The sequence below is a fragment of the Rissa tridactyla genome, chromosome 6, assembly GCF_028500815.1.
Source record: "Rissa tridactyla isolate bRisTri1 chromosome 6, bRisTri1.patW.cur.20221130, whole genome shotgun sequence".
NCBI classification, from domain to species: Eukaryota; Metazoa; Chordata; class Aves; order Charadriiformes; family Laridae; genus Rissa; species Rissa tridactyla.
The window spans coordinates 574,582-716,734 of record NC_071471.1 but is presented as its reverse complement, the minus strand read 5'-3'; the positions used below and the strand labels follow the sequence as shown (position 1 = coordinate 716,734).

Sequence of the window (142,153 nt, the reverse complement as noted above, 5' to 3'; positions counted from 1 at the left end):
TGGAGTTCTTCAGAGATGGCTTTTTTCCCCTGCTCCTCTTCCAGATCCAGGGAGGAGGACTGGAACACGGCTCAGCCAAACTGCAGCACAAAGTTCTGCCTGATGCAGGGGGGAAGTTTATATGCTCCTTGCAACACAAGCCAAATGAAACCACTCAGTATAGGAAACGCTTAGAAATATATGCGAAGGGACGGGTGAGCCAGGAATGAAAGCTTCAAAGGAATTGCATGGGGCCAGCACACAGGGCATTGGCCTAAAGCCCATTTCAAATGGGTGTTGGCTTAGAGAAGCCACACTGCTACTCCAGAAAGCGCTGGCCTCGTGCTAAAGAGAGACCACTAAAAACTATCTCCCTCTCCTACTACCTCCATTCCTCATGCAAACAGGATGATTACGGCAGAAGTTGTGTTACTTACTGTTCAATGCACTGGTGCATTATTGGCCTACCATGTAATGGCAGCTGCTCCACAGAAGGCGACAGTGGCACCGAACTCCACTCCCAAGTTTCTTTTAGCAGCTGTTGTCTCCTTCTCTCTCTCCTCCCCCCACCCCCTTTAAACACCTTTGGGACTTACCCGCTGGTTTTTACGAAGCTGCTTTCCCTTGTCAGACGTGTCCCGCAGAGAGAACCAATTCAGAATTACATCTTCTTCCAGAATTTCCAGCTGGTAAAATGTCATCAACACCTGCATCAATTAGAAAAGAGCAACAGGGCTCTCTATAGACTCTTTTGGGGCTATAGCTCATGTCCAAGAGCAAAGTTTGCACATAATCTGCGTTTCCCCACTCCATCTTCAACAGAAGGCACTCGGTCAGCTTCATTTTGCTTTTATTGTTAAAAATAACTGTGCTTCTCCTCCAAAGCCTCGTGTTCCTGACAGATGCTATGACACATAATGAGTGAAAGTTCAAGCCCCATCAGCTTCAGCTCCGTGGATGCAGGGTCTGACCGAGAGCTGGGGGCAGCAAAGGGCCACAGAGGATGTCGGTTCAAGACGTTACTTACGTTCTCTTTTTAAAGCATCCCAAAACCCATCCCTGAAGCAGATCTAACAAGCAATCCTTATGCAGGCCCACATATGCACAAGGGTGACGTGCAGAGAAGAGCATGAATACATCCAGCTCTGCCTCAGGCTCCTCCTCCCACCAGTTCTCTCTTAAAAGTGCCTTACGGCAGGTGTCAAAGCAATTGGTCATTCATCAGCTCAAACTCCTGCCCAGTGCAGCGAGGGTAAGATGCAGTCATGATTTCTCAGGGTGCCTTTGTGCTCAGGCAGAGCAGGCACTTTGCAGTCAGTCTCCTTGCGGCAGAGCACTGACAAAGCTGGCTGCCAGCTCCAAATATAAAGTGTCACTTCAATTCCCAGCCTCCAGGGAAATACAGGCCCCTGGAACAATGGACACATGCCAAACGATTGCTGTAATTCAAGGACATTTTGGCTCACCAAACTGAAGGCTTTTGGCTCCAGTCCTAAGTGCTTTGCCATTAGGCAGAAGCACTGGTAGCAGAAGTTAGGATTACTCTTTCTTGAGGAACCAATAGTTAAGCAGGCTCTAGGAGAGCTCTGCCAAAAAAGGCAGGGGCTTCCTGAGACGCTGCTAAAGGAAAGACTTGTGATTCAAGTCAAATGCTCTCAGTGTGATCAGGCAGAAAGAGTGCAGGGGCAAAATATTTGCAAAGGAGGGTGAGGAGGAATATACTGAAAACTCTCAGAAGAGACAGGTAATAAGCCGCACACATCAGCTCCCTTTATTCCCCATTTCATAACTAGCTCAGCCTGAACAAGAAATCCGACCCTTATTCCCAGCTTTGCTTGTTTTGCACTCTAAAGCAGGATAAATCATTTGGCAGCTAGATCCTAGGGACCACGGAGAGACAAATGAAATAAAGCTCTTCCTAAAGCAAGTCTCTGCCCTCGCCTTTTCCAGCATCACACAAGGGCATCTAGGTTAGAAGTTGCAAAATAATAGCTCCCTTCAGGCTGCATGCTGGTAATTAATACTCACCCTCAGCTGTGCTCCCTCAAAGGCACAGGCAGACACAGAATTTTTTTTTTTTTTAAAGCAATTGTTATAGATGGGTTTCCTATACACACTCTCCATTGAGACCCCAAAATTTTCTCCTCTAAAGCAGACGAGCCACTGACGCAGACAGGATGCATTTCACCATGAAACTAGCAAAAACAGGTTCTCAGAGCTGAGAGCGGATACTCACTTTAGCTATTGATGTGCAGAGACTGTCATGTTCCAGGAAGAATTCCTCAATGGCAAATAAGGCATTCAAGTGATCTGACGCCCGTTTTATGTAGTTCTTAAACAACGGGGTCCAGTTCTTCAACAGCTGCAGGGGAAAAACAGAGCAGAGTTCCTGAGCTATGGGATGGGTGTGTGCACTCAGCCCTGTTTCCCAGCCGTGTTGCACTAAGAAACTGACCCAGGGAAGCACTTTATGATACCATTCATCTGACCACTTAATATATTTGCCCTACTCCATCCATGAAACAGATGCTAATAAGTCTCACACGTGCAGACAAGACCTGGTTTACTACGCAGCTTTGACGATACCGTTAACTTTCTTTGTTTTGCCCCTCTGGATGGCATACCAGATTATCACAACAAACATGTTTAATGAAGTCTGGTACTCCAAGAAACTCACTTCACAGCTGACCAATAAGGAGAAGTACTGAGATGCTACTCAAACCTTCCCCCCACAGAGCAGCTAGCATTTCAGTGGAACTTTCCTTCAAAGCAGATGACCAAATAAGAAAAAAAGATAGCGCCAGGATAGGAGTCCAGCCGAGTAGGAGTGGACAGTGCAAAACAGCCACCCCCAAAACAGGAACGCAGTGGAGCAGCCCCTAAGCGCAAGTCTCATGTTTGCTGTGTGCCCAACAGGCTGTTTGGATCCTGGAGCCTGCTGCAGGGAAGGGGTGGGAAGGGTGAAGGGCAAGAAGTCGCTACAATACTGTCTGAGCTCAGGTCTCTCCTCCAAGGCTCAGTTTTTATGAAATCTTTAGTTTAATGATTTTGGTGCTGCCTCTTCAAACAGTATTTTTGTCCAAGTCCCCCCCAGCTCTTTTACATGTTGTACATATCTGGAAAGCAAGCAGCAGGGAAAGCTCTGCACAGACCGACCTGAATCTGGGATAGGAGGTAATAAAGATACTCAGAGCCCTGTCCACAACAATTTTAAAAGGTATGAGAACTGGGTTAAGATACAAAAATTCCTCATTGGCCACATCACGAGCAGACCATCCTACAAAAACATTGAAGGAAATTAAATCAAGAGTTCCACATCTTTTTAAATGGATTAATTCAACAGCAGCCATTCCTGCAACTACATCCCTGGCACGCCTGTACAGACACACCGTTTTCTGTGCCTTCAACAGTGTCTCCTATAGAACACATCTGGTCTGTTTTGAAGGGAAACAGGTAATTCTCAGGGGCTTGGGGTGTGATGAAGCAGCTCTGAAACTACATTCAAGATTAATCAGCATTATTCTGTCCAGGACAATCGTTAACAGGCAGTAGCCCGGCTAGAGGGAGAGCTCCAGGACACACAGTGGAGCTAGAACCCAGGCTAGCATGACTACCAAAGGTGGCCTCTACTAGGAAATAGTGCTCAGCTGCGCCACAGTACTACACTCCGTCACCTTTTCAGACATATTTGCTGTGCCACCGTGCTGGAATTTGCATGTCTCAAGCAGAAACAAAGAAGGGGATTAATACAAACAAACTGATCTGTATAGTAACACATCAGCTGGCTCAAGGAACAAGAGTAATGTTACCAAAGACAGGCCTCTGCTTTGTTTATAACCATATGCTAACTAAAACATCGTTTATTTCCTACTGACCTTCTTACTGTGTGAGAAAACAGTTAGTCACTGAGGTGATATTACAAGTAGTGATAATGAGGAGACAGCCAGAAGTAGCTAATCACCAAGGATGGGATAACAAGAAGTAGTTAATCACTCCAAGGTTCTTCTATGCATCAAGTATGTACTCCTATACCGATTAGGACAGAGCTGGGGCTACTTCAAGAACACCCTTATCATCCTCAAGAAGTTGGCAAACTTACAGTAAATTTTTACTGTCCTGAGATGACTCGGTACCTTAAGAGGATAATGCGAGGAAGGGTCTCCTCACCCAAACGACCACCGAGGAACTCACGCCTGTGCAGAAGTGTCTTGCTGATGCTGTAAAATTTAATAGGCATGTGCAAAAAGGCTATTTGGTCATCCTAATGAATATGTAAGCCTAGGTGAAGTTATACATTAGGTAGGCGGAATTATGAGGATCTTCTGTGTATAAATAATGGGTGAATATCCCCGGTAAGGTGTGCTAGATTTGTGGGTTTTATCCCTAGCACCTGATGTCGAATAAAGCAGTATCTCCTCTCTGAACGGCTTTTGGTTTCGAGAGCTTTTATTTCAGGTAACAGTAACAGCACTGAATGATCCTAATCATGATGGTATCACAACAAAAAGCTGGGGGTTGCATGGTGTACTTCCAGGAAGTATTTTAGCCTTTCGCAAAATGCTTCATCCCAAATATTCTTCCCTCCTCTACAACCATGTCTTTCATTTTTATTATCCTTTGGAATTCTTCACCTCAAATGTAGTAAAGCTACTAGCAAGCTCCTTCCAGGCTAAGAAATATTTTGTAATACCTTTCTGTTAATGCCTTTAAATAATATGTGGGCACAATTCTAACCAAAAGCTACTGGGTTACTGAAAGCAAGTTATTTATAAAGAAAACAGAGCTATAAACACTCACAACCCTAGGACTCAATCCAGTATGCCTTTTCCTGGGAAACTGAAAGAAGAAAAAATAAATATACCACCTCAGTTTGAGAACACACACTGTGCTGTAACCGGTGCTAAGGGGGAAAGCAGGGCTGAGCCCCACAGAGCCCCGACCAAAACCACCCCCAGGAGCCCACACGACCAGAGAGGCTGTTTTGGGAGTTTCATGAAAATCTGACCTGGGGAATGAGAAGCTTGCCATTATTTTAGATTGAATAAAAGACTGAAAAATGTCTAAAGATACCTGACAAAGAGCCCTATGGACAATATTGTAATTTTCCAGGCCTTGACTCTACCTGGGTAACTCCTCAAAACAATCCACGCTCTGGAGAAAGCAATCAAATTCCTCTGTCAGGTCAATTCATTTTTCATCAGACCTGGCCAGTGATGCTGTTTCAACTTCAAAGGTTTGTCATTCATTTTTCTTTTGTCAGAAGGTGAGTCTCGACAGCAGGCCTATTTCACCCTTCCTCCAGCACAGAACACCACCACGAAGCCCATGCAAAGCACAAGCAGCAAAGCTGTAATTTCAACCTGTTACACCATAACAGCACCTGTGCTCCTCACCATAAATTGCTGCAGTGAAAGCAGAGATCCATTTGGTCGTGAATAAGCGGTCCCGTGTCGTGTCCACGTGCATGGCATTACGAAGGAGTAAGGCTCCCTGACAGGAGCCCACAGAGGGGCACCACACACGCCAGCTGACGGGCAGCGGGGTAGACACTGCCCGGCTCAGCACAGTGAACGGCTAGATTGCCCCCCCCGACTCCCTTTAGACGTCCTCACCTACATAACTTTGTTTGATGCTGCTTCAGTGACACCAGAAGCACAGCCTTCAGTTCACCAGCAGCTTCAGCCACGTTTGCTCACACCATGTCTACAGTTCTAGGGAAGGTCTGGTTTTCTGTACCATCTCTGCTTTACAACTTGTACATGCGCTGAACAAGATGCCTGACATACATCGAACTGGATAACTATTTCTCAAGTCTCCGTTTCATCTGAAGAATACCCACGGGCATATCCTTTACCGGATGCTTGTTTCCTAAAATTGCTGCAACACTTAGGAGCGTCATGCTCAGGGGCCAGCGCTTCACAGCACATACTGTGGTTTCAAGTCAAACCAGACATCATAACAATGGCATTTCCACAGTTTCCCCTCCTGAGCTGTCTGGGACCACTCTACAATCACCCTTACACAGGCAACCCATCTTCCTTCAGCGTCCTGGAGTACTGCGTCCAGCTCTGGAGTCCTCAGCACAGGAAAGACTTGGACCTGTTGGAGCGGGTCCAGAGGAGGCCACAAAAATGATCAGAGGGATGGAACACCTCCCAGACAAGGAAAGAGTTGGGGTTGTTCAGCCTGGAGAGGAGAAGGCTCCAGGGAGGCTTTATTGCAGCCTTTCAGTACACAAAGGGGGCTTATAAGAAAGATGGCGACAAACTTTTTATCTGGGCCTGTTGCGATAGGGCAAGGGGTAATGGTTTTAAACTGAAAAGGGTAGGTTTAGGCTAGATGTAAGGAAGAGATTTTTTTACAATGATGGTGGTGAGACACTGGGCCAGGTTGCCCAGAGAGGTAGTAGATGCCCCCTCCCTGGAAACATGCCAGGCCAGGTTGGATGGAGCTCTGAGCAAAAAGTGCCTTCCAACCCAAACTTATTCTGTGATCTCTTAGTCAGAGCTGAGCTACAAAGAGAGTGAGAAACATAGAACAGTTCTGAAAAGTTCAATGGGTTTCTGATATTCACCATCTCAGAATGCAAATATCCCCACCTCATAATAACACTTTGCCATATGTAAACTCTCATAAGCAGATCTCAGCCACATACCGCTATTGACAGTTTTAGCTGCATAGCTGCACACTTCAGCTACATGCTTTCATCATGTACTAACCTCTAACAAGCTAGCGCTTGGGATTCTCAGGGTGTAAGTAGGTTTTAGCAAATTAATGCAGTGTACTTTTTACTAACGAGGAACCAGAAGTTGCAGAAAAGCCACTGTTTCAGATGCTGTACAAACATGCATGTTCTGCCCAAAGAACAGGCCTCTTCTCTTCAGAGCACTGCTGGTAAATACACAAAGCTGCTGCCCAGGAAGACCATCGATGTCTGTTTAATGAGCCCTTGAAGGCTGATTCACTACCTCCATTAGAGCCGCATCTCAACCCAAACATATTGGGTTATTGTAACGGTGACTAACGTCCTGCGTGCAATTGAACCAGAACAGCACACCTCACCAGGATACTGCCTTCCTGCTCATTTCTGTACAGAAAGCCAACACACCAATTCTGCACACAGTAAGACATCGAGGAACAAAACTGTCCCAGAGAAGGATTCTCTAAGAAACTTCCTGGTTGTCCTTACAAAGGAGCATCTGGAGAAACTGGCTGCCGTGATGGTCAAATTGGTTTGACACCTGTCTCTCTCCGATAAATCTAAAGATAATTTGTGCTTCCTAAATGCACACGCCACACGGTTCCCTGCACAGAGAAATTCCACTTGTCCGTGACACGAGGCATAGTCACCCTGAACGTTACATTTAAAATATTATCACTTCTCACTAAAGGCAAGCTGATTTGCTGTCTCTGCTGCTAAACATGAGCACCAGCCTTCCTATGATGAAATATACATGGACAAAGTTACCCAGAGGTAAGCCTTTCACATCCTTCTGTTGTCGTTAGCTTCTAAGGGGTCTTGAGCAATTACAGAAAGCATTATGCATTTATATAGTATTCTTTGTCCCAGACTAGAACCCCCTCTGACTGGGTCCCGCAGTGAAGTTTTCCTGTCCTGCTCACGCTAGACTAGGAGTCCAATCTGGGAGACAAAAAGAAATGCCATTTCGTAGCTGGATAAAAAGCCACACAACCTACAAAGCTACCAACTCCACATAACCTGCTGTCCAGATGTACTGCTTTCCACTTAGAGCCTAACACCTGCTCTAACGTTCTCTTCGTTCCTCCTCCCTCAATTCTCTTTTTCCAGGACAAGACATGCTATTCAAGAAAACAGTCTGGAAAAATGAACAATAGCAAGAAGAATGTAAACAGAGTGAACAGCAAAATCTCACTAAGCCATCTGATGAACAGATCAGTTCACAGGGATGTTTCCTACAGAAGGGATCTCCACACATCTAGGAGATAAATTAAGTGCCATGCTTACACCTGCATAAAGAATAATTAGTTTTCCACCCTCCTCCATCAACTGAAAGCATCTACTTCCTCAGAGAAAGGATTATGAGGGTGTCTAGTGTTCCTCTTTAGCTCCATCTCCTAAAAAAATTGAACTAGTCCTTCCCAAATATGCATCAGATGCATTCATTCTGAAAGAGCACCTTCGTAACCTGTAGAGTTTGCAAACTCAAATACATAAATGGGCTATAGCAAAGAGACAAAAGTACTACAACGGCTCTGGCTTGGATCAACAAAACCATTAAGACAAGACTGCCTGCTTTTTAAAGCAGATCGTACCCGATTTTGTCTCCCTTAAGTCAGAAACAGAAATCGCTCTCACTTAATTATACAACCCATCCCTTTAGAGACATAACAAAACTCTATCTTTGTTCAAAGACAACAATATCGTGCCTTTGCATTTGCTGGGAAAAAAACGGCACCGATTACAGTATGCAGACAAATAAGACCTTGGAAAGGATCCCAGTGGGAGACGATCACTTCCTGCTGCCCCAGAGACAGGGCTCATGATGGATTGGAACCAGGTTCCTGGAATGCAAGCCTGTAAAGACATCTCTAATAGTCCCTCTCTTTTCTCCTCCACAAGTGATGCACTTCTACCACACACAGGAAGCAGAAACAACCATAGGTACTGAAGTAGAGCCCCCCACACCTACAGCCTCAGCAGAGATCCGTCAAGCAGGTACAACAGTTTCCGTTCACTTCTACTTCTATAGAAGACAAAGAGGCTCATGAACTCAAGGAGTTCAAGTGGCTTCAGGCGTAACCAAAGAGACTTCTTAGCCAGGAATGACCTGGGGCATCCAGACAGACTCCTACGCACTAGGAGACGAGCCCAAAGAAGAGTCAAACGGAGCAGGACTCACAGGAAGTAACGCTGAGAAATAGTTCTGGGAGTCCAGGTTTGCGTCCAGCTGCTGCAGTGGGAACTCCAGGATCACTTTACTGAGCACCTGCATCATCTCCTTCAGGCCAATGTTATACGCATACCTGCGAGGAAAAACGCAAAAAAACCCAACATTTCAAATTATCTGATCTCTGCAGACTTTGGCTCTTTACAGAGGTACAGCAGAAGATTTTATTTTCATCTTCCATTCGATTTCATCATCAGACTGGATTTTGTTTGTTTGTTTTTCCAAATATTCAGGCAATAAAACTACCTTGCATGGCATCAGGCCCTGCATAAGGCCGCAAGTCCTGAAAATCTGCTATCACAGCAGAACAAACTGCTGCAGGGACAGCACCCTCACATTTACTAGAATGCTGTAGGAATATTGTTGCGCAAAAGAAGGGAAACAGGTTTGTATTTGAGAACTACTAGGTAAAAGGCTCTCTGATTATGTGTTCTAGACTTGCTGCTGTAAAAACAGAGTGGAAAAGCCACACCACAGCACAGTCCCAGCTGCAGGCAGCTGGCTGAATGTTGCAATGCACAAAGCAGCAGCCCCTGCGTGAACTTACAGGCAGCCTGTGCCAAGAACGGCCTTGCTTGCTTCAGTCCACAGTTACTTAACAGCAATTGAATCTCCTGTTACAGAATTGGGGCAGGAAAAGCCTAAGCACTGAGGATGCTGCAGATGCAGCTGGCACTCTCCATCAGCTCCTGTCGTCGTTCGGTCATGATATCTAATCTGCATTTCTCATGCTCTGTACTGATAAAATTAATGCTTAACAATCAAACGTGAGTATTCACATGGTTTCTCCTCTTCTTTCGAGATCCACTGTCAAAGACAACTGTTCAGCATAAGGGACAGCATCCCTAAGGGAACACTCACTTGAGGGAGTTGATTTCCAGGACCAGGTTGTCACAGGAAATGTTTTCTTCTTCGCCCCTCTGTAACGTACCCAGAACCTCATTCTGGAAAACTGACGAAAGAAAGGACAGGTAGTTAGACCTGAGAGGGAAAAGCACGGTTTCTTCAAACTGTTCATTACTGAAGAAACTACACCCTTAACAAAGGGAGCATTCTGACACAGATATGTACTTGTTCTCTGTAAGCTGGCACAAACCCACATCGACTATACTTAGAAATAGTGGAATATAATTCAAATAAAGGAGAAGACTTACTAGATATCATGGATCTCTCCAAACAAGCCAGTACAAAGCTATTTACCTCTGCAACCTTTTAGAGCAGAGTTTCAATTATGCTTTCACAATCTAGCCTTTCCTATTCAGACAAACCTCATCTTCCCCTAATGGAAGATGTGAATCCAAACAAAAATTTATTGGTTTAATTTCCTTTGGGGAGATATTTAAATGTGAAAAAGGCTTGCTTTTTTTTTTTTTTTTTTCCAAGTTTGGCTTGAGCCCCTTTCAAATCCAGGTAAGCTTAACACAAAACAGAAAGCCAAACGTATCTGCCAAAAGAGGCAGCTCCTACAAGGATATTTAATTCTCCAGCATGATTACAGCAGTAAGCTGTCCACACAGGGAAACTCTGCTGGATCTTCACACAACCTCTGCAATACAGCAGATACAGGGAATATTAAACAAACAGCAATACAGGGAATATTAAAGAACTCCGTAGAAAATGCAGGAAGTGAGGTCAGGAAATAAACATATCGCAGACATCCACAAATTTTCCAGTACACCTAGAGAAAGCAGCACAAATCTCCCTGCATTATCTGCAGACTCACCATACTTCTTAACGGCCCATCTCTCACCTTTGATGTCATCTAGCTGAGGGGATGCTGCCCGACTGTCTGGCTCCTCAGAGCCCACGCTCAGGTCGCTGTCTGACTCACTCTCTTCCTCTGAATGCATAGCTGGGCCTGATGAAGAAGAGAGACACAGCATTCAACACTCAAAAGTTGCAGCTATCACATGCATGAGGAACCAGGTGTCTCAGGGACTTCCCAACCAAGTCAGCAACTATCTGTCCTTGCAAGGAAGCTTCTGCTTACAGGTCCAGACGATGAGGTTTGCTGCAGAGGGACAGCTACAGCTGGCCCTAGGATAATGGGATTTTTTTAAAGAGTCTGCATGCAGACAACAAAGGACGGGGACAGAAGCAAATGCATTCTGTGCAGACTGCTGACTCATGATGGAGCAATGTCAGCAGATGCTGTCACTAGCAGGAAGAGAGCCAGCAGCACCCAGAATAGCCAAAGCATATTCCCTCTAAGGAATAAGATATCTCACCGTGCACCATTCACAGCACAGACAGCTGCATGCATTAGCGCAAGTCAAAAATAAAATAAACATCTTCCACAGAGCACAGGAAGAGAGAAAATATGGTCCACCACCTGCTTTCACCTCTCACCTTGCCTCCACACACATGTTATCTGGAGCCAGTCTGCGTCACAAAGCCCAAGGTCTACTCTAGACACAATTATCAGCATCCCACTCAGCCATTTTCCCTGACACAGGTCTGTCTGTCCATTCCCAGGTGACTACACTAAACTTTTCCTCACCCCATAGGCTTTGTCTCTGTTCTTCTTCATCCTCTTCATTCTTGTCATCTGCTTTCCAGAGGTAGCCTCTGCCCTCTGAGCCTACATCCTTTTTATTGTAACCTGGAATAGAAACAGCAATTAGGAAGTAGATGTACTGGATATGCTTACAGGCAAACCTGAATTAGTCTACCAATAGACTGATATAGCCTGTATATTACTGCCCCTAAATATTCTTCATCAAGAGTGAGCTGGGATTCCTGCAGAGGCATACAGATTTCAGCTTTTAACCTTCTCACTTGCCTTGACAAGTGACCAACTTACTCCCCCCTACAGCAGCAACGTTCAGCTGACCATGTTTAGATCCCTGGACAAACCCAGACGGGCAAAACCAGAGTGTTTCACAAGGACAAAGTCCAGGTATGAGGACACAGATCTTGCAACCTGCCTTGAACTGCATGAACATCTCCTCAACTTCAGCTTATTGTCTCCCACAAGGCTCCTACTCTAGGAAAAATGGAAAACAGTTGAGTCTCCAAAGATTTTAATAATGGGGTACTGAGGTACATTTCACTGTCCAACTTGAGCCGAATACCCTTGCTTGCCCTACTGAAAACACACATGGTCAAAGCTGAATGCAGCACTAAGCTCCAGCCTGGCACTGCAGAGTCTAGAACACACGAGGGAGACCCCAGAAGACCACGGAAGGCAAAGCCCTCTGCATTGCCTGAGTGCACGGAGACAGAGACTCATACCTTTTGGTTTCACTTTGCTTTCCTCCTTGGTTACACCAGAATCATCACTGAACTGGTCATCGTCCTCTTCCTCCTCATCTGGTGGGTGTAGAGAGATCACCGTTCCCTCAGAAAGAGTGATGCCAGGACCTACTACTACCTGAAAATATGCGCAACATATCTTAATGAAGAAATACCCTGATTTCCCCCTTGTACCTCCACCAGCAGGGACAACAGCTGCTCCAGAGAAGCTGTATACTAAAAAGTATAACCAAGGACATCAGCACTGCTAGATACATACCATACTACCCTAGACAAGCAAGAGGAAGAAAAAGGTGGGAGCAGCAGCATATCCCTCACCTCTGCAAAAAGGCTTGGAGCAGCCCTGTATTCTGCTATGGTCTAGTGCAAGGCTAGTAACCCACCAAGAAAGGCAGAAAGCAGAACAGACATAAATACAGCTCACCTGAGAAGAGAGGACACAGCGGGGCTTTAGCTTTACTTTCTCCTTCACTTCAGCTTCATCGCAGATAACAGAATGGCAGATCTCCACGTTATCTCCTACATGTACTCTGTCCCAGAGAAAAGCTCCGTCCAAAATGACTTTATCACCTGTTATACATCACCAAGCACAAATATGTTGAACAAGGAAGTCTGCTGCTCTCCCAAACTGCTGAGTCTTACTCAGTAAGAAAGCATCTTAGTGAATCCCAATGCCCTTGATGCATGATGGATGTTAGATGAAAGGGAAAAATTGGCCTTAGAGGCCTACAGCCACTTCTTATCCAAAGCTAAAACATGAGTCTGTTCTCTACAGAGACTTAACAAGTTGATAGTAAAAGCTGACACCTTGGCTTTTCACAAGTACAGGCAAACCACAAAACAATTCCAGACAAGGCTGGGAAGGAGGAGCTCCAGGCAGCTCACACAAACAGGGACAGATATCTCTCATTTGCAGGACACTGGTGGGTGATAACTCTAGATCAGTAAAAGTCATGGATTCTCTACTGCTGACACAGCTTATTTACATGAAGTGCCTTCCACCTTTCAGCATCATTATGACACTTTCATGTATTTCCTTTGCTGGATGACCAAGCTTTTCTCCTTTCTTCCCATTACAAGTTAATCAGTACCCACCTATCATCCTCTCTTAGAGTCAAATGCCCTTTAAAAACTAAACCCCAACACCCTGTGCCCTTGCCTGGCACGGCCTGCATGTCCCCCATTCTTGTACTCACCTATCCTACAGTTCTGCCCAATAACGCTGTTTGTTATGGAGCAGTTGCTGCCAATAACTGTTCCCTGCCCAATGAGTACGTTCTCTTCAAGCACGCTGCCATGGCCAAGGCTAACATCCACCCCTCGATAGATGTTGTGTTTAGAATGGGTGTAACTCTGATTCTTGTCATCAGTGAAGTTCATCTCTGGAGTCAAAGGATAAACCCAGCGCCGGATAATGTCAGAGCACACAGCTTCGTACATTAGCAGGTTGCATATATGGGCACCGTACTCTTCTGTCGTTACATGCATATGGATCTGGTTCCCCAGGACCTGGGAGACAGGCGGGAGTGTGTCAGAAGATTCTCTACTGCAAGGTAATAGGATCTCCCTTGTAACAACCCTCTCCTTACCTCCTCATTCACCAACAGACCACGCACAAAGTCATCCCGCGTCTGGTAGTCAAAATTGTCTGTGAACAGCTCAGCCACCTGCCAGGAAAAAAATATACGGAAATAATACAGTTAGCAGAAAATACTGCCAGGAAGCCAGATCATTAATGGCTATTCAGTGGTTCCCAGAGAGCAGAGTTATACAGTATAGGAAAGTGATGCTCTTGCCTTGAATAAAGCTTTGATTCCTTCTGCTAGGAATGTTGACCTTCCCATCTCCTCCTCCTAACGGAGGCTATGAACAGATTCTGGTTTTCAGAAGGGGCAAAACATTGCTTTAGCATTTCCAAGCAATTCCGCCCAGCCTCCCTTTGTAGTTTTGCTCCCAAAGGAAGACTGTAGACCAGCTTTTTCAGATGTGGAAGAGATGTTAGCAAGCCTAGGCTGGAATAATCCTGAATGTTACCCTAACCAGCTTGCAAGCACAGACACTTTTCCATAGCACAGCCATCATCTCTGCTCCACAGATGTTACTATACCTAAAGTGGAATCTCTTATTTTCCAAAATAGTTTCAACCTGTGCCAAATCGGCCAGCCTACCGAGGCATCCACTGTCTAGTTCTGCCTGGGCTTGAGCAGTGGATGCCAGGCACAGACTGAGCACCCATCCAGTCTGCAGAGCAGCACCACATGATCACTCAGGCTCTCAGCTGTCATTGAGCACAACTGGGAGTTCTGGTTTCCAAACCTAGTACACTCAGACCCTGCTCACCAGCAGGACAAAGGGAACAAGGCAGACCGACGTTTGGACCCTCAGAAGGGCAGAGCTCACCTGTGGAGAGCAGATGCTGATATGACAGTCCAGCAAGTCATGGCGCACCTCAACATTCTCAATAGAGTTCTGGAACAGACTCTGAAAGAGGAGAAAATTCAGATGATCTGAGTGGCTCACACGGTACCGAACCCCAAAAGCCTTCTATAAGCCAGCGGCAGTATTGATTGAATTATTAAACTAGCTGAAATACTGAAGATCAGAGAAATCTACAATCTACACTAAGACACAAGATTAGCAGATACATCCTGGTCACACACAGAGCTGCATGTCAGTCAGCAGAGACTGCCCTCATCCCTGCACACTGCAGCTCTCCAAGAAACAGTTTGTACTTTGAAGAAGCACTTTTCCTCAGGAGGCTCCTTACCTTAGTTGCTGGGAGCTACAAATGTACAAAGAACATTAATAAATCAAAATGCAATATTCATAGCTTCCATATCCCCTGTGGATTTTTACAGATGTGGGCTGGGGTTTTTTTGTTTGCTTTTTTCCCTTTTGGTTTCATACAGTGGATTGTGTTTCCATTTGAAGGTAAAAAAATGATCTACCGATAACTCATTTGGGGATGAAAATGCCATATAATCACAGTCTTAGTTATGACTTGAAAAAAGATAAAGGTCCATCTATCTCACTGGAGAAAGTGCCTCCGCAGACATTTACAGACCATTTGCTACATTATTAGGTGAACAGTTCAGGCAGCGGTAATAGGAGGTACTACCCCTTGCACCTGCTGTTATTCCCCTCCCCCATGCCAGGCTCAGTGACGCTTCAAACTACTTTGTGTACGATAGTGGTATATACATCCCAATTTGGGAACCACTGCAACAGCACGAGTCACCCACCTCCCTTAGGAAAAGAATCAAATAAATGCAAAAACCGAATTGTGAGAAATACGTCTGCCTCATTTCAAGCTCTGAAATGAGTCCCAAACATGTGTGTCCCAGCACAATTTCACCAAGCTTCAAATAAAGGTTAAAGAAAAAAAAAACAAAAACAGTTTACCAGGAGTTAATTTCTATCGTCTGCTCCTCCAAAAGAAGCAGCAAGCACAGTTCCCCAGCCCTCACTCAAGGAGGGCCTCCTCCTTGGGGTGGGCTGCTTCACTACTGCAGCCCTTTTTCCACCCCTTAGGTTACAGACGCACCATAGGAAAGCGGAAGCGTTTCAGCCCCTGGGTTCTCTGGTAGTGAAGGACACGGTTTGTGGCACTGTCCATAGCAATAACAATGTCATCCTCTTTGCACCTGGCATGGTGACCAGGGGAGGACTCCTTGAATATCATGGTCATCACAGAAACATTCTTTTCCATCTTACGACGCAACCTTAAAAAGAAGGGCAGAACTTTAAAATCACTCTTCAGGGAGTTACAGCCCAAAGTCTCAGCACACCAGGCCAACATACGCTCTTTCAACACCTACTTGTGTTCTTCGAGGGCTTTAGATATATTGAAATTGGACACCACATCTCCAGTCACCAGAATGAAGTCAGAACGAACAAGGGACTTGGCATCAACATCTCGCAGCACATCACCAAGGGAGCGGTACAGGTCAGAAGTCACAAAGCGCACTGTGTTGGGAGAGGTGTGGCGGCACCACTTGGATTTTCTGGAAGTAGAACAACACATCAGGAAGGCACAAAGAAGTTATTCCTATAGAGAAGTCACTAGGACACAGGGCCCCAGTGCACACCACATACGTAAATGAATGCAAGGAGAATCCTGTTACAACAAGCCCACTATCGATAGGCTGAGGTATGCTCATTTGCATCCGGCAGATGAACTGAAGAGGGTTAGACTTTGAGACCATAGCTTATGGAGATTTAGGAAACCCAATTCCACTGCCAGCCAAGTTTTGACAAAAGAGAAGGAAAAGTTACACAGAACCCAAACTTTTTTTCTCGGAAAGCAGTACCTTAGGCAGGGAAAAGACTGCACGCTTCTCTTTAGCTCGCAAACATGCAGCATACAGAGGCAAAGGCGCTGTCTGAGCGAGCTGTTTCCACACGCTGCATGACATACCAAGACGGGGCGTAATGCCACGGGTGGTACTCTAATTTACATGGCTACCCAGGAAACCCCTGATTTTAGACAAGAAAAGTTACATGCCAATACAAATGCAGTCCCAAACCACTCAACCCTTTAAACACACTCCTTCACAGGAGGAATGGTCTTTTTTTGAGATGTGTTAGGAGACTTCCCTTGAAAGGGAATCTCTAGCACACAGTTTTCATCAGAAGGATCAGTGAGACCTTTGAGGCTTGCTGAAGGATAGAAGAATCCTTTCCACGATAAAGCTAAAAAGAATAAATTCTTACTGTAAATGCTCTTTTATCTCAGCTGACTTCCAACAGCAGAAAACAAAGGTTTCTTCCACTCCGGTTGCCGTTAGGAACTCCAAGGTATAGTCAATCATGGCCACATTTGCCATAGGTAAAAGAGCCTAAAAATAAAAAAAGACACACAGACAGCTGAACAAACACTCTGTACCTCAACATCAGCAACAGTCCCTTCCAACTTCAGGACATATCATCAGTGGCGCCAGAAAAATAACACAAGTAATGCTCTGTCTCCTTTTATCGAAAGTTTCCAAAGTTGATATAAACAGTAAGAGCTGGTTTCTGATCTTCTATCAGGGCAGATCCTCATTTCAGAGAAGAAAGCATAAAAGAAGTGAAGTTATCACACATAAAACTCTTCAAGATAACTCAAATAAGTGAGAGAGACTTAAAAAAAACCCAACAACCCAGCGTGCTGATTCCCTGACTCAGGCTTTAACTGCTACAAGAAAAACCTGACAGACACGAATGATGAAGCCACAGAAATACGAGTGTCCAGAATTAAAGAGCAGGGGGTGGGGGGGTGGAAAAACCCCAAACAAACAATCTAAAGCGAAGTGAGTATTCTCTTCAGATTCAAACCATGCTTTTAAACCAAGTTACTGATTCACAAGTGAGTGATCTCATACTATTCTTTAATTCATTTTTGGCAAAGTTTTGTTTTGGGCCTGAACTCGCGTGTATAATTATCACCACTACAAACATTTATTCAGCAAGTTAGGTAAGGTAATTGTTCAGACCTAAATTCTCCAGAAATACTCTTTCCTTTAACGTACAGCCTTCTAATCTGGATAATTAAAGTGCTTTCCCCATCCATTTTTCTGGCCATATTCTTTGAGCCATTACTGCTGGCAAGGCTCCCTCCTCTATCAGAAACAAGCCTGCCCAAACCCACTGCCGCACCTGCACTAGCGACAGACGAAGAGCAAACAGCGCAGTTTGCCCCGCCGTATGGAAAAGCAAACAGCACCAACGCAGCAGTCCGATCCTCGCTGCCTCGCCAGCGAGGGATATAACCCCCTACGAGCGAGCAGAGCTCGTCAGAGGCTTCCACAGGGTGGGGGAAGGCTGGAAAAGCCGCGGCGGCGGGGGCTGCCCCAGCGGCGGGCGGAGGCTGGGGCCCGCAGCCCCCCAGGACCTGCCAGCAGCGGCTCGGGGCGGGGGCTCGCTCCTCCCGACCCGGACCGGGGCTCTCACGGCGGGGCACGCCGCCACCGCGGGATGGACCATCGCTGCCGGCGAGCACTCCGCGTTTCGCCAGAGACCAACCCGCTCCAGCCCCCCAGGGACGGGAGAGACCAGGACGGGCGGCCCCGGAGGAACCGGCCCAGGGGAGGTGGCAGCTAGCACGGGGGAATTTCTCACCCGCGGACGGTCTTTGGAAATAGGGAAGAAGCGGCGGTTGAAGCTGTCGGCGACCAGCACGGCCTGGAGCGGCGGCGGCGGCTCCTCCTGCGGGCCGGGCCCGCGGGTCGCCCCCGCACCAGCCGCACGCCTCACCGCGCCGCGGGCCGCCATCTTCTCACGCTGCCTCCGCTCTCCGCTTCCGCTTCCGGGTCCGCGCCGGAAGCAGCGACGGGAGCGCGGCGGGGACAGAAGAGCGCGGGGCGCCTTCGAGGACTGGTGGTTGCTCCGGTTCGGCGGAGCCCGGCCCCGGAGGGCGGATCAGGCTCTGCTGGGGCTCGCGCGCTCTGCAGGAGCCTCGCAGGGCGTAGGGCCCGTCAGCTCTCGCACCTCCCACCGGGGAGCGGCCCGCAACCCCCACCGAGCCTGAGGGACCCCCGGGAGCCCACCCAGATACGCTTCCAGAGAGAGGGAGGGAAAGACGATGTGGTGTCTGGGGGCGGGGGCGCTTGTCGTCCCCCCAGGCTGGGGAAGCGGCCCCAGTGTGGGTGCTGCAGGTGATGGTGTCTGCCTGTGCCCGCTGCGCTGCCCTCGGGCAGGCCTGCTGGCCTGGTGGTCCCTCCGAACGTGCTTCAGCATCGGCCTGGCCCTCAGAAGGGGGTCGGCCACCGACAGCCCTCGGCTGGGTCCCTGCTCTGCTGCCCGCTGCAGTGCTGCAGTCCCTCCTGCCTGGCACAGCTCACACAGGCTGCTCATTTTTTTCAGTGAGAGCGAGCTGTGTGCTAATCCTGCGATCAAACCCCGGAGAGCGAGGCGAAGGCGTTTCCCCAGGGAGCTCCTACAGTCCGGCGACAGGAGGGCCCGTACCAGCGCCGGGTGCTGCAGGACGTGGTGCTGGCTGCCCTGCCCCATGGTCACGCTTCTGCCCCTCTTCCTGGGGACAGGCGTTCACCGACCCTGCTCCATCTCCTCACCAGCCTGTCTTGGATTCGTGTTCTCCCTCACTCCCGACAAACTGCCCTGCTGTGTCGCCCTGGTCTGGTCCTTGCTGCTCTCATCTGCCAGCAGCCCCGCGCCCACCTGCTGGCTGACCTGCCATAGGCTCCAGGAGCAGATACACAGCTCAGCTGCCATTCCAGAAAGAAACACAGAGCACTCGCACCCCTGCCCCCGAGGCAGGGCCCTTCCCCAGGGCAGAAGTTGGCACGCACTTATCAGCCCAAGGCACACGTAATGGCCTTTCCATCCTGGTGACAGGGGGAATTAAGGAAGGCACAACTCAATCACAGAGCTACAGTACTGTCCTAGTGTCACGGGCAGCCCGTACAGCCCCCGTGGCAGTGGTGAGTGGGTTTTGCTGGGTTGTGAGTGGGAGAAGAGTGTAATATGCAACGTGCAGTATCCCTTTTGATCAGTTGAATTGCCAGTTCAGGACTGACTTAGTAGAAAGCAGCTCTCCTCTGTCTCCTGAAGGACTCTGCAGCATCGGGTATTCCCTGAAATTTCCCTTACCAGTCAGGCATTGCTTACGTGGTGCCATCTGCGCCCATAACTTGTGACCGAGCCCTTGCTGTGCTGTACCTTGTGGCTGAGTTGCTTGACCTTAGCTAGTGGTTTGGAAAACAGCAGCAAGGATGGACACAGTGAGAAAATAGAAATGAGCTGCCCTAGGGAAATAAATCGTCCCCATCCTTTTCAAAAATAGGTATCCGCATACCCTTGGGTATCCTGTTGCCTCAGCAAAGAAGCTAACCCCAGAACAAAAGCTCCCAGATGGTTTCACCCCAGGGGTTACGGCTTGAGGAATGATCCAAGAAGTAGATTTGTCATTGCCTGAGGCCAGGACAGCATTTTCCTTCCTGCCTACATAGCACCAAGTGCATAAACAGCACCAGAAATCAGGTCTGATCCAGCCTGCTCAGCCACCGCCTGTGTCGAGACCGGGCAAATAGAGCTCGACAGGAGAATCAGCAGATTATCTGGCTAATTACATCCTGTTCTCTCCAAATGAGGCGAGTTTCCAAGACAGTGCCCTGGTAAATTGGCAGGAGCAGGGGAAGACAAATTAAGGTAATTGCTAATGAACTGAACTCAAAGTCAGCCTCATAAATGTTCTTCAGGCTTTGCAGACACATTTTCCTTTGGTCTCACTGGGGACTTGCCGGACAGTAGCACCCAGGCCAAACATTTTCTGAAAGCAATATAATTCCAGAGGAGCTTTTAAAATTGAAATTAGCACACTCAGTACCCCACAGGGGGTGGGAAGACCCATAGACTGTGGGGCTTTGTCTTACTCCCTCGTTCTTGGATACCTCTGGACACAGCATCATGGGGCAGCATCCACCAGCTCTGGGAATGATGAGCGTGGTGGGGGTGCTCTGCTTTCTGAGACACCCTCCCAATCCCTGTTCCTACATTTTTAACTTTTCTCTCTTTCCCATTTATTGTCTTCTCCATTTGGTTGCTCCCTGGCTTTTGCCTCTGCATAGACAATGGCCCATAAGGCATTACTAAGCCTTGGCAGGCAGCTCCAGATTTAGTCCTATTTTAGACAGCTTTGGGGCTCCACATTCATCAGGGCTGATTGGGACCTGTGTCAGGGGGTCACCAGGGTGGTAAGACTTGCAATGAGGAAGATCACAGGAGGTCTGCATGGAGGAACCATGTACCTAGCACGAGGCTGATTTCCCCTCACATGTCCTGCCTGGTGGCCAGCAGCTCTGATGCCCTTGGAGCATCCTTGGGTGCCTCAGCGGAGCTATGGGATGTGTGCCAGCTCAACTGCAGGTCAGGGATGCAACTAGTGCCTAAACTCAGCTCTTCCTGGCCCATGCCACACTGGCAGGGAAACTGGTTTGGTTGGGGCTACCCCCACACAGTGTCAGAGGTGACAGAGGCTGGCCATGAACCCTGATAAGGGGTGTCTGGGATCAGGGGCTGTCCTGACCTTACCCAGGACGGCTGATGCTCACTTGCCAGCTGTAGAGAGGGGTCTGTCTGCCCCAAGCACCCTTGGAGGAGCTCCTGCCCCTGGAAGAGAGGATAGGCAACGGCCAGGACGTGCTTATGTTATGCAGCCCTCCTGCATGCCTGAATGGCTGTGTCTGACATAAGATTTACCCGAGCACTGAACCAAGTCCTGCAGGTAAAAAGAAAATGCAGAGCACAAGTCAGTCACCAAACGTGAAAGCCAGACGGACTCTGCATCCCGACCCTTTTCCCTCACGTCTCCCTCCCACGCCGTGGGCTCTGGCCAAGCTGACAGCAGGGACACTGACTGACAGGCTATTCCTCCCCTCATTGCTCATTTGGGCCTCTTCGGTGCTTCTCAGCAGAGAGTTTCTGCCAGATGAACGGATGGGCTTCCTCTGCTCTCGGCATCCTCCTGCTCCTGGCTTGGCAGCCTTGAGAAGGGGAGCCAAAAACACAAGGCCGCCTTGTCTGCATCCCCCTGGGTTTCCACCTGCCCTGGGGTGCTGCCCATGGAACTCCCTGGAGGCTCTTTCCAGCAGCGAGACGCTGGGCGCCGCGTCGTTCGCCTGCTGACAGGGAGGATGCGTTACTGCTGCCTGGGCCCTGGGCTGCCACAGCTCCCTGTAGCTCAGCTGCCCCGTGTTTCGTGTTGCCCCCATGCCAGATGGGATGTGCAACGAGAGAGGCGGCGGCTGCACCAGCACCTCCCCAGTTGCCAGAATATGGAGACGGGGCTGGGGGGGCCGCGTTGCGAGGAGCCGAGTATTTGCGGTGAGCAGAGTGCAGCAGGTGGGTGCTGCTGGGGGATGCTCGTGCCCTGCTGCTGGGTACCGTGCAGGTATGCCAAGCCAAGCAGGTTCCCCACGGGTAGCACAGATCTCCCTGGAGGGACAGGGGACAGCAAAAGTGCCCCACTGCATAGAGAAGGGACGTACACGTGACAGCCTGTCTCCCACTGACCAGCCCTGCCTGGAGCTCCGGAATCTGAAACGAGAGGAGAGGCGGGGAAAGCACAAAGTCCCAGAGTAAACTTCTAATTTACTTTTTCCCCAGGGCTTTTCCTGATCCCAGGCTCTCCCCTCACAGGCACAGACTGGGCTGTAGGCTATATTGCCCTGGATGTTTTACCTCAGTTTCCAGCCCTTTACAAGGCTTGCTCCAGTTTCTCCTCCTTGCAATGGTTTTGCTCTCTCCCCATGGTTTCAGCAAGCAACAGCTACTTCCAGACTCCTGTCTGTGTGGTGGGATGCATGAAGTCTGTGTGGTGGGATGCATCTTCCAGGATACCGCTTCCGTCACCCCTCACCAGCTGCTCTCCTGAAAAGAAACACCAGCCCCAGAGCAATGGTGCTGACGTCCAGCTAACAGACATGGTCTCACGCAGGTAACCACGGCGCAGATGCAGGGACGTGGGTGTGCTGCTCTTCTGCTATCGCTGCTCACACTCTGGCTCCATCCTTTGCTGATTCATCTCTCTGGTCACTCTCAGAGACTGATGAGGCTGTAGGCATGGCAGGCACAGGCTGCTCAGCGAGGACACCCTGCCCTGGGTGGGAAATGAATCGGCGGCCATCTGGGCTTGGCTTATGCTGCAGCCCAGGGACGGCAGCCCCTGGAGGCAGCCACCCCGCATGACCCCAGACACCGCTTAAGTCCAAAGAGTGAAACACTTTTCCCATCAGGGACAGAGCTGGAGCAGTCACGGGAACCAGCATCCCCAGTCACGCGGGGAGCTGCCTCAGCATAAACACCCAGGAAATCACTTTCTCTCTGAGCAAGGCTCGTGAGCCTGCAGGCTAATACTGCCCCTGCCCTTTCTATGGTCCTTATTCACACGCAACTTTTTGCACCGCTGCTACACTGGTAGCACCTCCTTCCCTGGGGTCCCTGGCCTTCAAAGCCCATTGTTAGTCCAGGGCTTACCCCCAGCTTTGCACTCCCGTTTGGCTCTGCACCGAGCCACATGAAATGAGGCGTCAGCCCACAAGCAGATCAGATACTTTTTCCCAGTTCAGCGGTGCACAAGGGAGGAGGCAGCAGAGCTGTCTCCTGTTCTCCCTGCTAACCCCTTTCCAGCTCTGATTCGTGTGGATTCCTGTAGCAGGAGAAGCTGGGAACAGCCCTTCCCAAGCAGGTATGTAAGGGTAGCCCAGAGAGGCTCACACGTCAGTAATAAACAGTGTCTGCTAGGAAGGGATCTGTAGGCTGAGCCAGAGAGAAAAAGACATCTCCTTTGGAAAGACTGAGCAAGATGCGGGGCTGGGTAACCACAAACTTGTGACTGTGGGGATGGGCAGGGAAATGCTGTGCTGCAGAGGGTTACGGGGACAGGACCTGGTGTCACCTGAGTCCCAAGAAGGGAACCCACAGTGCCAAGTCAGGGCTGCCAGGGGTGAGGAGGGAATTCCCTGGCTCTAAATAGCCAGGGAAAACACCCGTGAGGAGGATGGCTGGCCACTCTCTGACCCAGGGCCTTGTTTCGAGAGCTCCATAGCTGGCTCCAGCTCATCCCTCCCTTCCCTCCTACCCGGGGGCCTTATGCCACCGACACAGAGCAGCCACCAGCAGGAATTGTTGCTCTGCCCCTGGTTCCGTGCTGCAAGATGGGGCTGTTCAAGAGCAGAGGGCAGGGTTATTCCTCATCCCTCATCTTGTCCAGGAGAGGAAAAGGGCTCTTGCAGCATCCCCTCCCGGAGCAGCCCCAGCCTTGCCTGGAGGAGATGCTGAAGGAGGAGATGTCCATCCCTCTGCTTTCTGCCTGCTGCCTCTGCCAGATGCTTCATTTCAGGACGGAGGCAGCCCTGCTTCCCCTTCCCACCGCCTCCCCTGCCAGAAGCGAGGGGGAGCTTTGATCGAGGCCCAGCTATCTCTGCTCTCATCCCTGCCTTTCCTGCCAGGGCCCTGTTCAGCGGAGAGGGCATGTTTCCTTTAACCCTTCCTTCGCCGTGAGCCTGGAGCTCCACAGAAAAGGCACATTTATCAGAGCTCTCAGCCCAAGGGGCTTCACCTTTCCACGGCTGGGAACTGAGTGATACTCAGTAGCTGTGCTATTTCAAGGATCCATTCGGTTGCTCATGCACCCAGAGTTTTGTTTCAGAAACGCTTTGTGTTGGGGCTGCCTTAAGATCTAATTAATAAAGAGAGAAAACGGAAACTTTCTCAGGGGAACTTGGCAGCCCCCTTCCATCACATCAAAGCCAGTGAGAGATCACGTTATCTTGACAGATGTTTTACACTACGGATCTGGTTACTGAACTTATGTTTCCCATGGACTCGTTCCAACACTTCTTTTAATTTGTCAGGGATATATTTCAAACTGTAACATGCACATGGTTGCAGAAAAGTAGAAGGAAGTAGCTGATCAGTGACCTTTTTCCTGGTAATATAGATGTGCTGGTTCCAGCTGTAGTTGATACCAAAGAAAAGGTAATACGCTGGAAACCAGAAAAAAATGAAGTCTCTTGGATTAGAGGTTCCTTCTTCTGTTTCTTCCACGTCAAAGCAATTAATCATGCTATAACGCAATGTGCTAAGCCGTGTGATGAGGGTCTACACCTAAGACATGCTGAGGAATTCACGCAGTGCTCCCACCACTTTTCTGTCCCATCGTGGGAGTACTAGGCTGAGGCAGTTGAGATACCTTGTCTGTGGGAGCAACTTACCAGACGCCACTTGTCTGCAGCACTCTCCTTCCAGTGATGGCTTGGGTGCCCTAAACAGATGCGTTATTTCTACTTCTTTTCATCCTTTTGCAGTCAACCACAGTCTGAAGCATCGGTGACACCACCAATCACAAGGTTTGATAGTTATCAAACTTGTTTCTTGCTTGATGCAGTCACTTGAGACGAAATGACATTGTTATCTCCAAGGGGCTGGAATCCGCCCCCTCCTCGGCACTCAGGCGGCTCCTGACCCAGCCAGGCTTGATGCACTCTGTCAGAGCCGGGCTGGAGTGCCTCTGGGGCTGGCTGTCCCCATCACAGAGCCACGACTTCCAAAGAGGGACTCCAGGCATGGCTGCAGTGCCAGTGCTATATATGGGAATAAACACTCTTAGCAGGACCATGACACTCAGCTTTGATCCTGGGCTCTTACAGACGACCCGACATCTCCAATCCCTGCAGCGCAGATACACAGACAGCCTCTTGGGTAGAGGCATGTGTGAAGACCTGGCTTGGACTTTGAAGGGATGTCCGCGATGACGTGAAGTGCAAAACAGGGCAGAGGTAAGCCCAAAGACACCATGGCTGCAGTAACTCAGCGCTGATGCAAGAAGAGAGTGCAGAGCACGCAGCTGTAAATGCACAGGCAGGACTCAACTCTCCCCCACGGCTGGACGGCAGAGGGACCTCCCTGCACAGAGACGTCACCCAGACCTGCTCTTACCTATAGGTGATGCAGGTGTTCAGCGAGAAACTTGATCTAAATTGTGTCTCTGCCTGCAATCGCAGGACATCAGAGTGTGATCTGACAAATGCCTGCCGTAAAAGGTGTTTTAAACCATCTCTGTGCATCCCTCTGTGCAAACCACTGCAAACACACTGAGGAAATAGAAAAGCAACGACAAACCAACATTGAAAGTTGGACTTAATTCCTATCAGGCTGTAGCTGTATTAAGTGCACTACAGAGAGCAGGCCCTGGCATCTTTAAAGACAGAGGAGGCAGCAATAGGATTCACAAAGGCCGTGCAATGCTTGAGCTCATTTTTCCCACCCACGTGAAGAGCTGCTGTCTTTTCAAAGCAGGAGCAGATGGTGATCGATGCTACACGCGCCTCACTCTGACAAGGAGCTGGGTCCGAACAGGGTATTTTCCATTCGTTCAAACTGTTTCAATCTACTGTCTTTAGGAAGAAGCCAGATGCTGCTCACTGATGGGGAGGATCTTTTGCACAGCAGTGGTTTGAGACCTTGCTCTGCTTTTCATACAGAGACTCTCTGTTGCTTCTGTCACACGGTTTCCAGCAGTCACGCGTTTTTTAGGAGGAGGAACTGAGCCGTGAGTTGGAGATGTGACACAGTTGTGGTCACAGAACAAGCTGGTGACCACCCCAGGAACTGAGCACTGTCACCCTGCTCCCATCCTGCAACCGCACGCCGGAGGAAGTGGTCCTGATGCTTCCAGTCCTCGTGCTTTAGTCTTCAGCTCCCACGTGCTGCATTCCCAGTCCTGGGGAGAGGGCATGGGGGGTCTGGGGTTTGGGCCACTCTTTGGTTATCAGTATTAGGCTAGGTTTGTTACTCTAAGCATTGTGGGGCTGTGATTCGTGTTAACCAGGCTGCAGATCCTAGAGCTGCTTCCCACTCCTCAAGCACCGGCCTCATGTCTGCACCCACAGCTGGGAACGTTCCTGTCCTGCCACGTTGCAATGGAGAGCAGCACACAGCCGGAGGGCTTTGTCTCCAATTAACCCGACTAAGCCATCATTACACACAGGGCTCTTCCCGTTACTGGCTCGGAAACAGCTGGGGGACTCCCGTTTGCAGAGCATGGGACAGGCAGGTGACATGGCTCTGTTTGCCAAAGCAACCCTGCTCCAGGCTTATGCTTTCCTGTTGGGGGATTTCTGTAGCCTTAACAAACAGCCTCAAGGATTCAGGCTAATCAGTGTTTCCTTTTGGGGTACAGCTTCACTGCAAGCTTCGCCTTGGCTAACCAGGCTGCTGCCTAGGCTTTGTCACAAATTTTTTGGTGTCCCGCCACGGCGGTCCCCATGATCCCACCAGCTGATGCAATGAGAGGAGACATGAGCGAGTGCTGTGGCCACCCAGACTGAGACGCGTCCTCCTTGCGCTGTGGCTCTAGTCCATCACTCAGCAGCCAAGAGTCCTCCAGGACACATGTGCTCGCCCGCCGATTAACTGTGCCAGTCCCAGGGAGAACACGGGGAGGGGGGTGTTGGCGATGCACGGAGGGGAGCGCGGGACTCCCGAGGACGTGGGCACCTGGAAGTTGTGTGGCGTTGCGGCATGGCTGCTGGTGCTCAGGCAGAGCTTCCCGAGGAAGCAAGAGCAATTAGCTCAGCAAAACAAGATGCACACAGGGCGGTTGTCTCAGGAGCCCCCAGGAAACAAGTCCTGCTCTTCCTGGGGACAGAAAGCAGGAGACAACTGTCTCTGCTGCTTTCTCCCTCAGCAACAGAGCAAAGCAAGTCTCCCCAGGCACTGCTAATTACTCACTGCTGCCTTGAGTTCCCATTCCCTTGCTGTCTGGACACAGAGCTGCTTGCCTTCCCCTGCGACCCCAAGCAGGAATTTCCAAAGAACAGCTCCTGGCCCCCATCACGCCTGTGTGCAGCAGGGCCGAGCCCTGTGACCGGCCACCCCGGGACCTGGGAGAGCCCCAGCACCAGCTGCAGCGACAAGGACAGAGCTGTGTTGGGCTTGCAGATTCCCCTTTTTTCCAGTTTTCAGCTGCACAGTGACAGTCCCAGAGGCCCAGCGCTTTCTGACCTTGGCTGTCCTCATTTGCTTCTAAAACTGGCTGATCATACTGGTGAGCTCCAAAACCGGCATTCCAGCTGGCCTTTCCTCCGCCACATGGGATTCCAGGCACCACCAGGGGCTCCCGGCATTTTTAATTATTTTTCTCCTTTTTTTGAAGCCCTTTTTGTTCGTGCTGCTTGTGGTGTTTCCGGTGGGACAGAAAGCTCCTCTCCCCACAGGCTGCTTGCCGTGTGCTCACTGAGGCTGGCTCATCCTTCCCATGTACCTCGGAGGGATGCTCAGGAGCATGGGGGCAAATGCAGGCTGGCGGTTCCCCAGTTGCATGTGCTCGGTTGGAGGGCAGAGGATGCACTGTGGAAAAGCCCAAGGGCTTGAGAACATGTGGGGAAATAGAGACCTTGACTCCACCAGCAGTGGCAGTCCCTGCATTGCCTTCCTGATGGACCCACTGCCAGGCACCAGGGAAACATCCCGTCTTCCCAGGAGTGTGGCTGGCGCAGATGTGAAGTATGTAACGACCAGCCGAGCTATCGTCAACAAGCATCTCCAGAGAGGATGAGAGCAGGTGGTGAGAGCTAATGGCACCCATGAACCGTGTTCTGGGGGAGCAGAGAGCAGCAGAGGAAGGCGTTGGACGTCACTGCTACACAGCATCACCGAGACTTCAGATGGGTGCTGACGGGGTCACTTCACAGGGGACGTAGGAAATGGGGAGGGTTTGAGGGAACAGGAGGGGAGACACAGCTACTGGCAAGTTCATCATCGGCTGGAAGATCAAAGAGATGGTGCTTGTCCATGCCTGATGCACACCTCGTGCAGCAGGAGCTGCTGGAGGAGCTGCAGCATTGTGTGTGCGGGCAGGGAGAGCAGCAGGAGGGAGCACTTCGCACACTTACTTGGGGCTGTCACAGCTACACCCACACACTGCTTTTCCATGGTATGTCCTGATGGCGCCCATCAAGAGGGCCCTGCACAGCCACATCAGCAGCCAGCTGTAAGGAAACCACATCCCCCATGGGCCAGCCGAGTGACCGTGCTGCCGTACCTGGCCCTGCTGTTTCCACACAGTTGGAAGCAGCGACACCTTCACCTTGGCGAGCCCACAGCTCTGCTTTCGCAGAGGCAGAAGAGGAGGGGACAGAGCGTGCCCTGCCCTGGCAGCGGGCTGTGACCGTGTCCCTGGTCGTGCCGCATCATGCCCTGGCCAGCACCTCTGCGTTTGGTAAGGTTTAAACCAGTTCCCCTGCCACAGCCTGCGTCCAGCGCGGCTCTGGCCACGGCAGCATGGCCAGCCCTGACCGGCTCCCAGGAAACAGCCTGAGCTGAACACACTGTTCTGACCGGCTGTTGTCCTCTCCTGCTCTGGCCTGGGGGCAATCCTGGACTGCTCTCGGGGAGGGGCTAGAGGAGCTTCTCCCCACATCTGTAGTGCTGCAGACTACCCAAAGCCACTGCTCCACATCTGCAGACTACGGGGAATAGCTGAAAGGAGGTAATTCCCAAAGCCAGAGTGGTATAGCCAGGATGCATCCCAGCCCATTACTGCTCGTCCAGACACATCTCCAGCTTCTTTACTGAAGCGTTGTTTGGACTTTCCACTAACTTCATCACATCACCAGCCGTACGACGCAGCCAAGGCTTGAGTCTGCTGTGCCTGCCAGAGCAGGCAGACTCCAGCTGGACCCACGCTGCAGATTGGTATTGCAGATTGGTATTGATTACTCATTAACCATGGGTGTGGTGCAAGCTGTGCGTAGGTCTGCACCGGCTTCTGGTCTCTGGGCAGCGCTGTGCCCTTGAGTTGATCTTGCCCTCTCAATCATCAGGTTTGTAGAACGAAGGTTGAACAATCAGTCTAGAGGTGTACGCCCTTGAACTTGTTTTCTGTCCTGGATTAGACTTTAATGTTGCAACACCTTTGAGAGCTTCTGTTTTTTCCCTTTTAGAAAAAAACAGTTTTGACTTAGTTGCTGCTAATTGTGCTGGTAGGGTGTTACTTGTATCCCTCTCTCCCAAAGCCCAAAGCCAGTAGCAGATGGACAAGGTGGTGTGTTTTTTCCATGCTCTCTCCTCCTCACCTGAATGATGAATTACAAACCGAGTTTAATCTCTGTGATACAGCGCAGTATAGCACCTTTTACTTCTGCACTCTGACAAGCATAAATGCTGCAGAAATAGGACAGGATGATCAAAACCTAAAAAAAATATAAAATAACACTGTAAGGCATTTGTTGCAAAAGCATGGCTATTTGTAGAAACTTTTGAGAACAGGAGTAAAACACCGTTAGCTTGGCTAGGAAGGTTGACCCTCCCACATGAACCAAAGGGGAGGTGATGGGGTGGTGGTACTGCTGTATTCTGGAGCGGTATCTCTGCCTGGATCAGTCCAGGAGCCTTATCCTCTGAAACACAATGGCCACGAACGCCCACACCGCCAACAGTTTTGCACAAACATCAAGCTAGTACAGTTCGTTTCCAGGAAAGCTGAATGCACAGGTGATAAGATATTAACAAACTCCTGCCTAAAACAGGTCAGGGGGAAAGGGAAAGATTCATCTTTTCTCTAGGTCCAAACACATCACACCCCTCTTCTGTATTTTCCCAGGGGGAGGGTGGGGAAATCACAGCTCCCCACTGCGCTGCGTGAGCTGGCCTCTGCTCTCCCCAGTTTCTGATCTGCAACACAGATCGTTCAGCACTGAAGCAACATAAAGCACACGGACTTGAATGTCTGAATGAGTCATTTGCAGAGCTGTGAGCGCAATGAGACTGCAGTAATGAAAAGGTGGGAGCTTGGAGAGGGTCTGTGCTGGAAAGCAAGGTGTCCCTGGGGTATTGCTTAGGTCTTGAGCATCCTACAAGGTCCCATGCCTTAAAACACAGAGCAGCCACATGGGAAATGCTGAGTTCCAGGAGAATTTTGGCTCATGGCACCAAGCCTTTCACACTCCAACCCTGCTAATCCCTTTCTCTGCAGCTATGACTGGGATGGGGAAGAGGTTTCGATACTGCGTCCGTATGGGGAGGTTATTATAGCTCTGTCCTGTGGGTTTGGATGGAGCCAGGCAGGCACAAAGGACGTGCGGTGGTGTGTGCGCAGTCTTGTGACGAAGCAGCTGTGGCCCGGCAGGCAGAGAGGTGCCCGGCGTAGCACGGACGGGCCCGTCTGACCTGGTGCTGCTGCACGCAGATTGGAGGGCTGCTGTCACCAGCCTGCCCAGACCCCACGCAGAGCAGTGGGACTTTCAGGAAGACTTGGGCACTAGTAGCACTAAATATGTGCAGGGAATATTTGTGACTCTTCTTGTTCTTCAATGCGATGCCATGAGCAGATCCATTAGATACCATAACTTCTCTTAAACTAAAGGCAACCATACCCGTTTCTTGCTATAATGAGTAATGAGCTATTATACAACATTTCTGCTGATTATTCTGCTGATCTATCTTTGCAGGAAACGGGACTGGTTTTCAATGGACAAACCCAGCCCACTGATGTCCTGAAATAGTTTGTATGCTAGTGAGATTTCAGAGGGGAGAGGTTCAGCAAGTCACGGCAGTCCCTGACAGCCCCACTACAAGTACCACATTGGCTCCTGCCCTCCTCCCCATCTCCTCAATGGGATGTTAACTCTGGAGCCTAAGGATGATGGACTAAGAATGACTATTCTCAGTGATCTTCTTGTTGATGCTTTTGCCACAAATATTTTCCTCTTAAACTGTGAAGGTGGATATAAGATATAAAGGAAAATGAGTATTGGTGTCTCTCCACTTTTCAGTTGCAGGCAGCCTGTACCTACCTGAGGCTGGTTTCAATCTGCCAAGCTGCCCACATGTGTTGGCGGCAGAAAGCCAACACAGAGAAAGCCCAGCTGAAGCTAAATTATTGCCTCGGAGGCAATAATTAATAATTATTGCTGTAGCGCAACAGGAAATCTTTTTGGTCTGCTCTGAGCGCTCAAAGTCCTGAACGAATAGGCTGTGTGGGGGAGGGAGACCTGGAAATAATGGACAATAAAAGATTGGCGCTGCACAGAGATAGAGAATCAGGAACAAGCTGATGCCTGCGGTCTCTCCAGACCTCCCTATTTCTGGACTTGTCATGGTTTGCAGTGCTGCAGGCTATATTTGAGGTCATGGGACTTTTACTTGAGCCGTCCAATTAATTTCTGAGTTCTGGATTTCACGGCTGAGCGCTCTGATCAGTGAGAGAGTAAAAAAGCACCAGCAAGCACAACGACTGTCAGCGTGCTCATCAGGAGAGACTGAACACAGGAAACTCATGCTGAAAATGCAAGCCTCAGCAGCTGGGACCAAGAATCCTAGCGGGGAAGGGTAAGAAGATGTCCTCTGTGTACAAGGAGGTTTGGGGAGAGAGGGAAGAACAGCTCTCACAGAGGTGCCTGGATTTGTGTCAGAGGAGGACGCCTCCTCAAGTACCATCCCCTCTGACCGAAGCGTGTTGTGTTCCCCAGCCAAACTCGCGGAGCCCACAGACCTGGACGGAGGCGGGTGGCAGCCTGACGTGACAGCTCTCCGCTCCTGTTAGCCCAAGGCTCCTCCTGGTATTCCACACATCTCCATGGACATCAGTCCAATCACATCTTGCTGCTTCTTTGGGCAAGGAGAAAAGCTGGTTTGTCCCAGCGCCTCATTGCCATTTTTTGCCAGCAGTGAAACAGTGACTGCACCACCCCACTGCTCCCCGAGCCGAGCCGCAGCAGCGTCTGCTGGGCTTGCCAGGCATGTGGATCCCATCTGCACGCCACTAACTCTGCTCCACAGTCATGCGTGCAACAGGGGTTTGCGTGGCCGAGATTCTGGTCTTAATCGCAGCGCTGGCAACCCAAACTAGCACTGCAATGCTCCTGCAGCTCAGAAGATCTCCTGAAAGGATCTCCTGAAAGGACTTCTTTTTGTTTCTGTCCAAGATTCAGGTCAGTCAAGTCGCCTGCTCCGTATTCCCCAGGCAGCAGAAGCAGGTCCTCAGATCCTATGGGGGAAGATGTGGTAGGGGAATTGGATAAATAAAGACCATAGCTCCCACAAACCAAAGCTCCTTGGTTTTCCTGGTCAACTTGGCAATGCTCCACTGTCAGATTCAATGGCTCAAGTCAGTTTGTTTCAAACATTGCTTTAAATTTGTTGCTGATGTTTGTTTTGGGGTGTGGGGGAGCAGACACCGTACACCTCTAAGAAGGTGTTGCCAGGTGTCACTTCCTCGCCCACAGGGTCTGCAAGGCCTCTGCTTTGAAGCTGCCGCTGGCTCTTTGGTCTGGCTGTGCTTTTCTTGCTGCAGTCAGGGCTGATTACCGCAAATCCCAGATCTTGAATCAGGGCAAGTTTTTATACTGTGCAGGCCTTGTTTATGTAACAGCTCCGTCCCACAGGGATGAATCCAGGACTTGCAGCACTAAAAGCATTAGCTGCTGCCACTGGAGCTGAAGATGTACTCCTCTGGTTGGTAGCGCCCGTACATTTATATCCTTTAGAACAAATGCTGGAGGAGACTCGTGACACACTTAGAAGTGGGTTATGCCTACATAAGCATTTTCCTCCCACCATCATACTAAGGGAGTACATACACTCGCAGGACCACAGGTGTGAAAACACTGCTGATGCTGCCGCCTGCCCATCGCCCAGAGCTTGTCTGAGTGTACACATCATTATTTACCACCCAGTTTTCTTCTAGCACTCACGCCCTCCCTTTTACTCTCGGATGTGCTCCAGCACTGGAGAAATAGAGGACAGAACAAGTGTAGGCAGGGCCTTGGCTCCCTTGGCTTAAACAACACTCTGTGCTCATCTTCCCTAACACATTTTGCAACCACTTTGGCATAATGGAGGCTCACGTTCTTCTTTCCCTCTAGGCACATGATGCAGAGCCTTTGGGCTTCACCAGATCAGCTCAAAACCAGCCAGCGGTCTCTGAAAAGCAGCTCTGGTTGCCTCCACAGCCCAGGGGCCAAAGATACGCTCCTGCTCAGAACAATCTCAGGTCAACACCCAAAAATACCATACAAGTGACTCACCTTGGAGCTTTAACACAGTTTAATTCTCTCCATCATTTACACTTTGTCCTTTCAGTTTATGCTGTTTAATTACCTCGCTCAGTAACTGCACGTGTATTTACCCCTACACTCCAGTGTGTTTGATGCAGACAAAGGTCTGTTTAATGACTGTTCAGAGACTTATTCTAAATTGCCTACTGGCTTCCATCTTAAAATACACCTTTTGCTGGGACATAGCGTTCATAAAGCATGAAGTGCACCTTGCAGCTTCTTTCCCGATAAAATCTTAGCCAAACCAATCTGAAATTGCATGATTGTGAGTCCTGAGGAACAGGCTGCAGAAAAAATGCAGCAGCCACATGCGCTCTCAGCTGCCGTACCACAGGAAGGGCTCTGCTTCTGCGCCTCTGTCTGTCAGCGCTCCTGTCCCAAAATGTTAAAGCACCTGCAACGTAGCCAATTCGCATTTTTGCCAGAAATGGGAGTTGGAGCGCCACAGGACGTGTCAGGGAACTCTGGAAGGATTCTCTGGTACCTCGGGTGTGTCCTTGAATTGCTGCTTGCCTGGTGACACCTTTTACCTGTACCACCAAGCCTATGGGCTTGGAAGGAATATTCTGGGTCCAGTTTTACTTCCACATCCCTGTCTCCCATCTTTACCTGAGTTTATTTCAGCTTTTCTATCAGATCGACTCTCACAAACATTCCTGACCAGGGAGCAAGGACTGCGGGGCGAACAGGCACTTGTTACATAAACCACTTAAATGATACATCAGCCAAATTTGGCTGGTGGAAAGAAGATGTCACACGAGGACACGCTATTTAAACACAGTGGGGAGAAGCTGCAGCTCAGGGTTTCTCAAGGGTATTTATAGCCCTTTGTGAGAGGAAATGCAGCCGTGCCCGTCTCCTCCCTCACCGACTTCCCCGAGTCTGGATCCTCCGGGCCGGGCTGCGCCGGAGGAGCGGGGCCGATGCGGCCCCTGAGCCCCCGCCCGCTCCGTGCCTCTCGCCGGGCAGAGCCCTGGGACAGGTCCGCAGCCCCTTCGGCCGCTCGGAACCCCTTCAGAGGGGCACAGCGGGGGCTGCCCCTGCCACCCGCCACGTCCCACTCCCAGCCCGGCTCGGGACCGTGGGGCGGCACGGCCGCCGCACACGGGAGCCAGCGCCGCGGCCCCGCTGTGGGGACGGTGAAGCCCCAGGTCAGGGCACAGCGGCACCTCCCCTGCCGAGCGGCTGTGAAGAACCGCCCGAAGATGACAGGCGCAAACCGAGGAGCCGCCGCCGCTCCTGCTCCGGCCGCCAGCCCCCGCCGCCGCAGCGGACCGGCAGCGCCCTGCGGCAGCGCCGGCGGGCTGGGGGTGCGGGCCGGGGCACCCCGAGGTCCGCCCGCCCTCCCCATAGCCCAGCTGCGGTCGGGCCGGGAGCGGGGTCCCTCTCCTCACGCCGCGCGGGCTGGGGACGGGCGGATCGCCCCCTCCTCCCCGCGCCGCGCTTCATCGCACCGCGTCGCGATTCGTTGCACCGCCCCGCACCGCTGCCCGGCCCTGCGGCGCGCGCCCCACCCCGGCGGCTCACGCCGGCCGGCGGCGAACGTTCCAGACCCCCCACGCTGCGGCAGGAGCGGCGGGAAGCGGCCGGGCAGGGCGCGGCCAAACGGCGGCCGCCCGCGCCGGGCCTTCTGGGAAACGTAGTTCCCGGGCCCGCAGCCAGCGTGCGACCGCCCGGAGGCTCGGACTACATTTCCCGTGGGGCGCCGCGCGGGAACGGCCGCCGCAGTCCCCGCCCGCCCCCTCGCCGCGCAGGCACAGTGGGGGCGCCGGACCCGCTATAAGGGATGTTGTTTGGCTTTGCGGCCGCTGAGTGGAGAAGCTGCCGCGGGGGTCGTCGCCGGGCGGAGGTGAGCGGGGCCGCCCCGCCCGCTACCGGAGGCGGGTGCTGGGGTGGGAAGCGGCGCGACCCTTTGTGTGGGTGAAGGGGCCGCCGCGCGGCTGAGGAGGCGGCCTTGCCGCCCCCCCTTTCCTGTGAGGAGGCCGGTCGAGCAGCCCCCCCTTCTCCCCCGTCGCCGACAGCTCCGGCCATGGCTGTCCGGCCAGCCCGGCTGGAGCGGGGCGTCTGTCCCTGGGCGCGGAGGGCCTCTCTTGTTTATGCCGGTGCGGCGGAGCCACGGGGAGGCGGGGGGAGTTGTGTTCCACCCTCCCTCCGGGTTGGGGGTGGCGGTTCGGGGGGGCTGGCGCGCATCCCTGTCGCAGCAGGGCCGCGGAGCCAGCAGGGTGCAGCAGCCCCGGAACCTGCCGCGCTGCAGCATCCGCGGCCGGCGCCGCCACACGGGCGGGGGGCGGGCGATGATCGGGGCCGGCCCCTGGAGGGGAGGGGGCAGCCCCATGCGCCGGGCCGAGCCCGCCGTGCGGATCCTGAGTAATGTCACTGAACCAGGCTTCCCCCATCGTGGGAGTTTCAGGCAGGTGACGGAATGCAATAAAGCAGAGTTATAAAACAAAGCCTTGCAGTGGGAGGTGATTTTCTTTTCGGGACTCTGGTTCTACTTCTGAGCTTACAGCACGGTTTGGTAGCTTGAGGGAAAAGCTGCGGTGCTGAAGGTGAGACTCCTTCCTTTGCGTGTTTGCGCTTAACGATGGCTCAAACCTACGGAGTAAGTGAATAACGCTATAGAGGAGGAATATATTTTTCTCTGGAGTGTGTGTGGAATGACTAATTTTATCATGTGATATCTCTGAGATCAATTTTGCGAAACTTTGTACTGGTGAGTTGTTGGGTATGTGCAACTTCAGACACTAACAGAAGGTTTCGGGGGCTTGATCTTCCAAGTCAAGTATCTTGAGGTTTCAGCTAAACACCGTAGTTATTACTTTAATCTGTCAGATTGCATAATTGTGTTTCAGAGTTCTAAGGGAGAAAATATGACAGTGCTCTGGTGCATTGAGGATCATGGTACTGTTTAGTTACCTCAGGGTATGTTTAAACTAGTTCAAGAGAAGTTAGTCTTGCGTGGGTTTCCAAAGTCACATTATTACAGTCCTGTTGTAATAAACCTCTTTTACAATTGCTTTCCGATTTTTTTTTTTTTTTAATTCAAAAATAAACTTCAAAAACAGTTGACTAAAAGTAACTGGTGTATTAGGTATGGCATATAATGAAGTGGAATTTAATTATTTTTCAGATATTTGAGGTGAAAGCACACGTGTAAACCCTGGCGTTTACAGAAGATGAAAGACATCGACATAGGAAAAGAGTACATTATACCCAGTCCTGGGTATAGAAGTGTGAGGGAAAGAGCCGACTCTGTGCAGCATGAAGAGCAGGAAGGGTCAAAATTTCAGCATGCTAAACATAAGGTCAGTTTATTTTTTCATTGTTTGTGTTGCAGTCTATGCTTATTAAATCACATGCAGCAGCAGCCTTTTTGCTGTGCCAGCTCTATATAGATTCACTGCATTGAAGGTCAATAATGAATATTCCCTTTTGTTTGAAGAGGTCATTTCGAGGGCTGCTGTAGGTATCTTAGAAACAAGTTTGAGCACTTATTAAGTATTTTTTGCTTTTAAATGTGACTTTTTAGTAACATGTGAACAAAACAGATTTTTTCCTAGTATTCACTTCTTGATGTGAACCCAGGAGATGTTTTAAGATTTTGTACTTAAGAGAATCATTACAACCAAGTAAGAACAGCGAAGACCTCAGCACAAATCACGCACCATTCACTGCAGGCAGGTGAAATGACTCTTAATCATGCCATGTTTTTCTCAAGCATTAATTTTTCTAAAGCAGATGTTTAGCTTGTTTTAGTATCCAGACTCTTAGTTTTTTCCCTCTGAAGTAATCTGTGTTGAATAGTGGTTTTTGTGCATCTGTATTTAGCATGATGAGGTGCACTCGTAATTACTTCTAGTTTAATTTAAGAGCTGGGTCTTGAAACAGAGCTTGTATGTCATTGTTCTAAGCTAATTTTTTAGAGCTTGTTCTCTCTGAAAAGGGTGCCTATACCAAGTGCTATAGGTAAAAAAAAAAAAAGCTCAGATAAATGGAAGCATGGGCCCTGGTGAAAGATATGGTCTGAAACTAATAACCTGTGCCAGTTGAAGAAGAGTAAAAATATTAGCTGCTCTGAATGCTGGCACTGAAATATTTTCTTGCATGTCCTGTCCTTAACCTTTGCTAAAATACTAATGTAGAATTTTCTGAAGCCAAACAAATAAAATTAATACTGCCTATGTCTGATTTTTTTTTTGCAATGATAACGTGCTTGCAAACGTGTTGCTGGGCGTGTATAGATTGCCTGTGCCAGGCCTGGTGTGAGAGGGTTGGGAATAGGGGAACTTGCTGTATTTGTAGAAGAATTGTGAAGACTGTTTTTTAAAAGGCTTAAGGTTTGCTGTGTTATACTGAACAGTGAGATACTATGTACTTCAGATAAGGCTTACCTTGTTTTACTGGGGCTCCAAGGGTTTTTATGTGGGCTAACAGTGCTGCAGTGCTGTTTTTTGGGATTGGAGTGATGTGCTCTGCCGCAGGCTGAGTGCAGTTTGCGCTCGCGGGCCCTGCAGCTCCTGGTGTCCCTGCAGGCTCTGTGACTCAGCAGACTATTGCTGACGGTGTTTGGAGGAAGGGAGAGTGTCTGATTGCATTAGAGCAGGCACTGATGCAGAACTGAAAGTCCTCTGGAGTCACAGTGCAGCTTTGTAGCAGCGTTTATTATGTTGATGTCACAGGCTGGCCATCTACTGTACCCCATCCAGTGGCAAATATGCTCTGTCAGATCACTGGTGACAACAGTGATGCCATTGGTGTGCAGCTTTGTTTCCTGACCAGTGGCAGTGGAGTTAAGCAGTAATCATACCTCGCATGTTATCTCTGCCTGTTGGTCTGCATCTTCTCATCATGCTGATGCCTGGTTTAACTTTGAGGACAAAATCCTTATTTTACCTCTAAACCTTTTAAATGAATGAAATCAATCAAACCAGCATATTTGTTTTTCCTGAAGGCTGAAAGTAAGCTGTCCTGTGTGTCTGTACAGCGTGGCATTAAAATCTCTAACTTTGAGGCGGCTTCTGGTCAACGTAACTCTGCTGTAGTCTTGTTTACCCTTCTACCTCTATCATTTCATTTACTACCTATGACTACAGGGTAGTAGACCCCGATAATTGATTGCAAAACAGGGATTCTGTAAAACTTGGGATTACTGATGCAAGAAAATGGTGCACCCTAGTTCTTACATAGAACTTTATCTGGTTTGGTTGCTTTGAGTAGAGCAATGAACCTAATTTATCTTGCTAATGGCATCAGCTAGTTCTGGCAGATTATTTGTTTTGCTTGTTATCTTGTTCAGTATGCCAGGGTTGAGTTGATTTTGAGCGCAAATGTTGGTACCCTTTTAGTTTTGCTAGCCTTGTAGCTTGGATGTGCACAATCCCTAAACACAAATAGCTCTGAATTTGCTGCTGCTTGTCAGTGAGATTAGATCCTGCTCACTTGCGAAATATTGAGGTTAAGTAAAGGGAGCTGTGTTCATAATTTATCTAAGTTACGTGTTCATGTACCAAGCTGATTCCTTTCTAGTTGAAGCAAGCTCTGGTTTCAGCAGTGATCTTGACCTGATCACTTGTTGTGATGCTTTATACTTTTGGTAATGGGGATAAGCAGAGGCTTCTCTCATAAGGCTGAGCTTTGCCTGTTTGGTCAGGCACTTCCCCCCTGCCTGCAACAGAAGGGTAGAAGCTGTAGCTCAGCCATTAAGAAAACAGTGTTCCAAGAGAAGAGGAGGGACACTGTCCTTCACTGCTTTATCCTTGATGAAACCTGGGATTGGGCCAGATGCCTAAGCTGGCTTATTTGGCACATGTTGGCACAGCTGACGACAGCACACAAGGTATGGCTGGTGCGAGGAGAAAGGGTAGGACTGCAGCAGTTCAGACAGAGGGGTTAAGCTGTAGTGGAATGCTGTCATTTGGACATCAGTGTCCAGTGTGCCATCAATAGAGGTTTTGTGACACTCAAAATTCTTGTAGAACACCTAGCTCAGGGTTTGAACTAGCTTGACCAGAAAATGACAAAGCTGTAAGCATGATCTGTTTAGCAAGTAACAAGCTGCAGGCAGGTTAAGGCTGTTATTTCACCACTAACTTCAGATCTTTGTGGAATGCAGGTTTGGGACAGTTTTGCAGCATGCAGACTTCTACTGGATGAGGTAGACTTTTTGCTAGCATGTTGTGTAGGTACCTCATACCTTGTGTCAGGCAGAGGTGAGGTAGAACTGCATAGTTCCCTCTGAGGAGGATACAGGAACACGCTGCCTCTGGTAGTCAAGGACCACTGGTTAATGGACACTCATGGTGACCACTTCTGGCAGGGCTACATGTACATTTGACTGATCGATAATGTGACTCATTGGTTTTTTGTTTGCCTGTATTGCTGCATTGTTTTTTTTCTTAACTTGAAGTGGACAAGACTAGTTGATTGCCTGATCAAGTTCTTTATAGGTGAAAGACCTATTTTGCTACTGAGCCAAGGTCCCAGAGCCTTTTTGTATGTCTCTATCTTCTTTGCCTTTCATAAAGGTTGTATTTACCTTTGCTCTTTCTGTCCTGAAACCTCTATCCTGGTGTTCAGGTTTCCTGCTGAAAGGATGCTGTAATGGGTGTTCATGACAATAATGAAAAAGAACTTGCAATTCTTTCCTCAGAAGCTTAAATGCTCTTTGGTCACAGCCTGAAAGATCACTTCGCTGAAAGACAGGAGCTTTTCAAATAGGCTTCCTGGAATCATAATTGAAGTCATGCTGCAATATAAGTAGGTCTAATCCAACATTTCCTGGCGCTTAATGGGAATGTTGCTATAGAAATTTGGACCTCTGAAATAGGCGCTCTGGGACTGAAATTCAAGAAACAATTTTTATTCAGCTTGTGAATGCATATATTCACTTCATGAATAAGCTTCTGCAGTGTGTTCTTATAACAATTGATTTTTAAGTCTTTGTTGGAGATCTTAATGTAGCTTACAAAATAGGGTGTTAACTACATGTTCCCAATGCATAATACTTTACTAATTGGGCTTATTGTATGTGGCAGCATGGTTCTTCTGAATGAAGATAACCTCTAGGTGCACTTGCTGCCTAGCACCGTAGCCAGTCTTCATCTGCAAGAAGCTGTTAATTACCAGTGAATAAAAAATATCAGGGATGTTTTGAAATATTGATTTATACTTACACCTTCAGAACTTTTTGTTCTCAGAATGCTTGTGTGACCTTCAAGCTGTATCTGAAGTAATTGTATTTAGTTTTTCTCATGGAAGCAGTGTGCCCTGGGGAGGAGTGCAGATCCCATTGAAATAGACTAGAAAATAACATAGTCCATGAAATAGACTAGAAAATGACAGAAGAGGAAGAGAAATAATTTGTCCTCAAAGTGGTTTTGGAATAGGCTCTCCTCAAATGTAGACTTCATGTTTATTTGATGGAACAGCAGGCGAGTGAGTCTTTTGCTCTCCTACCCTGTTATGTTCGCAACAACAGCAGAGGATGTAGAGGCAGCTTGTTCTCCTGATACACGATGCTTGTGAGAACTCAATTGTTGAAATTTGAGTCCCTGAGTTAACAATGCTAGGGCACGTGCTTACAAATCGTACTCCAAGCTGTAGTTGGTTCTGACTGGAACGTAGTATTCAGGACTAGTTCATGCTGCTGAAGCATACTGACTGCATCTCCAGTATCTGTGGTAAACCTCAAGTGCAGGTTGCTGCATTTCAGGACACTGGGCAGTGTGGAATTGTACAGATTGCTTTAAACATGCAGGAAAAATGCGTTGCTAACTTTAGCTATCAGAAGCCCTACTAATACTCTTGTCCTTACCTCGATCTCTTATTTTTCAGGTTTGTCTCTGACAGCTTTTGCCAAAGACAGCAGAGAATGTTATCAGAACCTGTTGGAGTTGATGTAAATCCTTCAAGCACTGATAGCTTTGAAGTGATTTATTATTGTCTGACTGTTCAATAGTCAGATCAACTCTGCTGCTTAACCTCTTCGGAGCAACTGAAGTGTCTGAACCAACTGTGCTGAGCAACATGTTCAAAAATAGGAATGTGAATGTAGCTGGGTACTAGTGCCTTGGCACTCCACGCTCAGAGCAGGCCTTCTAGACAGCTTAGCTTAGCTATAACTACAAGCCTTTGGTTGTAGCTGAAGCTGCTGGATGTCTCTGCATTTTTCCAGAAGATTCCATATTTTCGTAACTACATAAATACAGAACTTGAGGATTTGCAGCCCAAATAGGCTCTTGAGGGCTGTAGGTCTTTTGGATCAGTCTCTACACAGAAAGATACTGCTATATGGCTGGCTCACGTTACAGCTAGAAGCTGCAGTAGTTTGAGCTGGTGCCAGTGCTTACTCCATGAGAAGGTGAAACTGCAGTTGACTCTTGATTAAGATAACTGCCAAAGTGCTCGATTCATGTTAAATGCCACCCAGCTGAGCATCTCATTGGTGTTTGGTTGTGCTGGGAGACTTGTGCAAGAGTAGGGGAAATCTAAATGTGTGTGTTCATGCATTTCTGAAATGTGTAACCGCTGCTATCGCGCTCTATATGGCTACACTCAGCAGCCTGGGGATCTCTTGTCTGTTAATAAGAAACTACAGACAAGTGCATCTTAGATACCTTATTTTCTCGGATCATAGCTGCATAGGAGATGAGGGAGTACTTAGTTTAGGTAGTGTTGCCATAGAATGTGTAAAACTGACACAGGTGCAGGTATATAACAAGAAAACTGAATTCTTACAATGATTTCAACCTAGAACTAGAATGTAAACTTTTGCAGTGTAATGCATCTGTGTATTCTGCTGCAAGGAGATACTAATTTCCTGGGGCTGTTATGATAAAATTGGAAGCTAATGCTGTTACCTCTCTATTGTCCCTTGACTCTTCTCTGAAGTGGGAAAGAAACAGTGTTTGTCCAGTGATCTTTGGAAGCCTTATCTAAAAGGCTGTGCTAGGTGAGGTGTGCTCCTCTATGGATCCTGCTTGGTGTGTTCTTCCCCTGCTGTGAGCAAGCTGCTGCAATGTAAGGGATAGGTATGAAACATTCTAAAATGAACCAATCCTACTGACTAACAGGCAGTTGGTCAGATCCGTTACAGTATCTGTAACATCATCTCTGAAGGCTGAAAATCTAATGCTGTAGTTGAGCATCTGAAGTATCAGGGAATTTAGGTGACTTGGTGACTGGACCATTTCTGCAGACAGTGTCCATAAGAGGTGCTGCGCAACCTTATTCTCTTTGTTGGAAAAGTTTTGACTGAACAGTATATGGCGTATAGTGTCACAGGAACAAAGCATGATGCAGAGTCTACAACTGTTACACAACTTGTGTGGTGTCTGAACACATGCAGTGTTGCAGATGAAACATAGTGTGCTAATAAACCTCTAAATCTGGGGGTCTGGGGAATTTCTGTTTCAGAGCAATGGTTTTCCTATAGCTCATTGTTCTAGAGCACTTCTAATGGGGCAGGCTGGGGCCAGACAAAGAGAAGCCACTGCTGGAACAGGCGGGAGACTTCTGGGGAAAAAGCAGCCCTATAATGTGTCATACTGAGAGGGGGGAGATGTCAGGAAGGAGAGGGTAAACGGAGCTAAGGTCTTAAATGTGAAGGATGGTTAGGAATTAGGAACATATAAGCTCCCATGCTGAAGGAGGCTAAGGTTGTCTGCATGTGGATCAGAATAGTAGCGCTTACCTGAGCAAGTCAGGAGCCAAATCCTCAGCCTGTGCTGTGCTAGTTTGATCTGCTTATTGGGGAGTTAACCAGCTTTGTGGTCAGAGCACTTGTGGGGTGCTAATTGTATAGGGCAATTTATAGGCAAGGGTGATAGTTATTTCCAGTTCCACAGGAGTCTGCTGTTACTGTACTGTCAGCGCGCATGAACTGTGTATCTCCAGTGCTGGATGATCAGCCTCAGCTCTGAATGAGTCCTATATCCTTTGATTAGAAGATCATGAATGCTAGTTTTAATGTAAAACAAAAGACATGGACTCATGTATACCAGAAGCCTAAGCAGGTACACAGCTGCTAATCAGATGCATACATGGCACTACTGTTGCAAAATCCCTAAAATGAACACTACATGCCAAACTCTGCATTTCTTGGATTGCAGGAATAAGTGTATTTGCCAGGGAACAGTTTAGAACAACTTGCCTCGATGCTAATGCTTGCTAGAATTCAAGGGCAAGGTCAAATAAGCAACGTTCCTGGAAGAAACTGATATATCTGTCCTCAGCAAGGACTCTATGTGCATCAAGTAAAAGTGCTCAATATAAATATTCAGGCTCATAAACATACATACCCTGGTCTTGTTTGGCTACAGAGCCCTGATACCAGTGCCAAGCACTACTGGGGGACTTCTGATCTCACTGGAGGATACATAAACTCCGATGCTAGCTTTGAAACCATTAGCTCAAATGCTAATTCAACTTCTGCTAACGCTAGCCCAGAAGAGGAACTACAGAGGTCTTGTGTAATGAAGTCACATGTAACACTCCGTTAGTCAATGACTGGACTTCAAGCTGTTGAATCTCTGAACTCTTGTGGAAAGTCAGAGCACACTTCTAAACAGCTCATTCTCTTTTTACTTAAGAGAAATGTGGCACAGCTGTGCTTATTCCTGCATTTGGATATATGGATGGTGCTGTAAAGAGCTGTTCTTCCCTGTAGCAGAAGCTGGGAAGGTAGCAAAGTCATGAGCTTTCATTTATACTCCACTTGTCAGGAGGTGGAAGAAAATGGAGGCCTTAACTTCTTTACTTGGTTCATTGCAGCAGTTCTGGAAGCTGTACTCATTTCTAGGCATCTAAAGCTATCCGATGGTCTCATCTAGGTGCTGTGTGATTCAGTTGTGCTGTCTGTACTTTGCAATCAATGTATGCAGGTGTCTAAAGTATCAATGCCTCCTTCCTCACACCCATCGTCTGTGATCTGTCCCAGTGCCTGCTCCTTGCTGCCTCTCCTTCAGGGAGACAGTTGGTATGGGTGGATGATACACCAGTCTGAAATAGGCTCATGTTTTAGTCAGGCAGGGTATTATAAAGCATTGTAGCTACAGAGTAGGCTGGTAGTCTAATGCTGCAAAGCCCCCTATTAATACTGTTGAAGATTGCGTACTGCATCAAATGCGGTGAAAGGAGAAGAGTGTATTGCCTTAGTGGAATATAAAGTTCATAGACCACTTGCTGCTTCACCAAGCAACAGCAGATTTCACAGTGTTTGGACCTGCAAACATACTTAATTTTTAGGTGCTCCTGGGTTTGGTGACTTCCAGAAGCCTGGACAGCAGTGCTTTAGGGGTTGCTTGTGCTACCTGCAAAAGCAGTGTATAAACCCCCTTAAATATTTTCAAGTGTGATTATTCTTGGAAAGGTTCAGAGGAATTTCTGGGAAGAAGGATGTAATTACAACTTCAAAGTATCTCTTCCTAGACTCTTATTTCGGTTTAGTTATCCTTAAGCTAACTGGAACAGTTGATCCTGTTCTTCCCCAGCCCATACAAACTAATAACGGATCTTGTTTTGAAACAACAGTCCTTTTATAATTGCTGTTCGTCCTGGAGTTGTAATATGAAGAATGTTTTAAGCACTGAGCAGAAGTTGTGATCATATAATTCTCCTTCTCCCCATATGCCTGCCTAGTCCTGAGCTCTATTGTGCTGCTCTGCCAGCTTCCCATTTGCCTCTCCTTACTGGGAACTTGAACAAAGGTGTGAGGAGACCTGCTGAGCTCAGTCTTCTAAATGCGAGAGGTGGGAGTCGCTGTTCTGCACCATTGTCAACTCGGAGTTCTTTACTACTCAAATAAAACAACTTTATGTAACAGCAAATCAACTGCAGTAGCTTTTGTTTTCTATATTGTCTGCAAGAATTAATAAAAGAAGCCTTTATATCTCTGCTCTAGTTCCGCATTGGGTAGCAGTAGGACCAGAAGAGATGCAGCTTCTTCCCTGCAGTGATCTCGGCCCTGGAAGACGTTCTGCCTTATGGAAGAGGAGATGATAGTTGGAGGGTGGGGTTTGGGTTGTATGTTGACTGCATACACATCAAACTCTTTATCTGCAAGATGAGTAGGGGATGGAAAAATGGGTTTGTTTGGCCTCCAGGCTTGTCCGGTTTTGCTATTATCATCTGATGTTACAGTTGTCAAACCAATAAATTCCTACCTTCTCTATTAAATATGAGATTGCCTGTGTGACATTCTAGGATCTCACTGTTGTTGTTTTTCCTTCCCATAAGCAACACAGCTGCCTCCTTTCTTTTCACCCACTCCCCATCCTCAGAGATAAACGGCCACGTTGGCTGTTTAGCAGCTTTTCAGAAGTGTCCTTCTCTTTCACATACTAGAGTTTGTGTGCCTTTCTGTGTAATGTTCCTCATGCCCCTCTTGCTTCCTACAGAACTTCTCTCTTGCTTACCTCTGATATCATGTATATTTGACAGCTTTGTAGCTTGGCTCCTAAATTTTCTCTATTTTCAGGGCCTTCTCGCATGTCCTTGGTATGTGTATTTTGAATTTGGTACTGCTGGCTCTAATTTAATGAGCAAATCTTTTTTCTTGCCCTTAAGCAACTTATTTTCCTCCCTTCACCCAGATTTTCTGTCATGACACAGCTTGAGCCAACTGTGTCATCTTTCTGGCTCTGACATTACCTTATGTGCTTACCATTGCTGTGACCAATTTGTTGGCCAAGGACATCATGATAACAGGTGCTGGTAGGGTTTTGTTGCTCTCAAGTTGCAGAAAGTTAGGGGGGCAGGTGCGCTCTGTGGTAGCAGCACCAGCCGTGCTTCTCTTTCTCTGCCCCTCTGTGAGCTGGCTGTGGAGGTAAAAGAACAAGACAAGATCATGTGTAGTGGTGCTTCCTCAGTACTCTCTGTGCTCTTGGGGCTTCCCCTCAGCATTAAAAGTTTAACTGTTTTCTTCATCTGTTAATTTTCCCAGTCATCTGTTGAATCATACCGGCCTGCAACCAGGTGTGCCATAGCTTCATGAAATGTGGAGTGCAGAACCATTATCCTCTGTTAGGAGCTGCCTGTGGCTTCAGAAAGTTTTTTGGAATCCACCAGCTATTGATAAAATGCTGGGTAAATGATTGCCGTTGCCTGCTGTCACACGTTTAATAAGTCATGATATCCTTATCGTGACTTATGGAGTTTAGTTCTTCCATTTTTAGTCCATTTATGTATTTGAACTTCACAGCATCCTATGACAGAGAATTCTAAATATAAGTATACCTGTGTGAAAGACATTAATTTCACTGAGTGTCCCCACTTCTTTTGTTATTAGAACAGCTGGTGATCGTTCCCTCGTTCCATTCTTCATGCCATTCATGACTCTATGGACCTCTCAAACACCTGTACCTTATATTTATGCCTCTCTCCTATACAGCTGAAAAGTCTTAAATTTATGCTTGTGTGGAAGCTGTTCCAATCCCAACTGTTCTCATTGCTCACAGAAAGCAATTCTAAGTATAATATCCTTTTTGAACTGAAGTGACAGGGGACTGACTCTGGTGTTCAGAAAGGAGGCAAACTCTAGGGTTTTTTTAAGTAGTATGGCAATGTTTCCAGCTTTATTCTTTTGTAACAATTCTTTATTGTCTTTTGGCCCTTTTGATGATGCTGAGTAGTAAGCTGCTGTTTTTCAATAAGTGTCTGAATGATTCCGCCTCCCTTCTGGTAAGTGATATCTGCTTTAGGTTTGTTTTGTTTCTGTGAGCATTTCTTTAGATTATTAACACCGTGTTGTATCACCTGGTTCATTGCTTATATTGGTATGTGGAGAAGTTGCTGAACTAGAAAAAGTGCTATCTGATTTCTGTTTGATAGTGTGGCCATGATTTATTAGACATTTCTTTCAAGAGCAGTGCTGGAGCCTGTTATATGACATTACAAATGATTTCTTCAAGGCTTTAGTTTCCAAGAAAACTGTACATACATGCAGGCAATCAGAGTACCACCAGTTGATGAACACATGAAAAAATAACGGATTCAGAAACCTTAAATTGACAGTGTGGAGGTTGTGACTAGTTTTTGTGCCTCAGTCTTTTGCTCTAGAAATGCATTGTAGTACTGCTTAGGAGTGTCATTTCTTCCTGATAACCTCTATGCTTTGAATATTTTCTAACGTGACACAGAATTGTATGGTCCTTCTTAGAATCCTAATTGTACAGTAGTGTGATGCATTTGTTTCTTGATAGTCATACATGTGGGATTTTGGCAACCTTGCCAACATAGAGGTGAGCAATGTTCTCGACCAGGGGTTTGCTCTTACACTTGCCTGAATGGCAAGGCATTATAAAGGTCTTTTAAAGGCAGTGCCCTAGACTCTCATCAACGCGTCTTTTCCACCTTTGCTGAGAGAATTCTGTTGTGCAGCTCTGGAGAGTTTAATTATTTTTCACAGTGAGTGTTTAAGAACATTATCTTTGGACTGCCTGAAAATACAGTATCTTGCAATTGTGCTTTCTTATTAAAAAGCTGCTCTTGTTCGTAAGTGGTGAAAAACTTATGCTGACAAATATGGTGGGTTTGGGTTTGGAAGACTTTTTTTTTTTTTTTGAACTTACAGGCATTTTTTGTGTGCTCTGAAAAACAATGATTCTGCAGATAGCCTGTGGCATCACCTTGGAACAAGCATGTTACCAGCAATAGAGTGCTTGGGGCTCTTGGAAAGGGTAACATAGCAAACTAGCTGAATTCCTCTGCTGTAACCAGAAAAAAGTGAGGAAAAGAAAACTTTTCCCCACTACTGAGTCCTTTAAGACATCTTTGGCAGGTCCCGTGTTAATGCTGATTTGGGTAGATTTAGTAAGGTGGTATTGCCCATAGCGAGTCAGTAATTTAATATAAATTGTGTGAGAAGTCTTTTAATTCAGATTTCAAGCGTTGCATTTTTTTGAGTCACTCCATGTGCCATAATGTTGTAATGTTCTTTTGTTTTCTTATTACTTTGCTGTCTTATTTTGTAATCATAGCTTTAGGTTTAGTGAATGAGTTTTCTGAGATCAGGACCGTGGATTGTTGACAACATGCTTAGGCGCTAGTTAAAGCACCTCTGGTTGAATAAATAAAGGGCAGATTTATGCTAGTATCAGTTTCCTGTTCTTGTCCTCAACGTGGACAAGAAGTGGTGGAAGCTAGGTGTCTTAATGTGCTATATGCTTATACGTTAACGTAGTACAGACTAAATCTCCAATAAATGGTGGCATTTCTGACAAAAGTTACATGATGTGAAGTTAGGAACCCAGTGCTTGCTATTGGTATACGTTTAGTGCTTTGCTGCTACTATGTTTTGAGGAGACTGCAAGGCGCTTCCAGTTGCTGTTTTCAAAGTGGAATAATGTTGCTCTGGTAAGGCAACTAATAAGGGTAAACGGAGTATCTCTGATTGTGAGATGGCCAAGAGGATTTTTACCTCAGAACTGAGTTATTTCTACAAAGTAGCTTCATTTAAAAAAACCCCTAGAATACAAACAGGCAATATGGCACTGCAATAAATGGTCCGTTACGTTACAGAACCAGTAGCAAGCCCTTTGCAAGTGTAGGTACCAAGCTAATCTCCGCAGATAGATTTGCCCCATTTAGCTTCCGATCAAAAGGTTGGTTTGAACTCTGCAACATTTTGACTACTCCATGTCATTGCTGTTTCCTTTCTCCTCCTAGATTAGCATTTGGGTCTGCCTATCACTGAGATAGGCACTCTCACTCTCCTGAGATAAGGCTTGCCTTTTCAGTGGTTGTTAATATGCTGAGCCATTGAGAAGTGTGGTGGGAGCAGAGAAAATTGTCATCTTTTGCCCCTTTAGGGAAAAAGGGAAAAAGCAGGAAAGATGATAAAAGAAAGTACAATTCTGCTTAATGGATATTAGTTTTGATCTAATCCAAGGTATTTCTGAAGAAGAGTGTTTAGTAGTATTCTGAAAATAATTTGAATTTTCTGTGGATAAGAATATCTGAATTATAGTAAGAGGGTGTAAATTCATCAAGAATGTATGTCGTGATTTTGCTGTGTAAGCCAGTCGTTGATTTCCTGAACTGATGTCATAGGTACTTGATTTTGTAATTTTCCTTTATTGTATTTCCTGTGGCAGGATGCAAGATTAGTCTGGTATATCCGTTTATGCTTTGAATGCACAGGCACAATACGTGTGTTAATTTATGTTTTACAAATGCAGTGACCTCATGCGGATCGAGAATGTGTACCTTCTGTGCCTTTGCTGCCGGGCTGAAGCTGTCCTCTAAGATATTTAAATGATAGTGATTGGTGTTGCGCAATAATTTACAGAAGAAAGAGGTTCAGAGTTGCTGGAGTCTTGGACTTTAAACAGAGTTTTGAAGTCTGACTCTGCTGTCTGTCTTGTAAAAGCAGATTGAATGCCAGGATGCCTTGGAAGCGGCAGCGCGGGCAGAGGGGTTGCCGCTGGACACCTCCGTGCACTCGCAGCTGAGAATGCTGGACGAAGAGCATCACAAGGGCAAATACCACCACGGCCTGAACGTGCTGAAACCCATACGGACTACTTCCAAGTAAGTTTTCAGGCTACAAAAAAACTGATACAACATTTGCTTTTCAAACCAGTCACAAAGCAGGACTGCAGCTGTAGGTCTGCTGACCGATGCTGAAAACATTAGAATTTGTTTAGCAAGTGTGACTGGCCTGGGCCATTTGGTGCTCTGAGTACTTTCAATGAGAGGAGGCTTTGTCTGTCTTTCACAGGAATTTACAATTCTGTTTCCTCTTTCATTTGTTTGTGATTTTTTTTTCTTTTAGACACCAGCACCCTGTTGATAATGCTGGGCTTTTTTCCTGCATGACCTTCTCCTGGCTCACTCCTTTGGCCCACAGAGCGTACAAGAAAGGGGAATTGTTTATGGATGATGTATGGTCTTTATCGAGGCATGAGTCTTCAGATGTCAATTGCAGAAGGTAGAGACGTCTTATTCCTTATTATTTTCTGGTTTGCTCTTTTTTATACATTAGTTCATAGGTAATGATACAGTATTGCCCTAGAAAAGCAGCTCTGATATTTTGTTCTGCCTTTCTCAGAATAGTGGAATTAATTTTGTTTCATCCTTCTTAGATGAGTTCCTCCTGCTGCACTGTTTCTGTAACTCTTGCCAATTTCAGCCAGCTTAGAGGATTCTGTCTCCAGGAGTGTTTTGCAATTGTTTTTCTCTTTTTGCATGTCTTTATTTTTAATAAAACACAATAATTTCTCAAGGCTACGCAGAAAAAAATTTTGTGCTAAAATAATGAAAAGCAATACTGACAGTAGCAAGGTGATTTGAATATGGGTCAGATCTTGCAATCAGACTAACCTTTTATGGCTAATGAGAATTTTTCAGGTTTTGACTCCTCAAGTCTTCTGTCAGGGAGGAAGGACTGGGACAAGTCAGTGTAAGATTGCCAAAGAGACTCCAGGCAAAGCAAAAGTAGTTTTGTTTTTCATCCCTCTCTTCTATCGAAGTTACACAGCATAGATATTTCAAGATGCAGATATTTCTCTTTACCTCCTTGAATGTACCGTCTGTTTATTTATCTTGACATCTAGTAATTTTTGTTGCTTTGCTCTAGGAAATGGTTGGAATTTTCACGAAGGGGTACCTATGAGATTGTACCTTCTCTCATGGTGAAAAATTTATAAGAGGAGGCTTCTGTTTTTATTAGGCTGGAGAGATTGTGGCAGGAAGAAGTGAAAGAAAGTGGGCCTGATGATGCTTCTCTCCGGAGGGTTGTGTGGATTTTCTGCCGCACCAGGCTCATCATTTCCATAGTGTGTTTGATGATCACGCAGCTCGCGGGTTTTAGTGGACCAGTAAGTAATATCCATCCTTTTTTTAACAACCCCAGAGGGCTCCATCTCATAGCCCACTGTAAAATATTAAGGTTTCATTGCAGAATCACTGAAATGTTTTGACTAGCTAGAAATTTTGGGGCAACATTCCAGAGTGATAAGGTAATCCAAGATAGGTTTCCTACAGGTGGTGGATCAATTGCTGAATACCAAGGCCAAGTTCTTGGTGAAGGGAGGGGGAGTTTAGATACCTTGGAGGAAATGCACACTTGGTTTTTGCCTTTGGTTTTGATTGTAGTTTAAAGTTCTTCCTTATCTGGTATGCGGTCCTTTTGCATAAAATTTTTACGTGCAGGTCTTTTAATTGTTTTCTTTTTCTTTTTGCAATTCTGTAAATTTATCTTGGAATAAAATTCAGTCTAATAAAACACTAATCTTAGATTATTTGCATTAATAGCACAGTCTTCAAGAAGTGGAATGAAACAATTTTATTAGAGCACTACTTAAAAACGAACGTGAGCAGGTCTCAAGATGTCTGTAGGTGTAGTCGTTACTGATCCTACAGAGAATGGTCAGACAGGTTTCATGTAGAAGCGTTAGAGTATGTTACTGCCTGTAGGAACTGCTGCTGTTTGTTGCTATGGGTCGTAATGAAGATAACAACATACGGGACTTGACATTCGCACCATTTTTTGTCACCTGTTTGTTGCACGTGCTGTGCAGATTTACAGTTGAAATTTTGACTAAATTTATTCTCTACACATTTCCCTTGAGGAGTAGGAGCAGTATTACTGCTAGTAGTACACGTTTCAGTGTGCTGGTAAGCTGAAGGTTCATTTCTTGGGTAAGTACACTGGGGTGCACTGTTAGGTGAAATGTCTTTTTAAAATGTTTTCCTGCTTTTAAATGTCTTATCAAAATGATGTTCTGCTTTTTAAGCCTCTTTAAAGTTTGTCTTGTTTCATGTAATATGAATAACAATAAGTGTTTCTGTGATATTATTTTCTTGGTAATAATTTACAGCAGCTTGTGTTATAAAATACACAAATGTACTTTGGTAATTAACAGTAAATCATGATTAAGGTTTTAACAGCGCTAGCTTTCCCCAAGAAGAGCTTCTGTCATTGTTTCACTACAGGGCTTTAGTAGCTGCTTTTATCTTTAGCAAAGAACTTGCAGCAGGGTTGCCCCTAATTTCTGTACCGTAATTTTCTCGATTTATCTCAGCTGAACTGCTGAATGAGAGAGAGTGGGAGGGGAAGGAGAAAAACAAACCAACTTGACGAGGCTGGGGGCTACCACTGCAATTGATGCTCGATTTGGGTAATTTAAAATTATCTATAGACATTTGCCCATTTACAGGCAACCTTATTCATTTATCTGAATAAGGAACAATTCCCTTTTGGTTCCATCATTTGGCATGAAAAATAAGTCTTTACCATCCCTCCTCCCTGTAAAAATGGCATGCCTCATAGATATGCCTATGCTGTCTCCTCAGAAGTATCAGTGCTTTCTTGTATTGCTACCCCCTTTCGATCACCTGAAGGTGAAAAAGGAGATCAGGAAGAGCACTTGACTTGACCTCATGTATTGGTGAAAATTATAAAAATGGAGTTAAACACTATATTAAATTCAAAAATTTTAATTTAATGTCTATGACCTTGAAATGCCAGACAACAGCTATGGCTTTGCTACTGATCATTGTGATGGTTATAACTAGAAAGGCATTGTTGCAGACTTCCTGTGTGGGTTTTTTTTTTGTTTGTTTTTAATATCAGATAGATCCTTCAAGGGTCTTCTCTTTTTTTATTTTATTTTGATAAATTCTGCATCTGGCACAGTATCAAAACCCATAACCTGCTGAGACAGCTGTGTGTGTCAGACTGCCTTGTAATAACCATCAAAATGTACTGGTGTGGGTGAGATACTATTTATCTCCAGTGAATATTTGCTGCCATTTGATCAGCTACCAAAACTTTCAAGTTCAGGTTGAGGAGCAAAGAATTTTTTTGATTATGAAAGATAATCAGTTTAACTCCAGGTCTGAACAATGTACCTGTTTGCAACTGTTCAGAGCTATTCTTCCTGTTTGGGAGATGGGGAAACTTGCTATCTTAGTGGAGTACAGCTCGATAGTTGCTCAGGCACTGGAGGGGGGAGTGGTAAGCTGTCGGAGGTAAGTTTCCCGGTTTCCCAGTTGGCTCCAGCTGCAGCCTGCCCTGTGCCGTCGCACGCTGGCTGCGGCAGGGACGCCGGCACTGCAGTGGGACCAGTGACAGAAGCTGTTCTTTAGAATTTTCAGGATGGCTGTTTTCTGCGTCAGAATGAGACAGTCCTGCTGGGCAGAGCCAACGCCAAGAGCAAAGGTAAGGTAATGTTTATTCAATGGGAATGCTTAAGACAGCCAAGCAGCTAGTACCAACTGCTACGGTAATAGTCACAGGAGTTCCTTTTTCCCCAGTAGCTTGAGTTTTAGTTTTTGTACTGTACCTTTCTTGTTTTGTAAATAACTTTATGCTGGATCCTTGTCATTAAACTAGTTTGAATTCAAATAGTATGTGTTCAGATGTAAATGTTAATTCTGTGTGACTTTTTTCCCCTCCCTTTTCAAAATTCTTTAATCTGCTGTTTCCTCTTTTCTTTCTTCTGGAAAAAAAAAACAAACCCAACCCAAAAAAAAAAGAGGGGGATATAATGTAAGCTGGTCTCTTATTTCATCACGGGAGATGCTGAATCTATAAAATAGTGCTGAAAAATTGCACTAAAAAGTTTTGGGAGGAATGAGACCCCAGGAAACATCTGCTATCTTTATACATCCTCTCTTGGAGACTTTCAGCAATGCTATGGTGAGCGAGAAAATGCTTGCAGTCTGCGACCATGCTGAGTTACAGCTCGTGAGGAAAAAGGGGGATTTTCACCCCAATTGCTCAGTGACTCGGTTGCATATGTTGGATTGAATACTGGAAAAAGAAGTCAGTAATCTTCTTAGTAACTGCAAACCAACTGTATGCAGTTGTGGTCCAAACAGTCGATGTAAAACTAAATCCAAGTAAGGAGAAAGTTGGAATGCAATAGTGAATGTGAGCTCCTCACATTTGTTCAGGGATCGGTATGTAAATTTTCTCAGTAGCCACTCTAGAACCTGATGGACATCTGGCTTTAATTCACACCTGTGAAAAAGAAAGAGCAAAATTATTTACAGCATGTTTCCTTGGTTCTGACATGCAGAATTATTTTCCTCAGAACAGATTAATTTGATCTCCTTTTTTTCCTGTTATTCGGTACTGGGCTATAGCTATCAATACCTTTGCTGAAGGAGTGGGGTTTTGGTTTTTAACTCTCTCTTCAAGCTACACAGAACTCTTATTTGCAAAACCTGTTTTAGCCAAGAGGACTTCAACGGACTGTGATGTGGAAGGCTTCTCAAATATTTCCTTTGGCCTCAGGGTTTTTGTTTTTTTGTTGCTTTTTATTGTGGGCAAAGGTATTTCTCTGCTCTGTACTAGCATATCAAAAGCACCAGTATCTTAAAGCATCATTTGTTGAAAAGCTCTCTAGGAAATCTTTTGCTGTCTTTGAAGCCTTACTGTAAGATACTTTTTAAACCAGATTTCAGAATTTGTGCAGCCTCAGAAGCCTCCTCTGTTGGCACCTGCAAGTTTGACTTCTCTTGGACTTCATGAAAAAATACTGCTCTGTTTTTGTATCTTTATAATTTTGTGTGTAGTTTCAAATCTAGTTTATGTTAGAGGCTAAGACTGACTGTTAGATATTAGCCCTTTATAATTATCCTGTATGTGCAGATTGTATGTTTATACAATGCTCTACCTGTTGTACAGTGTTTTTGAGATGTTACCATTTAAGATGGCACTTTATTTCAAATAAAAGCCTATTGTTTCTCAGTCAATAGTATTTAAGATTGCTGGTGATTGTATGATATGTTGTGCCGTTGGACCACAAAGAGCTGGAGGAGGGAATTGGTGGTTCTGGGGGCTGTCCTCTTTCTGCAGGTGATGTTTGAAATGTGATTCCTGAGGTAAAGTGTTTATGTTTTTGGGGGGAGAGGGCATGGGGAGGGATCGAATGGTTAATTTTTTGTCTTTTTTTTTTTTTTTCTCCCCTGTCCCCAATGATTTGTGGTATTGCGTACCTTGTGCTTTCTGCTTGTTTTTTTCTTTACTATTAAACTGCTGATGTTTATTTCCAGGAATGTTTTGCAAATGTCCTTCTCACTCTTCCCCTCTACAACTGTAGGTACATTGTTCCTTTTTATCAAATAAGCACGTTTGAAGCAAGCCAAAGATAAAGTAAAAAAGGTCTTAATGTCACGTAAAGGAATGTTTCTTAATGTGCGCAGATGTATAAGTAGTGACTATATTTTAAAACTCTTCTATATGATAATGCATTGCTTTCAGCTAACTGACAGATTTATGTTAAGTTAGAAGACACGGAGGATTAGAAGCGTGCTGCGAGGAATATGGTTCCAAATTAAACTCTCTTTACTTACTAAATTTGACTCAGTGCTTGGCTCTCAGCAGGGCTTTGTGTTACAGTACTCCTTATATTGACACCTTTTACTTCTAGAAAGAAGATGCTTTCTATTTCAAACGGCTCTTTTAAAAGCAAAGTAGCCTACTTATTTCTAACTTAACATAAAGTTGTTGCATGGTCCTCTGGGATGATGGGGTGTTCATGCAAGCTTGCATTTCTTCCTGTAGGCATTCGTTGTGAAACATCTTTTGGAGTATACCCAACAGAGTGAGTCCAACCTGCAGTACAGCTTGTTTTTAGTTTTTGGCATCTTTATGACGGAAATAGTGCGATCTTGGTCCCTTGCACTGACCTGGGCTTTGAATTATCGCACGGGGGTTAGACTGCGTGGAGCTATCTTGACAATGGCGTTTAAGAAAATTCTTAAGCTGAAGAACATTAAGGAGAAGTCTCTTGGAGAGGTAAGCAGCAGCATTGTTTGGAAAATGGTTATACAGTATATTCCTTTGGGAATGAGCTGTGCCTTAAATCTGAATAATCCGTTATGTGTATTTTTCAGCTCATAAATGTATGTTCCAACGATGGTCAAAGGATGTTCGAAGCTGCAGCAGTTGGCAGTTTGTTGGCTGGGGGCCCTATTGTGGCCATCTTAGGAATGGTTTATAATGTGATTATTCTGGGTCCAACGGGCTTCTTGGGCTCGGCTGTCTTCATCCTTTTCTACCCAGCAATGGTGAGTTGGAAAGAGTTAAGACTTGCTTCATCTTTATTAGGTCAGGCATATGTATAGTTCTGAATAGAAGGTATTGAAACGTGCTAGGTGTAGCCGATTTATGGCACTGCATGTTATTGAAGGTGTTTCTAAAGATGGGGTATGAAGCAAAAATTTGGAAACAGGAAGTTCAAAATGATAAAGAAAATTAGAAAATGGAAGTAGGAAAGCTGATAAATTTGACTGAGATAAATATGCATAGCTTAATTAAACTGCAGAATGCTCAGGTGTGTGTGGTGGAGGTTAGAAAGACACAAGGCTCCACCGCAGCTCAGTGTTGCCTGAGCGTACCACTCTTGATTTCAGCAGAAGAGGTCGAAAAGCATCGCATCTGGGAGAGGGGAGTTACTGCTGCCTCTACTTCTGCTGAGCTGTGAAATAGGCTACTTTGAGCCAAAATGCCCTGTAAGGCTGCTGACGATTTGTCACTGTATTCATAATACGAATTTTAAAAAGCATGGAGGCTGAATACTGTGAGGTCCACTTTAGTCCAATTTATCTGGCCAACAGTAGGATTAAAGTAATGTTAATTATGTTTTAAAGAGAGCAATGAGGAGTGGAGTTTGATCACCTTTTCCAGTTCTTTTCAGCAGTCCTCCCCTATTGATGGGGTCTCCAAAAGAGATTACAGGAGTATGAAAAAGGGCAAAGAGCTGAAAACTTCCGAAAGTAGTGTGTTGAGTTTGAATTTCAGACCAGGAATGGGATATGAATGTAAGAGTAGCAGATACTTAGAAACATGCGAACAACTGTTTATTTTTAGATTGGTTTAGTAAAACTGTTAAAACTGTTTTACCACCTTCATAGCACTGGCATATGGCAGAAAATGATCTGGCTGGTCCAACTCTGTTCTTTTGCATATGGGACCAGGTTAAAAGGTTGGCTAAAATGGGTCCTGCTCTTCATTTGCCGTGAGGGTCATCTTGGTGCGTCTTTAGGTTAGCGTGTTTGTAGGCTTTGTGCTTCAGAAACTCGAACAAATCTGGTACTATTCAATGTTGGTAAAAGTGCATACCTTCCCCCCCTCCCCCCCCCCCAAAAAATATTTTTTTATTTTGTTGAAACTTGCTATTGTGAGTCTAGTGCTTGGTGCGGATGGGCTGGGAGGTTGTGAATAGTGTTTCCAACCTGACTTTTATGTTAGAACAAGTCGCCTTGCCCCATTCCTGAATCACTTTTTCACATTCAAAGTTGGCTTTCTCTGCTAATCGGAGTTGAATGTACTTGATCTCTCTGAGTTGCAATTACTGTTGCATGGTGTTGCCTTTTGTTTCAGATGTTCGTATCACGCCTCACAGCTTATTTCAGAAGAAAGTGTGTATCAACAACAGATGAGCGTGTGCAAAAGATGAATGAAGTTCTTAATTACATTAAGTTCATTAAAATGTATGCCTGGGTCAAACCATTTTCGCAGAATGTTCAAAGTGAGTTCACATAATCGGTAAATGTTTCCTTTTGTGCAGATGCCCCATTGCTTAGTAGCCCTGCTGCATCCTCCTGGCTTAGTGCCGTAGGTGTTGATGTGCGTGCAGTGTAATAGCACTTCCATCCTTCAGGCTGCCTGTTTGTTACCCGTGATGGGCTGGGCAAACAAACCTGCTTCTAAAGTTTCACCTTCGGCATAACGATGTTTGTGGCTTGGCACTAATTTTAAATTTTTAAATTTGGTTCCATTTATTGTCATTTAATAACTCTGCTAGCTCCTCCATTTTTAAAGTAAAAAGACCTCTATTCTTATGGAGATTTACAGGCGATTATAGCTTGCTTCTCTGTAACTGTAGCGTTTATAAGAAGATACATCATGTGACAAATGCTAAAGCGTAGAGTCTGGCCTCTCTTACTTCGTGTTTACAGTGTTATGCTACTGTCTGTTGTGTGTGTACCCCCCGAATCATACTTCAAATGTGGTGCCCCTATTTATATTTCTAGAAATCCGAGAGGAAGAACGTAAGATCTTGGAGCGTGCGGGCTACTTCCAGAGCATCACTGTGGGTGTAGCTCCCATAGTTGTGGTCATTGCCAGCGTGGTGACCTTTTCTGTCCATATGATCCTTGGCTACGATCTTACAGCAGCTCAGGTACCTCACTGCAGTGTTGGAAATATTCTTTACAATATTGCCACAGTAGTTTATCTGCTAAGCCATTTCTCTTCAGCGTATTTGTTGCTTTGTGGCTGTGCCTGTGTGGCCAGGCTGTAGTCTTGCTCACAGAAGTGAACATCCTATGGGTGTGACAGCGGCAGTTGGGGTCTTATATTTTGCACAAAAAGCTCTCCGTGCCGCTTCAGTCCCGACCTTCCCCAGAACAGATTTTGAGGTGAATGTAAACCAGAGCTCCTGTTTGCTGTTCAGGTGGGACATTGGGATTACTGGATGGTTTTGTTTTACAATGCGCTTGGATGCAAACAGCACAAATCTGTCTTAAACCACGATTTGAACATGAGTGTTCACAAGTAATAGGCTAACGCAGCCTTTGCTAGCTGCTGCTTTCGGTAGACCTACAAACACTGAAGATGTCTGCCTTGGTTTGTTACAAAGCACTGGAGAAAGAGTTCGGTAGATGTACTGTTTTCTGCCGTTCGATATGACGTTGAATATTTAAATGGTTATTCTTGGACTCTGGGCCTCTTCTGTGGCTTTGAATTGCTGCTGTGACAATTCAGCTTTTAGAAGGTTGGAGCTGTTAGTATGTTGCATCCACACGCGATTCTCTTTCTTGTCTCATTTTTAGGCATTCACAGTGGTCACTGTCTTTAATTCAATGACTTTTGCTCTAAAAGTAACACCTTTCTCAGTGAAGTCTCTATCTGAGGCATCTGTTTCTGTTGACAGATTTAAGGTAAGCAGTCATTTGGCCTTGCAGTTTTAACTGTAAGTGTGGAGTGTTGCATGTGTATAATAGACGCTGAGGGAACCCTCGGAAGGTAATGTTGTTTTAATGACTGAGGAGTTCTTTTTCTTTATACTTAGCACTCCAGGTTATTGGATTCTGCGAAAGAAATACAAGTCTAATGAAGGAATATTAGAAGTTAAGGATAACACCAGTGTGGGAGGCAAAATATTCTTATTTAAAGATTTTAGGATTTTGATGTTGGCCACTCTAAGACACAGAACACAGGACTAGGTGGCTCACACTATTATAATTCTTAAACTCCCTTTTAAGACTGTCTGCATGAAAAGGCAGTGCAACATGTCTGCAATGAAATTTCATGTTTTGCTAATGACAATCTTTTTGGAAATGTCATGTATAATCTAGGCAACTTTGCACAAACCACTAGTTTTCTTTGTAGTCATGAAAAACTGAGGTGTTTTATTTCCAGACCAGATTAAGTGACTGAAACTTCACTATACGAATTAAATGCAGTCATGATCTGATGAAACAGAATCTATAGCAAGACGTTAAAAGCCTTATAACAAACAATCCTATCCTTCAGTCCCTGTGAAGTGAATACACTCTGTGTACTTCAGTATGAACTCAGAGGACAGGCCTTTATTTTGTCTGCTGTCTCGAAGACAATAGTACGTTGTAGAAATTTCCAAATAGGATTCCACAAATATTGACAGATGTATGGATTCTGTGTAGTGCATTCAAGAAACAAATCTGGGTGTGAGAAGAATGGGATCTGCAGAATGGTTTTGAGATACCGTTGCTTTTGAGTGTTTCTGTTTCATCTTTGGAGTCACTGTAAATCAGGCTTTCTTAAATCCAAATGCACTGAAGGGAGTTTTGTTGGGGGAAGAGGAGGAGAGAGGAAAGGGAAATTGTAATATCTCCCAGTTTGACTGTAAACAGTGTAATCTGTGCAGGGAGTGTAACACAAGGATACTCTAACATCACAGTAAAAATGTAACTAACTTTTTGTCTCTGTAAATTAGTATGAGCCTTCTTAATGAATGTACGATTCGGGCAAGCGTAAATAAGGATGAGAATTGGGAAGCCTTTAATCACATAAGCCTTCTTAGTTCAAAACATAATTTATGTACGTGGAAAACATTTTATCTTGTAATTAAACTGTGTGAAAAATTTCTTCCTAATCTGTGTTGACTGTAAGTACTGATGGATGTGGTGGAAAACAAGATACAATGGACTTAATGGCTTACTTCTTATAGTCAAGCAGCCCAAGATAGGTCAGCTATAAATTTCCCAGCAGAAAAGCTGAAGGGTAAAGGCTGAAGTTAAAAGTCATTCCATCTCCTTCTGTAATGAGTTGGTGTTCAGGACAAGTCAGTCACTTTCCTTCATAGTGATGTCTCCTTTCCAACCCACGTGTTCTACTTATGTGTTTTAAATCTGGAAATTACACAGCTGCATTTGCAAATGGTGTTGAAAGAATAAGCCCCTCTCATATCGCATCCAAAGTATTGCAGTTCTGTAAAAGTCTTGGTGTATCTAAGTGCTTCCACCACATCCAGGAATGCCCCGGCCACTTAGCACGCCTGGAGTTAGTTTACACTAATGAGCTACCTTTTGCTCTTCAGCTTCCTCCTACTATATAGCCTGATGTGTTTTGCTGCGTGAGTGTGCCATAGGCTTGTCTCCCAGTCTTGATCAGGTGTCTCATCTTTACACCTCTCTCACAACTCCTATCAGAGTTTATTTCTAATGGAAGAGGTTCATATGATAAAGAAAAAACCAGCCAATCCTCACACCGCGATAGAGGTGAAAAATGCTACCTTGGCTTGGGACTTCTCCCACGCCAGCGTCCAGAGCTCACCAAAGCTGACCCCCAAAGTGAAAAAAGACAAGAAAGTCACCAAGGGCAAGAAAGAGAAAATGAAGCTACAGAATGAGGGACAGCAAGCTGTGCTGGCAGAGCAGAAGGGCCATCTTCTAGTGGACAATGATGACCATCCTAGCCCTGAAGAGGAGAACAAAATCATACATCTGGTTAACCTTCGGCTTCAGAGGACTCTCTACAACATTGACTTTGAGATAGAAAAGGTAAGAGAAGAAAGGAGGAAATCTGAGCTTTCAAAAGGCCTCATTTTTAGATGTCTCTTGGAATAGAGCGCTGTGTATTTCTGCATGAAATGGAGCATATCGCTTCTGTGCACTCCTGTAATATCCATGGCAACTGCAGTATCCAGGATGCAGTGTCTGATCTTGATGTAAACAGCTGTGCCATTTTAGCAAACTAGAGCTTTGCGAACAGCCGAGGAAACAACTGGAGGCTGCATAGCTTTCACATCCAACGTTGTAGCTCTCAGTACAGTATATGAGCCATTGAGCCTAAAGAATCAGCAGGGCAACAGGGGTATCAGTGGGGTATTGGTGGATGATGTATTCCTGCAGACGTTTGATAATTTTGCAGGGTTACAGCTAGATTCTGGGTGAACGTTTTAGGTGATTAGGTGTTCTAATGGAGCATCACAGTGTGTTTCATTGAAGAATGTACCATTTTCTTCCCTGGCAATTTTGGTACAGTGGAAAGACACTGAGATTTTTAAGAATTTAGAAGCAGTTGGAGTCCTCATTCCAAGATGGGTTAAAAGCATGTAAAATGTCAAAGAAAAAGCATCAAACTTGATACGTGACATCTTCTACAAATACAGAAGTTTTGCAGTCTGGCACTTGGATGTTGTAGTAATGGAATTCATGCATTTATCAAGATATTTATGGTTAAATTGTCTCCTGGAGTCATATAAGTAAAGCGATAGTTTAAACTGTTTTCAACTATAAAACCCCTGTATTTTAAACTTCGGAGAAGGTTGCATATAGTTTAAGAAATAGCCTTGAAAAAAGAGTACACAGTTAAGTGCAAATGTAAAGGACAGTTCGCTATCAGAAGTTTGTAAATGAGAGAAGGCCAGCAACATGATGCCCAAGTGGCTGTGTACCCTTTTTGTCCCCTTTACCTTTTTTCACAAAAGGAACAAAAATAGTTTTGATGAATCCATTGTTTAATGGGGATATCAACCCACCCATTTTATTGCAGAGAAATGCTTCGAAGTGACTGGATTCTATTTTATCTTTGTATGTGTTCCTTAGCAAACTACATCTCATAGGCTGCGAGATTTACTCGATGCACATACCCAAATTGTCTTTTTCTTTCGTTTTTTCCCTCTTTATATCTCTTCTTATCACTCTCAAAAGCATCTTGGTGCATTCTGTTTTCAGGCAGGCCTTTAGTGCTTCTGGCTGAGAGCAGCATCATCTGGACCTGTATCAGGCCCAGTCAAAGGGAAGCTCATCTTAAAATACATTCATTTTTACCTGTGAAGTTAATTCAGTTTTAGTCCACTGTGGGATAGTATCCACTCTCTATTATTTCGGAGTTAAAATATTGACTGTGTTGTTTTTTTGTGTCTGTTATGTCTCTCTTCAGCTGTCATTAATGTCTCTCTGTTGCCTCTGAGGTACTAAAGGCAGTCCAAATTCTGAAAGGGAATGGAAAATATAAAAAAAAATAAGCACCATAATTTTTTTTTTTTTCTGTCTAGGGAAAACTTGTTGGAATTTGTGGCAGTGTGGGGAGCGGAAAAACTTCTCTTATCTCAGCAATTTTAGGACAGGTGAGGAATTCTGTTTTGACTATTTCTCTTCTCTTTCCTACCTCCTATTTCACTTATTTGGACTCTGTAGAAGAAAGTCCGTTCTAAACATGGAATAGCATAATTTCACACTTTATCTTTAATTCCAGATGACCCTGTTGGAGGGTAGCATTGCAGTAAATGGAACATTTGCATATGTGGCCCAGCAGGCCTGGATTCTCAATGCTACACTTCGGGACAACATTCTTTTTGGCAAGGAATATGATGAGGAAAGGTTTGTCAGAACTGTTTGCTGATTTTCATGAAAGCTTGGTAATTCTTGGCCCAAGTATGGGAAAATTTAATGCAGAGTATGCTGCAACTAAAGCCTACGTATCCTTTTAGAGTCTGCCTTTAAGACTCTGTTAAGTCTCGCCGACCAGCCTGCCTCTCTTGCATGTGGTCACCATGCCTGATGGCCGTGGTGCCTCTGCCACTGATCGCTCACGGTGAGGGCTGTCCCTCGCGCTGGAGCGCTGTCTGACCTCTGCTTTTGGCAGCTCCTGTGGAGCAGCGCTGAAGTGGCGTTTGCTCTTGCCATCCTGCCCTTGCCCTCTTTAAACATAACAACTGCCGTTTGCAACGGACTGGCGCCTTCCATGTCCCTCCCCCAGGGGGGACCTCCCCTGCGGCCTGTGTTACCTATCCCCGTGAAGAAATTGCCTCCTTACCTTCACAGTACTTCAGAAGTAGGTGATTAATTCTTATCCTCAGTTTCCTCCTGGGAATCCAAGGCAGATAATTTGTTTTAGGCCTCTGAAATGTCTGCTGTTAATGTAGAAAGTGAGGTAATGCTGTAGTATCTAGATACTTGGGGAAAAAAGTTCTTACTACTTATCTAATTGTTCTTTAGATACAATACAGTGTTGAACGGTTGCTGTCTAAGGCCTGACCTAGCCATCCTTCCAAACGGGGACCTGACAGAGGTATAACTTTTGCTTATAGTAAACTACTCGGTAGATGAGGAAAAGCATAGTTGGTTTGGCAGACTGGACTGGAGTGAGGGAGACATCAGTCTGGTATGCGTGTAAGCCAAACTGCTGAGCGCTGCTTCTTGTGCTTATCAATGCAGGCTGCTGCACTGATGAGAGTTGTGACATGTTTTTGGCTCAGATGTTGACAGTTTGGGAGTTTTTCGTTGTCTTGTAAATTTAGCTGCCTTAATAGCTAAGGAAAAAGCATGGCTATGTTGATGCAAAAAAAATAAGCAAAAGACTACTGCCACATTTCAAGAGTATTAAGCTTGAGTTTGAACGTGTAACACATTTCACAAAGAAGTGGACACCTAAACTATAGAATATATATATGTATTAAAACAATGTATAATATTGTGTGTGTGTATATATATATGTAAAAAATAAAATCGTTATGCTCTACTTCATTCTGGTTACCTCTTGAGCTCTGAATATCTGTGTTGCACGATGCTGTAGAAATGAAATAATGGGTGTGTGTCTGCACAGATTGGTGAACGAGGGGCTAACCTGAGCGGAGGACAGCGTCAAAGAATCAGTCTGGCTCGAGCCCTGTACAGTGACAGGAGCATTTACATCCTTGATGATCCCCTTAGTGCCTTAGACGCTCATGTTGGAAATCACATTTTTAACAGTGCAATAAGGAAGCACCTGAAGTCAAAAACTGTCCTTTTCATCACTCATCAGCTTCAGGTACTACGTCTCTCATACTTTCTTTTTTGGACTTTCTTGAAATGCTGTTTAGTCAGTTGCCTTCATACTGGAAATTTCTATGCCCTGACGTGTTACAGCACAACCTGTCTGCCTATAGGATGCATGCTTTACGTTTACAAACTAGGTTTGCAAATATGCACTGAGTCTGTTTATTTGATACCAGTGCTGCTTGGTGTCTGATCGGGACTGGTGACACTTGTCTAAAGAAAATTTACCGGAGAAATAAATACCTTGTTCAAAACCACTTTTACTAACTTGCTATAAAGCTAGTTCATCACATCAGAAAACACTTAAATTACGTGTCAGTAAATCAGAATTAATGTATTCTGAGATATTTTTTTTTGCCACCTTCTGTGTATAGGAATTAGTATATCAATATTTGCGGTGTTGAAGTATCCTGAATTGTGTCTTCCATAACAGATTGGTTTTGATGGAAAGGAAAAACTTTGTATTTGCGTAGAAAGAGAGTAATCATGGTGCTCTAGTTGATGCAGGACCTTTAAAAATCAGATGCCTGTTACATGGGAAGAGGTGTGTTGTGTGCAAATGTCTATATATTACTGAAAAGGTTTGTGTAGGAGTGTGTTTGATTATTGTACATAATGACAGAGACTTGTTCTCACTGCCATTTTCTCCAGTATCTTGTGGACTGTGATGAAGTGATCTTCATGAAAGAAGGCTGCATTACTGAGCGGGGAAGTCATGAGGAACTGATGAATTTAAATGGGGACTATGCAACTATTTTTAATAACCTACAGCTGGGAGAAACACCACATATTGAGGTACTTGTTTGTTTATTTTAAAGTGCTCTGAATGTTGACTTTTCTGATGAACCAGATGACGTAGTTGGAAGACTGGAAAATGGCTCCAGATGTTCATATGTTGATCTGACCAATAGATTTCATGTAGAATAATTGATGCTTCATAAGCACTTTTTATTTGCAGTCACAGTTCATATTTAGGGGGTGCATAGTAGAGAGGGCGCTGCCAATGAGCTCATGAGTTGAACATGAGAGTAATGTATCGTCTCCTCTGGTGATGCTCAGAGCAGGCAGCCTATTGTCTCCTTTATTGTCCACCTCGCTTCTTCATTTACCTCCAAATTAGCACAGACCTGGACCAAACTTTGTTTAAAAAAATTGTTACTGGTTTGTTACTTTTTCACGTAGGGTTTGACTGACGCACAGCAAAAGTGACATAACTTGTTGAAAGTTAGATGTGCCTTTTGGAAATGTAACTGAAAATGCTTTGTTTTGGTGGGCGTTGAGGAAGAAAAAATAAATGTTGCTTGACACTGTTTCTGTTATGAAACAGTCGCTGTAAATGCAAATGTGGATTTGTGAGCTAGTATTTTAGTCAGTGGAAAAAATGTAAATCTAGAAAATAACAGGAACCATTCAGTGGGACATGAATTTAAATTTTCAGCAATTTAGTGTTTCCCACCTTTCTCCTGTTGGCTTCCTGAAATTATTCTTTGGAGTTGAGCAACTTTACTGCTTTTTATTTGATGAGGATCTACTTCTTTAAGTTTTGTGTGCGTTTTCTCTTAGTAAGAAGAGATTAAAAGCATAGCAGCAGTTTATTTTTTAAGAGACAAGAGGACGCTTATTCACAAGTTGCAGACACAAAAAGAAAGTTTCTGAAAAGGTAGCACTGTGTGATAAATACGCAGATATAGAAGGTGCTTGGTGAAATTTTCTCGAGTGAGTTGTTAGTGAAAGAAGCAAAAGAATATAATGCTTTACTCTGCATATCCTTTTTAAGGCACGAGGGTCACAGTTCTGCCATTTTAAGATTAATGTAATGGCAGTTATCATGAGATTCTCCAGTCTGCATGCTTGGCTGACCTTCACCGTCTCTCTGTAAACGCTAGCGCATGGAGGCAGCATTAATTTGCATTCCCTGTGGGATAAGAAGAAATGGATGGTAAAGTTAGATTCTCTGTGGTTTGACATGTATGAGATGTCTCTCCTCACATAAAGTGTGGGAAAATGACCCTGAAGATGGTGGGTAGGGGGTTTCCGTTAATGTAGGCTGTGTCTGAACAGGTATCGATTTCCACTTGTGGGAAGATGGCTGGGTTTAGAACAGGAATTGTGTGTGCGGTTTAGTTTTTGGACATTTGTTTTCTGGAAGACCAAGTTAACCAGACTTCGTCCTTAGAGACACTTCATGAGAGCTTTCCTAAGTGAAGTACTAGGGTGTTTGGGGGGGAAAAAAAGCCTCTTAATAAAATCGTGAGTTATTTTTACAAGGCACAGGGGGGTTGTATCTTTTTCTCAGCAGTAGGTGCGTCATTCCTCAACCACGTACGCTCGCAGTGTCACTGATTCTGGAAATCAACCTTGCGCACTACCAGTACAGATTGGTAGCGGTTCAGATTAATAAAGGAGGAGAATTGAATCCACCAGAGTTGGCAGTTGTCCGTAGTAATAGCGAAGTTAATATCCTCCTTGGTATGAATGCTAAGCTATTGAAAGTCTTTGTCCTTAGCAGGCAGCTTATAAAAAAAATTTGTGTTCAGATATGAAAATGTCAAAGCAAATTACTCTGGTATGTTTAGTGTCATTGTTTTCCTGCAGATTAATATAAAGAAGAACACAAACAGTTCACTGAAAAGACCCCAGGATAAAAGTACTAAAACAGGGTCTGTGAAGAAGGAGAAAGTTGTAAAGAAGGAAGAGGGTAACTATGTAATCAGTTTTCTGGCTGTAATTATTTTATACACCAATAAGCTCAAAACATATCCTTTCGAAGTCTATTGTGAATGTACCTCTCAGGTTTTGAAAGCTGTCTCGAGTCCTGGTCACTCAGCATGGTCGATAGGACACAGGCAGTGTGCAAAGGACATTGATTAATTCATTAAATGTGGGTGTCTGCACAATGTTTTTAAGTTCAATCATGCTGCCGCTGGTCAGATGCCATCGGCACAAAGGAGCTTGTGTAGTACTCTGTCTCCCACACCACCTCTCCGTCCTGTCCTAAGAGGGCGATGTGTATACTTCGGTACTCGCACAGTCCTAGGCAGGGCATAGCATTTACATACGAAGAATTGGAAGATCTCACCTCTGTTTTGTGGTGTTCTCTGTTTAATATTAACTTTGAACTTCAGTAGGGTTTAAAAAGCAATAGTGAGGCTGACACCAGCCTAGTATTTAAGTCTGTGCTGACTACGCTTTTTCAGACATACCATGATGTGAATGATTCTGCAGAGGAAATGTGACTTTTCAAAAAGCGTTTGAACCATTGAGTTCTACATATTAAGTAATGTCTCTGTTTCTGAAAGTGCTTTGTACAGTTTGAAAATGACTGTAGTTTCACGTATGTTCACAAACTTACAGAAGTTTCACAGAACAGCTTTCTTTTCCTCACTCCCTCCTCTTTTGTTTCACAGGCCAGTTGGTCCAGGTGGAAGAGAAAGGCAAAGGCTCTGTCCCCTGGTCTGTTTATGGTATCTACATTCAGGCAGCTGGAGGCCCCTTTGCCTTCCTTGTCATCATGGCACTGTTTGTGCTGAATGTGGGCAGTACAGCTTTTAGCAACTGGTGGCTGAGTTTCTGGATCAAGCAAGGCAGTGGAGTAAGATAAATAGCTTTTCTGCTGTCTTGTGTCTAACGGGCAGGGGGATTGCTCTCCTAGAATAATGCCAAGCAGTCCTGTGAGACCAAGTAGGTGCTTCCTAATTTAAGCAAGTTGTAAGGTTCCCCAGGAGGTGATCTCCCTAGAGAGTTCATCTCCAAGAATAAGAGCGCTCCACTAATAAGAAAGATAGAATAGCTCATGTGGTTTTATACTGCCCTCTTGTTCCTTGTCTTGGTTAGTCTAAGAAAAGGAAGTGAAAACGTGAAGGGGGCCAACAAGCTGCAGGAGGAATTACTAATTTTCGTGCTCGTTTTTGTTTCAATGTGATCTTATATTGAACGGGATAATCTTGTCAAAGTATATGGCTTTAAGCCAAATGACTTTTGGGAGCTGCTTTGAAGACTGCGATGATCTGGGATGGTTTGGGACTTTTTGCACTCTAGGGGCTTTGATTGCAAGTCTTGTTGCATTTAAAGATTCAAATATAACTGCAAGATTCAGGGTTTTTTTGGGCGGGGTGAGCAAACTACTAACTTCAGAGAGGAAATAATGAAGTGAAGATGGCCAACAATATTAAAATAAGCAATGTGGTCCTTAAACATACTTAAAAAAACCAAATAAAAATAATTAAAAAGAGAACGAGAATGTACAAGAGTGACAGTAAAGAAATTACTGCATACTGGCAGAAAATAACTATGTTTGATAAGAAGACAACGTACAACCTATACAAGGTGAATATTGCTGTGTAATGGGAGTGGTGGTATCTGGCGTTGTTCAGAAGAACACAAGAAAGGATAAGCATGAAATGAGAGATTAGGAAGCAAATGAAGTAGGTATTGTTGTATTTTTTTCAGAGATATTGTAGGAAAAAGGCCACAGGCTACACATCTGCACGTCCAGTATCTCTGCTAGGGAAAACTTTCCGAAGTATTCAAAGATCATTGTAGTACTTTATTTAAAGAAGAAATATCAAATATGGTGGGAGGAGACAGAGGACAGTTAAATTCTATCACGTGTAATGTGTACATGCTTAATCCTTGTCTTAACTAACTATTCACTGAAACCTTGAATTTTCTGCAGAACACCACTGTGACTTTGGGAAATGATACTGTCATAAGCAACAGTATGAAAGATAACCCTCACATGCATTACTATGCTGGCATCTATGCACTGTCTATGGCAGTTATGTTGATCCTGAAAGCTGTTCGTGGTGTTGTCTTTGTAAAGGTATGTGCCAACGCTGTTGTTTTTCTTACCTCCCCCACCCCCTGCCTCCCCCTCTGCATATTGCTGTCACCGTGGTTCTTTTGGTCACCTCCCAAGAGAGACTTTAAACCAGAGGAAGTCAGATCACGGATTGTGAGGTTTCCGTAAGTCATCTCTTGGGGCTGCACCATGTTTTCTGTTCAACTTCTTTCCGAATTAATAGCTTTCTTCCACTGGTTGGAAGCACAGAGTGCAAGAAAAAAAAACAAAACCCTTACGGTTGGAGAGAGAAAATGAGCAGAATATTTTGATGCCTAGGGGAGGATCAGTGACAGGAAGGCAAACATCCTTTCATAATGCTGCAATGTTTTCTGCATTATCAGGGAACTCTCAGAGCATCCTCAAGGCTCCATGATGAGCTCTTTCGAAGGATTCTGCGCAGCCCCATGAAGTTCTTTGACACTACACCCACTGGGCGGATTCTCAACAGGTTTTCCAAAGACATGGATGAAGGTATCTCTCACTGTATGCGCTGCAGATCCCACATTCACATCTTCCAGTTAACTCCTTAATACTCTACAGCTTCTTGCTGTTGGGGTGATTGTACTCTATATCCATTGCTAAATGTGTACTTGTAATAGACAAAGCAGGAATTGGGACGTACCTGGGTTACGATCCTAGAAGGCAGCTGATATCTTAAGTCTGTCCATTCACTTATAAAGAAGAAAATACGGAGGTGCTTTTGTACCTACAGGCTGCATATGGACTCTTAGTCAATGCAGGGGGAACCTAGAGTATCAGGGCAAAGTTTAAGTGCAGCTGGTAATTAGGTCAGAGTTGCATCAGTGCTGTTTCTGCAAACAGGAATATTTGTAAAGACTACTGGCATCTCAGAAGACAAAAGCACCCCTAATGAAAATGTACATTTTTAATTTGAATAAGCCATGGGAAATCACTGTCCTTCTCAATGATGACGTACAGCTGGACTGAATTGCTCTATATAGGTGGTTTTAGCTTTCTGTACTCAAGATTTTCCTCTTTTCCCTCCGTCTTTTCCAGTTGATGTTCGTTTGCCATTTCAAGCAGAAATGTTCATCCAGAATGTCATCCTTGTGTTCTTCTGTGTGGGGGTGATTTCTGGGGTTTTTCCCTGGTTCCTGGTGGCAGTTGGGCCTCTCATTGTCCTATTCACAGTTCTGCATGTTGTATCTAGGTAAGTGCATCAGCTGCTTTGGCTAAAAGTAGAGATACTTTGACCTGTTATTAAGACCATAGGGTTCTTCAAGAATATATGCATCAATGTAGTGGTTGGCTTATGGTGGTCGTGCATGTCACTTAAAAGTAATTCTTTCCTTCCAGAGTCTTTATTCGAGAGCTCAAGCGTCTGGACAACATCACACAGTCTCCATTCCTGTCTCATATTACATCTAGCATACAGGGTCTCTCCACAATCCATGCTTACCACAAAGGACAGGAATTTCTGCACAGGTCAGTCTGGATATCCATCTGAGAGTGGTGGAGCATAAGGCAGGGTGCAATAGGTTTACATTCAGAAAGATGTATTAATGGGGTCTACAGCTGATGGCGTACATTAGCTCTAAGAGTGAAAGTTACCTTTCAGGGGAAAATATGAGGGAGAAAGAGAAGGGAAAGGGAAAACTCAGTAGCCAATGGAGAAGGACAGTGAGGGAGTCCCAGGTGAATGCCCTCCTCTGGAGTTCTCTGCAGTGCAGCAGGCGGCGATGATGATGGTGAGGGAAACTTTTTGGCCATACTTTTGCTCTAGTAGTGTATGCTTTTCATCAGGTCCTGCTCATACTTTCTATTGGTCGTTTCTCCTTGTAATGGCATTAGCAAAACCTCGGTGTGCATATTGATGGGCTGTTAGTCTCTGCACATGTATGGTTGGATAGCATTTATCAAGTATTTGATTGTTAGCCATGATGTGCACGATACTTGTCATTCTCTAGCGTAAAGTAAAATCTGCAAAACAAATGTTAGGGAGGAAGAGTGAAACATTTCTCATGTGAGTGGTAGTTGCTTCCCATGAGAACCTGCCATAACAATATCAGGGTTTTGCAGGTGCAAGGTCATGAGACCAACAGCGTGAGAGCACAGGCAAAATTGCCACAGAAGCTCTGGAAAGACACTGCTACGCCAGCTTAGATGAAAATTTGCAGAGGTGAAAATAGCAGTCCCTTAGCACTGCTGGTGCTAGAGCACAAAGGTACTGCGCACACTGTGCAACAGTGGTTGGTGTAAAACTGAATTGCATGATCTGAAAATCTAGGTACTGGCTTTGCAAATCTCTCAAGTGTCTCCCCTTAAATATACTTTCCCAGCCTCGCAGTGTCAGGATTGTAAATCAAATGGTTATTGATGTGCTTTAATTAGTGTCACCAGTCCTGTCAAAACTTAATGTAACTTTACTTTTACACTTGTGTATAAAATAGCACATATTTTGTGCATATTCCGAAGCATGGCTGCTGTTACCTGTTGAGTAATTTGTAGCCATCAAGCATCCTCTGGGAGGTCCTTTGCATAGGTGAAGTTGTAGTGAAGGTGTGTGTCATGTCCCTGAATTTTTATTCACCCCAATATAATTCACTGGTGTACACAGAATCTTGGTAATTTGACTTCCAAGAGTTTGAGCTAAGTAGATATCTGACATTATTCGGGAAAGCTTGTAAACCCTGCTTTCGTGGCCTAGTTTGAGTCTTTATGTCAGTGGCGTACTAGTCTTCCCACCCTGAATTCTGATGCTGGAACAGGGGTTTAAGGTAGCTCTGCTATTTGTAGATCAGGCTCATGGAGGTCTACTAACTTTTCCTGTATTTGTTTCAGGTATCAGGAGCTGCTAGATGACAATCAGGCACCGTTTTACCTGTTCAGCTGTGCAATGCGCTGGCTGGCTGTACGGCTGGACGTTATCAGCATTGCTCTTATCACAACCACTGGCCTTATGATTGTCTTAATGCATGGCCAGATTCCTCCTGCCTATGCGGGACTGGCTATCTCATATGCTGTGCAGGTGAGTATGTCCACATACTGTAATATTTAATTTCTCATTTAATGTAGTTATTGCTAGTAAGTAAAAGTAACACACCGCTGAAAACTTTCCTTAATGCACTAGGATGGAAAAAGATACTGTTTACCCCTTTTGGTAATGGAGGGAAAGCAATTCAGAGTCAGGACCTTTTGCTAGCAGCCAAATTACAAATTATGAGGAGCTAGGTGCTTAAGGCTATTTGTGTTGTGGAGCTGCCTTTTTTTAAATGATGAAATAGAAACTCTGTGAGGCTCTTCGTATGCTGCATATTGCAATTTTCCTGGATGTTTGAAGAAATTGGACTGATGGTACATCAGACATCTACCAAACTGATGTCTTAACGTGTTGCCTGCAGTATGTTTTTGCAGCGGACAGCATGCAGTGTTGCAGCTGTGGGGGTTAGGAAAGACTTCAGCTCAGAATACTTGCTTCTAGAGCTGTTGTTTGGCCTCTTCTACCTCCTGGTGGTAGTAAGGTGAAATTACAAAACTTAGACGGCTAATGTTTAAAGCTGTTGTTTGTGGGAAGCCTTTCTAAACTTTTGGCTTTCGAAGTGATTAATAAATTACAGTTATTTTAAAATTAACTAGTAACTAAAATTAACTTGCCTTGTGCGCCTTAGCTGTGTAGCCACTCTCCAATGGCAAGAGTACTTGTATCAAGTATCAGAGAATCGTTTAGGTTGGAAAGGACCTTTAAGATTGAGTCCAACCATTAACCTAACACTGCCAAGTTCACCACCAAACCATGTCCCTGAGCACCACATAGACACATCTTTGAAACACCTCCAGGGATGGTGACTCCACCACTTCCCTGGTCAGCCTTTTCCAATGTTTGAAGACCTTTTTGGTGAAGAAATTTTTCCTAATATCCATCCTAAACCTCCCCTGGTGCAACTTGAGGCCGTTTCCTTTTGTCCCATTGCCTGTTCCTTGGGAGCAGAGCCCGACCCCCCCTGGCTGCCCCCTCCTTTCAGGGAGCTGCAGAGAGCGAGAAGGTCTCCCCTCAGACCCCTTTTCTCCAGGCTGAACACCCCCAGCTCCCTTAGCCGCTCCTCACAAGACTTGTGCTCCAGACCCATCAGCAGCTCTGCTACCCTTTCTGGACCCGCTCCAGCACTTCAATGTCCCTCCTGCAGCAAGGGGCCCAAAACTGGACACAGTATTTGAGGTGCAGCCTCACCAGTGCCAAGTACAGGGGGACAGTCACTTCCCTAGTCCTGCTGGCCACACTATCCTTTAGGTTCATCTCTTAATTCAGTAGTAAATCACAGCTCTCTAAATTTGTTTTCTCCCATCACTCCAGTTAACAGGGTTATTCCAGTTTACAGTCAGACTTGCTTCAGAGACAGAAGCTCGCTTCACCTCAGTGGAGAGGATTGATCACTATATCAAGGTAGGACAGGAATACATTCAGCTGCTTGTTGTAAAATTTCTTGTTGCTTATTATTTTGTTGGCATAAGAGAAGAGAAAGTCAGCCATAGTCTGCCTTAGCACAGAATGCACTTTTCTGATCTTGCAAACACATTAATGCATGTCCTATAATACTTCAGAATGAATTTGTTTTAGGAAGCATGTATGTAAGCATTGGCAGGATGAATGGCACAAGAGCTGCTAGGTAACTACGCTTACAGGCATCGCTTATCTGGCATCACTGAAGGATATTGAAAATTTGCTGACGTTCTCAGTAAAGAGTGGAGTCTGTGAAAGGGGTAACAGGGAATTGAATACAATATTTTACAGTAAAAGGATGGTGTTCTGGCAACCTTAATTCTAAACCTAACTCCTTCATTTAAACACAGATAACTGTTTGTTACTTTATCTACTTGTAACTCTGCTTCATCCTAGTAAGTCTACTTCTTTTTCCACAGCTATCTTATCTAACATATTTCTGTATGCTTAAAAAGTCAAGGAATTGCTCTTATTGCAAACATGAGAAATGTGCTAGGCTAAACATGAGAAATGTGCCAGGCTAAATGCTTAGCAAGCTGCCCTGATTGCTCTGATTATCTGTAACTCTTTCTTCATAACTAGGATTTGTGTATGCAGAACTGGGTGTAGGTCAGTGGGGAAAGCGTGGCCAGGAGAAAGCCTTCTACTGGGTCTGGTCTTGGAGGTGAAAGGCTTCTTCACTTAATACATAATGCACATTCCCTCTGAACTTTGCAGGGACATATGTATATATGTGATAAGTCTGGGCTATGTAGTAGCTGATATTTGTTGACCTTTTCTAAGCCTGTGGATTTAATACTGAAGAAAAAAAAATAAATTAAAACTTCCCACTCCCCCCATCCTTTTGCGACATCTAAGTAGAAAATTTCTGTGTACGGGAGACTTGGTGACCACACAAGCTGAGAACTGTGTGCTAAATACTGCCTGGTATCTCTCACTAGGCTGAGCTGGGTTTATCACTGTCACTCCAGTGGCAAAACCTATAGTTGTTGGTTTTTTAAGTTACTGTTATAGTTGTTTTGTTGGTTGGGGTTTTTTTGGTTTTTATGGTTTTTTTTAAGTTACTGTCTATCATTTTATTTCGCTATTAAGCAATACTTTCTGTGACTTTTCCTATTTGGATTGCTAGACGGCCACTTTATTGTGAAAACGTAAAACTAGGTTGAATCTGAAGCGAAGGGGTGGGTGAGCAGTGAAACCATGCAGGTTCTGTGTCTTACCGAGCCCCAGGCTTGGCGTCTTTCAGTGCGGGCTCCAAGGTTGGTGTCAGGAGCACTAAGCTCAAAGAACTGGAGTACTACTGTAGAAGATTGCTGCTGTTTTTCTAAACCCTTGGGGTACAATTAATCTGCGTCTAACTAGATGTTGCAGATGTCCACAACGGACATAGTCCCTGTGGGATCTCTCTATAGTCAGTGTAGGAAATAGCTATCTCTAGAGGGCAATTTATCACCTATTCTAAGTGTTTATATTAGAATGAGAAAAATCACACTCCAGAAACGCTAGCTTCTTTGTAGTGACTATAAAGGAGATGACACGGCCTGGGTCAGTTGGAGATTCTCACTTTGTATGTGTTTAGAGTTACACGAGATGAATCCCGCGACAGGATTTCTGCCATTCTCTGAGGCTACTTGTGACAAATATGGGAAAGTGACCTTGACTTCATTCTAAACATGCTATAAAGGCACATGTTTGGTTTTTGGAGGTTCTGCTTTTCTGTGTGATCTGTGAACTGCTTAATGAGGGACCTACTAAGGGGCAGAGTAAAATAGCGAAAAAGTGAGCAAGCTGGAAGGGGCATGACTGACTCGGGGATTTAATGGAACAGGGGAGGAGGAGGAGGCGGATAGCGTTTGTACAATGCGTCACATGGACATTCTCTTCTGTGTCAGAATTGGCAGAGGTGACCTTGGCATGGCATAGCGAATGAGACAGAAATACAGCAGATTTTGCATCCAGAAGCATCTGGGCTTTGGAGTGACACAGAACTCAATAGGACTGTGCTCATAAATAGGCCTAAAATATATTTTTGAATTCTGTTGGTGAAAAACATTGTTGTGTAGAAGGACCAATGTCACTATTGAGGCGACAGGAGGGGAATAGCAGTGTGGTCAATATAACACAGCAAACTTCTGAACCACTGGGCCCGCATCCAGCCACACAGCTCATCATAAAACTGCCATAAACTGATATGGGCCGAGTCTGTAGGGAAGAACTCCTGCTGAAAGCTGCAACTGATAATTTTCCTTTCTGGTATTTTGTTTACTGGAAACGGAACTTCTGGTTTTGTTTTAAAGACACTGTCCCTGGAAGCTCCTGCTCGAATTAAGAATAAAACTCCTCCTCCGGACTGGCCACAGGAAGGTGAAGTTGTTTTTGAAAATGCAGAGATGCGGTACCGAGAGAACCTCCCTCTAGTACTTAAAAAAGTGTCCTTTACTATCAAACCGAAGGAAAAGATTGGAATTGTGGGAAGGACAGGCTCAGGTAAGGAAAAACACTAAGCAGAGTTAAATTACTACTTTCACAGAATGAAAATGGAATAGAGTGGGGCAGTCGTGTTGGTTCTCCTCTGTCTTCTCTGTGTTTGAATAAATCGTTAATTGCACAAGAGTGTTCCAGTGGTCTGTCAGTGGTGGATTCTGTTCATGTGCATACGTAAGTAGGATCCCTGTAAACAATAATGAAAACTTGTTAAAGTAGAGGGATATCCTGCTATGCCTGAGCCAGTGTGCTTATAATGTTTAACACCCCCAGCCACTTATCAGCACGGAATGCTCATTGCAGTTCGTTTGACTTTTGAAGTTTTCTGTACTGATGCTGCAGACAGGTTTGTCTCTATCTCAGGAATCTGTAATGTGAAGAATCAAACCCCCTGTTTGTGAGATGACTTAGACCAGCTCCAAAATGTAGTTTCCAAATAAGCAATTAATATTGCTGTATTGGGTTTATGTGGCAAGGTTTCAGTAGCAGGGGTGGGGTGCCACTGCAGGGGTGGCTCTGTGAGAAGAGATTAGGAACTGCCTCTACAATTGCTAGAAGTTTAAATACTGAATCTCAGCATTTACCAGTATCATTTGCCAGGACTTTATGGTATTTTAAAACACTTTTCTTATGCATGGACAGCTTTTAAAGTGCTTTCTCATCTCAAAGCTGCTGTGATTGTAGAAACACTAGTATTGGTTTTTCCTGTCTCATTTTTAGGCAAGTCTTCCCTTGGAATGGCACTCTTTCGTCTGGTTGAACTGTCGGGAGGCTGCATTAAAATCGATGGCGTGAAAATAAATGACATTGGTTTGGCAGATCTTCGCAGCAAACTCTCAATCATTCCTCAGGAACCTGTGCTGTTCAGTGGCACTGTGAGGTTAGTGATGCTAAAAGAAGTCAAGAAAGAAGAAGAGGGCTACCGGCTTATACTTGAACTCAGATAGGTGCCTGGTGAGATGTTAGTTCTCAGGCATCCTAGCTTCTGTTCTCTGTTTTTGAAACAAAAAAAGCACAGCTAAATTATTTTAGCTGGCCCGGTGCAGAACTGGATGTAATTATCCTTTACAAAAGTTTTGCTTTCCGTTTAGTTTTTGTATCTTTGTCTTTCATCTCTACTCTTTTTGTTCTTTGGGTACTCTAACCCTAGTATGCTGGGAGCATCCGATTTCCTTGGCAAGGAAATTCTGTTGGTGGAAGGATAGATGGAATCATCCATCCGGATGAATTAGCCTGCTGCTGTTTTGCTATTCATTGCTGAATAAAAATTCTGGTTATGTTTTCTGCTTCCCCCTCCAGATCAAATTTGGATCCTTTCAATCAGTACAGTGAGGAACAAATCTGGGATGCTTTGGAAAGGACTCACATGAAGGAGTGTGTAAGTATTATCTGCCCTATGAGATACACGTTTGTGTTTTGGCTTTCAAACCTACATGTTCTGTCAATAGCTGCTTCAGAGGCCTTTAGATAAAGCTTTTTCTTTGGAATTATTTCCCTTATTGGTTATGCTTTATTTCTAGTAATGAGACTGAATTTTTGGAGAATGTGCCATATTTTGGATGTTTACTTTTTTAGTATATAGCATAGCAGAGTGTTGCCTCATCACAGGGACTCCTAGGGTGTTACAGAATTTCACGTGATATTTTTCTATGTGTGCCTTCGGTGTGCATTCTGCATTTACATTTGTGAGCGTAAATGTCACGCGTGCATATTTATACTGACCTTAAAATCTGCCCTTTGTGAGGCTCTCTGCAGCAAGTCTCACTGCCATGACATTTCCAGGTCTTCTTTTCTTGTAAGTCAGGTGGCACGTGTGGCTATAGAATGTATGCTGTAGAAATTCCTGCAGGGACTAGCTTCACTCTTTTCTCTTGGTTGAGAAAGACTGTCAGGAGATCTGTATTCGTGGTGGTATGATTTTGTACATGGCACACTTACTTCTAGAAGCCACGTATTTTGTACTTAAGTCATTCTAAAGTTGCTTACTGAGAGGGTGTAGCTCTTCTGGGTTAACGACTAGTAACGTTCTCAGGAGCTATCACTGAGTCATGGGCAATTCAACCAGACTGAGTAGGTCTGATGTCGTATTGTTGTTTTAGCATTAGCTGCTTGTTGCTAATTTCCCCAACAGAAAGAGGGAGAGATGGTCAGCAAACTGTGATGGATATTTTGGAACATGGGCAAAATTGGATTTGCAGGAGGAGGAACGGATTGTCTCACGCCATGGAGATACAAAAAGTCTGTGTGATGCTTTAAGATTTTTGCCTCTTCTTTACCACGCAGGTTGCCCAGCTGCCTATGAAACTTGACTCAGAAGTGATGGAAAATGGGGAAAACTTCTCAGTTGGAGAGAGACAGTTGCTGTGCATAGCTAGAGCTCTACTGCGTCGTTGCAAGGTGAGCATAGTGGTGAGAGAAAGAGCTAGAGACAGCAAACCGATAGCATTGAGCAAACCTTTTTTGTGCCAGAATCATTCTATCTGCCAGAGGAATCACACCAACAGTTATCGCAGCCCACAGATGGTGTAGGGTTAGAACAACTAGAAAGGCATCCATAGCCAGCTGCAGAAAGATGTTGCTTGCTAGTGTTAATAATAGTGTGTCGGACTGGCCTAATCATTTATTCAGAGTGTCCTGTTACTGTGGAGCATCAGATTCTTTCCTCCTTCCACCTTTTTGTAAATGTCAGCCAAGTATTTTCCTTCTACGTGGTGTTCCACTAAAATGTAGCCTCCAAGTGGAATTTGGGACCATGCCGTACCAGCGAAGTTAAGGGTTTTGCAGGAATGGAAGACAAATAATGACAGTGAGAAAGGACATTTGGATTGAGATTGACCAGGACTCTGATTTTAGCATCCTTTTTTCTTAGACATTGCATATCATATTTTAAGGTTCCCTCTGCATCTGTTTTAAAGGCAAGACTACTCAGCAGAAGTTACGGCGCTCTCTGCAGTACCTGCACAAACCAAGTCTAGTTTAGCTTTGACAAGAGACCGCTCCAAATCAGTTTACGTTTGAGTCCAAGAGGAATGGTAATTCTTTCCAGCGTAAGAAAGCTACTAAGTCTAGTCAGTATTGACTCATTCCAGAAGGAACTGTCACCACCAAGGATGCGTCAGATTAGTTTACCAGTAAAAATTCTATTTGAGATTTAGCTACTGAATGTAAAACTGAAAGTGGTGGAAACTTGAGGCCCAGGTCAGAACCCAAACATCTTGTGACTGTAGGATGTGACCATAAAATGCAAGTGTGATCCATAGGGTAACTGTTGAAGGCAATTGCGTAAAGAAAACTGAAAGGGTGCTTGTGAAAGCTACCTTTGTGACTGCAGCTCTGTAGTGATTGCCAGTTGTGACAACTCTTGCTCATGGTAATTCTGCCCGCTCTACATATTTTTATGTTCAGGGAGGGAAAGAGTTACTATGCGTAACAGCCAGGCTTATGTGCTGCTTTCAGATTTTGATACTGGATGAAGCAACAGCTGCTATGGACACAGAGACAGACTTACTGATTCAGGAGACTATCAGAGAAGCATTTGCAGACTGCACTATGTTAACAATTGCTCATCGCCTGCATACGGTACTGGGCTGTGATCGGATCATGGTGCTAATGCAAGGACAGGTAAGCAGAACAACTTTTGTGGCTGCAGTTCCTGTTGCAGTCTGGTGGTGCCATGTGTGCATGCCGAACCGAAGGAACAACAGCTGGTATTGCAGGGCGGAAAATCCTCTGTGTTCATTCACATCTTTGGTAATAATAGAATCCAACAGAATCAGTTATTGTCTGACCACGACAAGATCAAAGAGGGCAAAACTTCTTTTATGTTCCAAGAAAGTACTATAGACTAACAGTCTCTCTTTAAAAAAGTGTTTTTAAAACTCCATTTGTAGGTTAATTCTCAGGTGGGTAATAACGTAAGCATTTTTGCTGGGGCTCAGTGGCAGTTTCCCATTACTTCTCATGAAGCTATGTGCTATCAAACAGGCATATGAGAGATACTTCACCCACTTCTCAGGCTTCCGTGTGGGAGCCATAAATAGTTAAATCTAGCGTAAGAACATTTGGCAAGACTCTTAAAGGTAGAGAAGGCAGAAGCCCATAGCATCTGCCTCTGCTTGCCAGAGCCCCCAGAGGTTGCTGCCTGATGGGTAGTTCCAGCGTTTGTCTGAGCTGGTTTGAAGCATCCCAAGTTACGGTATTTATGCATGACTGCACATACTTTCAGTGCCTGTTGTCTCATCTAAAGATTACTGCCATGCTTTGGCTTCTTCACTGCTGTGTCACAAGTCCAAGGGGTGGGAATCCATTTTCTGCTGGATTTTACTGACATACTTTATCTGCCTTGTTTGCTTTTAGGTAGTGGAATTCGACACGCCGTCTGCCCTTCTGGCCAATGAGAACTCGCGCTTCTATGCTATGTTTGCTGCTGCGGAGAACAAGGTTGCTGTCAAGGGCTAAAATTCAGGGCAAAGTCACTTTAATTTTGGAGAGCTACACACTCTGCCTGTGGCAGGCCAGCTCTTCTTCCTCTTCCTCCTTCGAGCAGATTATTGCCTTTTCATCTTTTAATTTTTAGCACAATGTGTCAAGCCAGAGAGATTTTTAAAACTGCGTCAGAAGAATTCTTCATGTTTTTATTATTGTATTTATTCCATAATCATATTACTAATTTTTTGTTATTAAATGCACTCTACAAATGGCTCAGGGAGCCATAGTTATAAATGTATCAGAGGCCTATAATGAAGCTTTATACATGTAGCTATATCTATACATAATTCTGTATATAGCCTATATTTACAGTGGAAATGTAAGCTGTTTATTTTATATTAAAATAAGCACTGTATTAATAACAGTGCATATTCTTTTCTATCATTTTTGTACAGTTTACGGTACCAGAGATCTGGCTTTGTTATCGGACTGTATCAGACACCATTTTGTCTTTTACAGTTGGTCTTTTCCTAGTGCTGGATTTTCTGTGTGTCTTGAGTGGAAGTGAAGCTTTGCAATAGTGTCCTTTATTGTCACATCTTTGTCGTCTAGCGCAGGGGAGAAGAGCTCTGTGGTGTAACTCTATCGCATTGTAACTTATCAAAGCTATTTGGAGCATCGCTAGTGTTCACCACGGCGGCGGCTGCTGCTTCCCATGATGCTTTCCCAAAGCAGGGTTTTTAGTGATCTCCTGAGTGGAGAACCACTTCTGGGTCACAATAAGGCCTCATATTTTCTCAGTGTCCTGATACAGTATTTCTTACTGTATCAGCAAGGTTTATTTTAATGCAAGCAAGCCCAAGCTCTTCCTGCTTCGCTGATCTAACACAACCAAAACCTAACTGTTCATGGAATGATCTGTAATAAATTAATCATAAGGTTCAAATCATACCCTGTATGCTAGCGGGAAAGCCTTTTCAGAGTTGCTTCAGCTGACTGACTCCTTTATCTTGAAGCTGCCACTCCTCAATGGCTTTCACTGGCACGGGTCACACTAACTCTTTGTTCTGCTCACTTATACTAAGGTTGAACAACATCAATATTTCCTGTTTCTTTATTGCACACTCGTTAAGGAAACAGTCCCCAACCCCAGGTCTTCTGGAACTTTAAGCAGGTTCCTGTTGATCAGGATGTAACACTGGTGTAGGACATAGTTTTCTTACTGTAAAGAGACCTACCTCAGGTTACTAGGTCCTGCGTAGTACGTTGCCGTGATCACTGTACACCATCCCTGTTTTACGGGACCTGTGGCCCAGGTGGGCACGGTCCGCTCCTATAGTAGCCGTGACTTATTGAATGGTCAGCGTTGCATGTCTTTGTCAACTTGGACATTTTGTAGCCTTAGCATGTTTGCAAAATGTCTCATGGAGGCAGAAATCTGAAAAGTAAATAAAACTATTTTGGGTTTTGTAAATTTTATTGACTTAAGTGGTTTGTTTTGGGCAATAAATCACTTCTCACCTTTTTGAGCCCTGGAAGACAGTTTTTGCAGGCTGGTTCTTTTATTTTTTTACTTGTCTATGCATTGTGGACTGATCTATCTTCCTTCAGAGTGGAAGCGTTTCTTTAAAGGTGTAGTGCACAATTTTTGTGCCCTACAGCATGGGAGTGGCTTGCAATATATGCATGTTTGTGTTGAGTAGTACAGGCAGCAATAATTTATAATGCATGTATTCAAGTCAAGTAGCACGGGGGGAGGTCAGATGGAATACAGAAGATCCTTCCTAGGCTCAGATTTTTCCACTTTCTTTACCGGCAAGCATTACTGTTTATAATGTGACATGATTGCAAAGTCACAGCAACAAGCATTTCTATCTACCGATACCACAGGCAAATCACACATTAACAGAGCTTAGACTGCAGCTTGGAGATAGCAGCACATAAAGCATCATTTGTTGTAGTTATTCTTTAGGAAGTTTTTTTCCCAAGCAAGCATTAACTAGCACAGATCTTACCCTGGTCACAGGCCTGCGCCCAAAAGTACTGTCAGGGACTGGCCGCTGCTTTGTTCAGCGTTACTCGATGGGAGGAGCGGAGTGTCTGTATGTTGTGGTTAGGGCAGGGAGAAGTGGTAGGCCTCTCTCCAAAGAACACCCAGCTAAGTGGGGGGTTCTTTTTTCTCAGAAACTTGAGGACAAAAAGAAACCGGGGAGAGTCATGAGGGAGCAGGGGTGATAGGCCAAAGAGGTAATGAACGCCCTGCTTCCTCCCTAAAAGCAGAGCTGGGTAGAATGTGAAGACGAAGGCTGAACACCTTAAGGGGAAATGCATCTGCCTAAGACTGTGTTTAAAACAGCTCAGTCAGTTGTCACGTGCGGCTCTGTCAAGGACAGGATTGTCTTGGGCCCTGCAGAACTGAGTTTACCCCACAAACTTCAGTATTTCCCTTGAAGAAAAAGGGCTAATGTACCTAATTCTCACGTGCCACTGGGGTCAAAGCACGGCTTCATTTGGCAGCTAATGCTGAGCTAATGGCAGTCTGGGCAAAAAGGGAGCCGTCCTGATCTTGTCCTCCTTCTTCTTCCAGGCTGGGAGTTCCTTCCACTGTCCCGATGCCAGCAGTGGCTCTTGCCTGGTCCAGCAGTGACCCAGTTCAGAAAGCTAACTTGCAGAAAGTTCACCCTCCAAAAGCAGGAATGCTGCACGAGAAGGAGACAGGAAGGCGCACCTGGAAGGGAGGTGAAGTGGGGCTGCTCTTTTCAGTAGGTGCGAACTGTAACGCTAGCATAGGTGCGCGAGGAAACCGCGCTCGGGATCCCCTGCACCAGACTGCTGCTTCCCAGTTACGCTCTCCTAAAAAGGTGAACGCTTCCCTGCTGCTTCAGCGAGCTGAAGTGGCTCAACGAGGTGTCAAACAGGGGCCTGCGGTGGAGCAGGCAAACAGCCACCTGCGGGCAGCAGGGATTAGCTCAACCGTTTTGTTAAACCTTAGTGCCGGCATTGTTACTTTGGAATTAAGGAGACAGACTGCCAGAGGGAAACGTTCTTTCTGCTGTAATCGCTTATCTGCTTCATTTGGCGCTTGTCTCACAGACAGTACAGAAGTATTGCTTCTCGCATGGGTAGCAGTAATTCTGTTACTGGCGTTCGTCCTGAACCACAGGAGCAAGCTGAGGCCTGGCCCAGGGCCCTGTCACTGAAGTGGAAGGAAGAAGCATCAGCATTTACAAACCAGACTGAAATATCTGTATCTTTGAAGCATTCTACAAGAGGCTGATGATGATGGGAATTTTCAGGAACTGGATCGTGCTTTAGAATTTAGTGCAATATCCCGGAAGAGACTTCATCCTGCGAGGAGTAGAATAAGACTGAGATTGGGATGGAGGCTTTCCTTAAAAAGACCCTACCCAAAATAGCACGGAGATAACACATCCTCCGTAGTGTACAGCAAAGGCTGTGGCCCAAGACCAACAGCTGTGCAACTGGAGAGAGATTTGCCTGGGATAACTGGGTTGCTGTATTACCCTCAGGAATTTCAGTTGCATCAGTTTTGGTTATTCGGTCCAAATCCAGAGTGCAGATGGTCCCGATTCATTGTCCTAAGGTTAGAGACTCAGAGAGAACCTGTTCCTGCTCATCTCCTCTTCCTGGTGAGTGGAAACATTGTACTTGCTTGGGACTTCAATCAAAACGCAGGTAGGATTCTTCTAATGTTACCCAATGGAGTTAATGTGCAGCTGGATGGAGGTAATTAGGCCCAAAGTCAGGCCCTGAAGTTGTGCTGAGGGGACTCTGCCGTTACCTGCGGTGAAGATCCTGCAGGGTCACGTCCCGAGGTTGCTGGGGCTGTGTTCTGTGTATTACTGCTAGGTGAAAGCCAGACGGAGATAAGCAGTCTTAGTACATCACCGGGAACAAAGTCTGAGATAGCACAATTATTTCAAAAGGCAAATGGTATGAGTGAGAGAAGGTACTGGAAGGAAAGGATAAATGCAGAAAATCTGATTTATAAAAGGAGGGTGCGGAGAGAAAAGGTGGGAGGACAAAAAGTTTCTCTTAGTTAGAAGGGGACTGGGTGAAGACAAAATTTGCTTCTTGAAGATGCTTCAAAAGAACACGCTGAAAAGATGCAGGGTGGCCGTAACGCCCTCCTCCACCAAAGAGCTTTCCTGAATGCTGCCTTGTCATATTTTTTTTTTTTACTGCAACTGGAGCGTGTGTTTTACTACCTATAAGTAATCGCACAAAGGTTTGCTTCATAGTCCCAGCTTCAGGTCAGTCTAGGATAATACTGTGACTTGTTTTACTCTGGGTTCAGCTGGAGACAGCAGCCACGTTGTGCTGGGGCCACGGTTTCTGCCTCGAGTGTGACAGAGTGGAAACTCGACTGGAACCTGGTGCAGACGCTGCTGTCAGGCTTGTGAGGCTTTTACAGTGTACCCCTGTGGGTTCATTAAACCCACAACCGTGTAATAAAAGTTCCTGCGTCATCCAAAAGATGTGCCTGGGAGACTCATCGGGTGGCTCAGGTAGGCAAAGCCTAACAGTGAAAATACCCAAAAGTACCCGACATGAGTGTCGCACGTGGGTACCAGGAGGAGTTCGGATCACGGTCACTCCCGCAGCCCCCGTCTCTTGCCGGTGCCCGTCGGAGAAACGAGCGGGTGCATAAAAATGATCATCGGGTGGTTTCTGCCCGTTCCGATGTAAAAGCGGCAGCGGACGGCGTGTGCCCGGCCGCCGAGCGCCTCGTGTCTGAGCGGGCCCCGGGGGCAGCCGAGGAGGGCGGGGGGCGAGACCCGGGGTGCCGGCGGAGGGACACTGCGGGGGGAGCGCGGACTGGGGAGGGGGAGCTGAAATAGGCACCGGGGGGGTGCGGGTCCCTGCGGGGCGCGGCGGTTCGGGGCTGTTTCTGCTGGAGACGGGGAAGGCGACAGTGAATCGTTCCGGCGGGGGCGGGGCTGGCCGGCAGCGACCTGCGCGGCGGCAGCGGGGTGTCGGTGCCGGGGGGTCCGGGGCACTCGGGGGCGGGGCGGCCGGACCGCCCGGCACGCGGCACGCGCGGACGCCCCCCGCTGCGCGCGCAACTGTCGTCCGGGCGGGAGGGGGGGCGGGGCTGCCCTCGTGCGCCCCTCTGCGTGGCGCCCCCTGGCGGGCGCGCCCGCTGCCGGCTGTTCCGGGCCCGGACCCTGCGCTCCCTCGGCCGGTGCCGCGCGGGGCCTGCGCGGCCCTTTCCCCCCCCGCCGCCCTCCCCGCCCCGGCCGCTCCGGCCGCCGGGGCCTCCCTCCCCTCCCCGCCCGCCCATGGATTTCACATAGCAGCCGCCGCCTCCGCCTCCTCCGCTCCATGGCGGCTCCGGCTCCGCGGCCGCCCGGCCTGTGCTGCTGCCGCAAGGGGTCCGCGGCAGGGCCGGAGGCGCCGCCGGCCCCGCCGCCTCCTCCCGAGCCGCCGCCGGACGTGGCGTCGGCCTCCAGCTCGCAGCTCTTCAGCCTCCGCCACCTGCACCTGGGGCTGGAGCTGCGGCCCGACGCGCGGGCGCTGGCGGGCTGCCTGGTGCTGGAGCTCTGCGCCCTGCGGCCGCAGCCCCGCGCCCTGGTGCTGGACGTCCACCCGGCCCTCCACGTCCTCTCGGCCGCCTACCGCCGCGCCGCGGCGGGGGAAGCGCCCTGCTCCTTCGCCTTCTCGCCCGCCGAGGCCGCCGCCGCCGCCCCGGCCCCGCTGCCCCCGCCGCCCTGCCCGCTGCCGCCGCCGCCCTGCGCGCCGCCCTGCGCCGCCAGCCCGCCCTCCACCGCCACCTTCCTCTCGGCGCCCTGCATCGCCGCCGGACCGCTGCCTGCCGCCGCCGCGCCCCCGGGGGAGCCGCCCGCCAGCCCCCCGCCCGCCGCCGAGCCGCCGCCGCCGCTGCCCCTCTTCGCCCAGTCGCCCTGCGCCGCCTGCCCGCTCGGCTTCAGGGTGGACCCCTTCACCGACTACGGCTCGTCCCTCACCGTCTCCCTGCCCGCCGCCCTCCAGCCGCACCAGCCCTTCCAGATCATCGTCCGCTACACCACGGCCGACGGCCCCGCCGTGAGTACCGCGCTGCGGGGGGGGGGGCGCGTCGGCGGGGCCGGGCCGGGGAGCTGGAAGAGGGGCCGAGCCCCGGGGCGGCCGGCGGTGCCCCCCCGCGCCCCCCGTGCCTTCCTCATATTTTTCCTCCTGCTGTAATTGACCATCGGGGAAGCGCCCTGGCCCTGCAGCAAAGACGGCGGCAGATGCTTCGCTGTCAGCCCCTCCTTTTATGTCCCCTCCTCGCCCGGCAGTCGCCTGCCGGCTTGTCAGCAGCATCTGGCCCCTGCCCGGCCCCTGCCCGCCGCCACCGAGCCCTGCGCGCCCCAGCCGCGCTCGGGGGTGATGCTGCTGACGACCCGCTCGCCCTCCCTTCTGCCCCCGTCGCCGTGGCCCCCAAGGCTGTTCGCCCCGATCACGACAGTCGTTTTAAAGTTTTTTGTCCTTCAAGGGCGTTGCAGTTGTTAGCGAGGAGCGTGAACGTTTGAAAACTCCTGCCTCGACCGAATTCTTCGGACGAGTTGCGCAATCCGCAAATACAGGAGTTTCCCTGTGGGTTTTGCCAGGTGCTTACAAAATCAGGCCTTGCGCACCTAGGCTGATGTTCCAACAAGCCATGGTCCGGAGCTTTGAAAAGAGCAGGGGGAGATACTCTCCTACAAGTTATCTGCTGGAAAAAAGGATGAGAAATGGTCCAAAACATCCATTTTGATGTGGCCAAGGGAGGTGCTTCCTTGTCTGTGTGGATCAACCTTCCTCAGTAACAAGGTGCTTTGTAAATTCTGCCACTTCTTTTCAGCCACTGGTGTTTAGAAGCACTTTGTTCCTGACCTTTTTGGTGCTGTCTGTCAGATCTTGTGTTTTTTAAGAAATTATGATAGGGAAAATGCAAAGTTATCACTGGAAAGCCAGTTCTTTTTGTTACTGCATAGTCTGTTCAAGTTGGGAATTATACTAATGTGATTTTCATCATGTGGTTCATTGATCAATTTCCAAAAGGAATGTTTTTTTTTTTTTGAGAGCCTTGCAACTTTGATGCCTCTGTCTTGCCTGATGGAGTTGGCTCTCAGCCTGCTGGTTTGGTATTGCTGGTTAAAACCAGCAAATGTGTGGATCCGTTTGACTATTACAGCATATTTAACAAGAACAGGAACTGAAGGTATCAGTTTCATGCAAAATAACTCAATAGCAACTTATATACTATGCCTTTCGTTACCAAAGTGTTCCTGAATAGAATGAGTTTGATGGATCTTTTCCTGTCTAATTTTAATACTATATTGAAGCTTACAAAAGTAACTTCATCCTTAGAGTGATCTGTATAGTCTTAATGCATTGGCTCAGTGGGAATAGTGAGTTCTGCTTGAAGATTTTTTTTTTTTGACAGAATTTTCCTTCTATTAGATGGTGACCTTTTAACACGCTGGTCCTTCCCTAAAAGTGCAAAAAGGAGATTAAATTCTGGCACTTCTGAAATTGAGATAGTGAGGATGTTGCACCTCTGGAACTCCTGGTTTTAATATTGCCTTGTACGATACTCTGCTGTAGTTTGTCTGCACTGAAGAGGTACATGGGAGATGTCTTTAGGGCCCACAGTGTGTTCAGAAGATTATGTTCTTTATTTTTCTTCCAAGATCTTACGAAGAAACTTATTTATTTTGTCCAAACTATGCCTTGTTTATGGTGGGAAGGCTTTAAAGCTAATTCGGTGTTGCTGTGTGCTCTATAATCGTTCTCAGTCTGGCTGAGCCATTCCTCCCAAAGTACACGATAACATAACTTTCCTCCTCTTGAACAAATTGTTTTATTTTAGGCTAGCCTGTGCTCTCTCCAGAGGTTTGCAAGCCCTGTTGCCAAAGGGGCAGACTGTCCTGCTGTGTCTATGGGGGAATGATCTCGGATGCAATGGAGTACCGATCTGAGGCTTGGCTTTAGGAATGGTCTGAGAACCCCTGGAAGGTGCAGGGCCCTGATTGACGTGATGTTCATTTAGTCTCACCTTGCGTTAACGTGTTGCCTCCCTGGCCCTGCACACAATCCAGCGTGAACGTTACATGTTTGAGGGTGCTGGGAGCATGAGTGGGGCTTTTTTTCCATTCCCTCTGTTGTTTGTCTTTCTTCCCCTGGGTCAGAGGTGAGCTAGCTTTTCTTCATCCTGTCTTCGGCAGTTTTTATTGTACCTTTAATGGCGTGTACTGCTTCAGCTGAAATGAAGCTACAAGGGCTAGCGTCAAAAGATTATTGATGGTTACAGTGTCAGGGGCACGCACTGCCCTTTTCAAGCGATACTGAAAAGTAGAAGCGGGCGTGCTGGCTGGCGTAAATCGTACCATGCTTCCTCGCTCACTATTGTAGATTTTGGCTGGCAAAGTATTTGTCCTCGAGTAGCACCTGTTCTAGCCCTTCATGTTCAGCACGCCGAACTATTTTTTTTGGATCCAAAGTCACTTTGTGCTATTGTAGTGCTATCTGTTGTTGCTGTTTTTCAGCCTAGCATTGCATTTTAATAGGGATGAGTAACCCACGTGTGTGTAAGCGTGAACGGGTTTATACTCATGTCTAGTACATTTCCTCGCAGTCCCTTTTCTCTGCACAAGTGAAGCAACTTTACAGCGTTAGACCTCTCTCCTAAAAGATATGTTTTCTTTGGCCTTTCTCTGAATATAATCTTTTAGGTCAGGGTTTATTTTCTGTGGGACCTATAAAACAGTAAATTCATGTTACAGTGCAGCACGGACGTGTTGGCAGTAAAATCAGCAGCAAAGATAGTAGTCTGTTTAAAATTGGAAACCTGTTGCCTCGATACACTTGGTTTGAGCCATCTGGATCTGTTATTCCACTGTCCCATTATTTCTCATGTGGAAGAAGGAGCCAAGATCTTTCGTTGTTTGATGGACATTGAGAGACAGCTGAGAGATTAAATCTGCCTTTCGCAGAACATTCCAGCTCCCTGTGCTCTTAGGAAACCATATGCTCGGTACATCACCAATTCACTTCACCAGCGAGACTGTCATAAACGTTGTGTGTATCTCACGGTGTGGGCTGAAGGCACACGCCAACCAGGTGTGTCAGTGACAGCAGTCCTGCTTTTCCCTCCCCTTCCTCTCTCTCATCCCTTACTTCTTGGTCCTACAAATACTCTTTCATAAGACTTCCCCCCCCCCCCCCCCCCGCCCTTCCCCAGGGAGAACAATCTGCAGATGCAGTGGGTCTCTTACCCGCTGTGTCACGCCTCTGATTTGGCAGCGCACATGTTAACACCAGTGCTGTTTTCTTTCCATGACAATCTTAAATGCAAACGCTGCTCTGTGTTCTGGTATAAAAAACGATAGCATTTCCTCACCTTCAGGATTTAGCAAAAAGGACAGCCCCTTTTGCGGTGCTGGAAACTTCCCTGTCATTCCCTTAGCTTTGTCCCAACTCCTCAGTCCTCCTAGAGTGACTTGCTGTCCTGGGATGCCTCGCTCCGGCCACGTCCCCCGCATCTCAGGTGTGCAGTTTACTTTGTCCTCAGATGGAGCGACCTGTTGTTTGTCTGGAACAGAAGCTGTGGCGTTGCAAGCTCTTCTCGGGAGCTTCATCGATAACGCGGGTACAAACTTGGAGAGATTTAAAATTGTGAAAGAGGCTTAGTTAATTGTCTTTGTCATTTGCCGGATTTGGGTAAAAGATCATAATCGAAGTCAATAAAAATTATATTCTTGGCAGGTGTCTTATAAAGTGTGAGCTTCTTTGCAGTATGTGGGCAGGAGGAAACTTGCCCTGCCCAAAGCCTCTGTTCAGCATAGGAACTAAGCAGCAGGGTTTTTTACTTGGAAGTGCATCATACAAGAGCTTTAACATGTGAAACAGCTCTCCAGTATACATGAAAAACTAGACAAAAATGATGAGCATTACGATGATGAGACACACATTTCCTAAGGGGAGCACAGAAGGGATTTGGATGTAGAGTGGATGGTACGGCCCCAAATACTGCTCTGTCCCTGTGCCCTGCTCCAGCCCCGCTCCCTGCGCTCCTTTCTGGGACACTGCTAATACTCGTTTTCCCCAGTCCATAGTCCTGGCTCTGTCCGGCAGCGTAGCCTGATCTATTTATATTACGGATCTATTTATATTGTTTCGGGATAACTTTCATCATTGTTCCAAGTGCATCTGGAAAGAGAGACGGAGGCTTGCTGTGTAGCTGCAGACATTAGGAAACAGGGGAAAAAAATACTTCATCCTCTGCAAATGTGTTTTCCCTCTTGGCCTGTTGGGCTGGTGCTTCATTTAACTTCAACCAAATGTCAAATAAAGGGGGACTGGTTGAAAAGAAATTGTCCTTAGTTTATGGAGTTTCTTGTAAACAAGAATCAGCTTTCAGTTCCCCTTTGCTTCCTGCTTATGTTTTCTTCCTGCGCTGGTCAGGGAGAACTTCCCGTTATCTCTCTGCTCTAAAGACATAGTCTGTCAACCCTTTTCCCTTCCTACTCTAGTGGTGCAATTTAGGTCTGGTGATGTCTTGTCTCTCTGTTTTCTTTGTTAGCCTTTTCTGCCTCTCAAAAAGCAAAGGAAACAGAACCTTTTGCAGGTGAGTCTCTTCAAGCAGGGTGAACAATGCAGACTGTAAGTCAGACCTTTCGTGATACAAAGCCACTGATCAGAGGAGTGCTTTTACGTTGGCATTGGGGCAGATCTTTAACAATTTAATTTCTGAGCCTTCTTGCTGGATCTTTAGAAAACTACTACCCTGGAGTAAAATGTAGCACTTGCATTTTTACATGAATGTGTGTTCTGGGGGGAAGCTATTAGTTTCAAACTGTGGGTTTTAATGAGACGTGTCCCCAAATGCCTTCTGGAATAGTTGTCTCCGGTTCCACAGCGTCACATCGCAGAGAAGACATTCACTGCCACGAAATGCAGGTAACCATGGAGTGGAAATCTGTAGCTATGTAGTGCACCTCAGCTGTGACCTGGGGATTTGGCAAGTGATAGGCTGAAATGCAGCACATGGTCTGAATAGTCGCATAGCCTTAGCCCTCGTGGTGTAAGCGAGGCAAGGTTCATCAGAAGCCGTGCTTTAACCATGTTTCTGGCCCAACAGGCTTGAAACAGAAGAGGGTAATTTTAAAACAAATTTCAAGATGAGAATGCTGCTCTGAGATTCATCTTACTTCTAAAAGGTTTTAATTTTGTAATGCCTCCCACCTAAAAAAAACCCCATTTGCCAGTGGAAGCGTGAAGTGCTGTATGAATAACTGAAAGCTCCTGCCGGTATGTTTCTTTTCCTTGCCTTCCACTGATCCCCAGGGTGCTGCTGAAGCGGAGGATTTGGGAGAGGAGCACGTTGGTGTCTGAGGAGAAGGGTCTAAAGGCAAGGGAAGGGGATAACAAAGAATAACCTTATAGCACAGAGGTAGAGAGAGAAAACTTTGACTTCCAGAACACAGAGAGGTTAACTAGGAGACAGAATTGTAATATGCCATTAAAACCAGAGCAGATATAGTACCCAGGCTTGTCTTCTGCAAGTATTCCGTTGCTTTCTTTTGAGAACCAGAACAGAACTAGTGTCTTCACCGCTATTCCCTGAATTCAGCTTTATTGGTTGCTTTGATCTAAGAATTCAGCAGACTCAGAAGTTTTATTCCTTGTGCTTGACTGTTCCCAAGTCTTCCAGTGGTTCCAACATTATTGCAAGTTTCACAATATTTGATACTTTCCATAAAAGTTCAGCTCCAGAGTTCTAGGATTACAAGAAAATCCTTATTTAAAATTGTTCTTTCACTTCAAAGTTGGAGGCAGGGAGCATAAACATTACATTTGAAACAGAAAAACAAAAAAGGCAAATAGCTGCACTTTTTCATATTATTCTTAATCTGCTCTAATTATTTGCTGAGGGCCTGACTCATGATTTATTTGCTGTTTGATACTGAAAATCGATGTGCTCAGTGGTGGGTTTTGTTGGTTGTGGTTTTTTTTTTTTTTTGTGACCACCCAGAATCTCCTTATCCACTCTGTAAAAAGAGGCCTCCGGTGTCATTGACCAGATGTTTCTTACATATACTGACTTTTTTTTGCATTCTGTCAAAATGTTTGATGCTTCAGCCAGAAGGGCAGTGTCAGGGTCAGAGATAATGTTGTGTACGCTGCTCAGCCTCAGCGTTTTTGGTTTGTCGGTTTGAAGGGGGGAGTGTTGTTTTGTTTTTCTTTTTTTTTTTTTTTTTTGTTAGTTATTTGCAGCTTGCGCTACCTGACCCATGCTACTCCTGTTCATGTTGAGTTAAAAACACAAAGATATTCAGAGTACTCCCTCTGAGATCAAGGTTGTCTGTATGTTTGGCGGGGACTGGTTATTAACCAAGCAAATTGATACAGCAGAAATAGCGAGTGGCTGGAGGGCACTATGTTGTGTGGCACCACTCGGTGTTCAGACAGCGAGAAATTACTCTGAGTAGCTGCGGCAAATAAACATGAGTAGAAACATGTATTGTTAGAAATTGAAATGTGCCCCGTGCCAGGTATTCATCCAGGGAGCCAAACAGCCGAGGTGTTTCTGCTCCTCCACAATCCACTTGATTTCAGGTTTTGTTTTTTGGCAGTTCATCGTTGTGATTTTTCTCCCTTTCCCTCACCTCCTCTTCACGTCGTGTTTCAACAGATCTGGTGGCTGGATCCAGAACTGACGTATGGCAATGCCAAGCCATTTGTCTTCACGCAGGGCCACTCCGTGTGTAACCGGTCTTTCTTCCCCTGTTTCGACACACCAGCGGTGAAATGTACCTACTCGGCTACTGTCAAGGTAGGTGACCAAAGGGCTGTAAATGGTTCGTGGAGCACTTAGCTGCTGTTAATTTGTGAAAGCATGGTTACGTTGTGTTTGTACATATGATATAAAATATTCATTGTGACTTTTAGTGTTATAAAAAATACTGGATTTTTTTAGATGCTGTACTGGTTCTTGGGCCAGGATCGGGGTACTGCCACAAAGGCAGCTCTTGCCTGTCACACTTGGGTCTTGCCGTCCCTGTACTCAATGCTGAAAGAATAATCATGAAATGGATAACATGAAAGAGAGAATTTGGCCGGTCACTTCCAATAGTGGTTATTGATGATAATACTCAACTGTATTTTTTCAATTCTTGAAAGAAAGAACGCGAAGTTTTCTGAAAGCAGCATCAAATAATGTTGGATTTTGTGTAGATGAAATAATTTGATATGTGGGCACTTTGGAGGGAGCTGGCGAAGGAACCCATGCGATGTAGGAGGAGTAATATTTTTGGTTGGTATGTTTTCATGGGCTGGATAGATTGTGGTATAGAAACCCCACAGAAATCTTATATTTTGTCTTATCTCAATTATTGTTTTTAATGTACATCCTCTTAGGCATAAACGAAAAAAAAAATATTAAGGAGAGATAGAATCATAGGGTTGGAAGGGACCTCTGGAGATCATCTAGTCCAACCCCCCTGCCAGAGCAGGGCCACCCAGAGCAGGTGGCACAGGAACACGTCCAGGCGGATATGTGGTGTAGTCTATTCAGCTGTGATCATCTAGTGAGTTGATGTGTATGCGCTTGGTTTTCCAGGCTCCAGCAGGCATACAGGTGTTGATGAGTGCCACCCAAAGCACCTACTTAGAAGAGGAAGGTGTATATCAATTTTACATGGAGTATCCAGTTCCTGCCTATCTTGTGGCCCTGGTGGCAGGAGACCTTATACATGCAGACATAGGTCCAAGGTAAGATTGGCAGTGAGTTGATTCTGCTTTTTGTGTCTCTGTGCAGTGCGTCAGGTTATAAGTAGTAAAAATACTTTTGAGTCATTTATAAGGGAACAGTTGGGACCACGAGCTGGGAGCGTTCAGCGTTTGAGGTTTAGTTGGGCGTAAAGAACCGCACGGCACTGCACTGGCAAAGATGTTTCCTTCTTTCATAAATGTTGCCTATTGTCCCCTGTAGTCAGTACAGCTACTTGCCTTGCCTCATTGCCTCCAGGGGGCTTACGGGCTCTTTGATTCACTCTTGTCGTGTATCCATTGAGCGTTAGTCTAAAGAAGGCCCCGGTCTGATTTGAGACCTCTTAGCACTATTACCATACATGGAAGCGTGGTGAGAAGTCAGGCTGTTTTTTCTAAGAGATAATTCAGTTTGCTGAAGTATTACCTGATGTTTTCTGACAGGAGCAGAGTGTGGGCAGAGCCTTGCCTGCTGCCAACAGCCATCAGCAAGCTTTCTGGCATGGTTGAGCGCTGGTTGACTGCTGCAGAGAGTCTGTATGGCCCATATATATGGGGAAGGTGAGTTTAATAAGTCTCCCAGGAAGGTGTAGCGGGGACAAAATAACCTTGAGAAATGATTGTGCTTTCTCCCTACACTAGCTATAGCGGGACAAATGAGCCTCTCAGCTGGCAGCACTGTAGTAGTTGGAAACAAACTCTGGAGTGTTGTCTTTGCAAGTGGCAGAGAGGACCGTGGAGCCATGGTGGTGTTTTGCCTGGTATGGTGGACAGAACTGGAGGTTTCTAACCAATGGATCTTCCCTGAGGAGTGAAGGTGTTTTATACTATAGTGTTTTGTGATGCAAGTCCAACATTGGGCTGGACACCATTTAAAGTGTATGGCAGTTTTATCTTATTTATTTTTACATGTTGTACTTGACATATGATATGTTCATTCTGATATGCCTGTGGGTGCTGAAAACCCGACTCAGTACAAATTCATTGAGAGCCTCCGTCCCTGAAAAACAAACACATAGTTTCTGAAGTTAAGCTTGACTGTGCATTAGAGTGAATGTTTTCATTCTTTGTATGGGAGAAGATGTTTGCAAAGGCTTCCTATATTTATTTGCTAAAGGTAAGCAGGAAGAACGTGGTGGTGTTAACTTCCAAAATGTAGCTTGAAATGGTCTGAGAACAAGGCCCAGTGTGCCAGTGCTGATCACCGATGGAGAAATTTAGAAGACAAAACAAATAGTATTGTTACATTCTGAAGCAGACAGACTACAGTCATTTTGCTGACACTGCAGGTACACCAAATCAATTAATTCATTTGGTAGCTTCCCAGCCTCTCTCTTTCCTGGGAGCCTCTGGGGACTTGACACTGTGTGTGTGGGTAGTGTATGTAGAGTAAACTTAGCGTTTCTGGCTCTCGGATATACAACTTGTGATGAGTTTGCATGTGTGAAGGGAGCATGACGCTTCTGGGAAGTGCTGGATATGCTGCACGTGAAAAGACTGTCTAGTTTTACATACAAACACGAGCAAGTCCTTGGCCAACAGGATAAACTCTGTCATCCCCTGCTCAGAAGAATTAAGCACCAGTGGTCTAGAAAGTTTGTTTCTAAAGTCACAAAAAACCCTCAGAAGAGCCTTCCCTAAGGAAAAAAATACAAAGTTTCTGTGTATGTCTTTTGAAATAGCTGTAAACTACCTATCTCCTCTCTCTCTTCTCTCTCCCTAATTTTAGATATGACATTGTTTTTCTTCCTCCATCCTTCCCTATTGTTGCCATGGAAAACCCATGCCTGACCTTCATCATCTCTTCCATTCTGGAGAGTGATGAGTTTTTGATCATTGACGTCATTCATGAAGTTGCCCACAGCTGGTTTGGAAACGCAGTCACCAATGCTACGTGGGAGGAGATGTGGCTGAGCGAGGGGCTGGCCACATATGCGCAGCGCCGGATCACCACTGAGACCTACGGTATAGCTGCAGAAATGTTTCTCCGTGTGATGTGTCTGACCAATAATTGAGAGTCGGCTGCATAGAATATTCGCCTTGGAGCTCAAAAGTCTGTAGGGAGCTAGTTTTTTTTTTTTCTATTTCTGGAGCACACACGTCTCCAGACTTTGCATTGAACATCTGGATGCCGAGAGTCTGACGTTGTCTTGGCTTTGGGTGGAATCAATACCTGATACGGTAATAGGGGCTTTGAACAAGGTGCGTTAGCACAGCGTTGTAAGGACGTTTGTAGGAACTTCGGAACTACTGTTGGGTACCAGGCAGGTTTTCATGTGTCAGAGCAGGGAGAGCGGAGGATGTTTCAGAGGAAGATGTAAGAAATCTTGTGGTTACATTGTGAAATAATTATTCTCTGAACAAGTGTCTTTCTAATCCTGATCAGTTAGTAGCTACCTGCTGTTGGAAAGAATGATGGCAATAGCCCTGGTTAAAAAAAAAAAAAAAGTACACGTCTACGTAGCTGTCTGTCTATCTGTTTGAGGCTTCCTGTAGAACTGTACGGCCCTGCCTTTGCTTATATCAGTGAATTTCACAGGTTGGTTGTGTGGTACTTTCTTTAGAATATATAAGTAGTAAATCATTCCTATTGCTTTTCAGTTTAATTGGACTTTTATTGAAGTGAATAATGGGAACGTACATTTCTCTAGTTTGTTGTGTTGTGTTCTTAAAAGCCTGTACCGTGTGTATTCTCATGCGTCTACTGTAAATAATCTTGGAAAAATTTCGGGAAATCTTGGCAGCGAGAGTGTTCAGGAGAATGCCTTTGTTTTTATTGATGTATATTGTTTTTGGAGATGAGCTGATGATAATGAAGTTCAGCAAAAGAAGTGTTCTGAGCGTATATGGAGATATTATATGTATATTATATGTCTTTGAAAGCTGTTTTATGTTGAGTAATTCTCAGTAGTTAGGACTGTTCTTATAAGGCACGTTATGCATGGCAATAACATGAATAGTCCAGAAGATACTGACCTGTCTTCTATCTCATCTTAGTCTGTCCTTGCTGATTTTTGGTCTATTCGCTTGAAATTCTGAACTGATTGTTTCAAGAAGCGACTGTTCAGGAAACTGAAATGCCTTTCCCTGTGCCATTCATTCATGAGCTCCTCTTGCATTCCATTTTGTTTCAAGGACATACCTCTGCTCTGAGTCTTGCCATTTCTGATGTAATCTCTGGAGTATCTTCTGCTGTTAATAAAAAGGCATCTTTGTAATTACATTGTTTACAGAAATTGGAGTCCCGTGACCACCACACCTCTTGGATCTTGCTTAATCCTCCTCCCGTTTGTCGCTTGAAGTAATCACCCTTAACACTAGATATCCTGGTTCTTGCTTTCCCCTGTGAAGCACATATGCCCCTTTCTCTACCAGTACGGGTTCTTCTATCTTCCAAATACATCCTGGTTCTTAGTTCACATTTTGCTTATATCGGATTCCTCTGCGTGTGCATTGAGACTCTAGGATTGTATCCATGTAACAACTTTTCAGCTTATCATTGAACACTTAGCGAAGAAAGCTGAAGTAATAGTGCTGGATAAGTGCCTTCTGAATCCGAGAATCCATTTCCTGCAGCTTTTTACATCCGCAAGAGGATAGGAAAGGTCTTGGCTTGCCAGTGTAATGTAGCTAGTTTGACTTGGAAGCATGGAAGGTTCTGCGCTGCAGTTAGATAGAAGAGTAGCCTACCCAGTTGCAGCTGTAAAAGTCCTAATGAGTGGAAGGTGAAAATCATATGATACAATACGGGTAGGATGCTAGATGAAGCTTAAAAAAGATCCACAGGATCTGTAGTATACCAACTAAATCTAATTCTTTTCTGTTTTCACCCAAGAAGTGACGTTCTCTTAGTAATATCCTTGGCACTGAAGATGGAATTGTGTGTCTCCTATTCTACTTGCGACATTACTTTCTTTTGTAGCATTTGATTGCTCCTTGAAAGGTGCCTGTACAATACTTACTCCGATGCTGCTCTGCTTATCTTGCAAGAACTGATAAGATGACGTCAGGGATGTAAACTTTAGCATAGTTTTTCTGCTGCTTTGTTTTTCAGTTCAGCCTGCTGCATAATCAGAGTGCATAAATGCACTGTTTTAGGTTCTGACTGTCATTGCAAATTGCAAGGATTTTTTACGCTCAAGTTTTTCCACCATTACGTTACTGTGATTCTGTCTCGCTGTTGTGTCTTTTACACCTTCAGCAGCTTTTATTTTGTATTTGTGCTCGTTCTGCACAGGTCAGGTTTTGCTAGTCATTTTCCCACAGCTAATATATTTCTTTCTTGGGTAGGAGCTGCCTTCACATGTTTGGAGACTGCATTCCGCCTTGATGCTCTCCACAGACAGATGAAACTCCTTGGAGAAGACAACCCGGTCAGCAAGCTTCAGGTTAAACTGGAGCCAGGTATCGCTTTTGGCTGAAGCTGCTGTACACCAAACTTCTGTGTATCGATGCTGAAATATAGACCAAAAAAGACTAATTTTTACATATCCATTATAAAAGAAAGAAAAAAGAAATACTGGTTTGTAAACTAGTCTCAAAGTAAATAAGGAAGCTTGCCTTGATGTTTTCTCCAAAGTTGGCTAACCCACCTTTATAAATACTGGTCTGCTTAACAACAGAACAGGCTCACTGGGCAGAAATGGAGTGTGAAAAACTGCTTTGAAAGCTGTGTGGTTTAGAGCTTCTGAATATGTAAAATAAAATAGTTTTCAATCAAAATATTTGGAAACATCAGATAAAATCCTGTACTGTTAAATGTTCCTCTCTGTGTTCGTGTAAGAACTATGTATGTATTCATAAGCATACAGATAAATATACGTACTTGCTCTCCTGTTGACTGAGCTGTGCACAGGCTGTTTGCTCATCCCCTGAGCCTGATGCACGTCTGCCCTCCAGTATCGCGGATCTTCTTCGTTGATAGTTCTCTTGGTCTGTCATCATCTTTGGAGGTGTGAAGCAGTCTTCAAGCTAGATGATATTTAAAACAACCTAAAATGCAAGGAGAGATGATATTGGAACCAAATGGAATGGACAAGCATGTGTTGGAAGTCTCAAAAAAAGGAATAAGTAGTGATTATCTTATATTGATATCTTTAAAAATTTGTGGTACAGTGATTCCCTGAATTTGGCACTGGAAAAAAAAGAAGTATTTATCTTCAAATTCCAGGTGTATTTTCAGTGACTTTTAATTTGAAGTGACTTACTACATAGGGAATAAACACTTAGCTTGCAATGATTGATTATTTATTTTTTCAGCCTGTATGTTTGGACTGCTTCCATTTAATTTACTGCAGTAAATTAAATGTACTGACAACAGGCTGCTTTTGTTTTTAGGTCACTGCATCTCAACTCGGTGATCTCTAAGGAGTCTGTATATGTAGAAGGGTTGGAAATGAGTGTCCTTATTTCAGTATCTTGTAACACTGTTGTTTTCTCCTTTCAGGTGTAAATCCTAGTAATTTGATGAACCTCTTTACCTATGAGAAAGGCTACTGCTTTGTTTACTACCTGTCCCAGCTCTGTGGTGACCCAAGACACTTTGACTCCTTCCTAAGAGTGAGTGTTAATGAGCATGCATTTCTCTTGAGATTTAGAGCTGCTTTTTTTTCAGGTTTTGTTACCGTGGCTAATTAGTAGCGGTAAAGTTGAATACCAGTGTGTCTGAGGTGGAAGAATGGTGTGGGCTGTCTCATCCCAAATGATTTTTTCTGTGTGTGACAGATTTTTCTTCAGATTTCTCTTAAGTGAATGTGCTTGTGCTCTTCTTTCATCTCAGATTCTTAGTGGTACACTAAGTAGACTACTAATACAGAGTAGTAGTATGCTTTTGTTACCTCTTGTTCTGTGCTCTAAATAATTAGAAAGCTGTTCCAGCATAGATTATCTATGACCGGAATGATGTGACTTCATTCACTATTAAACTGTAACAGCTTGTCACCCTGGCTAGAAAAAACCACAAAGGACGTGGTTTCCTCCATTGGGATAGGTTTCGTGTCTTGGAGCACATTTGCAAAACCTACAGAAAATAATGTCAGCTATTGACTTGTTTTTGAAAAGTGACACAACTCATTGCTTTTTCTTTTTTTTTTTTCACCTTTCTTTTATCTTTAGTTATGTAAGTATGACTTTAGTCTATAATCGATCAGGGAATAATACAGTGGCCAGCTGGGTTCTAACTTTCCACTAGCGTCAAGTACAAGGAAACCTTCCTGCCCTTGATACGTTACTATATCTGTGATCTGTATCAAAAAAACGCCTTGTACTTAGCTGTCAATGTATTTGCAGCTACCCAGGTTTTTACTTGTTATGGTGCTTTCCTCATCTGGGAGGAGGGGGGAGAATATTTTTTGCTTGAATTTTTTTTTTTTTAAACCTTCCAAATACTCATTCTTGCTCTTCCATCTTTTTTTTTTTTTTTTTTAATTGCATGCAGTGGTTCCACATTGAAAGGAAGCTGTCTTTCTCCTAACCATAATTTATCCTTTTTACTGCTTCAGGCCTACATTGAGAAGTACAAATTTACCAGCGTTGTGGCTCAAGATCTTCTGGATTCCTTCCTGAATTATTTTCCAGAGCTAAAAGAGCAATGTGTTGAGAGCAAAGCAGGTAGGAAATTTACTTTGTTAACTGTAAACACTGTAGAAAATCTGGATGATAAATTTTGCACTTGGCTTGGAGGATGCATAAGAAAATGCTCAGGTAGACAAAACCCTTTGGCAACCGCCAGATGTTAGTGATAGAAATGATTGTGGTGATTTATTGTTACTGCCTCCATGTTGGGGAATGAGAACATCTTATATTGCTGACAATTTTGGCATTAATCAGCTGAGTGGCCTTCGGTTAACTTTCTCATTAATTCATCTTTCACACTACAGACAGAATGATGAGTGCGTGTGAGATTTACACATGCTCAAATGCAAGGAAAAGGTGAACACACTTTGAAACTTCATCTGTTTTAATTACAGAAACATGCTTTGAGAACTGTAACTTTTCCCAAGGTCCTATCTATGCATATAAAATCTCTTCCATAATGTTTCACCCTCCCTTATATCCCCAGTGTAGCTGTTGGTGGATTTATGAAAGGTCTGTAGTCTACTAGGTGCTTATAAGCCCAGTGAGGCTAATGTTATTCTGCCGTGTGTCTATCCTTGCAAGTAATTATTGAACCCATGGGTCGGTTTAAACCAGACCAGCAGCGGAGTACGGCTCTTAAGGACACTAGCTAGGTTCCTATGGGCTTTGTGGAAACTGCCTGTGGAGAAACGTAGGAAAAGCTGCAGCATGAGCTCAGCAGTTGTATGTTTTAGTTGTCCTGCTGGTTGGCTAATGAGTTAACCACAGCGTGTGCTAACATTTGCCTGGCTAATATTCAGGGGATGCAGGAGAGAGGAGTTTTAGGGCAGATGGTGTGGAATGGGAAGTATTACCAAGGGTTAGGAAAGTGCTGAGGTGGTAAAAGGTCAAGGGGAGAGCTGTGCTGGAAACTAGGCTCTTCTAGCTCTGCTGCTTGGGGAGAAACTTGTTTTTTGTTTTAGCTATTGATTGTATAAATAAACTTAAAATTGCTTGGTTTTGCTAGTGGGTAGGAGGAGTTTAATCAGCCCTCTTGCCCCCCCTGTTTTTTTTTTTGTTTTGTTTTAGTGGAGCAGGTTTTCCCCATATTCTTCAGTCTTCCTCAAAATTCTGAGAAAGAGAAATGCATGGACAAAAAAAATCATAGAATCATAGAATCATAGGGTTGGAAGGGACCTCTGGAGATCATCTAGTCCAACCCCCCTGCCAGAGCAGGGTCACCTAGAGCAGGTTACACAGGAACACGTCCAGGTGGGTTTTGAATGTCTCCAGAGTTGGAGACTCCACCACCTCTCTGGGCAGCCTGTGCCAGGGCTCTGCCACCCTCAGGGTAAAGAAGTTCCTCCTCATGTTTAGGTGGAACTTCCTATGTTCAAGTTTGTGCCCATTGCCTCTTGTCCTGTCCCCGGGCACCACTGAAAAGAGCATGGCCCCATCCTCCTGACACCCACCCTTTAAGTATTTATAAGTGTTGATAAGGTCACCCCTCAGACGTCTTTTTTCCAGACTGAAGAGACCCAAATCCCTCAGCCTTTCCTCATGAGAGGTGTTCCAGTCCCCTAATCATCTTTGTAGCTCTCTGCTGCACCCTTTCCAGCAGTTCCCTGTCCCTCTTGAACCGGGGAGCCCAGAACTGGACACAGTACTCCAGGTGCGGCCTCACCAAGGCAGAGTAGAGGGGGAGGATGACCTCCCTTGACCTGCTGGCCACACTCTTCTTGATAGTTCGATCATGGATACTTTGTTAGCCTAGTTCTTCTAGAAGCATGTGTGTTTCTTGTACTTACTCACTGTCATGTTGAGCTCTAGAAAACTCACGGTTAAATTTGGAGAGGTGTTGCTGGCACTCTTCCAGGCATAACGTAGACTAGCCCGATAAGCCTGCTAAGACTGTTATGTCGCTGTAACTACAGGTTGGTCTGATTTGCTATTGTTAGAACCTCTCTTAACTGTGCTAGAAGCAATCCTGAACCTTGAGGCAGCCAAGCCACCTGCAGAGACTCCTGCTCGACATTTTTGGTGCTCCTCATTCCAGGACTGGAGTTTGAACGTTGGCTTAATGCTACAGGACCTCCGTTAGCTGAGCCAGACTTATCTCAGGGATCCAGTCTGACCAGACCAGTGGAGATGCTCTTCAAACTCTGGACCACAGAGCCTCTGGACTCTGTTGCTGCTGCCAGCTGTGTTGACCTCACTAAATGGAGAACGTTCCAAACTGTGCTTTTCTTGGACAGATTGCTGGATGGGTCCCCACTGCCACATGGTGAGTACTCTATCAGGATTACAGAAAAGTGTTCCTGGAATAATTAATTGAATTCTAAAGAGCCCTACCCCTCGTTGATGTTAATTCATGTAAAGTCAGGTTGGATAGGGCTTTGAACAACCTGATCTAGTGAAAGATATCCCTGCCCCTGTGGCAGGGGGTTGAACTAGATGATCTTCAAAAGTCCTTTCCAACCCAAACCATTCTATGATTCTGTGATTTTATGATTTGTTATTCTCATTTATGATTTGTTATGACCCTCAAACTTGACAAAATAGGTCATAGTTCTTTCTCTGTGTATGTGCTCTCTTCAGAGGTGATAAAAAAGCTTTCGGAATGTTACTCCTCTCAGCTGGACTCCATGAATGCAGAAATCCGTATCCGCTGGTTGCAGATTGTAGTCCGAAATGACTATTATCCAGACCTTTACAAAGTCCGTCGCTTCTTGGAAAACCAGGTACTAACTGCTGGATTAAAATCACTGCACCTCTCAGTGCATGAGACATGTGCATGAGACATGCGACGTGAAAGACCTTGGAACTTCTGCTTCCTGGCCAAGTGTAGACCAGGTGTGTTGCGAAGGGGCTGAGCATGGCTCACCTGCTAGCGGGTGGGGAGGAATGGGCAGATGTAATTTGAAGTGCCTACAGATAATCTCTGCTTCTCTAGCCTGACTCAATACCCTTATCCCAGCTCTGCCCGGTGCTTTTTTTGTGTTGCTTTGTAGCAACCCTGGCTTTTCCAGACCAGAAAATTTCACACTACTAAATCATGGGATTGTTTGAATATTTACACTTCAAGCAAGGCTAGGGCTCATCAAATTCCTTTCAGTAGTCTTTATTGTGCAGGAGCAAAATGTTAATGCATGTGTTTGCTGTGGCCTCTTTTTTGTCGTTTAAAAATAGTTTTGTCATTTGTGGAAGTAGCTCAGTCTCAGAGAGCAAATGGGTTTTTATTATAATTCATAAAAATCTTTGCACTAAACTTGTTTAGAATACACGCGGCTGTCTGTTAAGAGATGTGTTGCTTGTCTCCAGTTTGAAGTCACTCAGGGCTGTTGGAGTGTAGCTGTAGAAGAGCTGTACCTCTTGACTTTTATTGAAATGATACTATCCAGTTTTCCTTTTTTGCAGATGTCTCGGATGTACACAATTCCACTTTACGAGGACCTTTGCACTGGCACCCTCAAGTCATTTGCCTTAGAAATTTTTTACCAGACCCAAAACCAGCTGCACCCCAATTTGCGGAAAACCATCCAGCAGATCTTATCACAGGGCTTGAATCCACTTCCTGCCATAGACACTACAGCAGTCACTACAGACACGCCAGCGATGGTGCTTGAGGACAAAGTCTCAGAGGCCACAAACGGTGCCATTTCACTCAGGGATGTTAACGTGTCTGCTTAGATCACCAGCTCATGCCAGCTATGAAGCTTGAAAATGGGGACAGGAACAGAGGAAAGATATCAAGTGTCGCCTCCTTTCCCTCAGCCCTGCAGCTGCAGTGTGTTGTTGTAACTGGATTTCTCTCCCAAAACACAAAGCAAATGTGCCTTTGAGTATCCAGCTTGTGACACTGCCAGGTTTCAGAGATTTCCTTTATCTGTGAGATGGATATTTTGATTCATTTTGTACTGGGCAGGGACTCCGGGGCAGTTGCTTCTCCATGGAAAGTGGATAGTTCCCTTTCCTTCTGGATGGTTTGTTCAAGTTTGTTGGTTGGTGGTTTGTTTATTTTTTTCCCTTTTTTTTTTTCTTTTTTTTTATCTGAGGCATGTCCTACTTGCTGTGTGTATGTTGCTGGGGAGTGTATATGTGTCAAACTGCCATTATCCTGGTATTTGGGCTGAAGTTTTGCAAAGGAGAGACTCAGGAATTGTCAGTGGCAGCAAACACATTTTCATGTTATGCTCCTTACTGTGACAGAGGTATTGTGATTTGGGAGGTAGGGGACTAATGCTTAAATAATTAAGAAACTAATTTTAAATAGCTCCTGTTCCCCCCTGCTCCCAGGTAGCTAAATAATAATAATGCTTTTTATATATATAAATATATATATAAAAGAACAGGGAAACCTTATGATGGATTTGAAATCCTTCTGTAGTGAACCCTACCCTCAGTTTTCCCTTTGCACTCAATGGGACAAGCAATAAAAAAATGTATAGGCTCGAATTTTCAAAAAAGTTAAATTTAGGTGCCCAAATGCCATCAATTCTGGTACTAGCTGGTTGCCTAAATCTTTTTAACTGTTTTGACAAGTCTAGCCACAACCTTTGTTAGCGTGTCAGGATGTGTAGCATGTGCATTCGTCAGATGCGCTGTGTGTCTTCTATTCTGTCCTTTTGGAAGAATTAATAGGACCTTTAATTTAATTTTTTTAAACATCCCTAGCATACGTTGGGCCTGTAAGTCAAACATGGAGATATCCATGCTAAAATTTTACTGCCTTGAATAACATTTGCCTGAATAACAGTTGCCATGTCATGCGATAGTCTGAGGGAAGCACCCTCTTGACATGAAACTTTTAAGCGCCGCTTTACCTGAGTCTGTTTTCTGACTTACGGTGGTGGTAAGGTGCCATTTCATTTACACAGCACGCTGTTTCTCTTGATCACTGGCCAGGCATGCAAGATGGGGAGACGTTCTCTTCCGTTTGTGCCGTTTGGTCTCGGGAAGCTGAGGACAAAGCACCGTTGGGTATTACAGAGTACAGGTGATGGTTCTTAGACTCTGTGCCACACTCTTTTTAACATGTGGGTACCTGTGTGCCTCTCCCGCGAAGCCTCTCTGAGCTGATGTATCACCAGGATAGAAGACTAGTTTCAATAAAAGGTGAAACACTTGGAAGAGGCTCAGCTAAAGGAGATGTGAGAAAGAAACTGTTGTATCCTTCGGGGCAAATTTTAGCTCTGCTATGGGGATTTACATAGCACAGGAAGGAGTTTTTTGTGGTTTTTTTTTTTTTTTTTTTTTTTCCACCAAAAGTATCTGTTTACACCCATGTGTGGATGGGAACTTAGGTGCTGTTACTGGATCTGCATTTTCTGGCTTTAAATTAATTTGGACTTCACCGTAGCCTTAGCCTGGGCTGAACTGGGATAAAGCAATAATAAACTCAGGCCTCTGTAGTGCTTCATTAGTTTTCAAAATGGGCCATCAGCATTGTTGGGCTTCAGAACTCCAAGCTCTTCTCTTTGCTCCTTGAATGGGGTTGTCTTTTTCATTCTGTTTTGTTTTCCCAGAAAGGATGGAGAATGAGGTTTTCTGTACAGATCTCTTTCGTTTTCATTTGTTGCTCTACTGAAAGAGGTTTGTGCAGGCTGACTTTCCACCTCCTGAGTTGCCGCTGTTCGTGCTGTGTCTCCTGGACCTCGCTGCCAGCGGCAGCGACCTGGCCAAGACCAGTAACCACTCGCATCTTTTGGAATCCCAGGCCTCTGTTTTAACACGTTTTATTTTATGGGAGAATGTATGTGACCCTGGTGGGATTTTTAATTTACATGGATGCCTTATGATGATTGTCAAATTAAACTAAGCTTTGTGACAAGTTTAGCCTTTTGGGCAGTTTTTTGGCGTCCCTGCTATAGGTGTGTGGAAGAGCTAACTTGGTACGTTGTCTTTGTTTTGTCCTTTCCTGGAGTGCAGCGTAGAGGGAGTTTGGAAGCTATTTAAGAGCTGCATAGCAAGAAAGTTGGAGAGGTGGCAAAAGCAAGTAATTGAAAGTAAATATTATCTATTGTTACTACAACTGACTGAAAAATACCAGATCAGCTGTGTGTTTGCATATATGTACATCAGAGCAGGGAAATACTGTCTGAACATAACAGACTGTTTGCTGATTAAAGACTACGAGACTTAAGTTAGTGTTTCTGCTGTTATCTCTTGTGAGATCCCATCTGATGGCTGTTCTCATAAGACTTGTTCTCTGAAACACAGAAGCAGAGCAGGATTTGTTCCAAGTATTCCATGTGTCTTCCTTCAGGTACTTTTGCTCCACCTGCGAGCAAGGAGTGCATTTTTATTTTGCAGAGACAAAAAATTGGCAGCAAGCTTGTGGAGACAAGCCTTCCTTTTGTTGATAGAAAATTAATGAATGCTTCAGGCTACTTTCTGTCTTGATTTGTAGTAGACTTCACATCGACAGGCAAATTACACTGAGATTAAATAGAAACTATTTATTTGCCTTATCTTTGGTACATTAATTTCTGATCTATTAAAGTCAGATTAGTACAGCAAAATGGTTTTATTTAAGCAGATGCCAAGAGATAGGGTTATCTTCTTTATTTTGAAAATGAAAGTTATTACTTTATTATTTTGTTTTACCCTTGAGCCGGGTGACATGGGATCTATAAATAGGACTTGCAGAAAAGCCCTGAAGAGACAAACCCTTTAATAAAATGGAATATTACTAACTTAATTTTTTAGCATTTCATAGCCACATTGGCTAATACATTAAGTATAATCCTCGGTAGCTACATGTGTTACTATGCTAAGCTTGTATTAGTAATTTTGCTGTCATGATATATTACGATACCTTAACTATGCACTCCATTAACCCAGAACAATTCTAGCAAGCATCCCAAACATTTTGATTTAACCAAAATTTTCTCACGTTCCTGCACTGCAGTGACCTTGGCTATTGCTTTTTTTGGATAACACAGAACTTCTGTATATGTGTCCCTGCCCATGGCAGGGGGGTTGGAACTAGATCATCTTTAAGGTCCCTCCCAACCTGAACCGTTCCATGATTCCATACTAAGCACATGTACCGCACAATTCACTTAAGTCAAGTACGCTTCTTCAGTCTGTATTCCCTGCTTGTGTTTGTCCAAAGATACAACAATGCAATACAGTCAGCACTTATAAATCCTATGATACTTGTTTTCACACTTTTTACTATAGATTGGTAAAAGCTTAAAGTCATTATAACCACAATATCAGACTCTGTGTATAAAAGAAACCACAGTAGAAATCACACTGTGAGATTTATCAAGCCACTATCCTTTGAGAACACTACGTTATTTTTCTGTTGGGATGACCTAATTTGAATGACACTGAATTTGTTGAAGCCCCAGGTAAGTTGTTTTAGCTTTTAATTACATGCATTCCTAGAACTGCACACCTGATTTCTAGTTTGCATTTGTCTAGTTTCAGCTTCTAGCTCTGGAAGCTACTGCTTTGCTTGCAAAACATAAACTGCTTACTGTTACTAACCTCTTTCCTGTGGAAATACCTCATAATTCTTAAAGAAAACAGATTGAGTTGTTTGGTCTCTTGCTACAAGGTATGTCTTCCACACATCATGTATTTCTTTAGCTCTGGGGTGGAGCATGATGTTTTGGCATCCTTTTAAAGTGGAAATTGCACACCGTTTCTCAAAAATTAACTCAAATGCTGCTGTGTATTCCACACCAACTTAAAAAATATTATTATTATTATTGTGCATTTATCCTGTGTTTTCATTATTTACAGTAGTAATTTGGGCACCAGTTAGAGCTTATCTTACGTGGACATGGCAACCTTTTCTTTTATTGATAAAGGAATGTAGAGAAAATCTATTCCATACTCTGGAGGTGACATTTCATTCTATACAGAGGGAGACTAGCTGGTTGCATTAAATGATTGACCCTGCGTGAACACTTTCCCTCACTCCTTCTCTATGTGCACGCACCTTCTGCACTGGAAAACTCAAGTCCTACACCTTCGATTTCTTGTCAAGAGAATTGGGATTATGTTGAACATAGCATGCTCTGTGCCCCACAAGGAAGGTGTTCTAATATACTAGAGACAAGTCTCTCTCTAAAATTTAAGAAATGGTTTTGCAGAGCATCGGACCCTTTTCTAAAAATCATACTTACTGAGATTCAGGGTCTTGAGGAAGAGTGGCAGGTGATAGGAAAGGGTGGGAGCTGGAATATTCTTCAGTCTCCTATGATTTGGTGGAAAGTGTCACTGGGATTAAGTTGTAATAACTGGTTGGCATTCCAGGTGTATGACCCTAGGTGTATGACTTAAGGAAGCATCAGCTTTGTGTATTGTTTTAATTTTGGTGCCTTGCATCACCTTGTTCTTGTGTGCTGTGGTAGCCAGCATGTAAGTTTGGAGCTGTGCTCTACCTCCAGGTATGCCTGAAATAACGAGAGAGGTCTTTGTCTAGCAGTGGGAGTGTTCCTCAGGCCAAGCCACTCTGTCTTTCTGGAAGAAGACTGAACCTGTCTTCCCAGTAGCTGAAGAGAGCACTGCAGTACCAGGCTGCTTCTGGCTGGCTGATGAAAACCATCGGAGACTTCTTCCATATCATGCTCTTAGCATAAACCCCGGATATCCCCTCCAAAATCTCCCTTAAGCAAAATGACATTCTGTGATGTTCCTCTGACATGGCTCCTCTGACATGGCTCCAACCACTGTCAGCCTAGCGGTGTTGCAGGGACTAAGCCTGTGTCTTCCTAAGCCTTATGTCAGTATGCAAAGAAGTGGAAGAGCTCCCCCGTGCAATTTGAACAACAACTGTGTGTCCGAGTTTGCAGAAACAAGCACACTGGTTGAACGCAACCAGCATTGCTCGATCACTGTTACCCGTCTCCCTGTCTTGGAACCATCTGGAGTCGGAGATGAAAGCAAACATGAGACTGATGAAACCCAAAAACTGGAAAACAATCATGAAAATATCAAATATTACTTTTGTCAAAGGATAGTCTTCATTCTCATGAAAATGAGGTGGCTATTTAATTGGATGCAAATCCCTTTTAACTGTTTAAATTTCCGTAGCAACTGGACTCAGCTTCTCGGTGTCTGCTTTCCTCTTTTACAAGGAAATAGGAAGCACTTATGTGAAGTGCACTGAGAAAGATTGACAAAAAGGCAGTGTCGTTTTGTCTTAAAATATTCTCTTCAAGACTTACTGTCTAAATAAACCTATGTTTCTGTCTTCAGGAGTAGTTTAATCCAGCAGGATTGCGAAGAGGCAACAGAGAAAATTCTCTGCTGCTTTTGTTCCAAAGAGTTTGGATTTTTTTGCCAGCTGCATAATGGATGAATTTGCCCATTTCCAACTTTGTAGCGGGTCAAGGAAAGCATGTCTGATATCACAGGTACCAAGATAATGTCCATCTCTTTCTTTCTTCTAATAGCATCATAAATAAATACTGGTACGTGTTTAACTACTTCACTGTTCCAGGTCAGATCTACTCTATTTACAGTTAGAGCTCCACATTCATACTGCTTTTTAGAATCTGTCCTTTAATGGAATTTACGCATTTGTGATGTGTGATCGCTGTTTCCTAAAGAAAGCAGCAAGGCTGAAATCACACAGATGAGAGCCTTGCTGTTCCTGAGACAGAGACCTTTTTTTTTCCCTTTCCCTCCCCAACAGAGCTCTCCTCTGTCAGCTCACTTGCAGCCCACGCAGCTGCAGCTCTCTTGCGTGAGCCGTGGACAAGAGAGGTCCTTATTCTTACGGACAGCAATGTTTCCTTTGCTCCTGAAAGGGTCAAAACTCAAACATGAAAAGTCTTGTTTGTTGATCAAATTTGAGAAGGGGCAATGGGCAGAGAAGGTGTTTCTGCATCAGTCAGGGGTCAGACAGCTCGTGCAGTTGCCTGTATTTCCATTCTGCCAAGGCGGAGATTTGAGAGGAGATTTCTGCGTTCATTTCTGATAGAATGAATCTGATAGAATCAGACCAGTGTTTTCTGTGAGTCTCTCTCGTTAACACAATCTCTCTGCCCAAGGACCAGGTGATGTAACCCTTAGACTCAGACCCATCATTATAGGTGAGTGTGAAAAACAGTGCTTTTGGTGAACACCACGTCCTCTCATGCTGCATCAGCAGCCTGCTTAGTCGTCCACGCTTGAACTTCTTGGTAAACACTAACGTAAAAGGCCTAAATACGAAAAAGAAAGCAGCTGTTTCAGTGAGCCTTGACCTGGCCCCAAACCCCTGGAACTAGTGGCGGTTTAGTGAAGGATGGCCTGCAAGGGGCCTTGTCTTTCTGCGTTTCGTTCCCTTGTCATTGTCCTTTATAGCAAGTCAGTATTTTATCTGTTTCACTAGGCAGTAGTAGCTGTCAAAGTATGAGAAGTATTTCCTCTGACAGTTCATTCCTTGGACAATTATTTAGTGATAAACTATCTGAAAACGTGATCTTTGCCATTATCTCGGGAAACCACCTGGTGAGGGTCGATGCTTTCTCTGACAGTTTCTGTGTCATAACCTTCACGAAAACAGGTTGGTTTCCTTTTCCTCAGCCTGGGAAAGCTGTTCAGGTGACCATTGATCTTTCCTCCTCCAGCTCTGACGAGGAGAATTTCCAGTTTCTTCCCGGCGCTCCTGAGGGCGGAATACCGCCCGGGGGTCCCGGCTGCCTCGGCTCCCGTCGGTGCGGGGGCGACGGCGGCTCGCGCCGCGGGGCACGCCGGGACACATCCAGCCCCCGCGCGGCAGGCGGATTGGTGGTGCGTGAGCCACGTGACCGCCTGCCGGCTCTTCATTGGTCGGCGGCCCGACACGTACCCCCTGGGCTGGGCAAGCGGCTGGTGAAGGAGCGGCGGGCGTTGCCGCGGTAACGGCCGCTCCCGCTGAGGAGGTGGCGGAGGGGCTTCGTGGTGGCCGGGCGTGCGGGTGCGGGAGGAGGCGGAGGCGGCGCGTTGTGGCGGAGGGTGTCTGCGAGGGGGGTGTATGTCCGTAGAGGGGCGGGGAAGGGGTCTAAATGGGCTCCTGGGTAAAGGTCTCCTCTGCGACCCCCCTTCTCTGTTCCAGCAGAGCGGGGAGCCTCTGGGGTGGTATCGGGTGCTGAAAGAAGCCAGCAGTGGCGTGGTTCACGGTGCTCCGTGGAAGGAGTGAGAGGCTTTCTGTTCCTAAATAAGTCTGTCTTGCTTATTTGTTTCTCAGTTACCGTTCCCCGGGTAGCGCTCGGTTACGTGCTGGGTTGGTGCTTGGTGACATAAAGTCGTGGAAATTGCCGGCAAAGCTCCTTGGGATTGTGTTTGTGACAAACAAGTTCCGGTCGGAATGAAATAGGCTCAGGCAGAATGCTCTGTGAAGCACACTTCCATTCACGTTCTTGCAAGAGCGGGTGACCTGGCGAGTAGGCACACCTTCAGTTCTTGAAACACACCTTTTTATTCCCTAATCCCGGCCGAATTTTTCCCTCCCCTGTTTCCCATTGGCTGGGTACTCCAGGGTCCACAGTCTGTCTGGGGCACCTAAAATTCTTCCTGGATGTCCTGCCTCTGTTTACTTCTCTTTATGCTACACCTAAAGGGATTATCTGACTGCTTTATTACTTTCCTTTTTGGTTAAAAAATTGCTCACTATCATTAGCCCTGGTTAAACATTTGACTACCCTTCTAGACACTAATCCAGTAGGAAGCAGTTTGTCCTTTTGTCTGTGGGATAAGAGATGTTCTACAAGCCTTTGGTGGAGCCCCTCTGTCTTAGTCATTCCCTTGTCATGTCACCTCTGGTGGAAACGGCTTTTCTCCTCTGCAGAAGCAATACCTGCCTTTCTTACGTGTTGAAAATGCCGGGAGAGGAAAAGCGATTAATTGTGAAAAGAGACTTCTAGACAGACCCCACCTTTCCAGCCAGTGATGCCTCTGTATTTTTTGATTATTGTACCCTACTTGCCCAATTCAGAGGTGAGATATCTTGGTTGAGACATACGGTGAGTTTTAAGGTATAAAAGACTGCGATTTTAGCAGAACTGGGCGTTAAGATAGTTAGCACCGAATGATTGCTTCTGGGTGTTTTTATTGTTTAGAAATATAAAAGTAATAAACCAAATGTATGTCAGTATAAACAATATATATGTTAGGGTTTTTAAATCTGGGTGCTTGTTTCTAGGTTTGATTTAAATCCTGTTGTAGAACTTTTGAATTTCGTGGCACTAGTTGACATTCAAATATTTTATTATAAATATGTTTCATTATGCAAATGATCTGTATATTATAAACATGTTTCATTATGCAAAAGAAGAAAACTTTTTTAAGGTTAAACTTGTCATGTGACTTGTATTGCTTTTAAACTTACAGCTGGGTTTCAAAGCCAGTCATATGACAGCTAAAAAGTTTAGAATGCATTTCTGCAGTACTTTCATTTGAAGTGAAGTGTTTATGATACTGCCTTTGTGTAGAGGGGAAAAAAAGGCTTTAAAAATGTAATGGAGAAAAAATGTATGTTGTCTTTAGTGGTATTGTTTTTCTCCCTTGCATCTGGGGATGGCTGTAGAACAGCGACAGAGCTGTTGGTTATGTGTTGTCAAACAAGTGACTTTGCAAAGCCCAGTGTGCCGCTTTCTGCCTTTGTACCTTCCACCTTGGTTCCAACTGAGAACGGATCAGGTAATTTCCATCTCTTGCAGTGTTTACAGGTGAGAAAAGAACCAGTTAAGAACCTTTCAGATCCAATTAAGTGTTCAGGACTTTGCATATGAAATTACCTCTTTTGCTACCAAGTAATCTATTTTTATTTGCCCTAAGAAAGGTTTTTCTCTTATGCTAATTCGGAGATTTTTGTAACTTGAGATGTGCAGTTCAATATGAATGGCATCCGTTCGATGGCAGATGATCGTACATCTGGTAAGGAGCTGATGAATTATGTTGTCTTTCACTTACTGATGCCTCTGCTAAGGCTGTACCTGATGGTGACACTTGTATACTATAACTCATGTGGGAACTAGATTTACCTCACTGAAAGTACCTGTAAAATAGCCACGAGGCAGTAATTTGTTATTGCCTGCTTGAAAAGAAAGATTTTTCTGTCAAGTTTTACTTTAATGAACACTACAAAGGAAAAAGATTAGACTTGAAAACTTTTGTTTATGAACTATCACATCAGGCTGCTTTTGTAAATCTGTAAGATTGTGTTTTATGCAAGATCTGCCCTCACTGTAAGACATGCGAAGTTTAAGAGATTTTTCTTAATTTATATTTGAAAGTATTTCTTATTCAGGGAGGATTTTTTTAGGTGTTGTATTTTCCTCAATAAAAGTGGAGTAATGTTGAAAGTTTTAAAATGCCTTTTATTAAAAAGGTGAAACCTTGTCAATGATGTCAAGTCTGCATTTGTTCTACAGTAACAAACTTTACAGTGTGTTAGAGCCCTGGGGTTTTCACCAAATGAAAGGAAATAATTGGAAACATTTGAGAGGAGGATCAAGTCTTCCATTAGTTTTATGTCTGAGAAATATGTAATATTCTACTTCTGCTTTTAACTACATCCTACCATAATTTATGCTCGCTCCTGTTGAACTTTGAAAATTTGAAAGCATCTGGGATGCTTGCCGCTGAATTCTAAGTGGTCAAAACTTTCCACATCTGTTGTGGAATGATGACACAATAAAAGAAAACACTGTAAGTAATAAATTTCCACTGTGCCTGTTTTAATAAATGTTGGCATCTTTGTATACTTTCTTCATTTCTTGAAAGGCTGTTCCTTTCCCTTCAAATAGGAAATTGGATGATATAATAGTGTTTCTACACAGAAGAAGGAAAGGTTCATTAAAGCACCTGGATCCAAGAGTTGTGATAAAATAGGAATCAAATACTAAGGAAGTAAAGAAAAAAGGTCTAAGGATTTCTAAAAGGACTATGATTACAAGAGGCTCCATTCTGCAATCGTTTGTGTGTAAATTGTGTGTGTAAAGTTTATACTACAATATATAATGCTTTATGGGAGTGTGAAAAGAAAAGAAGACAACATTAAGTGTGTATACTCTGCAAAAGGATGTATGGAAAGACCTTCTGTGAACACAGAGGAGTAACAGGGTCCTGAGACCTTTGTGACCCTCCTCATTGTGTAGCACAAAAAAACCCCATAGCTAAATTATAGCTGTGTATTTTGGAGAGAGAGAGAGTAGTGGTATCAGTTCACAGCTGTGCGAGTTAAATTAGTGCCAGAGGAAAGTCAAATACTTTTAGAGTATAAGTATTTTTAATAAGTGTATGTAAACATAGGCACACCTTTTCAGCATGAAGGGAATGACTGATGGGGATTTTTGTTTTCCAGGTGCCTTGTTGTACACGTCGTGTGCTGCTCGAGAGATGCCCCAGCCCAGGTTTGCAGCTGGTGGCAGAGCCCCCTGAGGGGAAAGGGCCAGCCCTGGGTCTGGTCGTTGTCTTCCTTTTTTGCGGGGGAATGAAAAAAGGGGTGTGTGCGTGTGTGTCTGGGGGGGGGATGATGTCATTTGGGACACCGCAGCATCACCGGGGCAGGGATGATGTGGTGAAGGAGCAGGTGCAGGTGAGTGGGGGATGTGGGGGTTACACGGAATCCCCCACAAAAGAGGTGGGTCACGGCCCCAAAATGTCTGAAAACTAAATCTGCCAGTGAGTCGAAAAAGGCAGGGTTGTCTAAAAAATGCAAAGGTCTAGTGTCCTGTGTGAACAACTGTGCCAGAGATGGGCCAAATGCTTTTTCCTCCACTTGGCTGCAGTCTTTGCAAACCTCCACGGAAGAAGGAAGCCTTAGATTCCTACCCAGCTTTGTGCTAAAGGTTTTTTCCCTCTCTCGGCAGAATGCCAACTGCCAGCGTTTCTCCGTGGTCGTCCTTTTGTTGTGCGGTGACAGTGCAGGACCGATGGAAAGGATCCGGAGTGCTCCGCAAGTACGAGGGACGTCTGCGATGGGCATCTGCTTTTTTCCTAAGGTCCTTGTCATGTGGACTTTGAAGTTAACATGAAGGCTTTGTCAGCCCTCCTTCTACAGTTTTTGTATGAAATATTTTAACAAAACATTAAAAATAACATAAGGTCTGTTCTGGAGCATGTTACACAGCCAAAAGCATTCTCCAATCTGCCAGTCCTTTTTGGTAGCCTGATGGATTGCAGTCCCGGGGATTTGATTTCCCCCCCACCCCTCAAAAGTAAAACCATTTGGGGGGGGTCTCTTATCTCACTGATTTTTCTATGCAAAATTAAACTTTTAAAAAAAAAGTTAACATTGTATAATTTACCCACTGACTTGCGTTGTTTAAAGTGCAGCTGCCAAATAGCTGTAGCATACAATTTATGAGGTGTATTTAAGCAGTTATGTGTTTATTCTAAATGTTTAAAAAGAGAGGCGACTGAATGTTAGCAGGTTTTCCCCACTCATATGACAGAGCGCTCTGAGGTACTTTATTTCTGTCTGGCCTTCAGTGGCGCGCTTCCCCAGCAGCCCAGTAACATCTCTCTCGGGTAGTGCCGCTGGGCAGATGTCCCTCCTCCTTGCGTAGCACACAAAAAAGCCTTGTAGTCCAATTATAACTATGTATTTTGGAGAGAGAGAGTGTTATGGTATCAATTTGCAGCTGTGCAAGTGAAATTAGTGCCAGAGGAAAGTCAAACACTTTTATAGTGTAAGTATTTTTATTTGGTGTATATAAACCTAACACCTTTTCACCAAAACGGAAGGGAGAAGGCATTTCCCAACACCAGTGAGAAGGTTTACTGTTATGCTAAGAACGTGTTCAAAACGGTAGCAACTAGACTTAATCCTGACTTTAAGAGTTGAGCTGGCGCTGGCTTTTGCAGGCTGTGCTGTGTTTGGAGCTGAGCTGCTCCCCCAGAATCCTCCTGTAGCTCAGCGACTGTCCCGTCCCTCGGTCTGACGGAATTCCTCTACTCCCTTCCGGGCTATTTTTTAAGATGCTGAGCTATAACTGGGGATTTTTGTTTTCCAGGTGCCTCGTTGTAGGCGTCTCGTGCTGCTCGAGAGATGCCCCAGCCCAGGTTTGCAGCCGGTGGCAGAGCGCCCCTGAGGGGAAGGGGCCAGCCCTGGGTCTGGGTGTTTTGGGCATTTTTTTGGCGTGAATAGAAGGATGTCTGTGTGTCTCAGGGTTGCGATGATGTCATTTGGGGTACCTCGATGTCATTGGGGCAGCGATGATGCGGCAGAGGAGCAGGTGAGTGGGGGACGTGGGGTTACGTGAGGGTCTCCCAAAAGAGGTGGTTCACAGCCCCAAAACGTCTGAAAATCTTGGGATGCATTAAAAAAAAAAATGTGAAAACCTGTAACTATGGCCGTGAGGCACTGAAATAGAGAACAATCTCTCATTTATATATGATAAATATATACATTGAGAAATAATATTATGTATGTAAAATAAGTTCAAAATAAAAACCTCTATGTCTAAGGATTCTATGATTCTGTGCTTCTGTGTTATACAAAAGATCCTAGAATATAAAAATATTTTTAAAAATGTATTTATAAAAAGATATTAGTGTCAAAATAGATATGTAAGCAGACAGTCTAAATAGATATTCTGTATCATAAATGTTAATGTATAAGTCTAAGCATATTTTCTATATAAGTGCAAACAGGTGATATAAATTCCCTGAATAGATAATGTGTAAATAACTAAGGGGGTGCTGCCGCCCGGCGGCTGAAGGCGGGTCCTGCAGGTGTGCGCTCCTCCGTGCGCTGTGGCCCCGCCCCCGGCCCGCCTTGGCCCCGCCCCCGGCGGCGCTGTGCGTTGATTCCGCAGCTTCGCGGAGGCCGGTCTCGAGAGCGCGGCGGCCGGAGGGCGAACCAGGACCGCCGGGATTCCGTCGAGCTGCCCGCCGCCTCGAGCGCGATCGGTGCAGCCCGCCCGGCCTCGAGAGCGGCCGTCGGCGCTCCAGTATCGGCTCTTACGCGTTACCGCGCCCCCGGCAGGGCCCGGCAGTTTTCCCGTTGTCCATTTCCATGGCCCCTCAGTCAGCCGGAGCGCGTCTCTATGGCAGTTTGGTCCTCCAGGGCGCCGCTCAGTCAGCCGACGCGCCTCTCTATGGCAGTTTGGTCCTCCAGGGCGCCGCTCAGTCAGCCGACGCGCCTCTCTATGGCAGTTTGGTCCTCCAGGTCGCCGCTCAGTCAGCCGACGCGCCTCTCTATGGCAGTTTGGTCCTCCAGGGCGCCGCTCAGTCAGCCGACGCGCGTCTCTATGGCAGTTTGGTCCTCCAGGGCGCCGCTCAGTCAGCCGGAGCGCGTCTCTATGGCAGTTTGGTCCTCCAGGGCGCCGCTCAGTCAGCCGGAGCGCGTCTCTATGGCAGTTTGGTCGTCCAGGGCGCCGCTCAGTCAGCCGACGCGCCTCTCTATGGCAGTTTGGTCGTCCAGGGCGCCGCTCAGTCAGCCGACGCGCGTCTCTATGGCAGTTTGGTCCTCCAGGGCGCCGCTCAGTCAGCCGACGCGCCTCTCTATGGCAGTTTGGTCCTCCAGGGCGCCGCTCAGTCAGCCGACGCGCCTCTCTATGGCAGTTTGGTCCTCCAGGGCGCCGCTCAGTCAGCCGACGCGCCTCTCTATGGCAGTTTGGTCCTCCAGGGCGCCGCTCAGTCAGCCGACGCGCCTCTCTATGGCAGTTTGGTCCTCCAGGGCGCCGCTCAGTCAGCCGGAGCGCCTCTCTATGGCAGTTTGGTCCTCCAGGGCGCCGCTCAGTCAGCCGACGCGCCTCTCTATGGCAGTTTGGTCCTCCAGGGCGCCGCTCAGTCAGCCGACGCGCCTCTCTATGGCAGTTTGGTCCTCCAGGGCGCCGCTCAGTCAGCCGACGCGCCTCTCTATGGCAGTTTGGTCCTCCAGGGCGCCGCTCAGTCAGCCGGAGCGCCTCTCTATGGCAGTTTGGTCCTCCAGGGCGCCGCTCAGTCAGCCGGAGCGCCTCTCTATGGCAGTTTGGTCCTCCAGGGCGCCGCTCAGTCAGCCGACGCGCCTCTCTATGGCAGTTTGGTCCTCCAGGGCGCCGCTCAGTCAGCCGACGCGCCTCTCTATGGCAGTTTGGTCCTCCAGGGCGCCGCTCAGTCAGCCGACGCGCCTCTCTATGGCAGTTTGGTCCTCCAGGGCGCCGCTCAGTCAGCCGACGCGCCTCTCTATGGCAGTTTGGTCCTCCAGGGCGCCGCTCAGTCAGCCGACGCGCCTCTCTATGGCAGTTTGGTCCTCCAGGGCGCCGCTCAGTCAGCCGACGCGCCTCTCTATGGCAGTTTGGTCCTCCAGGGCGCCGCTCAGTCAGCCGACGCGCCTCTCTATGGCAGTTTGGTCCTCCAGGAGCCCGGAAGTGCCCGCTCAGTCCTCCCACGCTTGTCTCTATAGCACTTTAGTCCTCCAGGAACCCTCTCAGTCCTCCCACGCGCCTCTCTATTGCACTTTAGTCCTCCAGGACGCCCCTCAGTCAGCCGACATGCCTCTCCATGGCACTTTAGTCCTGTAGTACGCCCCTCAGTCAGCCGACGCGCCTCTCTATGGCAGTTTAGTCCTCCAGGATCCAGGAAGTGCTCATCAGTCTTCTGGAAATCACCTGCTTCCAGCACTCTTCTAAAACCATAAAACACGATTACCAATTAACCACGAAAATATCTGAAGATCGCAAAAATAAAGTGATGCCTGCAGAACTCTCTTCTTTACAGCAACAAGTAGACAGAACTCAAACAAAAGCGGTAAGAGAATCACCAGAGGCAAGTACCCAATGGAAATAAAAATGATTGTTGCTTTGCCTGCTGGGAACTTAAGGCATAAGAAAAAGAGCTCCTGCTGCTGTGGCCACCTTTTTGTCTTCTGGGGGGTTGTCCCCGCCCCTTTCTCCAGGGGATTGTGGGAAGGGCAGTGGGCGGGGCCCAATGGCAGTGGGCGGGGCCCGGGGTATATGAGCCACAGGCTCGGCTCAGGAGCTTGTTCTGCTGCTGGGCTCCTCTGGGGTCGGTGCTCTGCTGGTCCTTCACTTGGCTGCAGCTTTGGGGCAGGCATGTTTTGGTATTTAGGGAGGCAGAGGTAAGAAGGCTGAGCTAAGACCTTCAGGACCAGTACACATCCTGCCATCTGTATAGTAGAAAGTTGACTGGTATGCAGCTTTTTTGTTTCTTTTTTTTTCAGGTCAGTAACTGTGACGAGTGTTTAGGGGATGCCCAGATGGTTTAATAGTGTGCTTTTCTTTATTCTAGGAGTGCTGCATTTTCCTAGAATTCCTGGCTTTATTGAAGATGGGCCTGTGGTTTTTTCCACCAGTTTTGCAGTATGCCGTGTGAGTTGCTGATCTTGTTTCTCTTAATTGGGTTGATGATGAGATTATGTTGTAGGGGTTAGGGTGAGCATTTTGTATGCATCTGCATATTGTACTTCAGCACTTCTCAAGAAAGCAGCAGGGATGTAAGGCATAGTGTCATTCAGGGTATGGCATGGCTCATCACCTTTCCCCATTGCCCAAATAGTGCCGTGGTGTCCCTAGAGTTTTTGCAGCTTGCAGCAGGCCCCTCATAGATCGTGTCAGGGCATTACTTATTTTGTGGGTCTATAGCAGAGTCCAGAGTCTGTGGGAAGACAGAAGATAGGAGGTGCCTGCTGAACACAGGGCATGGCTCAGAAGAGCAGCTCCTGAGGAGTGGCTGACACAGGGGTTTCAGGGTTGCAAATATAGAATGGGAGCTGTCAAGAAGAAGTGGGAGTCCTTCCCTGACAGTTGAGGAGAAGAGGTTTCTAAAAGTTTTGGTGCTGGGGGTTGGCTAGGAAATGGAGGCAGGTTCATCAGTCTTTGTCATATCGGTTTTGCATTTGGATTTGGGTGTCAAGAGGGTCTGGTCTGTTCTAGTCCCTTGCATTTGAGGTGAGCTGGATAGTATTGAGGAGGAGCATGGGACTGGTGATTTCACAGAAATGCAATGGTAATTTTGTGTTTGTTGGTATCTTAGGTGTCATAAATAATTGTTGCTGCAGCCTCTGACTCTGGAATCAGCGTGAAACAGGTGAGCGGATTGCCATGGCACCTCTGAGGATGAGGGTGCTGTAGAAGAGGTTGGCCTCTACTATCAGGGTGGTCACTGCTGGAGCCATGGTTTCTTTTTGTTTTACAGATGAAGAGGAACCTGGTGACTGCAGGAACACATCAGTTAGCTGTTTGTTGTGGGTTTTTTGTCAAAGATGAATTCAGACCCCTGGCTGTCTGAAAGCTAAGTAGAGGCACAGGCGCTGGAGGGGGGCCAAGGTTGACAGTATCAGGGAGGAGTTTTCAAGTCAGGGTAGAGCAGAGGGCTATCCAGGAGGAGTCTCCTCTGAGTAGGTAAAGGGAGTGGGTTACTCTTCAGCACAAAGCTAGTGTGTGCTGGGCAGGGCAGTTCTGGCCTGTGTCTGTTGTTGTGTACTTTGTGTGCTCTGTCTTCTGTGTCTTGGACTTTCCTTAGGTTTTGATATCCTCGTTTCTCTTTGCACTCAAGGGGCACAGCATGTGCCTTGGGCAGCCCCTGTAGAGTCTCGAATGCCTGTGCTAATTGGCAGAGCGCCCAATGGGCACTTCTTGCATAACAATTTTAAAGTGCAGATCGGACTTGCCTCTTGGAAGTTTCTGGATGGTCCTCTTCTGCAGCATCGTTCATGGCTGCATGAGCAGCTCTGTTCTCTGAGCTATAGCAGCTCTAGCCATCTGCTTTTATGAACTGGGATTTCTTCCCTGCATCCTTACATTCTCAGGTCTTGAAGCCAGGCTTCCTGCACATATGTCATCTCCATTTTGACAGGAACTTCTTGGAATGGGCTGTTACATTTGACTCTTTTATGATTTTTATGACTTTGCCACAGAGCCTCCTCACGTCTGTGCTGTGGCCGTCGGTCTTCTTGCCCGACAGCATCTCTTGTCTGAAAGTCGTTCTTCTTGTGAAGAGTTTTCTCTCGTCTTGGAGTCACATTGTTGTCTATAGTGCTGTGTGGTGTTGGGCTGCACATGGGTGTGTTTGGTGTGGAGCTGCCCTGCCTGGGGGTGTAGAGTCAGGGGTAGGTGGAACAGCAATAAGAGTCTATGGGTAATATGTTGATCTGCCAAGACTGTTTAGCCAAAGGTTGTACGGTCATCTGGGATCAAGCAGCCATTGGCAGGGACAATCATTTCCATAGTGTTTTATGGAGATGATTGGAGCCTTCTGGGAGGGCCTGTTTGGCAGTAGTGAAGCAGATTGAAGGTGTTAAGGCTTGTATGTGTGGGGATTAACATTGGGTCCAATTTTTTTTTAACGGCAGGCTGTAGTTTGAGCCTAGATGATATTCCTAAATGGAAACAAGACCCCTGGAATTGTTCAACTACTGATCAGCATCTGGGTGACTTGTTTACTAATTTTTTCAGATGCAGAGGGACAAGATGTGCACCAAAGAGTCATGGGGAAGGCAAGTGGGACCCCGTAAGAAGGTGGGTCAGTGCATGGTGCTGGAGGGAAGGTGTGACTGGTGGCTATGTGATTATATTATGGCTTGGTGGTGGGGTGGTGTGTGTGTTTTTTTTTTTTTTTTTTAATTTTGAAGGTGCAAAGTGATGAGTAAAGCAGGATATTGGCACCCGACATGACTCGGGCAAGGTGGTCAGTGACTAGTGGGCTGAAGCAGCAATTCTTCTCAGATGTTATATTGTGGGTGGAGTTTTTAGTGTACTTTGGGTCTGTTTTAGAGGTGGTCTGTGAGCCTCAAAGTGGCAGCCCAAAACCATGGAGGGCAGGTGGGCGAGAGGCCAAGGTAAAGGAGTAGGAGACAGGAATGGCTGTAGGCAGGCTGAGGTTTTGGGCAGTATCTCAGCATATGCCTTTTGTTTGGCTTTTTTTTTTTTTCAGGTGCAGGACGCAGGCTCAGAGGCTCTAAGCCACATGCTGATGAGCGGGCTGAGAAGGTGAGGCGGTTGTGGGCCGTATTGGTGTCTTAATAGTGAAGTATTATATGGCAACTTGGTTAAGTATTTATCTTCTGGTTTTGCAGGTGCCCTGTGAGCCATCTTTGGAAGCGGATGAGCATCAGAGGTGAGCTGAGGCAGTAGTGAGGAGGAGCTTGTGGCTGGTGACTTCTCACATATGCAACAGTAATTTTGTTTCTTGGTATCTCAAGCAATGATGGCCGCAGCGTCTGACTCTGGAAGGAGCAGGTGAGTGGAATCCCATTGTGCTTTTGAGGAAGGGGAAATTGTGGAAGAGGTTGGCGGTGGCCTATCTGAAACTTCTTGCTGTCACTGTTTGGTTTTCTTTAATTGTAGATGATGAGGAGGAACCTGGTGACTACAGGAATATCCCAGATAGTTAATGTGCTGGTTTTTGTTGTGTGTTTTTTTTTTTTTTTTTGTCGACATGGGATTTAAGACCTCCATCCCTCTGAAAGCTAAGTTGAGTGGACAGGGCTAGGGAGGGGGGCTGGGAGGGGAGAAGTTTGTGATTTGCAGGGAGGCGTCTTAAAGTTAGAGAAGGGCAGAGGGCTGTCCTGGAGCTGTCCCCTTTGGTCAGGTAAAGGGAGCGGGTTAGTCTTCAGCACAATGCTAGCGTGAGCCGGGCAGGGCAGCTCCAGCCTGCATCTGTTATGGTGTTTGTGTGGTCTGTCTTCTGGGTTTTAAAACTTCCTTGGGTCTTGATGTCCTCTTTACACTTGAGGAGCACAGCCTGTACTTCAGGCACCATCCCAAGAGTCTTGAATGCCAGTACGCATCAGCATTGCCCCAGTCAGGCCCCGCTTTTCTTGTATTGTAAGCTTAAACAGTGGATCGGCCTTGCATCTCGGAAGTTTCTGGGTGGTCCTCGTCTGCCGCATTGTTACTAGCTGTGTGAGCAGCTCTGTTCTCTAGCCATCCATTTTCAGTGACTGGGACTTCTTCCCTGCATCCTTAAGTTCTTAGGTCTTGAACTTGGGCTTCCTGCACGTACATCTCAGTTTTAGAGTCACTTGTTGTCCCAGAACATTACATTGTACTCACTTCCTGGGGTTTCCCTAGAGCCTTCTCATGTCACCATTGTGGTCTTGCAGGTCTTCTTGCCCAACAGTCGCTTATGTTGGTGTCATTCTTCTCACTGAGAGTTTTCCCTCATCTGTGAGGTGCATTGTTTGTAGTGGTCTGTGTAATGTCGGTCTGTGCTTGTGTGTGTTTGGCTTGGAGCTGCTCTACCCGGTCAAGTAGAGTCAGGGGTAGGTGGAACATCAATAGGAGTCTATGGTTAGTTTGTTGATCTACCTAGACTGTTGAGGCAAAGGTGGTACAGTCAACTCCCATCAAGTAGCCATCAGCAGGTGGCGTGGGCAGCTTTTTAATTAACGGGGTTGTTTTGGGATGAGCAGAGCTATGTGGGAGGGGCTGTTCAGCAGTAGTGAAGCAGACTGCATCTCGAAGATGTTAAGGCTGCTTTGTATGGGGTGTAATGTTTGTAAGTTTTTTTTTTTTTAATGTCAGGCTGTAATTGTACTCCAGATGGTATTTCTAAAGCAAAACAAGACCTTTTTGAGGGTGTGTGTGTCACATGGAGTTCCCCCTAAAAGAGGCAGTTCACAGCCCAAAAATGCCTGAAAATTCATGTGGGGAATGTGTGTTTAGAAAAAATAATAAAACCTGTATATATGGGTATCAGGCATTGAAATAAAGAACAATTTCTCATTTTTATACATATTGAAAAACATGAGTGTATATATATAAAAAAGAGTTCAAAATAAAAACCTATATCTACTATATTATATAAAGGATGTTATCATATTAAAAGATCTGTCCCATAGGCAATTTTTGCCTTCATGGTTCTCTCTGTCTTGCTCCCTCTTGCTTCCTCCTGTCTGATCTGTAGCCCATAGCTGTTTTCTTTCCCCTGTGGCTCCCTTTCCCTGTTTTTTCACATCCCCCCCCCCCTTCTCTGCCCCGTAGTAGATTGCTGTTGTATTAAGTGACAAGGTTTTGTTGGCTGAGTTGTGGGGACAGGTGCTGCAGGGGTGGGTTCTGTGAGAAGACACCAGAAGCTCCCCCCATGTTGGGCACAGCCTGATCAGAGAGGGACCTGCCACAGGTCAATGCCGAGCCCATCAGCAACACTGGCCAGGAGCGGAGCAGAGAGTCCCCTGCAACCCGTGGAGGCCCCGCTGTTGGAGCAGAAAAAGAGGGCGAGGAGGAGGGAGCGGCAGAGACAATGCGAGATGAACCGACTACAGCCCTGACTCCCTGTCACCCTGCGTTGTCCGGGGTTACGATGTAGAGAAGTCGTGAGTGAAGATGATCCCAGAAAAAGAGAGGGGTGGTGGGAAGGTGTTTTTTAAATTTGTTTTTATTTCTGATTATGTGATTGGCAATAAATTAAATGAATTTCCCCAAACTGAGTCTGTTGCTCAACGTACAAGCTTTTTGATTTTAATTTCTCCCCTTGTCTCGTTGAGGAAGGGCAGCGACAGAGTGGCTGGGTGGGTACCCAAGGGCCAGCCAAGGTCAATCCACCACAGATGACTTCTACTACGCTCCCTGTCCTTGTTTTTTTCATGCTTGACTAAGTTTCTTGTACCCGATCTCTTTTGAAACTCAATTTCTTACTTTCCATCTCTTTCTTTCTAATTCTTATGTTTCTTGATCCCAGTTAGTTTTCAGTTATTCTTGCTGCCTTTCCCTCTATCTGTCTCCCCAGATAAATTTTAATTTCTTTCCCATGTTTCTTGTACCCTGTCGCTTTTCATAATCGTCTTCCTCCCTCTCTTTCTGTGCAGTCCTGCGTACCTATCTGTTAAGTCTTGGGTATGACTCTTGTATCCTGTGCCTTTCAAAATTTTGTGTCTCCATCTCCTTCTAACCATTTCCCTGTCTATAACTCCCATTCTTCCCTCTCTGTCCTGCACCCTGTCACTTTTTTCCTTTTTTTTCTACATCTCTCTTGTGCCCTGTTTTTCGAAGTTTTCTTTCAATGTGTACTTCTGTCGGGGTCCCTGTTTCTCCTTTTTATTTCTTCATGATGTTACTTTTCCCCTGCTCCTTTGTCTCGTCTCTGTCGTCTTGTCCTGCTGGTCCCTTCCGCCTCTCTCTCCTGCACCCCGTCTCTCTTCTTTATCCTTCCATCTCTCTGTCCCTGGGCTTTTTTGCACAGTCTCTCCCCTCTCCTCTCTCAGCTCTTGTTGGTGGCATCCCCTTTCCTGCCTTCCTGTCCCAACCCCCCTTCCTGATGTCCCTCTGTTCTTCCTCCTGCCTTTTCCTTCCCTTTTCTCCCGCTGTCCTGTCGCCTTTGGGCACTGAGCCTCGTAGCCAACTCACTGCCGGGATTTCTTGGGCACATGAAGGAAGAAGCACTTCCTGCCTCCTCTGTGCCCCTGGATGCGTTTGCTGCCCCCAGGGTGCAGAGCTGGCTGTCTGGGAGAGGCTCAGGGGAGGGGGTGATGTGCTGTGGGGCTTTGGCAATGGCCCCTGTTCCCAATGGGGTCCAGCTGGGGCTGAGGCAGCCCAGGTGGGACCCATGAGGTGAGCATGGGCTGGGCCAAGGGCTTAAAAAGAAAGGCTGCCCTGGGGGTGGGTCTGCTTTGCCAAGGGCCTCTAACTTCTAAGGGGGCTGCCTGGGCACAGCTGCCTGCCAGCGCTGGCTGAGGAGTCAAACAAAGGGGGTTCCGACAGGCAGGTGCCTCCAGCCAGGAATGGACGGTCCCCGCAGCGAGGAAGGATCCCTCCCAGCCGTCCCTGACCGAGGGCACCACCAGCACAGAGTGCCGGGAGCTCGCTGCCTTCGTCGGCTGCGCGTGTGAGCTTCATGGGACAAGAGCATCGAGGCACCCCCTGCCCGCTCCTAGGTGGGCAAGGGTCGTCAGGCCGCCCGTACCACAGAGGACGAAGGGGCAGAGAGAGAAGCCTGTGAGCAGTGAAGGTCTCCCACACGTGCCAGGAGCTGCGGTGAGTCATGTGCCCTCTTGTGCATGTCCAGGCCTTTCCCTGCCGTGCCTCTTCTGATCTCTGCCTGCCGCCTTGCTTGTCCCGGCTTCTGGCTCCCCAAAGCTTTTTGCTCTTCTGCTTAATGCCAGCATGTTCTTTCTCCCCTTCTCCATTTCCTTTCTGTGCCTCTGCCTTCCCAGCTCCCCTTCCGCTCTTATTTTATTCTTCCCCCACTGCCTTCTTCGCTATTGCATTTGGAAATTGCGTTTGTAGGTCTCCCTCTACCCAGCAACCTGTCTCTAATTCCAGTGACTCCCTCTGCTCTGAACCTGGTGAAGCGCTGTCACGTGCACTGCTACCTTTGTTGAATCCCTGTGTGCGTGTTTCTAAATGTTTCTCCCCTTCTCTCTTAGGAGTGAAGTGAATCGCTCTGCCCGCCACAACTGCATCTTGCCTTGTCTGTCGCCGTGTGGTGTTACGTCTTGCGTTGTGTGGCTCTGTTGTTGTCTTGACCGTCATCTGATCTATTCTGCCATTGTATGCCACCATATTGTCACTTCCTTCATCAGCTGTTTTCTATTTGACGGTGTATGGCATTGTACTGCCATGTACGCTGTTACGCTGTCTCGCATTGTATTGTCCTGTCATTGTCGGGTTTGTGACTTTAGACTTTGTGTTTAAAACTTTCACAGTCCACTGCAGTCCGACAATTGGCTGTTGTTTATTGAACTGTGTATTCGTTAAACAATTCCCCATCCTGTGCAGTCCTAGAAATGTTTGCTGATTATTTGAGCGGTGTCCTGGTTCCGGTGGGGATAGGGTTAACTTTTCCTGGTATTCCATGCCATGTGAGCCACGCCCACCCTGAGCTGCCGGGGGAGGGGGCAGAAAGTTGCTGCTTAAAAGCGGGCTGGGGCGGCCCGGGTCCGGCCGGCGAGCGGCGGGGGAGCGGCGGTTCCGTAATCGCGTTTGTATATTCCCCTATCCGTGTTGTTGTTGTTGTTGTTTGCCTGTTCCCTTTGCTGTTCTATTAAACTGCCTTTGTCTCAACCCAAGAGTCTTGCCTTTTCTTACGATTCTTCCTGTGTTTGGAAGGCACGAGCGAGCGGCACGTGGTTCTTTGTTGCCGTCTGAGGCTAAACCACGACAGTCCTTTTTGGCGCCCAACGTGGGGCTCGAAGGGTTGAGATAACGACAGAATCCAACTAGAACGTGGAAAAAACGGTTTTGGTTTTTTTTTTTTGTATGCATTTATTTTATTAGGTAAGTAGTCACTGGTCATCATGTTGCTTGGTTTGTTCTCATGGCTGTGTTCCTATATGGCTTATGTACTCCCTGCGATGCTGTTTACCGTGTCTGGAACAGGGATGAGGATTATCATTCTGCTGTCCTGCGCGATATCTGTTAATGATATGATAACATCACTGTTCAGACGGCTATTTTGGGGTGTTTATGTGGTTTTGCTGTCCTGTCCGTACATTGGACACCGTCTCTCAGAATTTGTTAATAATTTCCCCAGCCCTTTTGCCTCCCTTTTCTCCTTCGGGTCAGGTATGACAGCTTTTGAGAATTTTGAATATCCTTGGGATACTCAAACTAGCGTGTTCCTAGTGCTATGTCTCCTGAATACGTTCCAGGTCTTGTTTAGGGTTAAGCGACTATTTAAGACTACCACCCGGAGATCTGCTCCGAGGCTGGATAGTCAGGGGTGGCATGGCATGTGGGAGAGCATGGGCAGGTACCTAGAGAACTACTCACCTCCAATGGTCTGGGACTTTACCCCTGAACAATTACAGGACCCTGATAAAGTGGTAGAATATTTGAAGGGAAAATGCTGTGGCTATTCTAGAGAGGCACAACTCACCGCGCTGTGCTGGGCCCTGGCCAGTATCTACCAGGCACTGCTCAGAATTATGCAGCACCCTCAAGGGGAAGAGATGGAAACCAGACCTGCGGCCCCTGCGGCGGCCCCTGCGGCTACTGCAATCCTTGCGACGGACACTGCGGCTACTGCAATCCTTGCGACGGACACTGCGGCTACTGCAACCCCCGTGGTAGCCACTGCCACTGAACCAGGGAACCAACCCATGCCAGTATCAGTTGCCCCCATACAAAAGAAGAAGTACACAAAGAAATCAGTTCGCTTAGTAAGAGATGATGATGAACCAGGGCCATCACGAGAGCAGGAGGAAGAGGCAGAACCAGAGATAATTACTTGATCCCTATCCTTGAGTGAGCTGCGGGATATGCGAAAAGATTTTAGCCGACTTTCAGGCGAGCACATTGTCACCTGGCTGCTCTGGTGCTGGGATAATGGGGCCAGTAGCCTGGAATTAGAGGGTAGGGAGGCCAGGCAGCTGGGATCCCTGTCTAGGGAAGGCGGCATTGACAAGGCGATCGGGAAAAAGACCCAAGCCCTCAGCCTCTGGAAACGACTCCTGTTAGGCGTGAGGGAGAGGTACCCCTTCAGCGAGGATGTTGTATGTCAGCCAAGCAAGTGGACTACCATGGAAAGAGGTATCCAGTACCTGAGAGAATTAGCCGTGCGGGAGATGATTTATTATGACTTGGACAATGCAGACTTACCCACAGACCCTGATGAGGTGCGATGCACAAGGCCCATGTGGCGGAAGTTTGTACGGAGCGCACCATCGTCATATGCCAACTCCCTGGCAGTAATGGAATGGAAAGGTGAAGAGGGACCAACGGTGGATGAGGTAGCTGGCCGGCTCCGGCGATATGAAGAAAGTCTCTCTTCCCCCCTTGTCTCAGCTGTGGAGAAACTGTCGCGGAAGGTCCAGCAACTTGAAGAGAATATGTTCTACTCCCCACCTGTACAGGCCAGCATCTCAGCTATTAGAAGCAGGCATTTCCCCACTCAAGAGAGAGAGTACAGAGGGTACACACCACGAGGCACCCTGTGGTTCTACCTGCGGGACCACGGAGAGGACATGAGGAAGTGGGACGGACAACCTACTTCGATCCTGCGGACACGGGTACAGGAGTTGCAAGGAAGGACAACCACAAAAGGGGATCCCTCCAGGAAAAGTGCCGCCCCAGTTTCCAGTGGGCCATTCCCCAGACAAAGCAGAAGGCCTGATCTTGCTTCTGATCCTCTTGAAGGAACTTCCAAGTCATTTATGCAAGAAGTGAGTAATGGATACTATGACCAGTATTAGGGGGGCCCTGCCTCCGGCCAGGTGGAGGAAAGGGACAACCGGGTTTATTGGACGGTGTGGATTCGATGGCCTGGCACATCAGACCCACAGGAGCATAAGGCTCTAGTGGACACGGGTGCGCAGTGTACTTTAATACCATCAAGCTATAGAGGGGCAGAACCCATTTGTATTTCTGGGGTGACAGGGGGATCCCAAGAGTTGACTGTACTGGAGGCAGAAGTGAGCCTAACTGGGAATGAGTGGCAAAAGCATCCCATTGTGACTGGCCCAGAGGCTCCATGCATCCTTGGTATAGATCACCTCAAGAGAGGGTATTTTAAGGACCCAAAAGGGTACCGCTGGGCCTTTGGCATAGCTGCTTTGGAGACAGAGGAAGTTAAACAGTTGTCTGCCTTGCCTGGTCTCTCGGAGGATTCTTCTGTTGTGGGGTTGTTGAGGGTCAAAGAACAACAGGTGCCGATTGCTACCACAACGGTGCATCGGCGGCAGTATCGCACTAACCGAGACTCTCTGATTCCCATCCATGAGCTGATTCGTCAACTAGAGGTTCAAGGAGTGATCAGCAAGACTCGCTCACCTTTTAACAGTCCCATATGGCCGGTGCGAAAATCTAATGGAGAGTGGAGGCTAACTGTAGACTATCGTGGTCTGAATGAAGTCACGCCACCGCTGAGTGCTGCTGTGCCGGACATGCTAGAACTCCAGTACGAACTGGAGTCCAAGGCAGCCAAGTGGTATGCCACGATTGATATAGCGAATGCATTCTTCTCAATCCCTTTGGCAGCAGAGTGCAGGCCACAGTTTGCTTTCACTTGGAGGGGCATCCAATACACCTGGAATCGACTGCCCCAGGGGTGGAAACACAGCCCCACCATTTGCCATGGACTGATCCAGACTGCACTGGAACAGGGTGAAGCTCCAGAACATCTGCAGTACATTGATGACATCATTGTATGGGGAAACACAGCAGAAGAAGTTTTTGAGAAAGGGAGTAAAATAGTCCAAATCCTTCTGAACGCTGGTTTTGCTATAAAGCGAAGTAAGGTCAAGGGACCTGCGCAGGAGATCCAGTTTTTAGGAATAAAATGGCAAGATGGACGCCGTCAGATTCCAATGGATGTGATCAACAAAATAGCAGCTATGTCTCCACCAACTAGTAAAAAGGAAACACAGGCTTTCTTAGGTATTGTGGGTTTTTGGAGAATGCATATCCCAGATTACAGTCAAATTGTAAGCCCTCTGTATCAAGTAACCCGGAAGAAGAATGATTTTAAATGGGGTCCTGAGCAACGACAAGCTTTTGAACAAATCAAACAGGAAATAGTCCATGCAGTGGCCCTGGGGCCAGTCTGGGCAGGACAAGATGTTAAAAATGTGCTCTACACTGCAGCCGGGGAGAACGGCCCTACCTGGAGCCTCTGGCAGAAAGCACCAGGGGAGACTCGAGGTCGACCCCTAGGGTTTTGGAGTCGTGGATACAGAGGATCCGAAGCCCGCTACGCTCCAACAGAAAAAGAGATATTGGCAGCATATGAAGGGGTTCGAGCTGCTTCGGAAGTAGTTGGTACAGAAGCACAGCTCCTCTTAGCACCTCGACTGCCGGTGCTGGGTTGGATGTTCAAAGAAAGGGTCCCCACCACACATCATGCAACCAATGCTACATGGAGTAAGTGGATTGCACTGATCACGCAGCGAACTCGAATGGGAAACCCCAGTCGCCCAGGAATTCTGGAAGTGATCATGGACTGGCCAGAAGGCAAGGATTTCGGAATGTCACCAGAGGAGGAGGTGACGCGTGCAGAAGAGGCCCCACCATATAATAAACTGCCAGAAAATGAGAAGAAATATGCCCTGTTCACTGATGGGTCCTGCCGTATTGTGGGAAAGCATCGAAAGTGGAAGGCTGCTGTGTGGAGTCCTACACGACGGGTTGCAGAAGCCAGTGAGGGACAGGGTGAATCGAGCCAGTTTGCAGAGGTGAAGGCTATTCAGCTGGCTTTGGACATTGCTGAGCGAGAAAAATGGCCAGTACTTTATCTCTACACTGACTCATGGATGGTGGCAAATGCTCTGTGGGGGTGGTTACAGCAGTGGAAGCAGGGCAACTGGCAGCGCAGAGGCAAACCCATCTGGGCTGCTGACCTATGGCAAGATATTGCTGCCCGGATAGAGAATCTGGTTGTGAAAGTACGCCATGTAGATGCCCACATACCAAAGAATCGGGCCACGGAGGAACATCAGAACAACCAGCAGGTGGATCGGGCCGCTAGGATTGAAGTGGCTCAGGTGGGTCTGGACTGGCAACATAAGGGTGAACTATTCATAGCTCGGTGGGCCCATGACTCCTCAGGCCATCAAGGGAGAGATGCGACATATAGATGGGCTCGTGACCGAGGGGTGAACTTGACCATGGACACTATTGCACAGGTCATCCATGAATGTGAGACATGCGCTGCGATCAAACAAGCCAAGCGTTTGAAGCCTCTTTGGTATGGAGGGCGATGGCTGAAATACAAATATGGGGAGGCCTGGCAGATTGATTATATCACGCTGCCACAAACCCGCCAAGGCAAGCGCTATGTGCTCACAATGGTGGAAGCAACCACTGGATGGCTGGAAACATACCCTGTGCCCCATGCCACTGCCCGGAACACTATCCTGGGCCTTGAAAAGCAAGTCCTGTGGCGACATGGTACCCCAGAGAGAATTGAGTCGGACAATGGGACTCATTTCCGAAACAGCCTCATAGACACCTGGGCCAAAGAGCATGGTATCGAGTGGGTGTATCACATCCCCTATCACGCCCCAGCCTCTGGGAAGATAGAACGATACAATGGACTGTTAAAAACTACACTGAGAACAATGGGTGGTGGGACTTTCAAACACTGGGATACGCATTTAGCAAAAGCTACCTGGCTAGTTAACACCAGGGGATCTAACAATCGGGCTGGCCCTGCCCAATCAAAACTTCCACGTACTGTAGAAGGGGATAAAGTCCCCGTAGTGCACATGAAGAATATGCTAGGGAAGACAGTCTGGGTTAGTCCTGCCTCAGGCAAAGGCAAACCCATCCGTGGGATTGCTTTTGCCCAAGGACCTGGGTGCACTTGGTGGGTGATGCGGAAGGATGGGGAAGTCCGATGTGTACCTCATGGAGATCTGATTTTGGGCGAGAATAGCCAATGAATCAGATTGTGTGCTGTTAATTGCTAAGTAACACTGTCACTGTATGTCCTCATTGCTATAATTGCTATCGGTTGTACTACAAGTAAGGCACAGGGATGATGGGATAAGAACTGATCTCAGCAGCCGGCGCCCAGGAGTTTCCTCAAGATCTACATCTTCAGCCTACAGACTGCGTGCATGAGCCACACCAGGTGCACCAGTCACAAGCTCCGAAAAATACAGCATGCAACAGACCAGCACCACCCAGCATCTCACCTGCCCTGAGAGACTGTTCTAACAGATGGAGCCCAAAGCCGTGGATTAAAAGAACTCAACGGACACTTTGGAGGGATGACCCATAAACTAAGGGCATTATATGTGTGTATATATATATATACATAACAGAGGAAAGTGGTGGCAATTCATTGGAACCTGCTGGGCATGGCATAGATGGTATGGAATAAGGGGTGGATAATGTCCTGGTTCCGGTGGGGATAGGGTTAACTTTTCCTGGTATTCCATGCCATGTGAGCCACGCCCACCCTGAGCTGCCGGGGGAGGGGGCAGGAAGTTGCTGCTTAAAAGCGGGCTGGGGCGGCCCGGGTCCGGCCGGCGAGCGGCGAGCGGCGGGGGAGCGGCGGTTCCGTAATCGCGTTTGTATATTCCCCTATCCGTGTTGTTGTTGTTGTTGTTTGCCTGTTCCCTTTGCTGTTCTGTTAAACTGCCTTTGTCTCAACCCAAGAGTCTTGCCTTTTCTTACGATTCTTCCTGTATTAGGAAGGTGCGAGCGAGCGGCACGTGGTTCTTTGTTGCCGTCTGAGGCTAAACCACGACAAGCGGGTATTGGGTTGTGCTGACCCGTATAGTGCTATGTCTGGTGTTGGATTACCCTGTCATTGTTTGGATTGTCATTTCAGCCATCGTGTTAAAAAATTCTCAAGACCGTGCAGTTCTGCGCTCGTTTTCTTTTTCTTTCACGGTGTATCATATTGTAGAGCCCGGTATACTGTTAGGTCTTGCATTGTATTGCTCTGGACCCGTCTTGATTGATACCTGATATGGTCTCTCATTGCAGTGCGCTGTCTCGTCAGTTATGTATGCAGTTCTGGACTCGTTTTCTTTTTATTTCGCCGTGTATCGGATTGTACTGCCCGGTATACTGTTAGGTCTTGCATTGTATTGCTCTGGAACCGTCTTGATGGATATCTGATATGGTCTCTCCTTATAGCGCGCTGTCTCGTCAGTTTTGTAATGGGTTGTTCTCTATTTGACTGCATATTGCGTTCTACCGCACCGTATAATGTTATGTCTTGGATTCTATTGCTCAGTCATTTTATGGAGCGCCATCTGCGACCGGGATTGCAGCGCACTCGTCTGTGGGTTTTCGATCGGCGGTTCATTATTTGACTGCCTCTTGCCTCGTCCTGCCCCGTGTTGTGTTTTGTCTTGCATTGTATTGCCCTGTAATCGCCCTGACGACCGTCTGATCCGTCCCGGTATGTGCCGCTCGGTCTTGCGGTTTTTTTAAACGTTTGTTCTTGATTTGGCTGCGTATTGCCTTGCAGTGCCCTGTATGGCGTTCTGTCTTGCGTTGCATTTCCCTGTCGTTCTCTTCACTGTCATTGTAGACACTCTGGGATAGTAGCCATCTGTATCGTGGGGGTTTTACCGGGTGCTCTTTCTTTGACCACCGTGTATTGCCGTGCTACCGCCTTTGTGTTGGGTCTCGAATTGTATTGCCGCGTCATTGTTTTGACTGCCATCTGATGCGTCTGAGCATTAGACCGTCCTCTGTTGTCTTACGTTGTGCGCTGTATTGCTCTGTCGGTATCTTGCCTGCTGTCTGACATCTGTTGGCGTTGGAACGCGCAGTGTTGTGGGTCCCTTCGCGGGTTGTTTATTTGACTGACTATTGCACTGTACTGCGCTGTGTAATGTTACGTCTCGGATTCTGTTGTCCCGTAACTGTCTCGACCGCCACGTGACGCCCTGTGGGATGGTACTGACGGGTATGTAGGGGTTTTGTCAGGTTGTTCTTTCTTTCATTCTGTTTTGCATTGTGCTGCCCTGTGTTGTGTTACGTTTGGCATTGTATTGCCATGTAATTGTCCTGAGTGCCACGTGATGTATATTCTGGCAGGGTGCTGCACTGAGCTGTCGTTTTTTTTTAAGGGGCGGTTGTTGATGTGAGTGTGTTTTGCCTTGTAGTGCCCTGTATCGTGTTTCGTCTTGCGTTGTATTACCCTGTCGTTGTCTAGACGGTCTTTTTATAGACGTTCTGTCAGAGGACTGCACTGTATTGTGACTTCTCTAATAGGTTGTTGTTTCTTTGACCGTGCAGTGTCTTGTAGTGCCCCGTATTGCGTTACGCCTTGCGTTGTGTTGCTGTGTCGTTGTCTCGACTGCCGTCTGAGTGATAGTCTGGCATTGTATGGCACTGTACCGTGAATTCTTTCCTTGGCTGTTCTTTATTTGATTGTGTATGGCGTTGTACTGCCCTGTGTAACTTTGTCTTGCATTGTATTGCCCTGACGTTGTCTTGCTTGTTATTTTAGCTTGTCTGGGATTGTACTGCGCTGTATTGTGAGTTTCTGAATGAGTTCTTGGGTTGTGTGTTCCATCGTAGCGTCCTGTATTGTTGGGCATTGCATTGCATTGCCCCATCGTTGTTTTGACGGTCACTTGAAACATTCTGTCGCAGGACTGCACTCTATCGTGGGTGTGTTGATCGGTTGTTCTTAATTTGGCTGCGTATTGCCTCATGCTGCCCCGTGGTGTGTTATGTCTTGCATTGTATTGGTCTATCATTGTTTCGACTGTTGTTTTAGACTGTCTGGGATTGTACTGCACTGTGTTGTGAATTATTGAATCGGTTGTTCTTTGTTTGACCGGTGTGGTGGTGCGCTGCCCTGCCCCCTGCCGCTTCCCACCCCGTCACCCCCCCAAGCCCCCTTTCTCTCCTCCCCGCAGGCAACAGAGTCAACACTCCTTCTGGAGTGGGGACTGAGCTATTTTGTTCCCAGGCTGATCTGACTAGAAGTCAATTAGCTGCCTCTACAGATAGTGGACAGGAAGAGAGCCCTTGGAGCCTTCCTGCCCGGCAGCGGCCTGTTCGCCACCTCCTCCGCTTGAGCGGGGACGCTCACGTAAGTTTCTGCTCCTCGAGGTTGAGAGACGCCTTGCCGCAGCAGAATCTGGGTAAGTGACTAATAGCATGCAGAGCTTTGCAATCTTAGCTGAGTGGTAGAACGGGTTGATGGCGCAGATAGAATCCTTTAGAGGGAAAGGGTTGCCCAAGGCCGGGGCAAGGATGGGATCCAGCCGCAGCTAGACTCCTCTCGGAGAAGGAGTTTAGAAAGCAAGGGGGTCCTTTCCGCGCCTCGTGACTCAAGGGGAGGGTCTCCCTGACAGCTCGTCTGACCCTGGCCCCCAGGCAGTAAATAACCCGGGGTACGTGGCCGTGCAATCTGGTGAAGCGCTGTCACGTGCACTGCTACCTTTGTTGAATCCCTGTGTGCGTGTTTCTAAATGTTTCCTTCTCTCTTAGGAGTGAAGTGAATCGCTCTGCCCGCCACAACTGCATCTTGCCTTGTCTGTCGCCGTGTGGTGTTACGTCTTGCGTTGTGTGGCTCTGTTGTTGTCTTGACCGTCATCTGATCTATTCTGCCATTGTATGCCACCATATTGTCACTTCCTTCATCAGCTGTTTTCTATTTGACGGTGTATGGCATTGTACTGCCATGTACGCTGTTACGCTGTCTCGCATTGTATTGTCCTGTCATTGTCGGGTTTGTGACTTTAGACTTTGTGTTTAAAACTTTCACAGTCCACTGCAGTCCGACAATTGGCTGTTGTTTATTGAACTGTGTATTCGTTAAACAATTCCCCATCCTGTGCAGTCCTAGAAATGTTTGCTGATTATTTGAGCGGTGTCCTGGTTCCGGTGGGGATAGGGTTAACTTTTCCTGGTATTCCATGCCATGTGAGCCACGCCCACCCTGAGCTGCCGGGGGAGGGGGCAGGAAGTTGCTGCTTAAAAGCGGGCTGGGGCGGCCCGGGTCCGGCCGGCGAGCGGCGAGCGGCGGGGGAGCGGCGGTTCCGTAATCGCGTTTGTATATTCCCCTATCCGTGTTGTTGTTGTTGTTGTTTGCCTGTTCCCTTTGCTGTTCTATTAAACTGCCTTTGTCTCAACCCAAGAGTCTTGCCTTTTCTTACGATTCTTCCTGTGTTTGGAAGGCACGAGCGAGCGGCACGTGGTTCTTTGTTGCCGTCTGAGGCTAAACCACGACAGTCCTTTTTGGCGCCCAACGTGGGGCTCGAAGGGTTGAGATAACGACAGAATCCAACTAGAACGTGGAAAAAACGGTTTTGGTTTTTTTTTTTTGTATGCATTTATTTTATTAGGTAAGTAGTCACTGGTCATCATGTTGCTTGGTTTGTTCTCATGGCTGTGTTCCTATATGGCTTATGTACTCCCTGCGATGCTGTTTACCGTGTCTGGAACAGGGATGAGGATTATCATTCTGCTGTCCTGCGCGATATCTGTTAATGATATGATAACATCACTGTTCAGACGGCTATTTTGGGGTGTTTATGTGGTTTTGCTGTCCTGTCCGTACATTGGACACCGTCTCTCAGAATTTGTTAATAATTTCCCCAGCCCTTTTGCCTCCCTTTTCTCCTTCGGGTCAGGTATGACAGCTTTTGAGAATTTTGAATATCCTTGGGATACTCAAACTAGCGTGTTCCTAGTGCTATGTCTCCTGAATACGTTCCAGGTCTTGTTTAGGGTTAAGCGACTATTTAAGACTACCACCCGGAGATCTGCTCCGAGGCTGGATAGTCAGGGGTGGCATGGCATGTGGGAGAGCATGGGCAGGTACCTAGAGAACTACTCACCTCCAATGGTCTGGGACTTTACCCCTGAACAATTACAGGACCCTGATAAAGTGGTAGAATATTTGAAGGGAAAATGCTGTGGCTATTCTAGAGAGGCACAACTCACCGCGCTGTGCTGGGCCCTGGCCAGTATCTACCAGGCACTGCTCAGAATTATGCAGCACCCTCAAGGGGAAGAGATGGAAACCAGACCTGCGGCCCCTGCGGCGGCCCCTGCGGCTACTGCAATCCTTGCGACGGACACTGCGGCTACTGCAATCCTTGCGACGGACACTGCGGCTACTGCAATCCTTGCGACGGACACTGCGGCTACTGCAACCCCCGTGGTAGCCACTGCCACTGAACCAGGGAACCAACCCATGCCAGTATCAGTTGCCCCCATACAAAAGAAGAAGTACACAAAGAAATCAGTTCGCTTAGTAAGAGATGATGATGAACCAGGGCCATCACGAGAGCAGGAGGAAGAGGCAGAACCAGAGATAATTACTCGATCCCTATCCTTGAGTGAGCTGCGGGATATGCGAAAAGATTTTAGCCGACTTTCAGGCGAGCACATTGTCACCTGGCTGCTCCGGTGCTGGGATAATGGGGCCAGTAGCCTGGAATTAGAGGGTAGGGAGGCCAGGCAGCTGGGATCCCTGTCTAGGGAAGGCGGCATTGACAAGGCGATCGGGAAAAAGACCCAAGCCCTCAGCCTCTGGAAACGACTCCTGTTAGGCGTGAGGGAGAGGTACCCCTTCAGCGAGGATGTTGTATGTCAGCCAAGCAAGTGGACTACCATGGAAAGAGGTATCCAGTACCTGAGAGAATTAGCCGTGCGGGAGATGATTTATTATGACTTGGACAATGCAGACTTACCCACAGACCCTGATGAGGTGCGATGCACAAGGCCCATGTGGCGGAAGTTTGTACGGAGCGCACCATCGTCATATGCCAACTCCCTGGCAGTAATGGAATGGAAAGGTGAAGAGGGACCAACGGTGGATGAGGTAGCTGGCCGGCTCCGGCGATATGAAGAAAGTCTCTCTTCCCCCCTTGTCTCAGCTGTGGAGAAACTGTCGCGGAAGGTCCAGCAACTTGAAGAGAATATGTTCTACTCCCCACCTGTACAGGCCAGCATCTCAGCTATTAGAAGCAGGCATTTCCCCACTCAAGAGAGAGAGTACAGAGGGTACACACCACGAGGCACCCTGTGGTTCTACCTGCGGGACCACGGAGAGGACATGAGGAAGTGGGACGGACAACCTACTTCGATCCTGCGGACACGGGTACAGGAGTTGCAAGGAAGGACAACCACAAAAGGGGATCCCTCCAGGAAAAGTGCCGCCCCAGTTTCCAGTGGGCCATTCCCCAGACAAAGCAGAAGGCCTGATCTTGCTTCTGATCCTCTTGAAGGAACTTCCAAGTCATTTATGCAAGAAGTGAGTAATGGATACTATGACCAGTATTAGGGGGGCCCTGCCTCCGGCCAGGTGGAGGAAAGGGACAACTGGGTTTATTGGACGGTGTGGATTCGATGGCCTGGCACATCAGACCCACAGGAGCATAAGGCTCTAGTGGACACGGGTGCGCAGTGTACTTTAATACCATCAAGCTATAGAGGGGCAGAACCCATTTGTATTTCTGGGGTGACAGGGGGATCCCAAGAGTTGACTGTACTGGAGGCAGAAGTGAGCCTAACTGGGAATGAGTGGCAAAAGCATCCCATTGTGACTGGCCCAGAGGCTCCATGCATCCTTGGTATAGATCACCTCAAGAGAGGGTATTTTAAGGACCCAAAAGGGTACCGCTGGGCCTTTGGCATAGCTGCTTTGGAGACAGAGGAAGTTAAACAGTTGTCTGCCTTGCCTGGTCTCTCGGAGGATTCTTCTGTTGTGGGGTTGTTGAGGGTCAAAGAACAACAGGTGCCGATTGCTACCACAACGGTGCATCGGCGGCAGTATCGCACTAACCGAGACTCTCTGATTCCCATCCATGAGCTGATTCGTCAACTAGAGGTTCAAGGAGTGATCAGCAAGACTCGCTCACCCTTTAACAGTCCCATATGGCCGGTGCGAAAATCTAATGGAGAGTGGAGGCTAACTGTAGACTATCGTGGTCTGAATGAAGTCACGCCACCGCTGAGTGCTGCTGTGCCGGACATGCTAGAACTCCAGTACGAACTGGAGTCCAAGGCAGCCAAGTGGTATGCCACGATTGATATAGCGAATGCATTCTTCTCAATCCCTTTGGCAGCAGAGTGCAGGCCACAGTTTGCTTTCACTTGGAGGGGCATCCAATACACCTGGAATCGACTGCCCCAGGGGTGGAAACACAGCCCCACCATTTGCCATGGACTGATCCAGACTGCACTGGAACAGGGTGAAGCTCCAGAACATCTGCAGTACATTGATGACATCATTGTATGGGGAAACACAGCAGAAGAAGTTTTTGAGAAAGGGAGTAAAATAGTCCAAATCCTTCTGAACGCTGGTTTTGCTATAAAGCGAAGTAAGGTCAAGGGACCTGCGCAGGAGATCCAGTTTTTAGGAATAAAATGGCAAGATGGACGCCGTCAGATTCCAATGGATGTGATCAACAAAATAGCAGCTATGTCTCCACCAACTAGTAAAAAGGAAACACAGGCTTTCTTAGGTATTGTGGGTTTTTGGAGAATGCATATCCCAGATTACAGTCAAATTGTAAGCCCTCTGTATCAAGTAACCCGGAAGAAGAATGATTTTAAATGGGGTCCTGAGCAACGACAAGCTTTTGAACAAATCAAACAGGAAATAGTCCATGCAGTGGCCCTGGGGCCAGTCTGGGCAGGACAAGATGTTAAAAATGTGCTCTACACTGCAGCCGGGGAGAACGGCCCTACCTGGAGCCTCTGGCAGAAAGCACCAGGGGAGACTCGAGGTCGACCCCTAGGGTTTTGGAGTCGTGGATACAGAGGATCCGAAGCCCGCTACGCTCCAACAGAAAAAGAGATATTGGCAGCATATGAAGGGGTTCGAGCTGCTTCGGAAGTAGTTGGTACAGAAGCACAGCTCCTCTTAGCACCTCGACTGCCGGTGCTGGGTTGGATGTTCAAAGAAAGGGTCCCCACCACACATCATGCAACCAATGCTACATGGAGTAAGTGGATTGCACTGATCACGCAGCGAACTCGAATGGGAAACCCCAGTCGCCCAGGAATTCTGGAAGTGATCATGGACTGGCCAGAAGGCAAGGATTTCGGAATGTCACCAGAGGAGGAGGTGACGCGTGCAGAAGAGGCCCCACCATATAATAAACTGCCAGAAAATGAGAAGAAATATGCCCTGTTCACTGATGGGTCCTGCCGTATTGTGGGAAAGCATCGAAAGTGGAAGGCTGCTGTGTGGAGTCCTACACGACGGGTTGCAGAAGCCAGTGAGGGACAGGGTGAATCGAGCCAGTTTGCAGAGGTGAAGGCTATTCAGCTGGCTTTGGACATTGCTGAGCGAGAAAAATGGCCAGTACTTTATCTCTACACTGACTCATGGATGGTGGCAAATGCTCTGTGGGGGTGGTTACAGCAGTGGAAGCAGGGCAACTGGCAGCGCAGAGGCAAACCCA

General features: G+C 46.3%; 2 protein-coding genes across 16 annotated transcripts in view; one reads left to right on the top strand and one right to left on the bottom strand.

The window, feature by feature from the left end:
• Positions 1–18,431, bottom strand: part of EIF2B5 (eukaryotic translation initiation factor 2B subunit epsilon) — a 20,698-nt gene extending 2,267 nt beyond the window's left edge. Inside the window, exons 1-15 of the mRNA XM_054206026.1 lie at positions 18,264–18,431; positions 16,878–17,002; positions 15,983–16,168; positions 15,709–15,886; positions 14,565–14,645; positions 13,754–13,831; positions 13,361–13,673; positions 12,589–12,734; positions 12,144–12,282; positions 11,410–11,511; positions 10,660–10,767; positions 9,771–9,861; positions 8,862–8,985; positions 2,216–2,341; positions 576–686 (exon numbers count right to left, since the gene is read on the bottom strand). Coding sequence (XP_054062001.1) covers positions 576–686; positions 2,216–2,341; positions 8,862–8,985; positions 9,771–9,861; positions 10,660–10,767; positions 11,410–11,511; positions 12,144–12,282; positions 12,589–12,734; positions 13,361–13,673; positions 13,754–13,831; positions 14,565–14,645; positions 15,709–15,886; positions 15,983–16,168; positions 16,878–17,002; positions 18,264–18,416 — 2,061 coding nt within the window. The 5' untranslated portion in view covers positions 18,417–18,431. The remainder of the gene's footprint in view (positions 1–575; positions 687–2,215; positions 2,342–8,861; positions 8,986–9,770; positions 9,862–10,659; positions 10,768–11,409; positions 11,512–12,143; positions 12,283–12,588; positions 12,735–13,360; positions 13,674–13,753; positions 13,832–14,564; positions 14,646–15,708; positions 15,887–15,982; positions 16,169–16,877; positions 17,003–18,263) is intronic.
• A 16,251-nt stretch (positions 18,432–34,682) lies between these two features.
• Positions 34,683–107,647, top strand: ABCC5 (ATP binding cassette subfamily C member 5). 15 transcript variants are annotated; one of them, XM_054206445.1, is made up of 40 exons: positions 35,436–35,570; positions 36,852–37,026; positions 50,088–50,248; positions 50,493–50,648; positions 51,390–51,537; positions 56,235–56,468; positions 56,567–56,740; positions 58,056–58,203; positions 58,709–58,857; positions 59,510–59,617; positions 61,370–61,720; positions 63,220–63,291; positions 63,420–63,544; positions 64,163–64,235; positions 64,770–64,973; positions 65,633–65,776; positions 67,577–67,679; positions 68,389–68,573; positions 69,657–69,803; positions 70,166–70,295; positions 70,842–70,995; positions 71,142–71,270; positions 72,627–72,813; positions 74,137–74,226; positions 76,581–76,770; positions 77,488–77,647; positions 78,067–78,145; positions 79,051–79,164; positions 80,224–80,388; positions 81,124–81,207; positions 93,875–94,015; positions 94,802–94,953; positions 95,395–95,511; positions 96,680–96,915; positions 99,241–99,354; positions 100,397–100,509; positions 101,451–101,559; positions 103,562–103,789; positions 104,104–104,246; positions 104,923–107,647. In XM_054206445.1, exons 2-40 carry the CDS (start codon positions 36,898–36,900, stop codon positions 105,193–105,195), a joined length of 5,919 nt encoding a protein of 1,972 aa, XP_054062420.1. In that variant the 5' UTR covers positions 35,436–35,570; positions 36,852–36,897; the 3' UTR covers positions 105,196–107,647. The 15 variants fall into 15 exon arrangements, 14 of the variants coding, with proteins under 14 accessions (XP_054062407.1, XP_054062420.1, XP_054062404.1 ...); XM_054206432.1 differs by lacking the exons at positions 35,436–35,570; positions 93,875–94,015; positions 94,802–94,953; ... (6 more) ...; positions 104,104–104,246; positions 104,923–107,647 and adding exons at positions 34,683–34,703; positions 83,783–85,868; XM_054206429.1 differs by lacking the exons at positions 93,875–94,015; positions 94,802–94,953; positions 95,395–95,511; ... (5 more) ...; positions 104,104–104,246; positions 104,923–107,647 and adding an exon at positions 83,783–85,867.
• Positions 107,648–142,153: the final 34,506 nt, after the last annotated feature.

Excerpts from the sequence above, each read along its gene's own strand:
- ABCC5 (XM_054206445.1), top strand. The coding sequence starts at position 36,898 with ATGAAAGACATCGACATAGGAAAAGAGTACATTATACCCAGTCCTGGG. Across the intron at positions 76,771-77,487 it reads TGTGGGAAGGACAGGCTCAG|GCAAGTCTTCCCTTGGAATG; the intron begins GTAAGGAAAAAC and ends TCTCATTTTTAG. Across the intron at positions 96,916-99,240 it reads GATCACCACTGAGACCTACG|GAGCTGCCTTCACATGTTTG; the intron begins GTATAGCTGCAG and ends TTTCTTGGGTAG.